Genomic DNA, 144179 nt, shown 5'->3' on the forward strand with positions numbered 1-144179 from the left:
ATTTTTATAATCAAGGCTGCTTTCTGTAACAGCATCTCACATTTGGTGTTGTGGATCTCCACTGCTGGATAGTTTAGGTGGATAAAAACATCATTTATCAACGTCAGGGCACATAATGAAAAACTAGCTGAGTAAACTGATAATGAAGAAACAGGTTTAACCTCACATAGCCTTTCCCTTAGCCTAAGCTAAATCCATTCTTCCTTGCACAGCACAGAGGTGCTATCGACCTCTCTTCTCTTTTTCTTTCTCCAACCCACAGTGCAGTGGTTACTTCATGCACTTGTGTGTGGGCATCCAAGTCTAGCTGCCATCCTTTGCCAAACTCCAAGTTAAAACTTAAGCCACCAAGTTATTGAAGGGCCTCAAAATGGCCCATGTGTAATCCTGGACTTGCTCTCAGTCTCCCTGGTGGAACTGCTTCACCTGGCATATGTATTTGTGTATTAGGCCACCAACTGAGAACTCAAGGCCACAAAGTAAGAACTCAGTGGTTGTAGCTATTGTATGATGCTGGAAGAAGAGGCTGTAGTCCTGATCCCAATGTATATTCTTACTACTGAGCAACCTGGCAAGACTGGAGCTCCTCTTACTCTCAGTGGTTGATAAGAGGTTGGGAGTGCTCAGCTCTTGCAAATGATGTGACAGAGTAGGTGGAAGCAGAATTAGTTAGGTTCTTCATGTTAGACTCAGGTACAAAATAGATGCCAAGAAGCTCAGCATCATTAGGATGTGGGTGTTTCTATGCATTCCCAACAGCATAAGTAGGGCTGTACATATTTCCTCAGGAACTCACATATCAACTAAATCCAAATCTCCACTGACATGTTGGATGGCCACAGATGTTGCAGTGGTATACTACATCAGATAAGAAGGACATAAAACCTGAAAGTGCCCACTAAAACCTTAGCTATCATCCCTCCCATGAAACTGGAGGAACTTGGCTGAGGCTCAAAAGTTAGGAGACCAGTTGCCCTGGGCTCCCTTTACCATGAGCACTTAACTTCTGGATGGGCTGACTGCATCTCCTTCTCCACCAAGGCTCCCCACTCAGAGTGTATCCATGCATGGTACTGTAGATAAATGTAGCCTACACTCATAAAAACCCTTAAACAACCAAAGTCTTTCCCAGCTCATGGATCTCCTCTGGTGACTCAGGACAGTGATTAGCCATGACTCCCTCTGCACCCCTCCAATGTGGAGGATTTATAAGCATCATGCCATGTTGTCATTAGCAGTTATTAGCCTAAACTCACTCAACAGTCATTTTCACCAGGGATGGGCTAAACTACTTCATGGAACTGTGCACCACAAAGTGTATTAATCAAAAGACTAGCATTCCTGCTTTGCCTTTGCCGATCACATGCTTGTATCCCAATACTGAGAAACCCTGACTATAACGGGGAAACAGAAATGGAACTAAGCACGGATAAATGAATAATTGATTCAAACCAGCAAGACGTTGTTTGCAGTTATTTATTTTACTAAAATGGTTACATATGTTGAAACGAAGAAGAGCAATAATAATAATGTTTGTTTTTCCAATATCATAAATAATTATTGAGTCTTCATTAGCTGTTGGCTCAGCACTGATCTTGATTTTTGTTATTTAAAAAACCACACACATAATTCATTAGAATTTGTGTTTTCAGAAAACTCTAAAGCAGCAGTAGAAAAAAATAAATTAAAGGAAATGGTAACAAGAAATTATGCCAAGTATTTCTTAAATTTAAAACCCACTTGATGTGTTTTACAGATTATTCTTTGTGCTTTGATCATTTAAAAAAAAACCATTAACAACTTATTTATACAATGGCTTGTCTTCTCCAGTTTTACTCCAGAGAAGTCCCCAAAAGTACCTTTTTTACAGGACAAATTTTGTTGTCATTTATGTAGACAAAAACATTGTGAATACTTCTAACAGAAAAGTTTGTCAAAACCATCAATTTATTGTCACAAAATATTTAATACCAGAATAACTTATAATAGTATGAACAAAAGTGAAGTATTAACTCACTGCTATTAGTTATAAACTCACATTATTATGCCAAAATCCAGTAAAGTATCAAAAATTAATGTCATGGAATCTTAGACACATAATGATGCAAGTCAGTAAAACATATACTTCAACTGTTCATACAGTCATGACATACATTTCTTGCTTGGCACTTTAAGTCATTGCAAATCAGCAATTTAGAAAACAAAGTAAAAATATATATGTACAAAATATTTTCATATCAAATAATTTTCATTGTACACTAAATAAACCCAACAACATGTTATGTTACAACAAGAAGTTTCCTAAGAAGTCACACCAAGGCTGATATTTGCAATGGATCTTGGCTATTTTAGTGCAACTTGAAAGCCTATACTTGCAATTTTTAGTTTCATCATTAGCACAGTCCTGCTTCCACTGAAGTGGGAGTTCTGCCATTGAATTCAGTGGGAGCAGGACTTAAGTCTTGTTCATTGATGGCTCACCAAAAAGAAAAACGAGGAAAGCGACAAGTAGGAAAAATCCTGACAGGATACCCACAGGAAAAAATCCAAATTCTAGCAACAATCAGCTCTTTTCCAGTTTTCTGTAACTGATTCAGTATAAATCGTTTTTTGGCTTTGCCACATTTATTCAAGCACTGTAAACCTCATTAAACTATTGTTATATGACTTGAGACTAACTTGTACACCTCCCAATAAAACTTAAAAATAAACCTGGTTTTATGCTAGTTATTACACTCAATAGCAGTCAAGTTTAGAGACACGACATTTAATACATGGCTTAGTATCTACTTGAAAAACTCCCACCTTAAATGCTAAGCTTTTCAATGTTTCTTTCCCCAGCTGTGTTTCTAATTTCAGCTTTGATAGTTTATATTATAGCTTTTTTCTCACTGAAATGTGAACTGTCAATCAACTGTCCTCATTTATGCAGTACATACAAAATTAAAATGATTAAATCACATTAAAATAATAATTTCTACCGTGGAAACTTTTTTGAGCTCCATTGCAAATAATAAATGGCACCATAGATTTAGTTTTGTACCAGAATAAACTTCTATCAAAACTTCAGTTAGTCACTAGCAAAGCTTTAAAATTATAGAAATTCAACTTGAATTTACAGCTAGTCTGGCTGGAACCTTCTCAACTAGAAATCTTCAATGAGCAATACAGCTGGGAGCGTATGTATAAGTTCAAAATAATCTGAACAATTAACTTATTTCCTAAATTTGTGTGTTCTAGAGTATTGCACTTTTCAAAGAAATGATTTTGGTATTTCAATATACTGCATATACAGGTAAGAAACATGCATAACAACCTCATTGTCACTTTGACAAAACATACTGTACAATTTTTATAACACTGTTGATTAAAAAAAGAGAGAAAATGATGTAACAACTTCATTAAGACTCGTCAATTTGTACAAGTCAAATAAGCACAATTCTCCAGGGCTTCCAGCAGTAATGTGTTTAGCCCTAGGCTGCTTAAGCCCACTTGGAATAATATACAAAGTTTAAGCATTATGGCATTGTCATTTTGAGGCATAATACTGTAATACTATGCCCACGTTATAGCTTATTTTTTGAAAGCAAGGCACTTACTGTAATAGCAATGCAAACATGTTATGCGCACTTTGATTAACATAAAATAAGTTAATGTTTTGATAAAAACAGAGGGGTTTATAATTTACATGCCTTTTATAGAAGCAATTGAACATTTCATTTAATACAATGAAAACGTCTGAGTCAGAAAGGAACATTATTTTTTTAAACTGTAAAAGGGGTCTATTTTCCACATTTGCCTCATATCTGTGAATCTGATTTTGCTAAAAACCAATGCTGAGAGGAAAATGTCTGTTTGACAGGAAAAAAGAAAAAGGATCCATCTCTTAAAACTGCTGAACTAACGGCACTTTAACAGTCTTTACTTCTGATATATGTGATGATTTCTGAATGATGCAGCTGGTAGTTCCCTGCAGTTTATCCTTCCCCTGGGCAAGGTTCGTTAGGGCCATAGCTGCGTTGATCTCCTTCCAGTATGTTTCATCTTTGCTGGTTCCTTTTCTGTTAGCTGCGCTAGATTCAAGTAATAACAAATATTTACAGGTACAGCTTACATAGCTACATGATGTCAGGAGAACCATAATAATAATAATTTTGGAAAACTGTGAAGTTCCTTACTCACCTTTCACACTTATTTGGTCCATTCTCCAGAGCTTCTGAAAACAGAAAATAGAAAAAAAAAAAAAAAAAAAAAAGAAGACGTCTACTTTCTCTTAATAGTTTTTAAAATGACCAAGTTCATGTAATAGGTACATGGAAAAAATAACATAAGATTAATAACAAAATTGATACCAGATTTCCCAATAAAATCTTTGTTTGGACACATATTAAGGGTCAGCTTCACACAAGCATCTGCCTGGACAAATCTGCACTGAGGTTGGAGCAGGGCACATTTCAAAAAAAAAATACTGTGGGGAGGTCACAGTATCACAGTATCACAGTATGTTTGGGATTGGAAGGGACCTCAAAAGATCACCTAGTCCAATCGCCCTGCTGGAGCAGGAACGCCTAGGTGAGGTCGCACAGGACAAATTTAAGTGGAACCTCTTGTGTTCCAGCTTGATCCCACTACCCCTTGTCCTATCATTGTTTGCCACTGAGAAGAGCCTGGCTCCATCCTCATGGCACTCACCCTTTATATATTTATAAACATTAATCAGGTCACCCCTCAGTCTCCTCATCTCCAAACTAAAGAGACCCAGCTCCCTCAGCCTTTCTTCATAAGCGAGATGCTCCACTCCCTTAATCATCTTCGTTGCCCTACGCTAGACTGTCTCCAGCAGTTCCCTGTCCTTCTGGAACTGAGGGGCCCAGAACTGGACACAACATTCCAGATGTGGTCTCACCAGGGCGGAGTAGAGGGGAAGGAGGACCTCTCTCAATCTACTAACCACTCCCCTTCTAATACACCCCAGGATGCCATTGGCCTTCCTGGCCACAAGGGCACAGTGCTGGCTCATGGTCATCCTGTTGTCCACCAGGACCCCCAGGTCCCTTTCCCCTACACTGCTCTCTAATATGTAATTTCCCAACCTATACTGGAACCTGGGGTTGTTCCTGCCCAGATGCAGGACTCTACACTTTTCCTTGTTAAATTTCATTAGGTTATTCCCCACCCAACTCTCCAGCCTGTCCAGGTCTCGCTGGATGGCAGCACAGCCTTCTGGCGTGTCAGCCACTCCTCCCAGCTTAGTGTCATCAGCAAACTTGCTGATAGTGCACTCTATTCCCTCATCTAAATCATTAATGAATATATTGAATAATATTGGCCCCAGTACTGACCCCTGAGGCACCCCACTAGATACTGGCCTCCAACTAGACTCCACACCATTGACTACCACTCTCTGGCTTCTCTCCTTAAGCCAGTTTGCAACCCACCTCACTACTCTATTGTCCAGACCACACCTCCTCAACTTAGCAACTAGGATGCTGTGGGAGACTGTGTCAAAGGCTTTACTGAAGTCAAGGTAGACCACATCCACCGCTCTGCCATCATCCATCCACCTTGTTACATTCTCATAAAAGGCTATGAGGTTGGTCAAGCATGACTTACCCTTGGTAAAGCCATGCTGACTGCCCCTAATAACCCTTTTATCCTTGATATGCCTTGAGATGGCACCAAGGATAAGCTGTTCCATTGCTTTCCCAGGGACAGAGGTGAGGCTGACCGGTCTATAATTACCCGGGTCCTCCTTCTTGCCCTTTTTGAAGACTGGAGTGACATTTGCTTTCCTCCATTCCTCGGGCACCTCTCTCGTTTCCCAAAGACAAGACCTTACAGAAAAAGGCTTTGGTGAGGCAGAACCGCACTGAGTCTCACCAGAACTCCACTGGTAGAACTGGTGCTGTACCCTGCCCAGTGCACCCCATACCAGTCCTGCCTGGGAAAAAGTATTTTGGTTATTTTGGTGATAGAATAAAGCTGGTCTTGGAGGGTCACCTATATTTTGCAGGACATAAGAAACTGCAAAACTTAAAAATCAGCTTCGTTGCCCTTCAGTGAATGCCCTTCTTGTATGCACTAAAAATAGGACTTTCACCCCCCCGCACAGGATTTGTGTGGTTTTTAATGCACCCCTTGCCCAGGCTGGGACCCCGTCACAGCTTGCTGACACAAGCAACAAGCACACCTGGTTCCCAGCCTGCAAAGATGGAATTGCATCATGGGCATAATCTACACTTCCCCATCAAGAGTCACATTTGTTCATTCATGAAGTCCTCACGTTGCAGAGAAGCCAGAAATATTTACCAGGCAGAAATGTATAAACTTTATTCAGTTGGCTTGCTCTTCTGACACAGAAACACTTCATAGAGGAGCAAGAAACGGATGCCTAACTGCAATGCCTATGGAGAACCACTCAAACAAAAGAAACACCACCAGCATGAGCACTAATGAATACAGGGCCCAAAAAGCCCCTAAACACAGCATAAATCTCATGCAGTAATGCCCTTCCTTATGAAGCTGGGTTCCCAACTAAAAATCAACCTTATTGCTAGATTTCCATCAGATTATTAATTAAAAGTCGATGTTTTCTGTAAACAAAACTTCCAGTGGCATAGGTCCCAAAGCTCATTGCAACTCTTGATAGCTCTTCACTGACAAGAGACTTTGCCCAGCACTGACCAGCAACCCATCTTCTCCTCCAGCCAACACGTATCGGCTGGCTCAGCCCAGCCACCCTCCCCAGCACTTGGAGGGGATCACTGAAGACAACAGTCTCACCAAAGAAATGTAGGTGGACCAGCTGTTATTTCAGAGGTCAGATGTTTGCCAAGCTGTGTGACTTAGCAGGCCTCCATCCTTTTGCAAATCAGCTTTATAAATAAATGTCTACAAGTGACCAAAGTTTACAGTTTGTTCCAACAGAGCACATCTTAAATCAGTATCTCTTAAGCTCTCCTAGATAAATGCTCGAATGGGATTCAAGAGAGGGAAACTCAACCTAAACAGAGGAGAGGCAACCAAGAAAAAAGAAGCCATTTGATCCAGAGAGGGGTACAGAATTACACCAGAAGTCTCCTTCTTCATGCTGTAGTTACAAATAATTTTTTAGCTTTGCTTTTTTTTTTTTAATAGAATTTTAAAGAGGAGGCTTAGGACTGAATAGGTCAGTAGGTATAGAAATGGAAATGGCAAGTAATAGAGAACATTGTTGCCAGAGCAAACCTGGCTATAAATATACCTCTCTCAAGCATCTGTCAGTTTCTTTTGCTGTTGGAAAATATTTCGTATGAACAAAAAAATTGCTTGTACAAACTTCTAAGGAAAGTAGGTGTGAATGGTGACACACATTCCAATTCCAGCGTTTATTTGAAGGAGTATTTGCAAATATTTTTTACTGGTGTTTAGCCAGCTCTAAAAGCAAGCAGCTTGCCCATGCTACATAAAAGCAGTAGCAAAGCTAAAAAATAAAATCCAGGAGCAAAGAGCATTCTTCAACTTTGCTGAAGATTTTTCTTGAATTACAAGTCTTTTTAAGTTCCATTCAGATTTTATGGTTTGGTGTTTTTTTTTCCAAATAAATAATCTATGTCAACGAAACTCGAAACTGGGTTACAATAAAACCATCACTGATAATTTGCAAAGCTCTTGCTAATAACTGCTGTAAAAGCGTGTTAGTACAATGAAGTCTGAAAATCCATCATTCTAAAGCACAGGCCCCCTTTTTCTTGCCAAAAATCCTTTTCTGCTACATCAAACCTCTTACAGCATATCCTAGTTTGCACTGCCATAGCATCCAAGCAGCTCCCATCTGTCTGAACAGCCCTTAAATGAAGGAAATAAGTATTAGCACCCTGTTGTGTATGGGGATAACCACATTGAGAGAGACAAAGACCATTCCTCATGCTTTCCTTGATGTCCTGTTGGTCAAACCAATTTGTTCCAACTCAAAAGGAAGAGTAGAGTTCACCTCACTTGCCATGAACCTGCCATCTAAGCCATATACCTTTATCCAGGCTAGTTGTCCAGACTATATTCACAAACAACATAGATGTCCTCCAATAAACGGTTTCAGCTCTCCTAACACCACAGTGCAACACCCTTGAGTGCTGCTGCAAAACCAGACCACAAAGCTCTCTTCTACAGCCACCACCTCCCACTGTTTCCCTTTAGGTAGCATCATCACCTACATGGATAAGCTGTGAGCTGAATGAAGGGAGGACCATATCTCTCCTTTACAGATCAAACTGCTGGTGTAACTACAGCCTTAACTGCTTAGCTCAGCCTGGAAGAATCGTAGTATAGCCATGTCTAGCTCTTCACTGACAAGAGAGGGAACGTAGATGGCAAAATTTTATCAATTAAAAAACAAAAACAAAACAAAAACCAACAGTGAATCTTGTTCTACGCTTTGCTTTTTCTTCATCTTTTGCAATTTACCTGCTCTACTCATGACCATAATACGAACTAAAGCTTTTGATAATTAAAGCTTTTGATATTTGACCTATCTGCATAACACTTCCGTAGTATATTTCAACTGTAAAAGCAACATTTTGGTGAGACTGTTTCACTAATATTATCAAAGAACAGAATTCTTAATATGGAAAGTGTTCGATTTCTTGACCATGGCACAACATGTTCCCAGATGTTTTCTCTGAGGCAATGAGGAAATGGCACTGGGACTGGGTAACGACTCCAGAAATGGTGATGGAAATAAAGGAAAAATGGTGCAGCATACTTAGTATCTCTGAGTAGCCTCAGGTAAGGACTCAGCTCAGAGCAAGTACTGATGGGCAGACCTGGCCCTTCACTTAGGAGCCCCCTCTCACTACATGAGAGGCAGCACATTTTACAAGGTACCACGAAGGCACCATAGCTGCCCCCTCCAAGCACTGTGGTTAACTTTAATCTAACACACCTTAGGTAGCAGCCACCTCTGGTCTCTGCTGAAAAAGTGTGGTCCTCTCACAAGCTGGATCAAGGTAGGCTGTCCCACAAATTTCAACACTACAGACTTGACAACCTTAGATCGATGTGTCAAGTGACACCAGAGAAAGTCAATGCCAATGCATTATTATATTCCATGCTGTTCTCAACACTTATTTGATAGGGTGTACACTGAAGTCTATCAACAGCATACCACTGGCCAGCACAAATAACCTTCCTAAATAAACTATCTATAGTGAAGTCTATTTAATATTAAATATTGGAAATATCTTTTTGTTGGAAGTTTGGAAACTACTTAAAACAGTGGTTTTTTGCTCTAAAAATGGAAAGTTTTAAGTACTAGGAAAATGGAAATTCAATCATTTATAATTAGGGATTGTCATTTACATCTCACTTTCTGGTGCTTCATTCTGCTCCCAGTTAGTTGCAAGCATCCAAAGAATCAGCTTTTGCCTGGCCAGGAATGTCTCATTCTGCTCTCACCATCCGCCCAAAGAAACCAGCAAGGCGGGATATTTGTTCTCTCTTGTTTATAATAGGAAGTCACTATAAATCACTTACCAATGGAATCCTGTATACCTTTCCATTAGTAGGAGTTTTCAGTATACAGTTTACTGTAGCATGCAGAGCCAAGAGTGTAGTCACTGGACAATACCAGCTTTGTGATACAGTATGGGATTTTTCAGGACACACATAATTATTAATAATATGTGTAGCATACATTATTTTTTTTTCACCACGAAATTTCTTCAGAAATATTCATTGGCTGATCCTGACAGCTCTCTTGCAAGGTAGTCTGAAGTACCATTTTAGCAGAGATGGAAACGAGTCTCAGAAGTCCAAAGACAACATGCCTAGGCAATACTTTGACCATTTCAAATGCATTTAAGAGCAGAATATTCCAGATTTTCTTTTGTTCTTCTGCTATCAGAAAAGCCCACTCAAAGAAAATAAACCCCATGGTTCTTGCAGGCAAACCATCCGTAAACTGGACAATAGCATCACTTACCTCCAGTATATTGCCATTACACCTTACTGTTGTTCAAATAATATACAAATAATTCACAAGAAGATATACATCTAAGTACATACACATTGCCTTTTTATGTACTGCATCCAACCTTAGAGAAGAAAGCCAGAGCGACAATGCCGTAGCACATATTCCTACTCAAATTTACAAAATACAAACACTCTCTGACTACACGGTGCTTGAGGCACATTCGAATATTTCAGAACAATTCAGACCCTTAGTGTTCGCTGAGTCCAGACTAATAACTTTTATATACTTGGATGACTTCGGGGGTGTGCTGAATAATGTTAATTACAGTTACATTTTATTGTTTGGACCTAAGAATATCACGTGTGTGGTGATGAACTGACTTCACCTAAAGGCACTGCCGGGAACAGCAAAGGAAAGACCAACCACTTACGTAGGACCAAGAAACATCCACGTTGCTCCCCTGCTCGATGTTTTATACAGCTCAAGCCAAACAGCAAAACTGGCTTAAAACCCTGCTTTGTGTTATCAGGTAACACTGACAAAGCAAAGATGGCTTGAAACCAACAGGGGAAAGAATGTGTGAATGAGGGAATGAGACAGAGAGGAAGGGTACAGAACATTATGTAGTCGGGAAAAAAATGGACACAGAAGTCAAGGCACAGTAGGTCAGTCCCACATGACCATAATATTTCTTGAAGCTACTTAAACATGTACAGATTCCTGATGAATTACACACTTTCTACCTCAAAATGGAGAGGAAAAAAGAACTGCTGGCCCCAAATGGTGAACACTATAAAATATTTGTTGGTTCAGTAAAAGGTCCTGTATAACTTATCTTCATTTAAAAATTGGCATCGTTATTCAGCTGTTTCTCTCTCTGCCTCTCCTGAACTTTCTTTTGTTGGTTTTGGAGACTCTGGCTTAACATGTGTTGACCAGCATTTTCAAAACAAGTAAGAGGATGAAAAAGAGGGAGGAACAGGAAATAAATTGGAGCAGCTGAATGAAAAATGAAGTTTACACATGTGAGTAAATTAGTGGTGAGATGAAGTATTTCTGTAGGTCACACACACACACACTCCTTCACTCTAGTATTTTCCAAACCACTATTGCAGGGCACATACAACTTCCAGATCTCTGGTTCTCCAAGAACAAAATTGGGGTAGCTGGAGTTAATATTCCTGTACTTTTCTGCATTGACGCAGCTCCTTTCCTCTCAAATGATCCCAAACTAAGCCACGAATCACACATCGCTAACATTTACCCACATCTGGGGAGGGAAGGTGGCTTAGCACGGATTGCTCAGCAGTGCAAGGGAGGGAAAATTGTAGCCCAGAACACCAGACCAGGCCCTTTCCTCTTACAAGAAATGTCATTTCATCTTAGTGCAAAGACTGTAGCACCTTTTGAAAAACCCAAGCACAGCAAACCTCCTCTAGCTTGAACTGGAGGAAGATGGAGTTGGCCTTCCCATGCTCACGCTTGGGAGTTCTCCCATTTTGAACCTGATGTGAACATATGAAAGAGTTTCTGAACGCAAATATCACTCAACCAGAGACCCACACTATCAAAGACTTTCTAGACATAAATGGGATTTCTGCAATCCAGCACAGTAACTCTTAAGATCCTTTTCCTTTTGCACCACCCTCCCAGGTTTCCTCACAGAGATCAGGCCTATTAAGGATGATTTACAGAGAAGCACATACAGGAAAACTCATGCTGGAAGACACTCCAAACCGCAGAGTCTCCTACAGAAACATTCCCAAACTTGTCCTGGCGGTTGATTTACTGCAGACCCTGAGCCATCTTCACACAGGGTCCACTCAGTGTTGTTCCTTGTGAAGCCACTTCTGCCAGAGCAGGTCTGGGCAGGTCCACGTGAATCTACCCAGCCAGGACTGGCAGTACTTGCGCAGCAGAGCCTTTTGGTGGAGGGATGAAAGTCCCCGTTTCAGTTTCAGGTGACCTGTGGCTGCAGACATGGTAAGGCAGCGTGACCTGCAAGTATGTGTGATACCAACTGCAGCTGGTCAGATCTCAAGGGGCTACCAGATTTCTACTGACAAAGATTTATTACCATGTCCTTTTGTTGGGCAGGAGGAGGAAAGCTGTCAGAAACTTGCAGCAACAAGCTCTGGGCCCAGGCTCTAGAGAAAACTCCCTTTCAGCAAAGCTGTCATTTACTACTGATCTCTCTTTCTTCCAGGAGGATGTTATGGAGCAGCTTGTAATGAAGCCACCCTCACAACCCCATTACTTCACTTCTTTGGCTCCACAATGACACCCAATATAATGACTGGCCTGTCATCAGCTGTTGTGTCCTTTCAGATGAACAGAGTGCACAATGACAATTTATGTTCACAGTGACAGCTACAGTGAATATTTTTCCCTGTTCATCCAGTGTTTTGTTTTGTTTTGTTTTTTCCAGGAAGAGCTTTAGCACTGGTCTGACTTCTTTTGTTAAGACCCATAGGTTGGGTCGTGCCAATGTTGGAAATATCCCTTTGTCATCACTCTTCAGACCAAGCCTTTCCAGGGAAAACGTTATTTGAAATGTACTTCTTGTGAAAAAACATGAGATGTAAGATTTAACTATGATGGGCTGGTACCTCTCAAGTATTTTTGCTGAATATCTGGGAACTTGAAGATTTTTTTTTCTCCTGTGTAGCCTGGAGCCTGCTGAAGTGGGAGTAGGCATCTAGTTACATTTTAATACATGTGATTTTTATAAAATGAGTGTACATGCCCACAGAGACTGGGATAGGTGTATTTTATAAACCATAAAAGAGAATTGAGTTTGCAGGTCTATATTAACATTCGTATTAATAAGTGCACTGAAAGCCTCGCATAATAGTAGGCATGGTGCAAATGGCCTTACAGTCTTGGGCTGTGCACCTGCATGGAAGAATTTATGAGTTAGCAAAGTAGATACAAACCTGGTGTAAATCACTCCATTGTTCGTGCTGTCACAACTGGCTCTAAATTTCCCATGACCAGTGACAGTGTGTTCTCCTTGGTGAGATGCAGGACACCATGTGAGACTTGTTTTCTTAGCCAGACTTTAGTAGAGCTTATAATGGGAGTCAGGGCTGTGTAATGTTGAAGGTGAGTTGTTAACGAACAGGCGGTTATATGGTATTATGTTGTTTTCAAGTTTGCTGCAAAGCTGACTGGAACCAAATCTTTACTCATTGAGTTGGCATGTAACTAACAGCGTAATGTTGTCAGATTCCTTGGCGATAGTCTCCCTCATGCATTTCATAATGGATAAACAAATATCTGATTTAGGCTTCATTTTTTTGGTGTTATTTAGAAAGGGATTTACAGCATGTGCTGTGCTGACTGAAAAGATGAAGTAGTCCTCCTATTGCAAACCATTATGGGTTAACAGTGAAAGCCAAGTTAGGCAGCAGAGAAAGGAGAGCGTGAAATAAAGAAAAGAGAAAGGAAAGAGCAAGAAAGAAAACCAAACAAAAAAAAAATAAAGGAAAGGGCTGGAAGATGTTGAAAAAAGGAAAAGAGAAAATGGCAAATTAAGATTCATTAGGAAAAAGAAGAATAAGGAGTATGAAGGGAGAAAATGTACCACTGTGTTTATTTTCTTTATTTTTCATAAAAAAATATCCTTTTCCCACCCAGGAATCTCACTGTTGTGCAGGCAGGCACGTTCAGGCTTTCACTCTGGATCTAAAAAGTTTAATTGGAAACCCTTAAAGCCTAAAATAAGGCTTTAAAAGTAAAAAGCTGAAGTCAAATGCAGCCAGGGTAAGCACTATTACACTCCAGCCCGCTTGTTTTTCATTAAAAAAGTGGGGTGAAAGGGAGGGTTTCAAAGCCATATTTCAACCCCAGGCTGACACTACAGCAGTAAAATCTGATTTTGTTATGCTAGTTGGCTGTGGGTTTGGGAGCAGACCCTACATATGCGGTGTAATGTTATGATATGAATGTGTGCACACAGGATACTTTCAGAAGCCTCCTGCAGAATTTGGAGAAACGTGCCCCTCGGTTCCCGCGGCCCTGCTCGCAGAAGCCAGCTCCTCTCCGGCCCCTGGGAGCCCAGCAGGCTCAGACATGGCACATGCTGCACAAAGGCGATTTAAATTACAAGGAGCTGTATTTTCAGGCAAGTGGAGGAACTTCTAAGTGAGTGCCAGAACTGATTTCCAGGGCATGTTTAGCCAGCAGCTAAAGAACGGATAAGTCTGTCAGGGAGAGAAAATTCACTGTTTCTTTCACTTGCCTGTAAGATAAAGAAGAGACAGATGAATATGATCTTTTCAAATGTAGTTGCTTCCATCTACTGCATGGGTTACTGTGATGTGCACAATACTTATGCCCAAATACTAAACCGCAGGTATCTAAGTTATTGTGCTCCATGCAGTCACTAGCATAAAGAATTCCAGCAGCTTGTAAGGAAGTGCATAAGCATATACAGGGCTCCAAGAGTCAAATAGCCCTACAAATGGCTGTAGGTTGCAAAACTGCTCCATGATAACCGCAGACAACTGTTGCACAACAGATCATGCAAATGAATGGATCGCGTGTGAAATTTTAAAAATTATTTATATCTATTAGGAGGTACAGATGTATTCATATATATATATGTGTTTGCTTCTATCTGATGTGTGCATAAAAATGGGAATGTCTAAGGAGTCTGCCTTCCCACTAAGTGTACTATGTGATACAGCAGCACAATCACATGTGGTATTTACTGGATGGACCTGCTCCAGGGCTGAACCTGGAGCAGCAGCTGAGACCTTTCCCTGCACAACTTCAGAGCCGTGGCATAGCAGCTGCAAGGCTGTTGTGGGAGGGGAACACAAGAAGATAACAGGTAGTCAGATGGATCCAACAATGCCAAGTAAATAATGTTAATGACTGACAGTGGCTCTGTTTCTACTACAGGTTTGTGTGGAGGGCTGGACGAGCTGTTTTAACCAACGTTTTCACAGATGCCATAGTACATTCCCCAGTCTCTCGACTACAATTTGAGAGCCCAGGCTCTCATCTTCAGCAGAGCTGAGCACTAGTAGGTGCAAATGAGGTCAATAGGAGCTGTGCTTTGAATGTGTGAAGATCATGAGCATCCACAAGGTCTTAGGTATCTACAGTGACTTCAAATTGCAATTGTTTGGTGCCTTATTTCTCTACTTGTGAAATTCTACAGACATCTTATGGAAACAACTTTACTAAAGTTTGTGAAGGATGAGAACTTATCAAATGGCATGGAACAGTACATCATAAAATTAATCATTCTGCCTTGAGAGATGCTTAGCTGTGTTCACGTTAGTGCTTTGCTAGCAGATAAGTAGCAACGAGCCCCCAGTGAGGATGTGAACTGGGTTTTGAGGCTTCTTTCAAACTGGGGTGGTTCTTATCCATCAGAAAAGTATCTCTCCATTATTCAGCGTCCTGAGGAATTATAAGAATCTAAACGGAAACATGTAGTCACACACACTCCTGGCTGTATACAGAATAACCAGCAGAAAGAAACATTGCTGAGTAAACTGCAGGGGAAATAGTTGCCCACGGATTATTCTCACCTCCAGTTGCACAAGAATGATTTTAGTGTTTGATTACCTTTTTTTGTGTGTCAAGTTTTTAGTTCTGCTCCCTTTGCTTTCCCTTGTGAAGCTATTGCAGTCTTCATGCTCCTGCTCACCACAACTTGCACTGTTATTTCCATTACAGGATTTCTTCCCAAACACAAATATCCCCAGACACCTCATGAACAGGCCCTCTGAGATTCTAGTTAACCGGGAGGTATCTCAAGAAGGGCTGTGTTTTCAGTTTCCCTATTCACCAAGCGAGAGGCTGTGCACCAAACCAGGCAAAAAGGGTGAAGCTCTTGGAGCAGAAGAATTGAGTACCCATAATTATTCAGAAAGTTGTACTCATTTGCAAAGAGGTTTTGAAGAAGCTCGTCCTTCTCCAGACATCATCTTGTACTTGCAAATGGTTTCAGTCCTAGCACAGTGCAATTTCAATGACTCTGACTCTGCAAGAAAATTGTATTTAGAAGAGCTCCAAGACTATCCTGACTACCATGGAGATTGGTGCAGTGTAATAAATCAGCCAGACTGAGCTTGAATCCTCAAGGAGCAGCAAAACCTGAACACTGCAGATGCTCACTAATTGAAAGTTGTAAGAGCCCTTCGCTGCAGAGTCTGCGTAAGACAGATGAGGCTCCTGCACTCCGAAGAAGCATGTGTGGGAGGTCCTGAAACAGTAGTAGGCCGGTATTTAACACTGCAAAGGCCTTGGATGCGAACAGCTTTGTGAAAGACGATGGAATTGCTCTTTTGGCAAAACATGAGAAACTGTGATAACGGGAATGAGAGCAAGGATGACTGAACAAATATTTTCACTGAATGCCTTGTCAGGACAGGGGAATTGCTACTGATATGATCTTTACTTTCAATGTTACTGCTTCTGACAGTCTTACAGACTTTGCAGATGTTTACTGGCCACTAAATCATTCTTCAAGAATGTTGGCTCCGTTCCCAAACCTGAGGAGTCTGAATGTGAAGGGGTTTGTTATTCAGCACACGCTGCTGCTTTTGGAGACAGCGATTTTCAAGAAACCAGCAGGGAAGCATCATCAACTGATAACACGGGACTGAATTCAGACTTCTCAGCACTCGGGGCCTCAGACACAAGGCACGCTTGAGTAAACATACACCACGTAGCAGGGCATCGTGTATCCACGTGGCACGGCACTCTGCCTGAGCGGTGGCAGCAGTGCTGTGCCACATTAATGGACCTGTACCATAGCAAAGATTGCTGCTGGGAGACAGGGCTTATTAGCTCATCCTGACCTTGGTACATTGCTTGCAGTTCTTGGAACAGCACAATCTTAAGAACTTGGGGGCTTCTGTAAATCTCACTCTGCAGAGATTATTATTGTTCCGTTCGGCTCCTCTAGCTGTAGGACATGCTGCATAACAACGAGGCGTATTCAAACCCTGCCATTCATCCCAGGAAGAGCAGTTTGCAAAGACGCAATTGCTGAGCTGTAAAGGACCCTAAGCCACAATATTTCAAGCCAAACAGATTTGCTTTCAAATACTGAGTATTCGAACCATGGGCAACATGCCCAGGCTGTTTCTCTGAGTGAAGATGCCAATTCTCTGAGATCACTGCAGACAGCTCTTACCTGAAAAAGCTACACTGGCCACTGGAAACTATGCCTAAATAGCAGCTACACTAAAATAGTCGAAATAAAAATTGTGACAGTAACAACACATATATTTTAAATAATGAGTTATAAAAAGTAACACATGTCTTTGGACTGAAGCATAATGTGTTATTATCATAGGGGAAAAATATATTATCCAGAACTATTAAACATATTTCTCCCAAAAAGGCACTGATCACCTTGACCAGTATAACCCAAGTCACGATAGTGGACATAATCTGAGAGCAGTTAAAGCCAAAAGACTCCTCTAAAACCTAATTGAACTGCTGGCTATCAGCTTCCAAGATCCAATACAACGTTGTCTAAAGCAGCCCCTCATAACATTCTTCCCCTAAACAGGGTGAATACTGTTTGTTTAAAAATGTCAAGTTGGCGCAGAGATAGAGTGCTTCAAAAATCTGTAAGACAGGTGCAGAAGGCAATAATTTCATATTTACTACATATTTGTTTTACATTAGCTTGTACATGTTTTTCTGGAAGTCAGATTTCTATTAGAGAATACTCTCCTGCAACAGTTTGCTACAGCAACACACATACATATTTATGGTAAAGTCATATGGTATTTATGGTTAAACCAACTGACATACTCTAAAAAATATGAAATTTGAATAATTTGAAAGATCTGTAGATCAAAAACTATTCAGAAGCTTTATCAGCATGTATAACCAGTCATCCCTCCGGTTGCCATAAATAAAAAAAAAACCCAAAACACTTCACCCAGCAGGGTTTGCAATCAGAGGGAACATATGTATGCATAAAAATACGAAAATATCTGCATTCATAGAACACAATTCCTCACACAGATGCATCTGGAAATCACTGTGGACTTTTTACTTAAGCAGGAAGCAACTTAACTTCGTATCAGAGTAACTCACACTTCTTTAATTTGCTTATGTGTGTTCCCTGGCCTGCTTAGATGCTTTCCTAAGGGTAAGCAGCATCTGCAACAATCATGTATTTGTATAGATAGCTTTGCATCCTTATGTCCCTTTTAAGAATTAAGATCTTGAATTTCCACTTCTATAGAGAAAAGCAATGAGACAGGAAGCCATGGTTCCAGACATAAATAACATTCATTTTTTTTACGGAATAACTATGGTGAAAAATACTGAGATGCTTTGATCCCTCCAACACAGTTCAACTCTAGATTTGAGCCTTTGGATGGAGGAAGAGGCCTCTGAGCAGCAACGCAAGCCAGGCAGCTACCACACAAAGGTTTTAAGCTCTGTGAACTGTAATGGTGCATGTTCTCTAATTAACTCGCTGCTATTATTAGTAGTACTTCTGTTTCCACTTTTAAAACAATAAAGGCTTTTTCTTTCATCTTGCAAGACTTTTTACTTTTGCCTGTGAGCCAAAGCTTTCCCATAGAGCAATAGCCTATACGTCACAGTTCGTGAAGTTTATGGGGACCTGCAAAGGGTCTGCAAAGCAGACGTGGCAAATCCCATGTGTGGACAACATCTGCTTTACTCAGCAACCCTCTCTTACAACAGTGGGCAAACAGACCACTCACCACCAGCAAACGCTGTATTTGAGGGTATAGATTCACCAGGGTGCACAAAGCACTCACACACTCTACCTGGTTGTTTGCCATCGTTTTACTTCAGACAAACAAACTAGCAAGGGGTTGGCAAAATCAGCCCCTCGGAGTGCTGCTAAGCGCAGCTCACCCACACACCACCAACCCCAGCCCCAACTGAAGGGGATGCACATATTTTTAAAATACCCTCCTGGCAGTACTTCCCAGGCAACTACCATCTCAGGGAGGAGCATCTTGAGGGATGCTCAGCACACCCAGAGGGCTGTTGACCACTCACAGCCCCATCCACAGCAAGGCTCTCTCCCCTGTTCTCTCACAACTCGAACACAGTCGGCTGCCACAAGCTGTTGTAACTCAAGGCAAGTCCTGCCGGATGGTCCTAAGCTTTGCAATTAGTACCTGCTGTGCACCCTCCAAACACCCTGAGGCCAACTCCATTGGCTTAGATGACACCTGGCGCATTCTGGTTTTATTTTCATTTTTTACAAGAGTTAATAGTCTTTATGGTGAAGTAGAAATCCCAGAGTAAGATCCAGGACACTGACATTCTGAGTGTTTGCACCCTCATTCCCCAAGGAGGAGCTGCCCAGAGGAAACAACAAGGTGTCTAAAAATCCTGGCATCAAGACCTTTTCCAGATTGTTTTGGTTAATGTTAAGAAGCCGCATTGTTCAGCCACATCTGGGAGCAGCAGCTTCTGCTTTGTTCCTGAAATCTGCATTTCAGTACAGAGATCAAAGTATAGGAATGTATAGGAATGTATAGGCATATCCACTGTTTGCAATTCTCAATTAAAATAGCTTCTTAGTCGTGCCATCCTCTTTTCTATCATCTTCCTCTTCCACCTCCTCCCCACTTCCAACTGCATCCTCATTTTACTTTTGCTACTATGATAGAGGAAAAGAAAACTGAAGCAAGAAGACATTGCTGCTGCAGTTCTTTCAAAAAACATCCAAGGCTACCTGCTGGGATGGTGCTTGGCTTGCAAAGTCAAAGCCACGTTTTAGCAACCCATCAGTTTCAAGGTGCTGTGTACACTTGGCTGCTGGCATTGAACTTCTGTTGCTGTAAGAATTTGTTAGAAACTTGAAAATGGTAATTGCTGCCCCCCAAAAAAGGGAGATTGGGAAGTATGACTTGTGGGTTCAGGGCACAAGGACTTTGGGAAAGTTTCCCCTGGCCACAAAGCTGTGCACATGTCCTACCCCTGAATTCGGTGCGTGAGCTGGTTTGTGTACAGGACTTAAAAAATATCCCTTCAAAAGAAGTGCCTTGAAATAGAGATATTGGCCATGGATTAGACTCTGTGTAATTACTGAAAGACAAATTTTTGAGCAAGACTTCTATTTGACCTCTGTCCAAAGCCTCCTCGAGACTCCAAATGCTGTGGCGATCTTCAAAATCAAGAGAGCAAAATGTTTTCTGTTCAAATGATTGGTAATGTGAAAGCAGAAAATCTACGTATTAAAACTAAGGTTTAAATGATACTCCTGTTTGTCAATAAAATCAGACTTGTTTATTTTCACGTCTCAATAAGATTTGTAGAAAATGTTTAGTAGGAAAGTGCGTTTTAGAAAAATGGGCAAAATTCATAAATGGAAGTATTACTTTTTCAAAAATGATGAAAACAGTATCTGGATATGTAGTAGTATGAAATCTACTGCCTAAATGCTATGTTTACTTGCACAGCACATTTAAAAAAAAAAAAAGCATTTATATTTCAAGGAAATAAAATTTTCTCTGATTATATAATGAAACTTCAGATGAGTTTAAATTTTCTCTGATTATATAATGAAGCTTCATATGAGTTTACAGCACTTCAACTGTTGTTAGTAGATATGTGTAGGATGTTCCTTTATGAAACATTCCTATTTTCTAAGCAGTAGAAAGGATGCCCTCCTTTGGGCAAATACACACTTTTCATTTATTTGGAGGAAAAAAAATAAAATTAAACAGAACAAACTTCCAACCAACACTTGTTAATTTGAAACACTAAAAATTCTCCCGTATTGAAAGCAGATTTCTCTGAAGCAATGCTCGTTTTTCAAGGTCATAACAGCACTGACAAAACTCAAAAAAGTTGTAGTCCAACTTGCTTGTGTTCAGCTGTGTTTACTTAGTCTCAATTTGACAAAAGTCTGCCTCTGATTATACATAGCAGTCATCTGCCCACAGATAACTAGATATTACACAAACATTTGGAGGGAATGATATTTGGCTACCATTATTTTTGGAATAATTTACTCTACATCCTGAACTTAAAACACCAAAATGATTCATAACGGTTCTGGGCCCAAGTATTTCCATTTAATAAATAAATTGACCTCTGTGACCTTTGTGGACTTTATATCGTACACGTTAGTGGATTTTAAAAAGGCAATTTATTGTTAAATATTCTGTATGGCTGGGAAAGGTGGATTTACACAGAATTCAGAGCAAAGCTGGCGGCACATCTGGTTCACGCAGCGCAGCAGCCCTGAGCCCAGCACCTGCGCAGCACAGGGCTCAGGTGCTGCTGGAGAGGAGGCTCTGACTCGGATCCAAAGACATCCCGCCCCATCGCAGCCTGCCCAGCTCTCTGCCGAGCACGCACCTGCAGTTAAAGCCCGCAATAGCAGAAAACCGAATGGCAGTGCCTGAAATACCAATGTGTTTTCTATTTCAAATGTACCTATTTCAGATGTAAACGTAATAGTTTTCTGACTGTTATTTATAGGAGGAAAAATGAATATATATTGAATGCCAAATTGAAATTTTGCCTTATCTGAGGCAAGTAATTGTTCCAGGACTTTTATAAAATAGCTTATATTTTAAAGCAGACATGCAGTATTTCTCTGATGTGGACAGAAATTTCGTCCAGTTAAAGATATTATTTAGCCTAGGGCATTTTATCTTTTGTACAAGACCTTTTGTATAAGGTAAAAACTACTGAATAAATTATAGTCCCTACTTGCATTCCTTTCCTCCTCCTAATTCTCTCCCCTTTAACCTCCTGTCAGCTCCGCAGCAACAGCTACCCCAAACAGCACTTCCATGTCAAGCACTGGAAGTATCGAGGGCAATTCAAAGTCCATGAGGGATATTGTTACTGCGGCACATTTGAAGTGGAAGATGTTTCCAGAGTATGGTGACAGATGGAAAAATAAAACCTAGACCAGACAGAAGGTCAGATAGATTAGTTTCTGTAAAGTTAGCATGCTTTCAAAAATGTCTTTTCAATTAGAATACCAAAATTAAGAAAGTCTCTGATGCAATAGGAACCATATGTGTTTGACATATCCAGCTTCTCTATCTTTGACATCTAAATATTCAGTTTAAAGAAAATTAAGACATTTGTTTACAAAGAACTAGTTTATGTGTTTACAAGACTAAGCTGGATGTTTTTAGATGGAGCGATTATATACTAGTCATTTCCCCTAATTTTCCCTTGCTTCAGGAATGAATATTACTGTGAAGAAGGAATGTGTTTTCGATGTGGACAGCTGGAGGTACAGAAAACAGATTCTTGTCACGTGGAACAAATGTAGGAAGTTCTTTCTTTACGGGCTGTTTTCTTACAGAGACTAAGTATTAGGAGCTCATTACACCACGATACAAAACCCCACTCATTCAGAAGTGTGCTAACAATTGCAATCTAAAGAAGAGTTAATTCAGATGGAATCCAGGAAAACGAGGCAGCACAGAAACCTCATCAGCAGTCCAATCACATGACAAAATGCGAGGCATCTCCAAAGCCAATGCCTGCCAAAAAAAGAAAGGCTGCTGCAAGAAAAATACTTTCACAGCTTGATATCTGGGTCTTGTGACTGCTATCCAAACAAGGAGTAAAAGTGGTACTATATAATGTGGCAGGGTAAACAGAACCACCCACTCGTCATCACCAATTATGTTTTTAATTCAGAGAAATTCTATTTCTTTAAAAAATGATGGGGGAAAAAGAAACAAAACCTTTTGTTGAACTTGAAAATTATATGTATAATCTGATCTGGCATGACATATTTTAGGTTCCTATATATCGTGAACTATATAGGAATGCATGATTTGCCATGCAGGATCAGACTATCAGTTCATCCTGGGGAATGTCCTTTCTGTGCTCCTGACCAATGCTCATCTCAGAGGAGGACAGACTTGTTACCCTCAGCCAACTATGCAACAGGTTAATAAGATTTTTCTGCCTGCAACATACAGATGATAACTTGAAGAATTTTCAAACAGAAGATCTGATCTGCAAAATTTACAGGAAGGAGCAGACCTGGGAGAAGTTCAATGTTTCAGGAACGCTGGGTCAGACGAGCCTCCACTTTTGGCCAAACTGTCTTACAGCAGCCTGAAAACTAGTTACAGTTTTCAAACCAGGTCTTGGTGGGATTTGCCAAAGTCTGGGTTGGGTATGATTAAGCCAAAGTATGAAAAAACTTCTATACTTATGTGTCCAGCTTAGTCAGGGACCAAGAAACTGGGAAATTAATAACCACACACCCCACACAAATAGACACCCCCACTGCCACCAAAACTAGAGTATTTCCCAGTCTTAGACTAAGTTCTGTTTTTTCCTCGAGTTCTGAGCAACAGTTTGGATTAATTTGCTTTGTATTCTAAGCAAGGTCATGCCCTTTTCTGGAATTTCTGTATTTGCTCTTACCCTGTATAACACGGAAAAAAATGCCAAGACATAGTAATCAGACTCAAAGGTGCCTTCCAAGAAGAGTGGTAAAATATCTATCTTGAATGATATCTACCCTTGTTTGTCAAACACTTTGAAAGCAAGAAATGTCAAATTTCTAATTTTGAATAGTGAAAAATGCTAATATCTCCTATCCTTCCTTCATTTATTCTAGAGCCCTTCCCAGTTACACTCCAGATTCCTACCGGTATTTCCACCATGTCTGCTTCCCCAGTATTTTCTCTTCTTCCCTTCATCCCTGTGATCTCTTTTCTTTCTTCTTCCTTCCACCGCATTGCTCTCTCCCTTCCTCTTCCTTTTAATTCTTGTCCTATTTCTGCATTCCCCTTTTCTTGTCCTCTCTCAGCATTCTTCTCTCTTTACAATCTTCCAAAAGTTTCTGTTCTTTATTTTCCCACTTGTATTTATTTCCTGGCTGTGAGTTTTCCTTTTTCCATTCACCCCCATCGTTTTTGTCTATCTTTTGCCTCCCAGAGCTAAAATGATACTCCAGCCATAACCTACCTGAAAAGCGAGGTACATCTTTTAAGTCCATTGTCCGTACTAAAGGGATGGAAAGTATCTCAAAAAGAGCTAAATGACTATTCCAGTAACTGCCCCGGACAAACAAGTGTAGCTTCCATTGACAGCTGGAGGAGTTCAGCGCCTGAGTCAAGTTACTCCCCATTTGCTACTAGTCATTGTTCTGTGTGAGAGCCCTGCTATAGCAATTTGTCCCCACACCAGGGCATGGAGAGACAGACAGAATTTCTTGCAGTGGCCGCAGGGTGTTGGTGATGAGAAAAACAACTCAGATACTGTAAGTCCTTTCTTCACTCTTAACTGAGAATGGCACTTAACATAAATGAAAACTTTGTTGAAACTTAAAAGACCATGGAAGAGGTCTGTATAAATACAGAGACAGTTATGCAACACTTCACCCCCTGTATTCTGCTGGATCTCTAAGAAAATAACAAAACATAGCAAGAAATGTTCCTTGTACTTAATATCACAACTAATGAAAATCTCTGTCTTGGTTTCAAGTGAAAGTGGTTTAACATGTTCTGAAAAGACAGAATTACACCACACAAGCAATTAGGTCAAGAGGATAAAAAGACTAAGCACCATTGATTCCCTGAACTTCTCGAGATCCGCCCATCAACAGTAAATGTTTTCTTTCCAAGACGAAAAAAGCTAACAGAAACATGCACTAGAAACTACCTTTATGGCCAGTTCTCCAGAGGAAATACTGGGGAACGCTTTTGGTTTTTTATGGTGAATGTATCCCTCCTGTATCCTCCCCTGGTCAAAAGCCCTGTTCCCCGCTTCCAGCTGGTGCAGCCCTGACAAGCCGGAGCTGTCTAAGCACAGCCAAATCCAACATGCACATCCAATTTTTCAAAGTTTTCTGTGTTTGCTTTGTCTCCCTCTTTTTATATTGCTTCTGGTCAATTTGTGTGTGTGGTTTTGCTGCCCTCACCGCACTCCAACTGCTTGCTGGGCAGGCAGAGCAGTTCCACGTAAGGCATGCAGGGATGAGAAGCATTCCTTGATTTTTCTTTGCACAGTAACTTGCACGACATTTGATCATACACAGAGATTAAGTCATTCATGATTAGGGCCCAAAGGGAGGAATGACTCCAGAAAAACAACCCTCCTCGCCGCTAGTGCAGCATCCAGGACTCTGCAGTCATTACTGCCACACTTACAGTTCGTAGCCGATCTGGCAAAGCGAGGAATCCAACTGCAGGCTTTGTGGTTTAAATAAAATGCATCTACAGCAGCTTGATCAATGTTTAAAAATGTTCCATGTTATTTTAGTCCAAGGACAAGCTTTGAAAATGAAAACTTTGGCTTTAATTACAGATTAAAAGTGAAAGTTGTTTAAAAAGAATGCTGTTCTGAGAAGAACAGTAATAGACATGATTTAAAATTTAAAACTCATTTTTCTGTCTCCTGGCATGTGACAAGTTTCCTTGTAAATATTTAAAACAAAAGTTTGAAAGTGATTATTTTGTGGACAGTATTTAGGGTGCTTCTGCCTTGCTGTCGCGGATCTTTGGCGTAGCTCAACTTTTTCCTACATTTATGTTTTCAAGCTAAAATAAGTGTCAGATTTTGATGCATATTGCAATGGCCAAAAAAGAACCACAGCTGCAACTTTTACCTCCTTTTCTCGTATATTTTGTTGCTACATGTGTGATGCAGTTCATGTCACCACCTTACACATAAATGCAAAGGGTTTATTCCAGATCAGCTCCAAGCAATGCAATCCCAAAGCGGTTAGGTGCTGCAAAGGAGAAGCTGCTGATCTTGGGATGGTTTTCAGCAACAATTGCCCATCTGAAAATCATTAGTGCATAGCAGTGGATTTTCCACATGTTCATATGCTGGACAAGCAGGTTGCCCTTGAAGTATGGTTCCCCAGGGAAAGAAGGAAAGCCCAGAGAAAAGTATTCTATTGTCAGATCACGGTTTCACCAGAGCCAGACAAAAATATGGTCAGGCATTCACTTGGCTGCTCTGCTGGCAAAACTATAGGGCACCGAAACGGAGACAGCTAATGAAGAAGGCGAAGAAGGAAGCTCAGGAAGAAGATCTTAAGGGAGTACAGATAGAATTTTTCTTTTAAAAAATCCAAACTAGGGTTAAGTATGCACTTTTAATGAGGTTCATATTACTGACCTTTATTTTTATATGGCAAAAAAGGTTTAGAATAGGTAGTATTTTCCCAATAAAGTATCTCATCTTTTAATTCAGCTGTGTTTGAAGCACCAATGAGAAAGTATTGAAGGAGTCTAAATAAAAAAGGGTATGAATATAACTAGGCAGTATTTGACATTTAATGCCCCATTAATCGATAATTTGGCTTGAAGGAGGAAAAAAGTTGGCAAAAGGGAATGGAATTCTTTAGCTCCTTGTTTTACTTAAGAAAAATTCCCAATGGGCTTCACTTAAACAAAGAACTTTAGTTTTCCACTGGAAAGACAAAAAGAAAATTCTGGTCTAGCATGTCCTGCCACATGCTTTAGCTACACAGTAAAAGAGTATGTACTTGGATCCCAGGCACATTTCAAAAGTGTAGTATTTATTAGCTGCTCTGTTGCCAAGTTCCACTATTATCATTTTATTATAACTAAGGTATATTTTTACTAACTAAATTATATTTTGGTCTTTAGTTTAAGCATTTGAAGGTCTCGGAGTGTCACGTACAGATGACATACAATATATCGCATCAATTTGTTGATTTTCTCTCTCCTCCTCTCCTCTACAAACAGTTACCCTATATCTGTGATCTCAGGGCATTTGACTTTACTAAACTCATAATCCAGCTCTAAAGATATAAGGGGTCAAGGGAGCAAAATCCTCAGATGGAGCAGAGCTCACCCAGGATGAAGGTGAGCCCTGTTACTGGATAACCCATGGCACACCCATCCCTTGCACTCCAAGGGGCAGCGCAAACCCACCTCTCCCCACTACCCTCTTCAGATCCCTTACTCCAGCCCTCCTCTGCTGCCCTTCACCCAACTCACCCAGACCTGGCTTTTTGCTGAGATCTCCTGCTTCCAGCCAAGGCCATAGGCTCTTTTTTTTGCATGCAGGAGGTGTTGCGTGGTGGGACACAGCCTCTCTGTGAGTCACAGTTAGCAGGGACCAGCTGCTCAAGCCAAGTTTGTCCAAGCACAGTCATGTCCCACACTCCCCATTAAAGGATTTTTGGTGCAGCAGGAGCATGGAGCCGCTGCCTGGAGGCTGTTGGGATGGGCCAGAAGGAGGATGTGGCCATATGGCAGGACAGGGTTTTGATGGGCTCATATGGGGCTGGGTGTTGCCACTGCTTTGCGCAGGGAAGGGATTTCTGCAAGCAGCCACGACACCCGTAGAGAGATGACATATCTCCTCAAACCTCAGCAAGTACAGCAGTACCGTGGGGCTGAATAAAGCCTTTATTTTTCCTATTTTGTGCAAGGAATGAAGGAAGAGCAGTACCCAAGTATGAGCACTTACATTCTCTGAGGGTCACAGTCTTTGATCTGTGAGCAAAGATCCCACTGAAAGCAGCTGGAGTTCACCAAATGAAGTTTGGAAAGTTTTACAAACACATGAACATTGTGTGTCAAACCATGTAGCATGCTCTGGGGCCAAAACACTCAAAAAACAGACCAGATCTTGGCGCATTGGATTTTTGCTTTGTCCAACATCAAGCATTTCCAAAGGTTTGGTTTTAAAACATCCGAGTGCCTGCCCCTTGATTATCAGATGAAGCTGAAGGCACTTCAAGTCCAACATCAGATGTAATTATATAATTAGCCCCTTTTGAATTAACAGGGCAGAGAATCAGGGATATGAGGTACAGAGGACTGAGAAATATTGATAACCTTTTCTCTCTATAGATCCACAACAAATGTAACAAACACAAATTAATGTTTATGTGTGCTTGTAGTCAGGAGAAATTATCACTTACAGTCTCATTAAACGAGGAGTAAAAACAGCAACAGAAATGCTGGGAAGCAGTACTAAAAGGAAAACATTCTTATAAAGACATCTGCCATTCTTTTAAATTTAAAATGTTTAAACAAGCATTTCTTTACTTTAGTTTACCCAGCCAAAAGGCCTTTGCATAAAACAAAGGACCAGTAGGATCAGTACCTGCAGGTCAGCCTCATCTTCTCTGCTGACCTCCATTAATAGGATTTTGGGCTTTGTTGGGCAAGTTGGAGTGAGCACTTCAGGAGGTACAGGATTTGAGAGGTACAGGATTTGAGAGGGAGATATCATTTGTGGATAACACCACTGAGAGCCTCTTTTCCTCTCTCTTTGCAAAATTCACTGCCGTGGTGAACTACTGCACAGCTCTAAGCTGAAGGAGTAAGTCCAGCAAAACTGCCAGGCGGCAGGCTCGAATTCCAGAGACATCAACATTGTAATAGAATGCTGAGGAAATATGTGTACATGTATATGTGTGTGTGTGTGTATACATATATATATATATGAAAGATGTATGAAAGAGTGTACAGTTTACAAACACCACTACTGTCTCTGGAGCTGGCCAGAGCAGGACAGCTTTTTTGGGGATTCTCCCCACTTCAAAAAGTATCTTTAAACATCCAGTATGACCAAGGTTCAGTAATTAGGAAGCCCATAACAATGCAATAACCAACTGCTACATCAGGTAAACAATATGAGAGGAAGAAAAGTAGGACAATTAATTTCAGTGTGCTCATGTAAAGGGCAACCCATCACCTTGGGGCTGCTCTGCCTGTGCAAAGCTGCCACAAATAGTGGGGAGCAGACAGTGCAATCTGCACACCAGCTCCAGGACCTGTTTCCCGAGCAGTCACTGGTCCAGACTCCCCATGACTTGGCCCACAATGGGGCAAAGCCAGACCCTGCTCTTTTGGGTGAGAAGAGCACTTAGAAGAGCAAGGAATGAAAAGTCTCCCTAGAGTCAACAGCTGAGAGAAATTCTCCAGCACACCAAGATCTCATTAAAACTGCCCACAGTGTCTAGCCCACAAAGTACATCTAGTGCAAGGAGAGCAATCCTGCTGCTGTTTTGCAATGCATTACAAAATACCTTGGCTAGCATAAAGAATTTGAGGCAATTTGCTTCTGAAGAGCCAGGTCGTGAAGAGCCTTCATTTTTCCAGCAAACTGAATTTAAGTTGACAAATAGTAACTGAGAGAAAAAAAAAAGCTTGACAAAGTAAAGGGGAGATGGAGAAACCGACAACATTTAACTTGATCTTCAATGGTGTAAATCTGTCAATACCCACGAATGACCACAAGGCCACATGCCAGTTTTCAGTCTGAGATACCGTAACTAAGACATTTGGCTGGTACCTCACATTGGAAAGAAAGTTTTTACATTTAGAAATGTAAAACATTGTAACATTTAAGGAATTTTGGCTGCAGCCCACTAGCCAGCCTTCCCCAGCTTCAGCTAAGGGATTATTTCGAGTGTTGCTTTGCTTTTCATGCATCTGTTGCCTAAATCAATGTGGAGGCATGAGGGAGGGACTAAAAATTGGCCCTAGAAATAGCAGTATATTTTAGTGTCATAACTGAGAGTCTTGGCAATCCCTTTTAACTTGAAATGCCAATGCCATACCAAATGATCTGGTCATCATAACCTCAACTTCTGGCCATCAGTGAAAGAACAGAGATAGAGTCTCCAACATCAGGTTTCAAGGCCACTGTGAAAAATTAAGGAAAACACATTTCATGGCTTGTTGGAATTTCGCTTTACCTATTTTTATGTGTTTCTTTTCAGCTGTTCCAGCTCTAGCTGTTTATCTGATCTCTTTCTGTTTGAATTGTTTTTACTTTTTCCAGATTTTCTACAATGCAGTTTACTCCTCCAATTTACTTTCCTGCTTTAAACTCCTGCTTCTTTTTTTGTAGCTCACATAAACTCACTTATATTATACAAGCCTTCTGCGTGCTTGGACTGTTAGGACATATTTCTCCTTTAACAAATTTTACGTGGCTATCCGATGCCAATTTAATGCTGTAAAGCATAAAAGACCTCAAATGGTCTTTAGTATCACTGATAATTTCCACATCTACCCATTGTATCTCATATTCAAATTTTACAGTTTGGAGTGAAGTGGATTAAATAAAACAGACTCAACTCTGCTTCTCTCTTTCTCAACAATTAGAAATTAGAAACTGAACTTCACAGATGAAGGGACATTTTTCCAGACCAGGTGTTTTCATGAGCACTGCCTTCTTCCATCAGGATGGCAAAGTCTCATACACAAACAATACCCATTGGATCCCCACATTTTCCCAATACAATCAAGGAGTTTTCCGAGTGGTCGGGTATAAAGTCATCCACACACGAACATCAGTCCACATAGAGATTCCAGGTTCCCCCTTCAATCCACTGCTCAAATTGTGCCAGTTCCCTCCTCCTAAAGCTTCTCTGTGAATACACATGGAAGATCAGAAGTCTGGTCTCACTAAACTGCTTTTATCATTATGTTTCTGGTATTCGCATTATGGACAAATGACCTAAAAAATTTCAGTTAAACACATAAAGGAGTTTTTTAAAGTTACACAATTACTTTCGAAAACCACAAACCTGCAAAGGGAAATAGGATTTACTGGATCAGATAAGATTACTAGTCTATCTGGTCAGACACATTCAGTGTAGCATTTTAGAAAATAAAAATAAAATGGGAAGAAGCGATGATCACTAAAGCTATTTTTGCAATTCATTACTGAATTAATTATGAAGGTATTTTAAGAAGAATCCAATCAAAAATCCCATTCAAAAGAAAACAATCTGATCTTTTTATTTCCTTATTTTTTTCTATTACAATCAATAGGTAAATTCTATTGTTTGCATCAGTGTGAATACAATTTCTGGTGCTACCTGGGAGTGATCAAATCCCCTTTGGAGAAAGACCCTGCAGAGTTTCAAGTGTTTGCCACCCACATCAAAATATTGCCATGATAAGGAAAAGGTATGTTCTGTGCATGAATGCAAATGCAGAAAAACCCAAAATATTACCTTTATTGGTTGAATAAAAACAAGCTGCTTTGCACTACTTTCACCATGGACATAAAAAATTTCAAACTCCAGGAACACTGAGAAGCTAACAGTTTTATTCAGCAGTCATCATGCTGCAAATTTACAAGCCTAGCTCGGATGGTTATTACTGGGATGTACCTGCTTAAATCCCTTCCACAGATGGGAGAATGAACGCTGCTCGTGCCAAGTTTCAGTCTGGATTGAATTTTTACAGCTGGGTCATAAATTTGTGGATTAAAAGGGTCCTAATGGAAACACAGATACAGCCTTAACTACAGCAACATGAACAGCAGCACTGTAACACTGCGTGGGGGACAGTCCGCACTACAAGCACAATCTACCAGGACATTACCCAAAGTCGCATTATTTCTCCCCAGCAGCGGAAGGAGGCCGGGACACACAGGAACCCCACGCCATGTATGAAGTTTCAATTCAGATGTTTTTCCAGAAAGAAGTGAAATTTTTATGGGCTCACCATGCCTTTAAATTTACTGCCCCAGAATGCGAAAAGTCCAGCTCTCATCCCCCTACTGCTACCGCCCCCTCCCCATCTGCGCCTGACTCTCCTGCACCCCGTCCCCTCCTGGTCACCTCTTGCTGTATTGCACACAGATGAGTGTGTTATTAAGTGTCACTAAAGACAGCAGTTCCTTGTGAAGGAGATGATAGATTTCACACGTAAAAATAACTCACGGGTTTTTGTCCCTGTAATGTTTGTTCTCCACGCAGGTGCCACTGACAGATGTCTTGGTGCAGGGGCTGAGCTGGCTGGAGACCCAGGTGAGCCTCAACGGGCAGAATGGGCACATTTTGGTGTTGGAGCCTGCACAAGTCTTGCTCGCAACCCAGCAGCAGGGTGATCTGCCTCCAGCCATGGCTTTGCACTCAAAAGCACTTTCCAATCAATGATATAAAAGTGCGTGATTTCAAAGCCAGTCCTGATGGGCTGATAACACACACTTCTGTGTTTCTGTCTTTGCAAACAGTCTTGTGTTTTGTTCCTCTTTTCCCCTCTTTCTTCTTTAAAATTGTGCCATATTTTTCACGTTCCTTAGCCAGGCTATGGGGGACAACTCACAGGACACAAACCTGTGCTCCTGCCCACTGCTGCACCGCTCCACCCCTGGCTGCTGCACCAGCCTGCAGCTCCCAGGGCTTTCTGCTGCTCTGCTCCTGTCACCTCACCTCCTTATCTGCCCTGCTCATTTGAGTAGTGCTGCCTTTTGCAAAGCACCCAGCTGCTCGCAGAGGTGGTGGCTGCAGCCAGATAATGTTTGCAAGGCTGAGGATCCCTGAATTGGTGCAAAAGCCAGGCCAGCTGACATGCTGCAAGGCAGCATTGAAGCCTGATGTCTGGTGTAAGAGATCTGCACAGAAATTTGGCTACTGGGGAAAAACCTGCTCAGGCAGTGGAAGAGGAGAAGCAATCACATCCATTTCCCTAAATCAGTTTTCCCAAGCTGTAGTTTCACACACTCTTTAAATACTCCTTAAATTAACTGCTAATTTTCTTACTAATTTCCCTATTATATTCATTACTAGCCATGCAGTCTACTGCTAAAACGAGAAAACAGTCGGATTTACGATCATGTGCTTTTCCATGCACATAATTTCCTGAAACATTCACATTTGGGCTGGCCCCAGGTTTTAAGACCAAGCATAATTCTGAAGACATTTTGAACAATGGGAAAATGGGGATAAATATTTCTTTCTCTTTGAGCACACACCTTCACTAAATGATGGAGGCCCAAGGCTTGCCAGGGAACAGCCCTGACTAGGGCCTGGAGCATTGGCTAACTCTAAAAAGGAGTATTAAAATATATAGTTGTTAGCAATTGGTGACAGCACCATACATTTTTCCTGCTGTGTCTGAGCGAGGTCTTGGGCAAGCGCAGGGGTCTGCTGCTTTTTTGGCCGCTGCTGCGAATATTTGCGTTAGGGAAATTTTAATGGTCTCAGAGATACAGAGGCGGGTTGCTGTACCGGCACGGGCAGCAGCAACCTACGGCCATGGAAACATGGCTCATCCCCTGAATTTTTTTGGTCTGTCTGATTTTTTGGTCAGATGTTGTCATCTTTTCCATTTCAAATCATTCATGCAAGAACATCTCATTCTCTGCGATGATAAAGCTGTCAGGAGTCATGAGACGTGCTGCCCTGAAGCAAACTGACTTGAAGAAAATCCTCTGCAGCCAAACAACTGTCTTGAGCCAGTTTTTACTGGAGTATGTGGAAAATTTGCCGTGACACCAACAGAAGCAAAACCAGCAGAAGTGCACATGCACCTCCTCTGCCCTGTGGGGTCTCCGCAGCAATTACACCCAAATTGTATTCACGTAATACACTGCAATTAGAAGCTCAGCTGACCCACACACAGCCCAGTCTCCAGAATCTTTAATATTTTGAGTCCAAAAAAAACAACAAAAAAGGCCCAAAATATTCATACCCATTTGCATCTGAAAACAAACAGATAAAACAAGGATGCACAGTGTTTGCACCCAGCACTTGCAAGAAAACATGTGCTCCCTTTTCCCCAAAAAACTGACTATTAAAAGCAGGGAGTGGAGAGAAATGGCTCAGAAGAGCCAGCACTGCCAGGAGTGCAGGTTCTCCTGCTAGCGGGTCTGCCTTCGGCGCCACCGATGGTCCCAGTGCCTCCAGCTCTCTCCTCCTCTGTTCCCCCACCTCAGACACTTTCTGGTTGAAACTGCTACCTTTCCACAAAAAAAGATTCCGTTTTGATGAAGCACCATTTTTCAGGGTCATGAGGAAATAATCCCAACCCATTCCACTTGCAGCTCAAACACTGAGAAACTGAGAAACTAAAGGGAATTAGAAAGAAAAAAGAGCTTATTTGATTTTTGCTGTTCAAACTTAAAGAAATGCAGAAAGTGAACAGATAGCTTAACTTGCAAGGAGTGGGCAGGATCTTTAAAATTCTCAAGTTTGGGCTATCACATCTGGTATATTAAACCTGACACTGTCCCTGTAGTAAAGCCGTTTCCTTTTAATCTTTCTTTAGAAAAAAACCCAACAGAACAGTAAATTAAATGCAATCCTCAACTCTCAGTTCCATGCTATTTCAGTGTTGACGAATCGGGTCATGTAATAATAAAATTCCTGCAGAAATACGATCTTAGCTGTGTAACCTTCAAATTGCAGTTATGCTGCTGTGTGCATTTAATACTGTACTTGACATTCCCCTTTTCCATTTCACTTCTGGATGACATTAGGATCTGCAACAAGGACCTCCTTCAGCTCTCCCAGGTTACCATTTATTTTAAAGTATCCCCAAGGCCTCCAGTACAGTTTAGATCAAACTTGCAGAAGTCACTGGTGCTAGCAGTTTTTGTAGGTCCCTTGAGCTGTTTCTGAAAACAGGTTTCATTGTGTTCATATTATGCTTTTAAATTTTATAGCTCATTTTTAAATTACATGTTAATTTCTAAAAATGTTAAATTGCAACGAAAAGTTGGCAAGGACCACACAAAATCACAGCACTGTTCTGCAGCTTGCGTGTGTCTCTATACAGTACTTATGTGCATGGCTATACCCTCCTACATAAGTGCTGTGCAGGAATGTGGGCCTGATCCTGCAGCGTGCTGAGGGTCTCACCAGAGGTGCTCTGTGTGCTGCAGTAAACGTAACAGGATCATGCTTTATAAATCACAAACTCTGCAGCCTTCAAATGAAAGAAAGAAAGGAAGGCGAGAGGAAAGAAAAAGGCAGCAGTAATGAAAACGTCAGAAACCCAATACGCTCCTGAATATAAACATCTAAAAATAGAGATCAAACATCTTCAAAAATCAGTTTGAGTCATTCAAGAGTTTTTTTAAAAGCCACCCTCCTTTCTTGGCTTGCAAGTCTTTAGTTTCCTCACTATTTTTATTTGTTCTGGCTTTTCTACTGTGCTAAGTAACACAGAAAGTGAAATCAATGTAAATCTGCCTACATTAAAAAAAGTTAGAAAACTCCCTCTGTTGCCATTTCATCTCTTTCTCATTTTAATTTTTCCTTTAATTTTTCCTTTTTCCACCAGACAGTGATATCCCAGAAAGCTGGGATTTTTCATTTCCTTGCAGTGTAACGATGCAGAACATTCTGTTTCTGCAGGTAACTGCCGACAGGGCACTCGCCGAGCAGTGCAGCGTGATTACAAAGTCAGCGGTTTAGTGATCCCTAAACCAAAGACTGACATTGCCGCTTTAGATTTACATCCAGCCTCACTATAAACATTATTTCATCTTTTCCTTACAGATTTCTGGAGCACTTGCTGCAGTCATACTGTTGTTTCTGCGTGCGTTTGTACAACAAATACAGATAGGCAAGTCTGGTTTTAGTTATCCCTGTCACAGGGCGAACCTGCTGTGAATGACAGCATGCCAAGGAGTTAATGAAAACTTGTTCTCCAACGTGGATTTTTAACTAAACAAAAACACTGAACCAAGCCTTTCAGTGGTCAGTTTAAGAAACATATTTGACAAATTATATATGTTTATATATTATACATGCACTAGGATTAATCCAAACTGAAATTTTCTGCCTTAAGTGAGCGCATTCACGTTATATACATAAGCATATTAGCTTACGACAGAAACGCTTACATATGTGACATACCCGAGCACTGCTGCACTTTTTCCCGGCTGCTTCGTTCTCCCAAGGCGGGTCCCCAGATCCCCGGCCACCCGAGCGGAGCAGGACAGAGCGGCTGGGGATTCGGCAGCACAGGCACCGCATCTGCGAGGGACCCGGCTTGGGGTTTGCTGCTCCCGCCCCAGCACTACGGCCACTGCCCAGGAGCTCGCAATAACCCCGCAGAGGTAAAAAGTGACTGGTCACTGGTTCTATAGCCTGCCCTTGATCTTTACATGGGATTTCCCAGTTGCATGAAGCGAGAGCAGCATATGGTCCCGTGTTTATAAGCATGTTAATGATCGAAATGGGAAACTGTACAACCCGTTTTCCTTATAAATTTTAAACTGCAATTTCTTGGTTTTGTCGTTGGACGCTGCACTCGTACCCTGTTAATTTGGTGCAGATTGTTGAGACGCACATGACCGCGCTGAGCCTGGGCACTGGGAGAGCAAAGTCGCTCAGACACACTGATGTACTTGCAATCAGGGAGCAGCCCAAAACACGAACCAGATGTAGTGAGTAAGATTTCTACTCATGATCTGCTATGAAAAGTTGCTTGTCCATGCAAACACAATAAAGAATTTGCCTCAACACCAATGACTGCTTGGTCTTAGAAGTACGGCAACCTTGCCAAACATTTCTCAAAAGTGAAGTGTCAATCAGTTTTTTTTACTCTGTGCTTTTTGACATACTGCTCAAAATGTCTTCATTAACTAAAATACCTAGTAGGGACTTCATAACTCTGTTTCAACTGCTTTGGATTAAAAATTAGCTGTTTCACTTAACAAAAAAACTATGGTGGGGAGCTCCCTATAAATAGTAATATCTCACTTAAAAATACACTTGATGCTTTCAAGAGGGTATGAGTGGTACAGTGAACCATATCCTTTTATTTTGCTTAGCAAAAGAGATTGCAGCTATTTTTGAGAACACAGATACAGGTCTACTACATGACGGCACTGAGAACTACCATTCCAGATGTTGAAATTAGAAAGAAAAGACATAAAAAATTAAAATGCCCTTATTTATCTCTTCCTATCAAACAATCATTTGGACAGTCTCATCTATTTGTAAATAGGTTTCATGAATGGATGATAACTTCAAAATATCTGCTTTGTTCATGAAGGGCTCAATTCCTGCATGTTACAATATCACTAGAAAATCATTAATGTGACTCTAACCTTGCAGCTGAAAAAAAAACTATTTGTACCTATTGTTTCCTGAATGTGCACACATACAGAGGAAGAATACACCAAATAATATACTGTGTGCACATGAGCTTTTTCTTTTTATCAGCAGGCAATTGCTTGTCTGCTTTTGAAGAGTAAAAAAGAATAAAACTATATCCTGAGACCAGCTGGTGCATTCTCATCAAAGGCCATAGCACTTTAAACTGTTAACAAAGATATTTAAGAACTGACTTCAATATGATCTCAAAAATAGTTCCAGGAATGTCAGTTATGAACTTTAAGGACAAATGTACTGGTTTTTAGTCATTCCAGCCCAGCCTGTCAACTCATTCAGTTACAGTGTGCCTGTCTCAGCCTTCTCATTAAAGACCATATTTTTTTCAGTGCAGCTTGAAACTTGGCAAGGAGAACTTAATCCAGTAGCACATTTATTACACTTTTTAAAAAGTCATTGTGTCCATTTTTAAGCTATGGTATAAAAGTACAGAAAAACAGAAGTTTACACATCTGAGCTGCTGCATCTGTTCTTGAGTTACTTTTCACTTAAAAATAAAACTTGGCAGACAATATGCCCATAATGCAGACCAAATGCACTTGGTATGTTGGAAAAAAAAGCGCTAAATAAATAGAGTTAATTTTGAAACTTATTAATTGTGCCTGCACTATTCTTGCTCCCAACGAGATCCTGTTTCTTTACGCAGTCCTGACTGTCCCCTCAGTCATCCCCTGACAACGTGCATGCACCAATGTCCTCCCACCTCCACCAGAGCCCCACCAGAGGGACAAAAAAATCACCTGAAATGTGCCAGGAAAGAGAGGGCAAAACTACAAACTTGAGAGGCTGCAGGGGCGAGAGGCACCTGAACCTGCCTGAAAGGGAAGCCAAGGGGAACCAAGTACAACATCTAAATCTATATCAACTTTAGTGCAAAGCCCTCTGGTACTTTTCAGCAATATCCAGCCATCCCAAACACGATGTTGCCCACAGGGTGGTCCCTGGCAGAATAACCCCCCCCCAAAACGGCCCTGGGACAATGTGAAGGGCTGCTGTGATGGGTGGAAAACCTGAGATGCTGGCAAAGACCTCCAGAGCTGGGGATGCGAAACTTCAGTTGTTTCTAAGACAAGGGGACAGCCTTTGCCTTACATCCCCAAAGACACACAGAACAAGCTTCACAAGAGAAGCTTTCCAGCACCCCCTGCCCCACAGGGACCTGAGCAAGTCCTGATCTTGCTCTGATTTACAGCAATTTACTGGCACAAACCAGGCAGTCCCACGTGCCCTCCTCTGACTGGTAACACAGTGAACGATATAAATCACGCTTTTATTTTTTTATTGAGAAGACAAAAATAATAAATTATTTGTAACCCTTAGAAAAACATTAAGCCAAGATATTTAATAGCCAAGTCTGTGGCCCCTTAGCTCAGTGCGCTGTGTCTGGACAGTGAGGCAGAAAATGATCTAAACTAACCCACATGTTTTTAAAGAGACACACCAAAGGGCCACTCTGTGGAGAAGGAACTCTGAGGACAGAAAATATGCTGTACAACAGGGCAAGTTGTTCATGTGCACTCCATTCTGGGACATGTGGCTCATGTAAGTGCCACAAACTGGCACCTCAAAATTTCAAAGCCCTTCTCTTACTCCCAGCTGGGGCCATGGGGTACTTTAGTCCTCCCCTAGTCCTCCCTTGTCATAATAGAATGCTCTTGATTCTTTTCCTTCTTTAGGCTTGTCTTAGTGCTGACAAAACCAGCTCGTAAGTCTAATTGCAAAAATCATCCCCATAGCTCCATTCAAAAAGAAAACCAGCTTCATTAGTGGTTAATGACAGCATTAACTCCAATACTGCAGGTACAACTTCTCCAGTGAATGAAAGGATGGACAGGAGTTATTCACTCCCATGTGAGAGGATGGACAGGAGTGATCTACTCTCATACAAGAGGGCAGGCAGGAGTTATCAACTCTCATAAAAGGCACAGTCAGGTGACACTCATCCCAGGTGACACCATCCACCAGATCTGGCTGTATTAGAAATGATGCAGAAGGAATCCCTTACCTGTCCGGTAGACAAAATTGCCCTCTGTCTCTGATGACGATGGAGACACCAATTCTTCCTCAAATTCATTGGAACTAAATGAACCAGAGTGATTCCTTTGCCTTGTTTTTTCCATCATAGCTGCGTTAGTAGCCATGACATGTCTCAATGAGTCATTTAGGTAACGATTCAATAAGCTGCTTTTGTATTTGGGGGGTGACACGTAATCCTCATTGGCACTTGTTTCTGGTCTTACTCCTGTTTTTATTACTGAACTTTCAGTTTTAATCACAGTATGATGAACTGGTTTGTTATATCCCCCTTCATTCATATGGTTTCTTGGAGGATTTTCTCCATCTGAAAACAAAAGAACAAAGATACAGTAATAAATTGAATACTTAATAGTTAAGAAAAGGACTTCTCTACATGTTTTAAATTGCTATAAATATAATGAAAACTAGACAATAACTTTATACTTCAGAATTAGACAATGATTTAATTGTCTTGCAACCAATCTTTTAAAGGGAAGTGTATCCCAAATAAATGTGAGTACAAACAGAAATTGGAACAAAGAGAATTGAAACTGAGAGCAAAGAGAATCATAATCTTCAAAAAAATCACATACAGATTTCTGACAATGTTCTGTAGTATCTGTTCCTGTCAATGTATCTCCATGTCACAATGGACTAAACCAAAGTACCCGCAGACAGAATTAATACAAATATTCTATTAAAAAATATAGGGTGCTATTTAAAAAATTCCTGCATCTGTTAATTTGGATAAGAAAGAGAATTTCAGTGCACATTTTAAGGAAAACATTGTCTTGTAAAATACATCACAGAATCACAGAATGTCAGGGATTAGAAGGGACCTCAAAAGATCATCTAGTCCAATCCCCCTGTCAGAGCAGAAACACTTAGATGAGGCTACACAGGAATGTGTCCAGGCAGGTTTTGAATGTCTCCACGGAAGGAGACTCCACAACCCCCCTGGGCAGCCTGTTCCAGTGCTCTGTTACCCTTACTGAGAAGAAGTTTCTTCTCAAATTTAAATGGAACCTCTTGTGTTCCAGTGTGAACCCATTACTCCTTGTCCTATTGTTGGCTGTCGCCCAGAAGAGCCTGGCTCCATCCTCGTGGCACTCACCCTTTATATATTTGTAAACATTATTAAGGTCACTCCTCAGTCTCCTCTTCTCCAAACCAAAGAGATCCAGCTCCTTCAGCCTTTCTTCATAAGGGAGATGCTCCACTCTCTTAATCATCTTTGTTGCCCTACGCTGGACCCTCTTCAGCAGTTTCCTGTCCTTCTTGAACTGAGGGGCCCAGAACTGGACACAATATTCCAGATGTGGTCTCACCAGGGCAGAGTAGAGGGGAAGGAGAACCTCTCTTGATCTACTAACCACCCCCCTTGTAAGATACCCCAGGATGCCATTGGCCTTCCTGGCCACAAGGGCACAGTGCTGGCTCATTGTCATCCTGCTGTCCACCAGGACCCCCAGGTCCCTTTCCCCTACACTGCTCTCTAGTTGTTCCTCAACCTATAGTGGAACCTGGGGTTGTTCCTACCCAGATGTAAGACTCTACACTTTCCCTTGTTATATTTCATCAAATTTTTCCCTGCTCAACTCTCCAGCCTGTCCAGGTCTCTGGATGACAGCACAGCCTTCTGGCGTGTCAGCCACTCCTCCCAGCTTAGTGTCATCAGCAAACTTGCTGATAGTGCACTCTATTCCCTCATCCAAGTCATTGATGACATAAAATAAGTAACGGTAATTTTCAGTTCACCTTAAATAAGCCCTGCTCAAGTTAATCAGATTGTCTTGTTAATGATGTAATATTGCTATAATCCTTCCATCACAGAAAGTAACAGTGAAGAGATTTCTCGTTTCTTTAGACCAACAAATGTCATCAGTTTTTTCCTTTAATGTAGATTAAAGGAACAAGCTTGTAGAAATGAATGAACTAACAATTATCTTTCTAATAACAATGCTATACGAAACAGGCAAATAACATGCAGCCAGACTGTCACCACGATTAACCTACACAATCCCACTTTGCAAGGCTGCATATGGCACCTAATTCACAAAAAGCAAAGGCAGATCCACTGAGAGTGTTTTGTGAGAAATCAGAGCTAACTCAGGGTATCTGATACTTTCAAAATATATCTTAATCAGTTGAAAACTGATAAAAAGAGCATCAACAAACCTTCAGAGCATGAGTCATCGCTGCTCACACTGAGTCGTTCAGCATTTCCTTGAACATATTTGTTGTACAGTTTTATTCGTAAAGCCCAGCTAAGATCTGGTTGCCTGACAGTATTCTTCAGGCGACGCCTTGCATTGGCAAACCAGTTTGATACCTGCACAAAAATGAATGGATTAGTTTCCCTTGAAAATGATGCAGATAAACAAATCTAATGCACGGAGTTTTCATGAGCTTTATGTATGTGTAAGAAAAGGGCAAACGAGGGAAACATTAACAGGAGTCCATGAAACTTTCACTGAGCAGAGCAGGAACCTCAGACAAAAGGCAGGTTCAGGCTTCCCACACTTCACAAGTGCTAGCAAACCCTCATTATTAACAAGGTTTTAATTAAGGTGTCCCAAAAGACTCATTTTATATTAATCTCATTTTTTTTTTTTTTTTAATTTGAAGATAATGCCCTGAACTTTCAATATTAACCTTCAATATATTAACAACATCCTAAATTAAAATTAATAGCTAATGTTTGGTAATTTGCCTTTGACATTTATGTAGGCTATAATAAGGTTGTTGAACAGGAAACCCATTCTGAATTTGGTTACATAAAAGCCCAAATTGTCCCTTGTGCTTTATCAGTACTCAAACTCTGACAGGTAGTGGGTATCAAGAAAGTCTTACACAGAATACAACATACTTTCAGTCACTGCAGAAATCAGCCATTTGCTCTACAAAGCAGCAGCTTTAATGAACTCTTTCTGTTGTGGAAACCCTAAAAAACAATGAGGATGCAGATTCCTCACAAGATGACTACTGAAAAACAGACTGGCTTGTCTTTCTTCTCAGCTGCAGAGCATTTTCTGGAGTTTGCCTTTGTGAAACAGATACATGTTAGCACCCTTCTAGCACACGGGGTCACCCCAAGGTCACGCTCAACCACAAGGATTTCACAGGGCCTTAGGCACCAAACAAGCAAAAGTGCACATTATAGTCTTCTGTGACAGCAGTGCTAATCAAACCACCAAATGGGATGCGTGTACTTGCAGTGACTTTGCACAAAAGCATACCTGAGAAAATGCTGGCCTTGATTCTGTTGCAACTTGAAAATATATAAAATAGGAAATACTCATACTGACAGAGTGACCTTACCATAACCTTACTAGAGCATGAGCGGAGGCAAGGTACCTACACTCTTAACAATATTTGTTTAACGATAAATCGGGTCTTAAAAATGCTATTTATTACTTGCAGGAATAAGTGTGTTTTGATGTGACCTCTGCAAGAAGGAGGCAGAGTAGCATGACTTGCAAAGGAGAATGAAAAGGATGCCGGGAGTCTATAGCCCCCCTCACATCTTTGTGCTGTGAAAGTGCACACAGAGGAACCTGGAGACTACTTGCAGTCATAGTCTGACCTAGGAATGATCATACAATTTAATTTATATTAACCTGCAAAGCAAGTTAACACATGGTTTATCAATACTTGCTACCCCACCTACTAGAGAGGCAAACTGTAGACCTCAGTGTTGGATTTTGGCTCTGGTTTTGTCACCTGTCTATTGTAGCTAAGGTTGTCTAAATCACACAGAAATATTTGGCTAATTATTCTGAATTGATAATCTCTTCAAGGGTGATTATGAGAAAAATAAACACTATCTACTTAAAGGAAAACCAAAACTTCCATTCTGAGTCCCATCCAGAATTTAGCAGTGATGCCTTAAGCCCATCAGTTTGATTTTACTTAAAATCACATTTACATGGAACAGGGTTCCACCAAAAACACAGCGAGCCCTAGATCAGTGCTTATATGCCAAACACATAACTTTATGAACCATGTAGTTTCCTATGACTGGTTAGAAGACCAAAACTATAGCTGGCAAAGAGCAAGTAATTTTCATTCTCTTCCGAAGCTACTTGTTTATATTGATCATGTTGACACAGCAATCATTATAGTAAACCAGAAAAGGTGGGCTGGAATCTATCCCCTTTCTAATGCAAACAAACTCACTGCAGACTGCTCAGCTGAAGCAGCAGTCACCTGGCTGCTGCATGATTTAGTGTAACTCTGAAATCAAGTATGTAATGATAGAGATGGATCCGTGCAGGGTCCCACTGAATATTATAGCAGTTACTGCAGCATCTTACAAAACCAACAGCTTTCCAAGCTCTCACAAGAAAGATTTCATTATGCTCCATTTCATTACATATTGAAATATTTCATCAGTGAAGTGCCATGTACAGAAAAGAAAGATAGGGTAGTATTAATGTGACTCACACATAAGAGCAATTAAATTTAGCAGGAGTGATTTTTGCATGGTACTCTTGGTTTATTTTGGGCTCATTCTTCCCATGCCAGTGCTCTGCTTTCTGCATATCAATATGAAAAGATGAGTCATATTTTAAGTCTTCTGCTATGAGAGGAGGAAACAGTAGTATTTAATCATTAAGAAAGAACCTGAAGTCAGCATTTAAGAGAGGAGCTTTCGGCTAAAGCACGAAGCAGCAAACTCAGTCCAGAAACTCTTGTCACAAATGCAATTACAACAAGATCCATTAAAGCCAGAGGAAACTTAGGCAAATCCACTTAAGAGATTTCTAGGCTAGATCTATAGTGTGGTATGTCAGGCTGCTTTCCTGCTCTTGCACACTGGTGTATGTTGCTGGAAAGTCCTGATCTCTAAGACATGAAGAGGTTGAACACATCTCCCACTCTCCAGCCCTGGACAGCCTCCAGGTGTGTGGGCTGGAAGAGGCTTCATGGCCACAGGCTGGACCAGGCTGCACGCTCAGCCGAACTCCAGCCACCGCCAGGGTTCTGGCAAGAACCTCCTGGCTCCTTTAAAGCCAATGACTATTTTGTCACTAATTTCAACCAGCCCCAAATGTTGCCTTGTGTATCCATGTGGTCTTTAAAAAGTCATGTGCCTACTCACTACAAATGCCTGTTTGCGCCACACTTAAGCTGTTACAAAAAGAAACAACCAAAGCTGCCAAAAGCCATCCATCCTTCATCATGATCCCAAGTTACGCTACTGGGACCTCCAAAAATAATAAAAAAACCAAAACAATTATATACATACAAGCCAGTGGGAAAATCCTTGTTTGAGAAACCTCCCAGAGAACTAGGTATCTTGAAAAAATGCATGATGAAACTCACTATTCTTATAAAGTAACCATCATGCAGTTCTTCAAGAAGTAAAAGACAAAACCCAAGGAGAATGATAATAGATTTCCAGCTTTCCAGCATTCATATTTTACAGCAGCTCAGTCATTCCCAAAGAGCATCAGGTACTTAGATTGGCATAATGAAATATTGACCCTCTTGCGTGGCTTCTGAAAGAACTCTTCAATTTTATTGTAATTTGTTCTGCTTCACTGCTTAAGAGCAGCCAAAGTTTCAGAAAAGGAACAGAAATCAAGCGATTCTCCTCCTCCAGTAATCCAGATATGCCTTTATGAATCTGAATACTATTAAATCCATAGCAGCACATGACCAATATATTAATCTTAGTATTGCAAAAAACTTCTCTGCAACAATATGGCCATTCATATTTCTTTCTGGAAGGAATATACAGCCACTTTTTTTATTTCACAAGAACATCTAAACCAAAATTTAAAATAAAATAAATCAAGCACTGCGGCAATAATACAAATGAAAATGTAGCATATTAATAGGATAAATTATTGGATTCTAAGTTGGAATCTAATTGGAGTAAAACATAAAATGCCTTTTCAAACTATATTGCTTTTTTGGTTTCCTGCTTTGGCAGTTGGGGAAGTAGAAAACTTTGGACTGTTGCACTGAAAGCTGCAATAACATTCGCCTTGAGGACTCCCGAAGACCTTGTTGGCCTGCTCAGGAATAAGGCAACCCAGAATTTGCCCCAGGTTTTGTTACTGCTTCTTAAGAAAAAAGATGATTTATGATTCCTGTGAAATCCTACCTTCTCAAAAGAGTTTGACTTCCCTTCTGCAGCACTGTCAGACACACAGCCTGAACAGCCCCCTGCTGTCCCACTGCACCCCAGCACAGGCAGCTAAGCCAAAGTAATAGTGAGGTAAATAAAAATCAGCCAACTAGGTGACAGCAAAACTAATAAAAATAAAATTGTGGAAGATCTGACATACAGATACTCTCCTAATAATAACAGTAGAAAACAGGGCTGGATGCTCACCTCTGTGTCTCACAGAAGGATCAGTTTTATACACGCCATAGTCCTGCAAAAGCTCCTTTGGATAGATGGCACATACTGGAATAAGTTTCATTAGGCGAAAGTAAAGCACAAGGAGAAGATTTACAGCTATATTATCAATATTACTGCGACAACATCATCTTCCAGGCAGCTGCTGAAGACCTTTTCCAAGACAAGCAGTCAGGTGAAAAACAAACCCCAACCATTCATTCCCTAAACAGCATTTGGCGGAAACTCAAAGGGATTTTCAACAGTATCTTTTGTCCTCCCTCGGGCTTCCAACGACAAGGTGTCAGCACTCGAGGGATGCTGGGAAGAGGTAATAGCTGTCAGCAGACAACAGCCTCCACAGAAGTGGAAAGCTGTTGGGGCAAGTGTGTGTTCCCACCAAGAGTGAACTCTGCAGGACAGCACCGAGAAATGGAAGAGGAGTAGGAAATCTGAGAGGACAGAAAACATGAGGGCATGTAAGCCAGAAAAAACATCACACACCGATTCCTGGTTCCCCAACGATGTCTGGTGTTACTAGATTAGAAAAGCAATCACAAGAGACCCTGGTTGATGCTTTTGCAAAGTGCTCATCCTGGGACAGAAGCAAAGCTTTCCAACAGATACCAAAGCCCAGCCCCAAACCCGCTCATGGTTACACCACTCAGCCCGAAGAGTGCAGCCTCCAGGGAAGCTACTGCAGGTGTACCCAGCGTGACTGAGATCACAGCCTGGCGCTTTCTCTCTCATGCTGAGGGAACAAGAATTTTGATCTGGATTACAGTCTTGTTCTTTCTGGGCATCTGAAAAATAGATCTGCGGTGTGCGTTGTTTAGTTCTTCCAGGCTGAAGAATTACTGCTGGTGCCAGACATATGTATTTACCTCTTGTACAGATGCTATTGTATTCCTGGATTAAAAGAGCATTGCACCCAAATGATGAAAGAAACATCTGGGGTTTCTTTTTGATGGTGTGCTTCTGTAAATGAAGATAGATGTGCTGGTTTGCATAGCTCTTTCAAATATTACAGTTCACAGAAATAATGCTGGTCAAATTCAGATTCAGCATAAATCCGCTGGAGTCATAGGGAAAGAAAAATGTACCCCACAATGCTTCTTTTTAATTTTATTCTACACCTTACATAGACTGTAAAAATCTGTGGAGTAGACGCCATGGCTCACTTGATGCTTTTACAGAGGTTAGCACAGCATATCAGGACTTATCAAAGCTGCCACGAGAGAGATACTACCAAAACCCACTTTTTTTTTTCCCCCTTGTCTGTCCATTTCATGGCATTTATAAAAGAATGGGAGAAGAACTCCTCAAGAAGTCATTAATGTGACAGACTTCACAACGTGTCTTCTGGATATATGCTTTAAATCTCATGTAAAAATACAGAAATATTCTAAAAGCCATAGTCCAATAAACTGCTCCTGTTGAATTGTGGCATTGAATGGATAGTGTTTATGTAATCATATTTTTAAAAGTCTGAGCAAACATTTCATGTATATTTTTTAAAAGCAAGAGAAGTTGTTTTAACTATATCTTCCAGTTATAACTGGCATTTTCTGAGACATTAATGTTATTTTTGTCAAAGCTACAGTGTTTTTTCTAGTGCAATAGCTTCACAGTGAGGTACTAAAGTGTAAAAGTTTCCCATTTTGCTGTTACCAGGATTGAAGTTCATAGCACTGGCTTTTTTGAAGGAGTACTCAAAAAAATAATGCTGAATTACCACCTTTTTCTAATACTTCATGTCAGTTTAATATTTTCATGTCCTTTGCAAAGTGACACATAATGTGTTAGACAGAGCGCTGAGGACCCGATCCTGCAAACATCTGTGTTTCATTTTATGCACCTAGCAGTAGCTTGCAGTAAGGAAATTAAATTATTCACAATGCATAAATCTTTGCAGCATCCAGACCTGAGACAGCATCACTCAGCAACCAACAGCATCTAACCATGTATTTCAATTGAGTGCCAGATGGTAAAGAGAACAAAGAAATAAAATTTATAAACATTTGTAGCCAACTTTATACCTCTTACTGCAACACAAGTGCCAGTCACTTGATGAGATTTTTACCTGAAAGCAAAACAATTACTCCCCATGTCTAATTACACTATCATGAAAATTCCTCCAAGGCTGTGAAGCACAGTCACTGCACGCTGAGCCGCTGCACAGTGTGTATGGTAACACTAACATCTGTGCAACAGGTGATGATTATTATCGGAGCAATGTAACTGTTTCTATTCTAGCATATTTTCAAAAGGGAAGAGTAGCTCCCTACAACTTCCTCAACAATTCCTATTCTGTGCTGAAATCTGCAATTACTGTTTGTTTGGTTGTTTTTTTTAACCTGGAGATTTTTAAAGACTAAGCAAAAATATTTCCGCTGTATTTATGAAAGAGATGAAAGGATGGGGGCCTCTTTTCCTATGAGGGAAAGCACACACCTTTTGCCAATAGCGTTTATCACTTCCCCAGACTGGATAACCCCAGATGTGGGAATTCCTTTTTGGGGGATACAGTCCTGCTGGAGATGGAGCCCTGGGAAGGGCAGAGGGAAAGCCTGGCACAGGACCTCTGGTCTTGCTGGCTGCACTGATGCCTCCCCTGAAGCCTAGTGCTGCCCCTTGCTCAGCTCACAGCAGGGTTTTTGGCTGATGCTGTCACTGTCTCTCCCGTACACGAAACGCCCCAGAGCAGCTGCCGCCGGCGGGGGTAGGGGAGGATCCCTTACCTGCACCAGGGTCATCTGGGAACCGAGGGCCAGCAGGATCTTCTCGGTCTTGGTGGGGTAGGGGTTGTCGCGGTGCTTGTAGAGCCACTGCTTGAGCGGACGCGCCATGTCTTGCAGCGCCTGCCGCTTGTGCCGCACCTTCCCGCCGCTCTGCCGCGCCCTGCCGCGGAGAAGGGACGCTGAGGGCCGCGGCCGGGATCGTGAGCATCTGCCGGGCCCCCGCTCCCTGGCCCCGGCCCCGGCGTCGAGCTTCCCTGCGCGGCCGCGGGTGCAGGAGGTGCGCAGGGATGTGCGCCCTGCCCGAGGGGGGACCCTTCTCGGGGGAAGCCCGCTGGGGGGGGCGCTGCCCTGACTCCGGGGTGCGCCCCGCCAGGGTCTGTCCCTGCCTGGGGGCGTGCGCCCTGCCTGGGGCAGCCGAGCCCCGTCCCCGCTGAGCGCTGGGGGACTTTCCACGGCCGCAATGCTCGCCCCGGGCCGGCTGCTCGGGAGAAGGCGATGTCCGCAGCTCCCCCAAACTCTACGGTGGAGGGTCTGGGGGAGCAGATCGAGAGGGGAGGGCTCGGGGCCGGCTTCGCCTGTCCCGGGAGCTGGCCTTCATGATGCTGCGGACCCGGGCGGCTCCACTGCGGGGATTTCAGCGGGGTCAGGGCTCCGCAGGTGCGGGGTTTGAGTGTCCCGATGCTTTCGGTGCCCGACATCTGCCAGGCGTATGGTCGGTCTGTTTACAGAGGGGCTTTCCAGAGGGGTCAGGGCCCACCTCGCACGGCCCCGGACACCCCCGAGCGGCGCAGCCGGGAGAACAGAGATGCGGTGTGGACTGCCCCCGGGGCCAACTGGGACTGCTCCCTGCCCGAATTTATTTAACCAGTCATATTCAGAGATACCCGCGGCATCGAGCATCCCGGGTGATTTCCTTGCGCGGAGCCGGCGGCGAGGAATGCTGCCAGGGGAGCAGGCGTGCCGGTCCCCAGTGCCACAGACAGCGACGCGAAGCAGCCTCCAAAGCCCCACGCCCGGCAGGGAAAAAAGGTGAAACCGGGGGGAATCAAACGCAGCCCTCATTAAAAAACAAAACAAAACAAAACAAAAAACCAAACAAGTGCTTTTGTAAAAAATGGTGTAAAATAAAAAGTGAGCGAATAAAACCGGAGGAATCGGAAGGAAAACCCACAGGCGGGCTGGGGCTGGCGGTGCGACCGGCGGGCAACGCTGCGCGGAGGCTCCGGGCGGCGGCGGCAGGGGGCGCCAAGGGGCCACGCCGCGCCCTACCGGGCCCTGCCGAACCGGGCTGTACCGAGCCGCACCCCGCCGCGCCGAGCTGTGCCGGGCCGAGCCTTGCCGAGTCGTGCCGTTGCGGGCGGCCGCGGGCGCTGCCCCGTCCAGGGCTCCCTCGGCAACCCAGCTCCGCCGCGATCGGCTGCTAGTAACATTTCGATGAAACATAACCTGCGTCCTACCAACCAGCACCGCCGTTAAAAGTACGAGCTGATGCAATCGTTAAGGTGGAAATTCGGCAGTAGAAACAGCTCCTCGGGTTTTCTCAGTTTCAGTGCCTCCTGACAGTGCTCCTTAGTCTTTACTTCGCAAAGCTGACCCAAAATGTCTGGTCTGCGCTCGTCAATTCAACCGTTCGAGCTACGGCTGACAAGCCGCCGGAGCTAACACGTCCTCTCATCACCTCCTATTTCACCTGTTCCAGCACAAAAAAAATCACTCGCAGACGGCTTAGACACAGTCGCCTTTTCAGCAAAACCGATCCCTAACATCACTCTGCCCAGCCCTTGAATGGCATCGCGCCAGTCGGTTTTACATCCTATCCCAAGGAACGCACCGACATCGCAGCTCCTTCCCGTCCGTTCGCTCAGCGCCCTGCAAACGAGCGGGGACGGCGGAACAAGTGCTGGGGGCCGCGCAGTATCCGCCCGCCTCAGTCCCGGCCCCGAACCGGCTGCCCCGGTACCGCCGGCGAGCGCTGGCCTCGCGGCCGCCCCCTATCCCAGGTTTCACACTTTCCGCGTTGCGTCTCTATTTGAGGGGCTTGAATTACGTGAAAAGCTCGACCAAACCGACAAGCCCAGGCTTCCCCGGTTTGTTTTTGTTTGGAGGCAAAGAGCGGGGGATCAAGCACCGCAGGACAGTAGCACTCTATCTGGCACATTCCAGCCCAATCGGACACCTCTGCATCACCTATTACCGGACTTTCCCACCGGTGCTGTGGAATGAAGTCCCAGAGAGTATGGACCCGGGGCCGTGGGGGACGGCACATCTAGAAACCCATCTCGCAACCCCAAACCGGCTACGCGGCGGCCGAGAATGCCGGCAGCGGCACGCCGGGCCACCCCGCGGAGACGGTGCGCGGCGCGGAGACTAGTGCACGGCATACCCCGTCCGCCGGTTGCGCAGGCTGAGGCTCTCCTTGATGGACGGGCTGTCGGGCAGCAACACCTCGGCGTGGTGCGGCCCCTCTACCACCCCCACGTAGGGCCGGCCGCTCCGGTCCCGCTCCTTGGCGTCCTCCTCGAAAAGCACCTGGCCGCTGAGCTTGCTGAAGACGATGGTGTTCATGGTGGGGAGCTGGGAGCCACCGTCGGGCTGGCCGCCGGCTCCAAGGTGCGGGGGCTCGTTCTGCGCTGCGGGGAGGCGGCAGCGGTCACCGGGCAGCCGCGCCGAACCGCCGAGACCCGCCCGGCGAGACCGGCGGGGGGGCAGCGCGGAGGCACCGGGCGCCGCCTGCCCACCCACGGGGGGGGGCAGCCCGCCCCTCCCACGGCCCGGCCCGCTCCCACGGCCCCTTCACCCAGGCCCGGTCCGCTCCCGCGGCCCGTCCCGCTCCCACTCGCACCTCGCCGCCAGCCTCCGCCACGCTCCTCGCTCCGTGTCCCAATAGTTCGGAGCGCGGGTTTTCTGTTGGGTTTGGTGTTTCTCTCTCGCTTGCTCTCTCCCTCTCTCTCCTCTTTTTTCCCCTTGCCCTTCCCCTCCCCTGGAATGATTTTCCCCTTCCCCCTCCCCAAACGGGGAGGGAAACAAATTGTTTTTAACGACCACCAAATGCGCAGAGCCGGCGCCCGGAGGCTCAGCCGCCAGGCAGCCACTCACACTTTCGGGACCGCCACTCCCCATCCCCTTGGGGGGGTGGGTACCGCCGGCGAGGGGAGTCTGGCAGCCCCGGCAAGGGCAGGGGCCCCGCCCGGGCAGCGCGGCGTCGGGGGGCGGTGCGTGGAGAGGCGGTCGGAGCCCGGAAAGGGGCAGCCGAGGGGACGGCAATACACGGCTGGTCAGTCCCCAGTGTGCACTTGGAGGGGGGGTTCCCGGGGAAAGGCGGCTGAGGACATCGGCTGGGGTCACGCTGCCCGCAGCAGGGACCTCCGTCGCGGGGGGGCACAGCCGACGCGGCGGTGGCTGTGCTTGCAGCCGCAGCCGTGCACCGCTCATTAACGCCGGCGTTTAATGAGGCCGGACCAGGAAACATCTCACATCACCCCATCACCCTTCTCCGTCTATTCTTACCCCCCCACCCCACAACCCTTACAAGGCTTGTAAATTAGACTGCAGTCCGATCCAGCAGACAGCCCTCTCCCTTTAGCATCCTCGGCGCGGCCGGCGTGTTCCCGCAGAGAGGCGATGCTCAGTGCCCGGCGAGGTCTGCGGGTGCCCCCGGCCAGCTCCTACGGATGTGCCCCGGTCTCCCCGGCTCCCCCGGCCCGGTGCTCCACACCCCCCGCTGCCCAGCGCCGCAGCCAGCCCGGCCCCGGCTCCGCCGGGCTTAACATTTCAGTTACTGTGCGGAGAAACGAAGAAGATGGCCACAGTCAATATTTACAAGGATGTAATTCAGACGTTATTTGACCGCCGCGGGTGAACGGGGAGCTGCCGTCTGCGCCCGCGGGCCCGGCGGGACGTGCGCGGCGCGGACGCCCCGTGCGCGCGCCCCCGCGTCCTCTACGGCACTTCGGTTCTCCGTGGGCTCCTTGTCCCTGTCCTTGTCCCGTCAAGCGTGACCTCCAAAGGACCTGAGTCTGCAGGGCCGCTACCGGCTTTACCCCTTTCCGTCTCCGCAGCCTGGCTTCGCCACCTCCCGGAGGGGACACCGCGGAGGGAGTACGCGGTTCTTCCGGCCACCGGCGCTGGAGCGGCGGGAACAGGCGAGCTTGGGACCGCCGCGGCGGGGCCGGCACCTGCTGCGGGCGCAGCCGCTCCGGTCGGCGGCGGGACACAGCGGCGGCTCCTGTCCCGGGGCACCCCCGGCCGCCGCGTCCTCCCCCGGGCCCTGCCGCACCGTTCCCGCCCCGCCGTGGGGCGCTTCGGCCACCCGCTCCCGTCCCTGCACCCCTCCATCACGGCCGCTCTCTGCGACCTCAGACAGCCACAAGCGTTAGGGGTGGGGTTCTCTGGAAGGGGAGCACCCTGGAGTCGGGGATTAGCACCTGGATGCAATTTCTCTGGTTGCCGAAGGGAACCGGAAGGGATGTTGGGCAAGGGCAATGCTCTGTAGATGCCCCATCCATCGTTCAGTAAGAAAAATTGCTACTCCCGGGGAGGGAAAAAAAACCCACTACCAACTTGCTGCTAGTCCCCAGCCATGAAAAACAGGGAACTGAAAATGGCCTAAATGACCACTGGAGCACTTGTGCACCCTGTGCTGTCACAGGCCTTTGGGCAAAGCCCTGTTCAAGCCTCCCCCAGAGTATGTGCCCTGGTGAGGGCATTCAGAAACAGCTGGGGGAGAAGGCGTACATACAAGGACGCTGTGGGACAAATGCCTTCTAGTCTGTGCTAATGTGGTTATTAGGGGCTTGCTGCAAAACATGCAGCTCCAATTATTACCATGCCCAGCTGAACTGTTTATGACCTGGAAAGTATTGTCATAATTATATTAGAGCAAAAAGAGCTGAGAAAGCGACAGGCTTGATCAAAAATAAGCCCCTGAGGGCTCCTGCTCACTCCAGCAAAACAGGAAGGTGATGCCAGCCTTTGCAGCTTCATAAAGTATTTGCCCCGTAGTCTTCCCCTTCTACTCCCAGCCCCTCTGGCACTGGGTGATCCCCTCTGGCAGGGCAGGCACAGGCTATGCCCCCCAGCTCCTGCAAGGAGCACGGATGGGGCACAGCAAGTTTCCGTGGGCCCTACAGGGTAAGGCAGCCTCTGGAGTGGGGTCAGTCCACACACGGGCAGAGTACAAAGCAGGTGCCCTTGGAACAGCTTCCCCTCCTGCTTGCCTGTCATGGTGGGATGCTCCTTCCCTGCATGCAGGTGCAGGAGGAACTGGAGAGGCAACAATAATCCTCCCCTATGTCTTCTGATGATGGTTCCACTTGAGTATGGGCTTGAGGGTTCATTGTCTGTATTTGCAGGGTATCTGTCTGATATCAAGGACATCTGTGGTCCTCAGGAGCGGTGGGGGTGTGCAGAGCCAGGCAGGGCACAGGGAGCCAGGGCAGCAGGTTGCTGAGGGCCTGGCAGATCCTACGTCCGCACCCAGAATAAATCACAGCAATGAGAGCTGAGGGCAGAAATCAGCATTTGGAAAGCGGCTCTGGAAAAAAACAAAAGTGTGTGCGGGGCAGGCGCTGCCAAGCGCGGTGAGGCAGCGGCAGAAGCAGTTGGCACCACGGCGCCTTACAAGCCTCTAAAGCAGCGAGATCTCCCAAATCATCACATGTAAATCTCACACACACCCGCCCCCTCCATATTTCATTACTTAGATCACAGTTGAAAGCTTAAATGAAAACAGGGTTTCTATTTCCAGAGCTTGTTTAACATCGTGAATGTGATACAAACTGTGGGCTTCATGTTTTTAATTAAGGTTACTTACCCGGCCATGCACGGAAAAGTAAGTCAATAGCTGCTGGCTGCACACCGTGGCCCGCAGCCGGCTCCCCTGACGGTGCAGCACCGGCTGATGGGAGCACCAGGGCTCCCATGCATCCTGCAGCAGGGTGGGGGTCCAGGGTGCATGGGGAGTTGGGGCATCTGGTGCTGGAGCTGCAAGAAGCTCCTTGCTGATCTTTGCAACACTCCTCTCCCATCCCTTGCCTGTGTGCCCAGCCCCAGACAGCCGTCAGGCTGGGCTGGCATGCCAGAAAGTGGCAGGACGGCACCTTTCCAAGGGATATCGTGCAGAAAGAGCCTACAAGTGGTGCTCTGGGACCTAATCTGCTTTGCTGGAGGAGCCAGAAAAAAATCAACTGTGCTGTCAGGTTGAGAGGAGAATTTGCTCCCGAGGCTGCGAGTGATGGAGCTCCCCAGTGCCAGTCCTGCTCCAGCCAGAGAAGGGGCTGCAGCCACAGCCTGGCTGCCTGTGGTTAACAGCCACCCCATAGAGCCCAGCTGCTCTGCCCGCTCCTCCTTCCCTGCCCAGGAGCAGGGGGCGATCCAAAACCAGTTTGGTAGAGTCCCATCTACACTCCTAAATACAGCCCTCATTTCTGGTTTGCGCTCCCAGCAAAATGTTGCTTTTGTCCCTTGCTTCATGTTCTGGTTATTTTTTAAAGGCTTTTAGCAAACATTTTGTTGGCATTGCATTCTCACAGCTTCCCCCTCCAACTGTGGATTCCTTGACAGTAAACATATATGTCTGAAATTCAAAGAATTTCCTCGCATCCCTGGTACACTCTGCACTATGGCATGCTGGATGGCTAAATAACGACACCCATGGGTTTTGAAGGGCCTGAGAAGTCAGGTATGTGAGAAATTGTTTAGGATTATGCAAAAAGAGGTGTTATCTCCACTGCAAAATCGCCACACTCACAGGGAGAGCAGCTGTAGAGACCTGTCGCCATCCACGGCAGCAGCCGAGTCAGCGCTGGGTGAAGTCCCAAGGCATATGTAGACAAGGATGAACCTGCTTAACCAAGTTGTCTGAAATGGTGCTTCATGGGGTTTGCTCTGCTTCTGCAGGCAGCCAGAGCTGGCAAAGCTGTAGCCTTAGCAGGAACCTCTGCTCAGTCTGGCAGCCCCCAAAAGCACTGGAGTGAAATAAAGTAGGGGCGAAGTTAAATCTCGTAAAATGCGGTTCTGTAAATATCCTAAGGAAGGAAGAAGAACTGTTCCCTTTGAACATTTTGCAGGATCAATGCCTAAAATATCCTCTGGCTTAGAGCAACAGGGCTCAGTGCCCTGCTGGGAGGGTGCATCCAACCTTGGGAGCAGTGGGGTCATCATATTGGGCATAGAACATCTAAGGGCGAGATAATTATGTTGGTCTATTAGAAAGCAAAGATAAGCCCTGAAGTTATCACCTAATTACAGGCTTTTTTGCATTCAAAGAGCTGTGGAAAAAATGAGCTTTGGAAGTTTTCTCAACAACTGTGAAGGAACACCTGAAAGATAAAATGCATGCTTATTTATCTTCTTTATGGTTATTTGGTTTGGAGGAATCGGTAAGAGTGTGTGTTGAAATGGACATGTATGCAAGAAGCAAATGCCAACATCATGTGTGACCATCCCTAAAGTAGCTTTGGTGGTGATACTGTGACTGGTGGTGGTGCTTCAGTAGGTAATACTGTCAAACCACAACGTCAAAGACTGTGGGGAGCAAGGGGAACAACAACAGCAAGCAAGTGAAATTGAGAGGTTGTCAAGAGGACATCCTGAAGGCTGGCAGATGTGACCATTAATAAAACTGTGGTTTCACTTCTGGGTCCAGCAAAGCTAGACTGAGATAAAATTTTTGAGTGTAGCTCCAGTGTAGCACACAGTATAATTCAGATATTTCCTTAACGTTTATATCCAGGAAAGGTGTTCATTAAGGTAGCTGGTCTGCTGTCTGAAGGCCACTGAATACTGCAGAAAGGTGGACAGACCTCACCTGATGAGAAAACGGAAAACAAGAACAGCACTAGACTCTCTATGAATGTGAGAGACAACCTTGACTGAAAGTCCAGTTCTTGTTTTCCACAAAGCAGGAAAGGCTGCATGCTACTTGGGTGTTAGAGTAGGCTGAGGGCACAGGCTGGGTTGTAGAGCAGACTTATGTGCTTAATATTTTGTCATCTGGCTTCCAGCTCAGCTTTAGCGATGAAACCCAGTCTGCGTTATGGTGTGGCAAGGAGAATTGGCCAAGGAGCTTCAGCTGCAGTAAGAGCTGTGCCTTGACCCTGGCCTTACACAGGGCCATCAGGCATGGGGGTCCAGGGCCACTCTAGAGGCAGGGAGCTGGACTGGCAAACATGGGGAGGGGGCTGGTGCCTCTTTGGGAGCTGCAGCAAGCAGTGCTGTCCCCTGTTCTGCTAAGAAGGTGGCCCTGTGGGGTGGCATCCCTGGTGACATCCTCGAACTCTGGAAAAATCACTGGGGTTAGTAGCAGCAAATCCCCAGACAAACCACAGACCAAAAAAAGAAAAAACCCAACACATTGCTGTTGCGTCATCTAGGAGGGTGAAGGACCCGGTTCTGTTCTGCATCTTCTTGATGTGCTTTGTCCTAAAAATTAATAAACAAAAAAATAACCAGGTCTCCAGCCAAGGCCTAGATCACAGTTCATCCTACTTGAATGTGAACCCCCCTAAACAGCCAGAAAAACAAGCTCCTGACTGGTGCTTAGGGGCTTTATTTTTTTTCATGGCTTTGTTCTACCTCCATGTCTTATCACATATTTCAGATTTCCATCCCCTGGACCATGTAAAACAAAGCACCTCCCACAGGGCCTCTGCTGCACTTTGGCTGGTGCATGCCGTGGACTTGGGGAGGAGGAGGAGGAGGAGGAAGAAAAGGGGGAGGAAGGCCGTGGTGTTTGCAGGAGCTGTGTTTTCCCAGCGCCCCTTCACTCAAGCTCTGTTGGGGCTTTGTGACCAGCCAAAAGGGCAAAAAGGCTCCAGAGAGGGGCCAGATGCTTTTCATGGGAATGATGATGATGTGTAACATGGTGTTAATTAGGGGGAAATTTGATTAGCGGGAGAAGCTCTGCAGTTCGGTCTGGGACAGAGTCAGTGGCTTGGGATCAGACTTCTTGGTTATTGAGCTTTGTTCACGTGTGGGAGTTGCTCTCCATTTCATGCTCTGAGGATCCAGGAGGGATCTGTGTGTGCCCCACAGGAGACCCCACCCGTGGCTCTTATGGTGCATCTGATTTCTTCAGGTCTCTGACCTCCATGGAGTCAAGCTGTGTGGGTTGCTCCAGTTTGCACCATTCCTCCTCTGCTGCTTGTTTTTGCTTAACCCCAAGGAATATAAAGCCAGTGACTCAAGCCTTACCTATGTACATGAGCCCTTGTTTCTGTACAAACAGGGGCTGAAAAATCCAAAAAGAGGCTGTTTTTTATTAATTAGATGTAACGTATCGATATAATAAAAATCAGTAATTTTGCTATGTTACATATATATTGTTCTTTCCATAACTGTATTTCTTTTAACTGAGTTTTAAAATCCATATTTTATATTCTCAGAGGATATTCACATTTTTGGTGCCTTTAATAGCCAAGGAATGATTCAGTTCCATTCAATGTGGTATCTCAGATGGCTGATGTCTGCTCCACGTTTAAAAAATGAATGTGAGTTTGTTTGGATTTAACATTAATGATGGCAGGTCACATTGCAGAAATCACTGCTTTGAAAAGTTAAGGATAAACGTTGAACAGTTCATAACAATAATAATTCTAATTCTAATTTTTCTTCAGCCACCTGTGCAAAAATAAACACTACACGCTGTGTTATTGAATTCTCAACTATTTATTCCCATTTTGCCATCTAGCTCGACCGGAAAGCATAAAGTTGGGTGTTTTTACCACCAATATTCTTCAGTATTGCAGAGGTCAATCCATCATTTTAAATAATTATCTGCAGAATGGTTCAAACAATGAGAAATTTCTGCTTAAGTCTGTCTTTTCTGGTCAGGGAGAGAGAAGGATGTGCGAGGTATGAGCGAAGGTGGAGCAGCAACGTGCAGGGACACTGCAATTCACGTGGGATCTGCCAGGGACCTGTCCCCTGGGATTTACCCCACCAGCCCCAACTCTCGAGCATCCTCAATACCCAAAAATGTGACCCAGCCTGGCAAGGTGGGGAGACTCAAGTGGGCTGAGAGGAGAGAAGGGACAGCTGTGAGGGGCTGGTTCTGTTCCTCACTTGATCTGTGCGTGGTTTTGAGTGACCTGGAGGATTTCACAATCCCTGAGTTTCCCTTCTGCAGCTGTAAGATGGGAATAATAATGCTTCTTCTCCTTTCCCTGCTTCCTACTCTGCTTTTGGCACACGGCTAATACAAGAGGGCTTGATCTCAGTTGGAATCTATCAGTGCTACTGACATGTTAATAATACCAGCAGAAACGTTTCCTCTTTCCTTTGCACCGACAAAGCTCTGTGCAGGGTAGCAGCTCCCAACACATCAGCCCAGAGCGTATTCACTTTCAACCCCAAATCTGAGGCGTTTTCCGGAGAGAAGACAGAGAGGATACGAGATTCATACTGACTTTTAGGATTTTAAACAGGGAGAAGTAGTCATAACATGCTCCAGTTTGATGGCCCTCCAGTTACTGCATTAAAACAATGAAATATCCTCAGTTTCTTGGCTGCTTGCATGGCATAAAACCTTGTGTGGTTGAGTCAGGGTTTTGATGATTTTCTGTCTAGAAGCTTCCCTGGTAGATGTCAGGTCCTGGAGAGGACAGGCAGAGTCACAGCATGTTGCCAAGGCAACACAGATGGAGTTGAGGGGATTCTGTGTCTTGAAGGAAAATCCCTAAGTTAATGCCAATTTCTATAAAAACTGCCCAGGGCTGGGCAGCCAGAGCCACCTGGGGGGAGTCTTCTCTGGGACACAGGATCCCGCTCTCACCAGCTCTGCTCGGGAGTCACCCAGTAGTGGGGTAGTTTCCAGCAGAGCAAGCCTCAGAAAGTCGGAGGATAAAATAAGGTTGCGGGAAGCTTTTTCTAAAGATGATTTGTGATTAATGTTTTTGGCCTGAGTTTGAAAATCCCTGTCCTTATTGCTTGCAGTGATATAAAAACATCTCTCTGGTTGCTTTAGCTTTTACATAATTGATAATTTATGAATCTCTGATGATTTAGAAGTTTTCTTGAAGTTTTCCAATAATAATAAATACGTTTATTTAAGCAGATTAAAAGTCAGGCTGATCATATTAATCTGTTTAACAAGTCCTGATAGCAGTGTTATCTAACTGAAGTTAAAGCTCTGTAAATAGTTTTAAAACACACAAATGCTATTTTAGCAGAGACTAATGCCAAAGACTCAAAATGCAGTTTGGCTGTGATAGCTATTGCCAGCCTTGAATGTCGATACCCAAGGAGAAGCAACAAACTCATACTCTATGCTTTCCTGCTTGTGTACAGAAGAGATGGGTTCTGCAGGGTGCAGAACATGAGGTGTAGCAGCATAACTCAAATACAAACCGTTACTATTTATTATTGGTGAGGCTGAGGCAAGCAAGCCAGCAAAGGAAATAGCTGGCACATCTTCATTAATTCCTTCTGGTTCTAAAGTAGTTTTCAGGAAATAATTCTCCAAGACCTTGGCTACACACACAGCATATTTATTCGGAGTTGGCAGGGGCACCAGAAACCATATAGTTCATAGAGCCCTCATTTCTTTGGATCCTGAAGGTGTTTATCAAAAATGTTTTTTAGACAGATTAGAGCCATACACATACATGGTACTAGTCCCATGGCACTTGCTGTTGTCTTCAAGTACTTTAGGTTTAATCACAGCCCCCACCCATCCTATGAATAAACTTCTGAAATTCCCCAATGGCATTAAGGGTTATTTTGAGAATGAGGAGTCATTCACCTTAGCATGTCAAGTGAATTTTGGCTTTGAAGGGTTTTTTTTTCCTCCAAGTTATCGGAATGCAACTATTATCTTTTCTTCTATATTGTGACTATTTGACTTGTGACCTCAGGGATAGTTTTCTTGCTGTTTCGAGAGCTGGCCATGACTAAAACCAGAAGTTTAGATATATATTCAGACTTTTTTGTCTGAAAAATAGACTGAAAATCTTGAATATCAGTCTCTCTCATGAGATGTCCTGATTTTATGCATTACGGCAGGGCCAGAAATAACATGAGAACAGCTTTTCTCACAGTATTTCGGTAGTTCTTTTCTAGCCATTGCCAAAATCAGGATGTGAAGACATGCACGAACATTAAAGCAAACTGTTATTCAAATAGTTAGAGTTCCTTTTGCATTGTGGTAAAAATTTGTGTCAATTTTTATTCTATTCAAACTATTTCAACTTCAAAAAGTACTTCAAAAATCCATCAGTGTTTTTTCCTAATAAATCATTCTGCTAGCTTAAATGTGATTTGTGGGTTTCCTTTTTTTTTTTTTTTTTTTAATCACAGGCCAAGAATCTGACAAAGTGTTTGGACCCAAACTGCACATTTCATTATCTGCATAAATGTTGGCTGTCCCATTGGCTATCCCATTGGCTTCACAAGCGTTCTTCATTTGTGTAATGTTAAGCATCCACTAAGTGTTTGCTGGATTGGGGCAGCAGCTGCCCTGAGATGCCCAGGGAGGACCACAGCTGCCATCAGCAGGGACCTGCCCCAGGCCGTAAGGACAGAATAAGTTTCAGGTTTGTATAATTAAATTGTTTCCTTCAAAGCTGTCAACAAATTCAGGTGCCCATCACCTCACAGCGTTTCCACCAAGTAGCGGGATGGTATAAAGTTACCTTCTTCAGCTGCCAGGGTAAATACTGTGAGTACACACAAGCCCTGTGCAGGGTTGCAGCTGATCCTGTGTCCTCTGGCACGAGAGATGCCAGGGCAGATCCAGGGCTGTGCCGGCCCCATCCTGGCAGTGCCTGGAGCGGTGCTTAGGGCACTGCCATGAAGCTGTCCTGCCTCTTTTCAGAGCTACTCTAATCGTGTGCTCTGCCCACACGGTGGCTTGGCTGCTTGTTGAGAGCAGCTCTTCACCTGCACCAAAGTGGTGGTGGCATCAGTCAGGGCTACAGTTGTCTCTGCAGAGTGAGGCTTTCCAGATCTCTGAACATGGGTGCTTCCCAGGGCTCAGCAGTGGTCAGGGATGCCTTATTGGACTTTACCTTCTCCATCAGGTTGAAGCAAGGTCACCTGTTTTAGTATGTTGTGGCAACCCTTCCTTGCCTATGTTTCCTTTTGCCCAGTTTGGTAAAGAAAGAAAAGTGGGCATGTGGTGAGCAGTTTGTCCACGCAGCACCTGCAGGGATACCTCGCTGCACGGGCAGGCTTTTCCTGATGAGGAGCCAGGCACCTCGCCCACAAACTAGGTTCTCCAACCAGAGGGAAAGTGAACAGCACTTTGGACTGCCCAATGCAGCAGTGAAAGCACAGATCTCCTCAGCTGATCTGTTCACTAGCTGCTAACCCCAGATCATCTTGTATAACCAGGTGGTTGGCTCGAACACTTGGTCTTTTTAAGCAAGCTGTCACCCTGCCATATCCTGGGTGGGATGGGTGAAGACACGGTTATACATAGAGAGGAGACCTCTACTTGGGTGCTGGGACTCTCTCTGGGGACAGCCGAGGTACCAGTGTCTTACCCCAGATGGATGAATCAGAGTTGTGAAAATACCTGCATAGCAAGCCACGAGCTGCCAGGCAGTTCAGCCTTTGTGGATCCAGCCCTGGGATTATGAATCCCAGGATCTCGGATTGAGAGGGGAATTCAGGAACAGCTGAATCCTAGTAGAGGGTTTTGCTGTTTGCCTTTCTGCAGACAATAACAGGGCTAAAAACACCTGGCTACAAAATATTGGAGTTCAAAATCAACCTCCTTCTCAACATTTGTTGACTCTCCTTCAGAGGCCTCTAATATTTGTCTCTGTGGGTTGGGATGCAGGTATCTTGGGGAGAGGAGATGGCTTTTTGCAGCAGCATACTGCTGGTTTTATTGAAGAAGCCCTTGAGGAAGGCACACTCAACAGCTGCTGGGCCTTCTGTAGTTCAGTGAGCTCAGCTGTGAGACCTTTTTCAATGTTGTCACAGCCACTGTCTTGTAAAAGGCTGTGACTGAGGTGCCTGGCCCTTCTTGGAGCTTTCTTTCAAAAAAAAAGGCACTTTGATTCACTCCTGTGTTTGTATGGGAGACTCTCCATGGATTGGGCCATAAGGTCCCAGTTAAGGTAATTCTGTCTGGCAGCAGGACTAGATAGTTTGTAATGAACATTTACAAATCAGCCAAGGAATATGATTTCTTGCACAAAAGATCCAGCTTTTCACCCATGGAGCTACTTCAAGCAGTCCTCATGCCTCAGTCCTCCCCTGGATGGACTCCACAGCCCTGGACCAGGTGGCTGATAATGCAGAAATGCTCAAAATGTCTGGAAAGGACACAGTCATGTCAATCGTCTCCAGTAAAGGTAGCAGTCACAAACACATGGCTTTGCCAAAAGTCTCTGACTCGTTCCAAGAAGCCTTCGTTTGTTTGCATTGCTAATCTACCAGAGACTGAGACTGCTCGGAGAGATATCAAGCCTTCTGTAAGCTTTCTTTTACCCTGCTTCTGCTGGGATCTGCAGGACAGTGGCCGTCTGAGAAGGTTTTAGGAGACTACACAGTTATCAGACTGAGACAGAAGGAAATCGTCTGAGCTAGGAGCACGGCAGTCCATGGAGCTAAGTGCATGTTTTCATTCTGCAAGACCTCTCTGCTTCCCCCATGGCTCAGCTGCTTGCCAGGGCTGGCAAACTCAAGGATTTGCTGCAGCGAGGTCTGGACAGGCTGGAAGGATGCCCTCCTGAGGTGCATGCCCACGAAATTCAGTGAGTGCCGTGACATGAAGAGGGCATTTGACTCACAGTGGGATGCCCACTGCAAAAAAAAACATTCTGTAGGGTCTTTCGGAGTTCCATTCTCATAGCACAGCAAGGAGGGTAGCCTTTATCGCCAGGTACTCTCAAGTCCTTATGGAAAGGGGAGCAGCATGAAGGTAGTACATGGTGTATAGGACACATGCCCTTTTCCCGAGTAGCAGCAGCACTGTTTCATATGCCTCACTGGCTGGAATGACTCTCCACAAAAGGGGCTGCCTTTGGATCCTGACAGTCTGGGTTGCCATCCCCCCATGCAGCATCCTAAAATCTGCATTTATCAAGCCAAGAAACTAAATCATCTTTCTTTGCTTTTTACCAAAGTCCTTCCTTAATAAATCTTTCTTTCCACCTCGCTTCCTTCCACACAGTGATGTGGAAGACCAGGAGCTCTCCCTGCAGCTGAAGATGCCGCTGCGCTCATGTGGGCTCTGCAGCGAAGAGCGAGGTGAGAAGCAGTGTGAGTGCAGCTGTGCTGCCCCGGCACTCCGGGGTCTGGGGCACGCTGGGTACCTGCACATCAGTCCCACATGTGGGAATCACTGGAAGCGACTCCTCCACCCCTCCCCTTAGATTGTCCTTGGGCAGGAGTGATATCCTACAATCCAGGTGTGGATTTTCACGCTGTTACTTGTCACCTAGAGCTGCCCAAGGGGTATGGGTCCCCAGTGGGATGGGTTTGCAGCGCATCCTTGTCCTTCAGGAGCTCTCCCGAGGCAGCCTGCAACACACCTTGACTCTCAGCTGTTTTACCATCATTTCATTTGCAGTTATTCAAGGCATGTTTGCTCAAATCACACTTTCTTCTGGTCAACACAAAATGTTACCTGCCCCAGCAAAGTGAGATTTCACATATTTTTCCACAAACCTTATTGATTAAAATGTTAAAGGGGTACCTGCAGCTGGCAGCCACTTTTTGTAACTGAATTCCCTCTCCATTCTTATTACTTTGTAACATTGCTACTGGTTGATTATAGAAGCACAATCTTGTTATTTCCTTGGCCTGTTTCATTTTAGAAATTTAAATCTGGTGGACTTCTGACAATTACTAACTTTCTCATTGGATTAAATTCTTAGACAGTTTTATTGTTTCATTCTGCGGGGTTTTCCAGGGTTTTCTTTGGCTGGGTCAGCCTTTCTAAACTGCCACTTAGTTTTGCTATGAAAACATACGCCTCTGTGCGTCCAGCCTGCCAGATGCACAACGCAAGCCCTGAGCCCGGGCTGCTCACCAGGCCCCTGCGCGATGCCATGGATCTCCATGTGCCGGTGGCACTGCAAAACCCTGTGGAGAAGCTCTGTGCTCCATTCAGCCCTTTCATGGACATAGACACATACTTTAGGCTGAAAAGAGATACTTAGCAACCCTAAAGCTGCTTCAGGAGTTGAGCATTTTGGCTAGCACTTTCTGAAGCCCCAGCATCACAGCTGCATTTTGTCCTAGTTGCAATGGTTGTCCATGATATGGAATAGCTGTTCCTAGGCCATGAGGATCCTCTCTCAAGTTGTTTTTCTCTGATGGAGACTCTCTGAGATTTTGCAGGGTGCCTGAGGGTGCTGTGGGGCACTGGAGCCTGCATTTCCCATCTCCCAGAGCAAGGATGTGCTGGGAAGAGTACAGGGTGTCTCCCTCTTAAGGCTGAAATGAGTTTCAGTTCTTTGGGATGGTGAATGTAGATGTTGCAGTTATGTAGGACAGGAGACACATGATTCAAATTCAGTTCTAGCAAAAATTAAAGTATTTTCTGTTACACATTTCCACAGAGTTCAGAATGGATTAAGTGGTAATGAGATATCAGTAATTGCCAGTGGAACTAAAATCATAACATAGATCTCAGTAACTGTGTTGATTTAGAAATGTTGACAATAATGAGTTTACTGTCGTACATGTAGAGCCCTAAGACTGGTGAAAAGGAGCATGTCCACCCAATGGAAGTGTCTTAAAGATATAAGCAAAAATATGCAAAGCGATGGTGGGGACTGAAAAAAGTTCTTTTTTGTTTTGGTTTGTGGTTTGGTTTGTCTTTTTGTTTGTTTGGAGGTTTTGTTTATTCATTTGTTTGTGTTTTGTTTGTTTGTTTGTTTTTTTAATGCTGAATTTTGAAAGAATTAGGCCTCAGCTTCTTCAGAGAATTCACTCCTCTTTGTTTTGTATCTCTTCATGCCACATCAGATCCAGTGTTTGGCAGTCACCTATATTCCTTAGTTGTTGTGCTGAAAAACATTCACCTAGTCATTACATTCTGGGAAGCATACCAAGGCTGGCCCACAGATGTCCACTTTTGCAAATATTTTTCCTTTTACATGACACCCTATCACAGACAGTTGTGGAATGGGTTGGAAAGAGGCATCAATCTGACCATAACTTCTGCTTCTGAACATATTTTGCCCCTCATCTGCAAGTGCACGTAGAATATTTCTCTCCAAGAGTTGCTCCAGCTCAACTCTGAATATTTCCCTGCCAAACCCTATGCAGGGGTAGGGACTAGGTTGTCAGCTTTCCAAATGGTTTAATTGAAAAAGAAAGACAACCATAACTGAGTTCAACGAAGGTCTGCAGAGCAAGACTGGCAGCCACGGGGACAGGAATTTTCCATACATTGGGTGAACACAGCACAAAAAGGGGCAATCCTAAAGCCTCTGCACTCTCGCACCCGTTGTGACCAAGCGCGGTTATGAATGATGGTGTGACTCTGGTTATCGCACTGAAGCAACGTTGGTCTCTTCATTGAGAACATTAGGGGCTGGTTTTCCTTTGAGCTGGTTGACCCCTGAAAAATGAGCAGAGAAGACCCACTGGTTTAATGCATGGTCTCATCTTCCAGTGGGTCTCAGCTTGGCGCTAATGAACCCCAGTCCCATAACTGAGGTTTGCTAAACTGCTGACCATCTACCACAAGCCTCCTTCTCCTCTTTCTTTCTTTTTTTTTTTCAAGTTTTTGAGTGTCTGTCCCAATATGGGTTCCCCCACCCTTCCGTCATTGGAAGGTTTAATGCTGAGTGAAAAACCACGAACAGCCTTTGAACGTGTTCTGCCAAGTCTCTTTTACAGTACAATACTGGCAGGAGTAAAACACTGAGGCCAGGCAAATATGCAAGCTTCATCACATTAAAGGAAGCAGAGCAGCACGGTTATTGCATCATTCTATGGCTTCCCAGACGTTGTTGTTATTTTTTCATTAGAGCAACAGAACTGCACTTGGTGCTTTTTGCTGAAGAGCCAAGGAGGCCCCAAAAGGCTGCCGACTGGAGAAGAGAATGCGGCAACTGGGAAGATGAGTGGTTTACTGCACTCATTTTATAGTGCAGCCTCTACCAGTCTGTGGTAGAGGGAACCAGCAACATGATCTGTGTTCGCATTTTTCTTAAAGAAAGGGACACGTAGCCAAATACTTAAAGCTATTTGCTTGTTCAAGACAAGTTATTTTGAAATTTAACTACTACTGAATCAATCAACATTTTTCAACAGTAAATCACTTCAGTTCCATATCATATGTTTTTAATTTTATCAGCATCTGTAACTTTTTAATTACCATTTTTATTAAAACCTTGTTTTTCTTTTTTTTTTTTTTTTTTTTCCCCTTTCCCAGAAGCAGTACACAAATCCCTAGTTATTTAATCTGGGTGTTAGAAGGTGCAGTTGAAGGCTCAGCCATTGGAGCAAAGTGCAGCTGCCAGATGCTCCCACCAGAGCCTGGGTGCTCTGCGCTGCTCTCCTGCACTCACCAGGCCCCTTGGAGAAGCAGCATGTGCCACAGCATGGCTGGACAAAAACCTTACCACCAAGATTTTAATGAACAGTTTTGCCCCCAAAAGCTTCCAGGCAGATTCTCACCTAATGAAGAGTGGAGACACTTCAAAGGCACTCGGGATCCTGGTGCAATGGGGAGTTGCCTGAAAACTGCCAGTTTATGACCTATTGTTTCATGATTCAGCATTAGGATAATGTCATTTTTCTGGCCCTTCTCCAATACACACTTAGAGTGACAACAAGCAAAAGTTCTGACTCGCCAACTACGATCTTGTCACCACACCAAGATTCCAAAATAATAGAAGAAAAGACATGAAATTAGTGAAGATGGTTTTGTGCCACTGCAGAACTGCAAATGTGATAGGATTAGGCCACATCATATAATTTGGTAGCCAGTCAAAGCTTCCTTATATGGGTTTATGAACCTTTCAGAAAGAAAACCTTTGTGTTCGAAGTAGAATTGATTACAGTTGTTGAAAAAGAGAGATCAAGCAACTGAAGGGCACTGTGTTCCATGTAAACTAGGATAAAACACATAACTTGCCAATGACAACAACTGGGAAAGAGAGAGGAACTTGCCAACTGAAAGGTGTCTGGCAGATAACATAGAAAGAAGTCAAGAGAATAAACACAAGCGATGCTGATGCTGTCCATGGAAATCCTTCCCAGCAAGTCGTGGGTATTACTGAACTGATAACTAGGCAAGAGGATCAAAAGCACGTTACAGTGTAAAATTGCACTCAAAGAAAAGATTAATGGAAATGGGTGAGTTTTGGCTGGTTTCAATAGCCAAAGCAGCAAGATATTGAGCATTGAGGAACATCTCTGTTTAAACAGGGGAGGGAATGATAATCAGTAAAATTTATTCCTGCAGAAACAGTGCAATGTAAGTTCCCCCTGCAATTGCTATGTCTGCAGACATGCTGGTCCTGACCCTGATCAGGTCACTGAACTGCAGAAGATTAAGTTGCCTGAACCGAGAATTTGCCAAGACACAGCATCGCTTCCTTCTGTTGTTCTGGATCCTGAGCAGTGTGTGGGAAAGCTTAAGTGGCTAAAGAAGAGACAAACCACAGTTTACAGGTGGGGAGCAGTCAGCTTCTGACTCTGGGAATAAGCTCTGCAAACAGCCTGCAGGGAAACGTGGATACCACTGCTGAGGAAACACATTACATGTTTCCATTGCAGTCATCCTGCTGTCATCTGTAAAATAGAGATTATTTTGGTGGAAATGTGCAAGGAACAAGCATTTAATTTATTATGAGATGAAATTGTTAAACTAACATATTATCTAGCTCAGCCTCCTGGGAGGATCCACATCTGACCCCCAGCGTCAGCAGCTCATTTGACTCATTTTAGGAGACGTGGAATGAAAGAGGTACAGCACTTTTACACAAGGCGATCAGTTAGCCTAAAGCAAATTAGCGAACCAAATCTCAAGACAGCCCTGTGAATTTCAAGGTCATTTACTCGCCAAAGAAAAGTTTCGGTGACAGAGCAGAATAACAAAGCCCCTAATAGATCGCAGATCCTTTGCACCCAGGCCATGAAGTTTATATTTCCCTAACAACTTGGAGACAATATCGTGTGTCAGAGCACATGCACTTGTCATTAGCATGAACATTAAGAGGAAATGAACATAAATTCCAGATTCAAAGATGTAGTTTGAATATCCTGGGACAATTAAATTATTGATAATAGTTATCTGTCACCAAGCAATAAATCATAAAGTCACAGAGTGGTAGAAGAAACGCTATCTTGCTGCTGACAGATGCATAGACTGAAAGATGTGGTGGGCCTTTACGGTTCCAGAAATAATTGCATAAAGGTGAAAGATTTCTTCTCTGGCTTTTTTTCTCATCAACTATAGTATTTCCATACTCAAAACAACACTGTCTCATGACAACTTTTCTTACTTGGCCCCTATATTTTCTGACATTTTAATGAAAATGAGGAATGAAGCTGAAAACGAGCAGCCGCTGAAGAGCAAGGCTGGCTTTATGGCTGCCAGTTGGATCACGGTGCTCTGTGCAGAGCCGAGAGCTGGCTCCCAAAATTGTGAAAAGTGATGGATATTCCCTGCTGACCGTAACATCAGTGTAAACAAACTGAAAAAAACCCTGTATTACAAGACTGTGAAAATACAGGAATTGCATAGAGAAAACAAGGAAGGAACAGACTGAGCAGACGACAGCAAATGAACAGGACAGAGGGCAACAACCTTTTTAAGTCTCTTCATTTTTGCAACTAAAAGACTCTGTATTGAATTTGTACATCAAATTGCTTTGCACTGAATGTAGTATTGAGCTCCGGTGCTCAGTACAACCATATTTCCTAAGAGGCTACAGGTTTATGTGGACAAGTAGCAGCTGGTGTGAGGGGAAAGGAGTGAAGGTGTTTATTTCCCTTGCAGGGAGAGGGGCCGGGGAGCGGGAGCTGCCGGGAGCCGGGTTACACGCGGTGGGAACGCGGGGCCCAGGCGGCTGCAGCTGCTGGAGCTGGTGCCAGGGCTTGAATAGGCCGGGGGGCTGGCAGGAGGGGTGCGGGCAGCCAGGGGGACCCGGCTTTGTGAGGATCCCTTTTCAGAGGGCGGCAGTGCCCTGAAACTCAACACAGCTCTGCAAAGTGGAAGCTTTTCAAATGTACACGCTGTACCGCATTGCTCACACAGGCCAGGGATCACATTCGTTTATTCATTTTCCAACAACTAAATCTCTTTATATTAATTACATGGAATTCACTGGTTTTGGCCAAAAAATATGTATTCTTTTAATACTGATCCTTTGCCTGTGTGGCGATCTGTATCAATTTCAGCATCTCTTCTCAGAACTTAAAAACTGCAGGCATGGTAAAGGAAAAGAAAACAGCACAAATAAGTCAGTTTAAGCCTGTGATTAACTGTCTGAGGTCTTAAGACTTGAGATGAACTACTCTGAGGCGTAAGGGCTACCAGTGTGAGTGAGAGTGGCGAGCTGAGGCTCAGTCATTGTCAGGAACACAACATTTATTGCACTGACACCTATATCATAAAATTAAGTTTACTTTAGAACTTATTCTATTTGAAATCCATGCTGAATGGTCAAGAGTGCCTTGAGAGGTCATGTTAAGGACAACAGTTACTGCCAGGGAGCTTTTTTTCCCCTCAACAGTTAGAAAAATAAGCCACCATTTAACATATTTTTCATAAGCAAGTCTGTGATAAACTATTTGTATCTACAGCTTCTCTCACAGAAAAGATGAAAATAAAATCAAGCCTCTACTCTTCCAAACAAATTGGGCAATTAGCATTTATTTTAGAAGTATTTTTGGGTCTAGTGATGAAGCATATGCTACTACTACAGCTGTGACATCAGTATAATATGAATATATTTATTCAAAGTAACATACCAGGCCTGTGGGGCAGAGCTGGAAAATACCTAAAATAGTATTTGCTTGGTCACCGGTCGCTGATGGAATTTGTGACAACCCCTGATCTTGTTGGTGTTTGCATTGATCAAAAAATACTTCTTGGATTAATATTTTGATCTCCATGCTGTCAGCACCCGTCCATAGTTGGTTTCCTTTAAAATACTCTCTACACCCTCCCTAAGGACCCAAGGCAATCCTCCTTTTTCAGAACTACATCGGTTTTCTCAAATGAAATTTCAAATGAACCTTTTCATCTGCTTCAGAGAAAACACAAATAAAAAGTTGGATTTGCCTTGTGTCTTCTTTAGAAGCTTCTGTTAGCAGTAAAATCAGCTGCCTTGCATAGCCATGCTAGTTAGAAAGAAAAATAATGAAATTACAAACTGCTTCTAAAACAATAAAATGGTTAATTATTAAGGGCAGTGAAAGAATTGTTCAGAAGTGAGTACTTGCAAACACAAGTTATTTAAACATTAGGTTTTTTTCAGTGTTGTCAGCAGTCTATGCTTGTAATTAAGACATTACTACTCTCAAGGAAATGCTTTAGTATTATTTGTTGAGCGTGGTACACACAGTGGGTCTGTAATCTACAATATCAATCATTGTTTATGTGGTTATTGAAAGCAACTCTAATTTTGAATATACTTTTATGCAGAAAAATAAAGTAACTACATCAGTACAATGCTGTCCTCAATTTAAAACCAAAAAACCACAATAAGATACTGTATAAATGTAAAAGTAATTCTCTGCTTTTTATTTACAGCTAGTAAATTTTAATTTTATTTAAACACATGTTAATTAAAACACATGTCACCAGCTACTTATAAAATTAAGCACTATTTTGTTTGATGTTGGTAGAAACAGGAAATTTGGAGTGATGTCTACTGCTACAGCTGTTTTCAGTCCTTATGTAACACCAGATGTGCGATTGATGTATCTGTATTTTGTCGTCTCCTGTGAATTGCAAGTGATCAAACAGGCAAAAACATAATGACAGGATGATTGGACAAATTTAGCATGAAGGGAATTGTTCAAGAAATTCACAAATCACTGCACAACCACACACAGTGAAGGAAAATTTATTGCAATGTCATAGGTATGCAAAATCATTTATTTCTACAATGAATTTCAAGTACAAGCAAATTAATTGTAGAAAAAGTCTTCGACATATCTTAACTGCTAGTCTTTTGAAAGATATAATACTAAAACACACACAAAACTAGGTGTCTTACGAGGTGTGACAAACCAATAATGTAAAAACAAACACAATTTTCCACTGATTTATTTTTGTTATTAAGTTATCCTCATATGAATGAGCTCTGCTATGGAATACAGATGCTAGAAGGAGTAATCATATATTTAAATGTAGCTGCATTGCAAAACAAGTGTGTTGGTAAAAGCTGCTAAAGCATCAGCCATACTTTGCTTTTTCTGTTGCAAGAGCCAATCTGCGAATGTTTGCTATGCAACCAGCTGCTGCCTCCTGCAGAGTTTCGTCTGTGGAGCCCACCATGGCCAGCAAGAGCTTGCGGAAACACAAAAGAGAAACAGCATAAGCAAAACAAATAAGTATGCTATTGTTTAAATAATATTCAAATCATCATCTAGAACAATTGCATGGATTTACTCACACATATAATAAATAAAATACTAAAAATCACATTAACAACACTGTATTATTTATGTATGCATACCTATGTATGTATACTTTTGTATACCTATATGTACTAACATACACATAGAGCATAACACTTTATATTTTAACATATTTTTACCTGTAATTTGATATTTTTGAGTCTGATTTTCTGTTTATTGTATCACGCCTGTCTGTTGGTTGTCACTTGGATTTTTTCTTGTAGGTAGAAACTGCATATGCTTTAACTGCAATAATGGTTTCCCCCAGGTATACTAGTGTATTTGTACATGTTCAAGATATTTAATAAACAAAGCCATACTTTTTTTTTTGGCCTTGATCATGAAACTGGATCCGTGTGAACGGACCCTCGTGTCCCATTGACTGCAGCAGGTTTCTTTATTGTTGGAGCAATCCACTCTCGTTAAACTGCTTGAGGGACACAGATCTGGGCATATAATTCTTAAACATTTGCATGTAAAAGTAAAAAAACAAAAGCTCAAAAAGACGACAAACTTTTGGAGCTGATTCAGCTTCTTAGTCATATGGATTAGATCCTTTACTCTGGAAGTCATTCAATTTTTTCAGTGGAAATTCCCTTGGGTAAGGTGCTGTTCAACACAAGTATGACCTAAGACAGGCCTTCATGATAAAACGTTTTTACATATTAGAAAACCATTAATAATGGGTTTGGATCTCACTTCCTCAGCGTGTTGCAAGTCAGTGATGCAACTGCAAATACAATATATGGTGGAAAACAGAAGACGCTTGCTTAGCTTAAATCAGCTCCACACAATCCTCAGATTTCTGAAAATCTGCCAAGCTTAATGTGCGTTCAGGTATTTTGAAGCTCAGACAGCTCTAATTAAAACCTCTATTTTCAGTCTGCAATACTTAGGATTCTGTGTTCACCCAAACAATGTTGACTCAAACCACAGAGAAATCTGTTATCACTCAACTCCAGTGCATATTTTTCATACAGCTAAAATATTACACGAAATTATGAACTGTTAAATATAAAAGCATAAATTGAATGCAGACATCAAATTCATATGCTACCTTTTTCTAACCTTCCAGCAATCGTGAGGCATGGGCCACAGCTGCACACATATGGCATTTGCTTACAGAGATCAAAGCATTTTATACTTGAGGAAGTATTTGTGTTAGCCAAATGTACAAAACAAGCATCTTGCCAGTCACCTTTCACCCTTTGACCCCTACATCTAACTTAAGGGTGCCTGTGATGGGCCTGAATCATGTCAAAAGAAGTAGTATGTGAATTAAGCATCAATAATAACTTTTCCCAGCAATTCATCCTATAACTTCCGTTAATGTCATTGGATGTCTATGTACAAGTAGCTAGATAAGATTTCTTGAAGTGTGAACACACCTAAAGGGATAAGCCAGAGTTAAACATGAGAAGAAAGGATATGAGAGAGCTTTATATTCTTATTTGCCTGCAAATGTTGGGCCAGGAGTGGCAACCAGAAAGGTCAGTGGAAGTTTCTCCACTGACCTCAACTGGCAGCAAGACCAACTCTGTGTGGTGACAAAGCTGCGCGGCAAAGAACAAAGGCCAGAGTGCAAGTCCTAACAGACACTTCTGGTTTTTTTTCCCCTAAGAATTATGACTGGATGAAGATCCTTCTTCCTTGCTAACTTCCACCAGCAGATTTCTAACCAACTTGAAATGTTTATTTGGATGCCTCACAACTTTCTTGTATAACTTACAGAGGAAAACTTGTCTAGATCCTTCACATCCCTGGCTCAAACCCCAAAATATGTATGCACATACCATTCATATGGTGGTTTTGGTAAAGCTGTAAGTTTCCAATTGAGAGGCAAAGAAACTATATGCTTAATGTGATTATTTACTGCATCTTCACAGACCTAGTAGAGGACTTTCTCAGCATAGCAATGTGGAACTCAAACTTTCAGAATAATTTCAGCATAAGACTTGTTACCAGTTTGTAAGAGCAGAAGTTCATCACAAAACCGATGTTTTGGACATAAATCTTCTACTAGAACTACAGCAAACATAGACCTTTGCCTTCTTTATGACTACATGTTAGGTAGGACTCAATTCAAGGTTATTTACTTATTTTAGCCAACACTTCTCTGCTCAGAAAACTTAGGAAAACAGGTATTTTTCTGTTACTTTCCATGCAGAGCTCAATATTAAGCAATGACAATAGTAGTGGGGAGGGAAACTGTGCTCTTTATTGGAGGTGCATGTTGGAACATCAGGGTTAGGTATCAAAGAACAGCCCACTACAGAATATAGGTTAAAAGTACCCAGAAAGATGTCTAAAGAATTAGTGGTACGAATGCAAACAATGCAAATAGCAATTTTTATAAAGGTATTAAATACCGATTTTTTTTCTTCTGAGTCTGGAGAATCAAGGATCAGTTCTTATCTAATTTGTTGTTCTCCTACAGTGGTAACATCTGTAAGAACTGCTATGTCATACAAAATCCTGTACTACACTGTGTCTCAGGGTTTTCACAGTACTACTTCAAAGAAATATACTTGGAAACAGTCTAATACTGTAGCTGCCCCTGAGGACTGAGGATACACAGCAGCATTTGTCAGTTAACCTACTCCTTTCGTGCTAACAAAAAGGCAGTTGAAGAGAAGATTATTGAAAATGCAAAATATTTCAATATAAGTAGGTAATTCCATATTTAGGAATCTAACTTTGAAGATTTTTATATAGATCCTGACTTAAATGAAACAAAATTTTACTCTTTTTTGTATATACCGAGAAAGTTATAATTCTTTGACTTCCTGACCGTTACTCCTTGACACTTTCATAGGTTCATTTCAATTTACTGGCAATTTGGGTCATGCAATTCAGGTATGGAAATGTATTCATAGAGAGTATACACAGACTATACCCACATATTAGATATATTTGACAAGTCCAAGAAATCTTTTTTTTTCTTTAAATTCCAGTGCACCAGTACAATATAACATGACCTTTTTCTTGATGCAATGCCCTTGAACTTCATGTATCCCTTCCCTTTACTGTTCAGGTATTGTTTTCTGACACATGTAAATGTTAACAGATGCGAGAAGCAGTAAAAAAAGCATGTGGTATAAATGCTTCTTTCTGGCACGTAAGAGGCACTTTCCATAGACAGAGAGAGCACTTGCGGCACTATGTAGCCTTCATTTTCTGTTGGCAGGTACCTATATTCTAAGGCAAGAGTCCAAAATTTTTTGCACAGTTAGCACGTCATACCAGCAAATAAGCACAAATACAAGCTGTTTGGAGAACGTACAGAGCACATGCAGCATTTCTGGGTTCCAAAAGCAAGAGCAATGCACAGCCAAATCATTTGAATATTGAGAACAATTAAGAAGATTTTGCTATTAATATCCCAGCTTTAAAATAGCACAGAATTGTGATACTATATTAGGATTGCACAGTCATAGAGTAATTCAGAATGGAAGGGATCTCAGGAGTTCTCTAGTCCAATGTCATGCTCAAAGCAGGGTCAGCTACAAGGGTAGACCAGGTTGCTCAGAGTTTTATCCAGTCTGACCTTGAAAACCTCCAAGTATGAAGGTGGCACAATCTCTTTGGGCAACCTATTGCAGTGTTTGACTGCAGGTTTTCCCTGCATTCAGTTACTCTTGTTTCAGTTTATGCCTGTTGTGTCATCCTCTTGCTGTGCATCACTGTGAAAAGCCTAGCTCCATCTTTTTGATGACTGACATCCTCGTAGGTACTGGAAGGCTGCTATTAAGTCTGCTTGAAGCTTTCCCTTCTCCAGGTTGAAAAAGCCCAGTTTCTTTAGTTTCTCCTCATATGGCAAATGCTCCAGCTCTTGACCATCCTGGGGATCCTCTGCTGAGCCTAATATGGTTTATCCATGCCTTTCCCATACTGGAGGCCAAAGCTGGGTGCAGTATTCTAGGTGTGGTCTTCCCCCAACATTCTGGCAGTGCTCCTGCCCATACAGTCCAGTATCGTGCCTTCTTTGCTGTCAGGATACATTGCTGGTTAATGTTCTGCATGCTGTCCACCAAAATCTCCATACCCTTTTCAGTAAAACTTTGCGTTTGTCCTTGCTGAATTTCACAACGTTCCTGCTGGCCTGCTCCAGCCTTGCCCAGCCCCTCTGAGCGGTGGCCCTTCCCTTGACTGTATCGAAACTGTCCCCCCTGCCTCAATTGGCAATTTGTTCTCATTGTAAACTGTTTAAGTCCATTGCCTTCCCAAGATCACTGACAAACATGTTAAATGGGACAGGTCTCAACTGAGAGAGCCCTTCAATGCTCCCTTTGTCACCAGCCTCCTTGTAGAGCACAACCCACCAACTACCACTCTCTGAGCTCGATCATCCAACCAGTTTTAATCCATTTGGTTCTTCACCCATCTAGATTATAACACATTGTAACTTGGACAGAACTATGCTGTGGGAAACAGAAACCTTGCTAAAGTCAAGGTAAATGACGGGCACTGCTCTCCTTTCACCTACAAACTTAGACACATAGAGGGCAATCAGGTTGACCTTTGGTAAAACTAAGTTCACTGTTCCAAATCATCTTCTTCTTGTGCCCAAAAAATGTGTTCCAAGAGGACTCCCTCTGTAACTTCCCCAGACATCAGTGAGAAGCTGACCAGTCTGTGGTACCCCGGACTGGAAGGATGAATTGTTGCTCTGAAGACACACTTGGCAAACTATTATTGTTGGGTCTTACACTCTCTGGCATACCAAAGGTGCAACAAAAATGGAAAGTCTTTGACATAACGGGATAAGCCATAATATTTGCTTGCATAGTCACGCATCAGGAACGATGCCACCTTCCCCTGTCTGAAAGCACATGACATGTTTTCAATTGCATGCATAGTACCTTTACCATTACAAAATAAGCAATTGAAAACCTATTATTTCCAACAAGATAAGACAAGCATCAAAATAAGAGCTTGTAAAAGTGTCATTTCAAAATGGGTATGGATCCCTGGATGAGTAAGACTGTAATTAAAGTGGGCTAGTAATTCTCTTTTCTATGAAGATGTCTTTATAGAATTTTTCACTTCTACAAAAGAAGTAACGCAAGGGGATTTGAAAGCAGAAGAAGTGTAGACAAGTTTTGTACCAACAAACCCTGAATATGACAAAATCTCAGATGATAGTGATGTTCCATGTGCTGGTTACAGTACTTTACAACTACTCACTTTGCTTTAGTCACAGTCACTGCAGCTTCCAGACTCAGAGGCAGAAAGCGGGAAAAATAGGGAGTGATGTCTTCAGAAAGAATGGAGTTTTGCATGTATTAATCTTTAAATAAGGGGTTAGTCCCATGATGTGTCTACAGCAAGTTTTTCCAGAACAGTGGAAAGGCAGAACAATGCTGATGGAAAGAGGTTCCAATACAAAAAAGATAAAAGATCAGCCTATTCAACACTCTGGAGTCCTGTGAACATCAAAGCAAATAATGAATAAAGAATAACTATAAAAAAAAGATGCCTTTTTTGTGTTCCTGGCTTCTTTAAGTTTTCTGCCCTGTAAAAGAAATTTTATTTCATTTTTTCTAATGAGAAGGAAATATGGACAAAATCCTTCAACAAGATTCATATCTATACTGGGAAGCTAGTAAGAGTTCACATAGAGCTTAAAATTCCTGGATCTAAAGACATTTACTTAAATACAACATCTTGTAGATTGACATAGCATTTCCAGCTGGTGGTAGGACTTGTCATTTTTTAAAATTTGGATTTAGTATCTGACTTCTTTTACATGCAACATTTCCTGAAGGATGCTAAATTTCTAATACTGTGATCTTCTAATTGCGTAACACTTCTTTTCCAAGAAAGACATTTTTCACACGCTTTTTATAAATCTAACCTAAAACAACAAAAAAAAAAGCTTTAAATAAAAGCATATGGTAGAAGCTTATCCAAGAAAGTATCAGTCTAGATCCAGCCAGCATTTTGCTAACTTTCAACACCATATTGATCACTGGAAAATACTAAAGCACCAAGTTTCAATCTTATGTTATAAATATTCCTATGAAAATGCTTCTCATAAAATTAAACTATAAATAATAAAAAATACTCCACAATCAAAGCATAACGAAGATTAGGCTAAGTCACTGTTTCTAAACTAAAATTCAGGCCAATTTCCTGATTTCCTCTTTCAGTGGAGTGAAAAGGTAAGACAGTATGTACCAGGCACAGCCTCCTAAGAAGAAGATGCTCCTGTAAGTTCTGGGGTGTTCTCTGTTAATTTTGTTTTTCTCAGGTGGCACGAAGAGAATAGATTTCAGACATAAAGTCCGGTCTGTCAGGGAACACTCTGAGCTAGCAGACATACAAAATCCAGTACCAACAAATTCCAGTAGAGGCAGAAGCTGAGCAGGGCAGACCCCGTTGTGTCACTTGCTGTGAGGTGGGAGAAATACTAGGAAGATTGCACCTGGCTCCTCTCCTCCTTCCCCCTTCCCCTTCCCCTTCCCCTTCCCTTCCCCTTCCCTTCCCCTTCCCTTTCCCTTCCCTTCCCTATTTCCTTCCCTTATTTCCTTTCCTTTTGGGGGAATGAGGAGGCCCAAAGGATGCAGCTTGGGCTAAGGTACCCCTGAACACAGTGGTGGTCAGCAGGCTGGCCAGGAGCTCTCTCTTCTTTCCCATCTCCCCCTTCCTCCCTCAGAACGCCAGTGACAGAGCACAGGGCCAGGCAAACCTGGGCATGTTCCACAAACAGGTGTGGGACTGGTTAGGATGAGAACAAACTTGTCTCAATTTGTGGTGCGCTTCCAGACATTAAACCACCTTACCTGTCTCAGGACAGGTGACTTGTCCCCAGCAAGTTACTTTTTGTTACTTTTTCTTATGTGGCTGCCTGGGGTAAAACAGCTACTGGTTAGCTGAATTCCACAAAATGCTGGGAAACAGGGGAGAAAGAAGAGCAGGGCTTGATAGATTCAGTAAAGTATCATGAACATATGATCACTGGTACCTTACCACGGGATGTTTACCACTTCTTTAGAATATACAGCTCTAGTGAACTTCAACTGATTTTATGCCATGATAGATTTGAAGCTGTACCCTCCTGGGTACAGCTTCATTTTTTTGTTTTTTTCCTACCTGCTATCTTCCCCTTTTTGTCTATTTATTTTGCTTGGTCACCTCTTGTATTAGAACTAAAGTGAAAGGTATTTGGGTAAAGGAACACATTTCTCCAACACATCTGAAATTGTGCCTACAACTATTTCTTGAAAAGAAATCCTCTTGATCACACACTAATAAAATACAAAATAAGAATATAACTCTCATATTCTCCAATAAGCTTAAATGTTGCATGGCATTACCTTGGGGAAACACATACAATCTGAAAGCCTAAAGGGAATTACAATACAGTACACACTGTGAAGTACACACACATACTTGCAAGTTTTTATATATTTACAAAATATGAATAAACTCCACAGCTCTCTCTCCACCTCATCTGTATTAATTGTCTATAAGCATATAATTGTTTAGAGAAGGATGCCACCCTTCTGTGCAAAGACATAATAGATGGCCAGAGAACTCTGAATATCAGTGACAAGGAGAAAGTGAACAAAATGCTAAGTGGTGAAATGTAAAATAGTTTAAAAACTGTAAACTCTCAGACCACTTTAAAATACACTAATTTTAAAGGCTTGCGCATCTCAGGTTGTTACCTATAGGACTTCAGATGGATATTTAAAAAAATTTCAGATGTAAATTTAACTAAATATAAACATACCATGCAAAGGTAATGTAGCTAAATAAAACTAGTAATAAAAAAGATTTCTAACCCTTGTTTAAAAGGTAATATGTAACCAATTGGACTCCTTAAAGGCAGACAGTTTGAATCTACATTCAGCTGTAAGATGTTTGGTGCAATATTAAGAAGGAATTCAATCATCATGAACATTCCAATGTACAAAGAGTCTTATGGGATATGAAATTCATCCCACAAAAAGCAATAGGCAGATCTGATAATCCAGAAGTGATGAAGCCCAGGGTCTTACAGCATATTTTTATTTGAACCACTTTCTCGATTTTATTTTTATTTCATTGTAGTTTTCAAAAGAAGATTAACATATAAAAGGCTTTCAGTGGAACAGAGAGAATAAAGAACTTTTTTGTAATCTCAACAGAGTGACATTTTAAAAAAGCTTTTTTCAATTCACTGGAAATTAATTTTATTATAACAGGAGCCTGCTTACTTGCTACATGTAATGGATATTCAAAACAGTAAACTTACGTCACAGAGGTTCCTTTCATAATTTAGCTTGTCTCAGTAACATGTTGGGGACTGTCCTTCCCTGATATTGGTGACAGCCAGATCAATCTTTCTTCCTTGTACTACCTGCTCCCTTTCCATATTAACTGCTTTTTCACCCTTCGCTTCTTTTCCACTTTTACAAGAGCATGACTTCTACCTTGCCTTTCCTTCCCAAATGTTACCGAGGAATATGAAATTGAGAGAGAATTGCTAATTGTTTTTCCAAATTCATAAACATTACTATCAATAAGTGTACTATCATTTTATCTGTTTGTCTATCTCTAGCAGTCATATGAACATCATGTGGAAGTTAACAAGGAGGGATGCAAATAAACTATCAGCAGCAAGTCAGAGGAAAAAAAGGAGGTATAAGCTGTCCGTTAACACTCACATACTGAAGGGTTCTGCCTGACTTCTCAGCAATACTTTGAAAACATGGTGCTCTTTTTTGTTCTCTCTGGTTTGTCTGTATCCCTGAAATGCACTGTCACTAGCCTGTCTTTGAAGACAACATTGAACTCCAGCAAAGAGACACCACAGTTTCAAGACTAGTGTCAGATTTTGCAATGTTTATCTCAAGTTGCATCTTATCTGAGAACAGGATACAAAATCTTTCTGTACTAGTATTTTTAAAGTACATTAGATCTACTGGTATGCATGAACTGACTTCAAACTCTCTCGGTATTCAATTCCAAGTACTGATCTTGATCTCTAAATTTAATATAGCTTTAGGTCCAATGCTCTAAGTATCTGTCTCTCCGCCTATATATGATCATTATAATCAAAAACAGTGGGGTGTTTTTGCTAGTAAACCTTACATATCAAAGTCTGGGGATAAAAGCAGGATGTTCTCACTGTAGATCCATACAACAGCATTTATGTCAAATCACAAGCCAAGGTATTTCAAAGCGCTTTTTTTGTGGCATGCAAGAAGACTGATCTACAATCTCATGTTTTCAGATGTGTGGGTGACAATAGTGCATACATTTACACAAATTAGAACATGAGTGGTATTGTTCATCTTATAATCTGGTTTCAGACTAGTAAATGTACTAGAAAATGTTCAATTAGAACACAGTATAAATAAATGTAGAGATACTATGAACACAGCTCAGCTTTATTCTTACGAATACAAAACTCTGAATGTGATGGAGCAAGAAATGAGCTCGGGCTGTTCATGGGCAAACATCTGTGTATAGTTCACATATTAATTCATATCTATAGATTTAAATGTATGGTATCAGGAAAGAAACAAAAGGAATTACAAACATAGAGTGGAAGATACTTTTCAAGATTGTCAAACTGCCTCTTTTTCTATTATTAGAGAAAAACAAAAGGAATACATTATTTTATACAGAGAAGTCAACTTCCTATAATCAACCCAAATTTCTGAGTCACTTTAGCATTGCTTTATGAACAGAGTCTCATACGGGGGTCATAAAATATATATACTAGTGGAAGTTTGTGTGCTTTCCTTAGGCTGGTGTAGTGGAAAAACGTTACCATGCACACTTATTGTGACAGATAAACGCTTTGGTTCTTTGGTGATTAAAACATAAGGGATGTCTTGAATAATTGCTCCATTCAGGTCATCTTTAATGAAAGCCTTTGTATTTGCACATAGTTGTCTGGAGTGGAGTTAGATATTTTTTAAAAAAGAAGCAAAACATCTCCCCAAAACCACTCAAGGACTCTGTGAGTGGGATTGTGGAAGCGAAGCTTTATGAGATCAGAGATTTTTAAAGACACTTTATAGCCTGTGAGGAAGCAACAATACCTGCCTGCCTCACTTGTGCATGTCAGCCAGCAAATACCAGAGGCCTTGATCTGCTTCCTTCCTTCTCTAAAGATGTAACTATAAAGTAGGGAATGAAAGATTAACTAATAGAAGTTAACTTTAAAACTTTCCTCCAATTAAAGCAAAAGTCTGTTCCTTATCTTTTTTTTAAATTGAGTAATTGCTCAACTTTAATTCCAAGCTTCAGGTTTTGTGGATGTTTTAGGCTTATTCATTTGCCTGGGCTTTTTTAGTTTCATGAAAATATAGTTGTGCTTGGCCAAGTGGAGATTGTAGCCCATGTATAAAGGCTCTGCTAGAGCTGGTTAAAGCATGCAGGTGAAGATGTGAAAATTGATATCCTAAAATCACACAACTCTATGCTTTAAAATAGAAAGAAAAAATTCATGTGGGCCTTCTAGCTGAATGCTACCACTGCAAAAGGTAAAATAGAATCATGATTAATACTCTGAACTCGATACGGTGTTTCCCTTATATCTCAGGTAGGATGAAATGGTTAGAAAGGTTGATTAACTAGCTACCCAAAATATTATTTCATAACACTAATGCTAGCACAACAAGACAATTAACAGCATGTTGGACATACTCGGGGCACACTGACACCTAATTATAACAATATGTGTGTAACATACAATATTTTCAATATGTTACACTGAATATTTTTCTGTCCAAATTGTTTGCAAGGACTATTGCCTTGCCCAAATATATGGACATCTCTCCAGTTCTAACAGGTTTGTTGCTGGCAGTCCCTTTGTATCTGCTGCACGTGTAGTGTACAATACTGCCCAGTGTTTTAAATCCGATGATTTAATGAAAGGTACAACCTTTGCACTGAGCTGTGATGTATTTGCACAGGAGATCCGACCTCCATGGCTCAGCACTGTGAACTGCAGTTTGAAATTGGCTTTTGTCTCTACGACCATGAAGAACTTTATTGTCAGCAAAGTTCGCAACCTCACCATTCGCCATCCTTCCCACTATCATCTATGAAATACCGAACAGCAAGGTCCCTTGGCTGCAAAACTTGATCCGAATTCCTACACTTTTATTCCTGATTTTTACCAATTATTTATCCTGGCTAGGATTTTGCCTTCTCATCACATAGCAGTTTAACTTCTTTAAGAGCTTTTGGTGGAGAGTTCTGTTGAGGGCTTTCTTAAAATCCAAGCCTGGTCAATTCAGCACTTCCAAATAGCAACAGGATTACTGCACATGAATAGACTATACAACTGATGAAAAGATAAAATGCATTGAGAAGCAAAAGACTAACAAAATATTCTCTATACAGTGAATGTCCAGCAAAGACAGTACCAAAGAATGCCAGACCTTCTTTAGATATATACATACTCCATTAGCTTACAATGGCTCTGGAGTCCAGCAATTATCTCTCTTTGGAATTCTGTGAAGGAGCTAATCCAGTCTAATGACTGTTGGATTTGTGCAGATTGCACAGATGCAATGTACAGAGAGAAAAAGAGCAAATTCATCACACACACCTGTGGTCAAGGTAGACAGTATCCAAGACCTGGTGAAAGACAGGACCTCCAGAGCGCAATTCTGATTTTAGGAGCTCTAAATACCTTCTGGAGATTTTTAACCCCTCTGTATTGCCACAGAGCCCTCAGTTACATAACTTAGCCTGAGTCCAGTATTTGGAATTGCTATATGTGTATGGCAGTACGGAAGCACCTTTATGAGTGCCTGCTTTCTCAATCCCATGTCATGGAGAGTTTGTTTTTATTTTCAACACAAACGAACGAGTAGACTATATACAACCTAAAGTCACTTTCTATCTAGTTTTTCAGCTTCTTCAGATTCAAAGGTAACATGTAATTCGCAGTGTATCAGATTCCTTCGGTAATAAAGTTATTGGTTAATATTCTCCTACTTCAACATTTTTTTTCTTCAAAACTTCCAGAGATTAAAAATTATCATGAACTTTCGCAAGAAATCCTGCACTGATTAGCAGCCAATGCAAATACAGCCAATTAGCATACTTGGAGATAAATGCAAAATTAAATAAAATTAAATTTCCAATAAAATGAAATTGTATGGACTTTCACTCTTCATCTAGGAGGAGATATATTTTAGCTTTTATATACCATTAATCATTATATAATCATAACTGCATCAGCAATTCGTAACCTGACCCTGCCCTCACTCAAGTCAGGACAGAACTCTGAGCAGCCTCATGTGCCCAGCAGCCTCGCCAGGTCTTTGCACTTTATGCCAAAGTACAGAACACTGACCAGGAACACTGGAGCCCATCCCATAATCTATACATTGCAAATGGACTTTTCCTTAGGATCTTTATCTTGAAAGTGACAGCAATAAGATATGCCATAGTACTTAAAAGATACCAGAGTGCTCTTCGAAATGGTGACACAGAAGAGATGGCAATGACTGGGGCCTGAAGCCAATTTGAACCAAGTGATTGATTCTACAGGAAGAAGGAAAAAAAAAGGTTTCATAGATGTCAACAATTAATGCATCGTTTGGTACATTAAGGACTCCTGAGTGACAATTCAGCCTCTATTTACACATATATGTGTGTGTATATACATATATATATATATATATCCACCTGTATATTGTTCTTCAGATTTCTTATGTTCAGCTTCCTTGAATAGCTCCTTAAATACAAGGAAACTATTTTTGATCAGTTGAAGGCCAAAACTAATTACCTAGCATTCCATCCGTGTACATCAAGCCCAGTGTCTCTCAATTAAGAAAACTAATTTTAATATCTGACTATTTAGCTAAGATATTATTCAATAAACAGGAAACTATTTTCATTTTCTTCTTTCTTATTATTGCCAAATTAGAAAGAAACATTTTGCATAGTCACAAGGATAAGACTGGTGCGGGGAGCTAAACAATTGCAAGAAGCTGCTCTGTGTATTTCTGTGGTTTGGAAATAGTGCCAAGTCGGAAGGAAAAGACATTCTCTGCATTTTCTAAAGCAAGATAAATACAGAAAAGAAATATAGATGAAAGATGGAACTGCTATCTATGGACTCTGCCAGATTCCTTGGCTTTTTGGCACACCTATTGAAGCTGGCAGACTTAGCCAGGAGCAATCTTTTCCATTAAAAGAAGCAACATATATTTTGGTTTAACATATTTTGTTTGTTCATTTTTAAGCTTCAAAAAATGCCAATTTAAATTTTTTTAATGATTCCTTCTGCACAGTTGGCTGCAATTGCACTTATTTGAAGCGGCTCATTTATCACTAAAAGAGCTGCAGGGCACAGCTACTGTTAAACAGCTCCAACAAACCTACAGCTTAGTGGGACAAGCTTCTTTTTATAAGACTAAAAGATGTTTAAAATGTGCCAAGAGGAGCTTTATGCCAGCCTCTAGGTTTGCTATCCAAATGTTACTAAATCAGAGGTCTCCTGAAGCACAGAGTTTGGGCAAAGATAAGCTGATGTCCCTTAGGCTGCCGGTTGTTCCCATCTGGGATCAGCCAGATTTTAACAGAACACTTGCTACGTATCATAAACTTTAATAATGTGAAATTTTGAAAAATAATCTGAAGTTTGAGGTTTGGTCTGCACTGAAGCCAAACTTCATTACTTTTGGCAATGGTGCAAAAGCAAAATGTCTTACATGTAAGTACCCTACTTTATGAATGATGAAGTTCTGCTTATTATGAAGGTAAAGGCTCACTGGTTTCTGCCTCCTGCAGTGAAACTGTAAAGACAATGTTCACACCTGGCAGTTGCTAACACAACAGAAATTGCAGTGGTGCAACAGTGTCAATTTTCATTAATCCTTCTGAAACTAAACAAAATCTGGCAGTATTTGACTTAGTTTATGGAGCCTTATATCTGAAATTTTAAAGTGTGATGCAATCAATACATTTGTGGGCGAAGGGACTGGGCAGACTTTCTGTAGCCAACAAACATGCAGAAATTTTGCCATCTAGTGCCCTCTCTCTTGATGTCCAAGAATTGTAACAACTAATTTATGAAAAGCAACAGGCATCAGCTTGGATTACGTGCCAAACACGCTGCATCTCCGGACTGAGCTGTGGAGCCTGAATATGTGGAGCCAACCATGACAGTTAAAAAGTTCGTTCTTCTAAACTTAAGACAAAATTATGAATATGTAAATATGCAAATACATACAATTGTACCCCGATAATATTTTTGCATATATATTATATGAAATATTTTGGATTGATTTAGAAAGATCTTACCTTAAATCTCGCTTAATAACATAAAACTCTATATTCTGTATTCAATGTTCTCACCAAAGCCCTCCCCAACAACCAACAACCAACCCCATAACCAAATACTCCTATAGAAATAAGTGCCAGTGCTTTTGCATTTCATTTTCTAAGCTTCAGATATACATGGTTTGTGGCAAAAAGTTGGGTTTAGAATGTTTTCAGTAGAAATTACTAATTGTCTTCCATATTTTGTAATTCACATCTATTTATTTCACAAAGATGGTCTTACGAAAGTCTTTTCACATAAAATTGTTAGCCAAAATTTCTTGTAGGGATTTATGACTTTAGCAAAAGAAGACCAATATTCTGGAAGCTCTGCACAATAAAATACATAAAATGTATTTTTTAATACAGTCATTATAACAAAGCATAAAAGAATTCTCCAAATATTAAATCTACATTTCACAGTAACTTTCATAAATCATGGTTAAACCAACTGAGTTTGTATCTTAGATTATTACAAGGGAACAGAAGAACCTACATGTGATTACCCTTTCTACCAGCAAGAATAGAACTTAAAAAACACAAATACCTTTTATTAATTCATCATAGAATTCAGAAAATACATTACAGCTGTTACATCTTCTTTGCTTCCCCCCCAAACAAAACCCAAACCAAACCCAACACGATAAAAAAGCCCCAATAATGGCTCCTCTAACCCAACAATAATTAGTTCTGTATGTACAATGGAATAAGAAGAGGAGAAAAGACCTGCTCATAGTGCAGCACAGCAATACAATCTTTAAATAAACTTGTTTGGATAACAAAAGCAGCTCAGCACAATGCGGAGCTCAGCAGAGGCTGATTTACTGTGACTTCATGTAGCCTTCAGCACAGACACACACATGGAAAGAGCTGCCAGCAGCACCAGTTATGGTTCCCATATGGTGTAAGTGCCTCAGTCTGGGTGACTGGCTGCTCTCCAGTGCTCCTGTTTCCTTGTTTTTCTCAAAAAGCTCACAGTATTTATGTTTTACATATGATAATTGAGTTGCAGCTATGAATTAGTAGTGATTCTACCTTGGTTTGCTTGAACTATCAAATATGATCAAAACAAATGTTTTTTATAGATTTTTTTATACAACTCCATTCCTGCTTGTTCCCCTCCACCTTGTTATGTGCTACATTTAAATTGAAAGTTTTCTAGAGTTGTCTTCTTATGTAGGTATATATCACTGCCTAACAAAGTGAACTACTTATCTGTGGTCAATGGCTTTAAGCATCATCACAGTACACATAAATAAATGAATAAATGGAAAAAAAATAATGCCTTTACCATTATTGTTTAATTGGTTTGGAATTCAAGCACAAACTTTACGTCAAAGTATCAAGAGATCCTCATATGAGATACTGGAAATTATGTCACTGAGGAGATTTCTCTAAATGTTTTAGAATATTTATGTACCATCTGATCAGGTACTTGCAAATTTAGAATTTCACTGGCAAGCTGAACAGCCATTTTTTAAGCTTCATACTTTACAATCAAAGCCACTGGTATTCTTTTCACAGACCATAATCCATTCCTGTCTACATAATTCAAAAGCATTTACCACTTTCTCAGCCAGTGAACTCTGTCAGTGTTCTAATGAATCATATCTCTGCCAGACCTGGAATCCTCCATTGTTGAAAGGCAGTATTTTGTTTTAAAGGCATTACAAGAAGAGTCAGTTTGTTGGTCTCTTAAAATTTTCCACTCTAAAACAATAAAATGCTAGAATATATTTTGTGGCTGCTTTTAACAAAAATTGAAAGCTAACTCATCTGACATTAATAAAGTGTATTGACAACAATTCAAATCTGATTTAATCTCCTGAAAAAAAAAAAAAAAAAAATCAACTTCTATCACAAGGTCTAAATTCACTGGTGATTTACATTAACAATATTACCTAATTTTTACTCCTGTGCATGAAGGTCAATATTATAGTATGCAAAGGTCTAATCTGAGGAACAGTTTCCATAAAGACATGGAAATCGAAGTAGAAAATTGGCCAAATGTGAACTCTGAGGCCAATACTGTGGCCAAAGAGAATAATGAAAATCTCTGATGTTCAAACAGAGCTTACATAGAAACAGGAAGTTATTTTACCTGTTTTAAGTATTCATACAGATATTACTGGAATACTGAATTCTGCTCTGAAGTATGTTGAAATTCAGTCCAAAAGGAAAGTTCAAAATAAAAAATTCAGGACTGACACAGAAATATAATTAAAGAATTAAAAAGATAGAAATTCCATCAGAGATTACACTTGCTTAGCAAATTAAAAAGATGACAATGTGACAAGCAATTTGATCTTATTCAGTAAGAATGTATATGAGAACAGAAGTTATATAGGGCTTTTTTGTTTAGCAAGCAACAGTATCATACATGTAACTGCATAAGATAAAGCTAGACAAACCTTAGACTACAAATAAGGTGCAAATGTTTTTGTGGGGAAGGTATTTAACTACTGGAACAAGTTATGATGGCTCTAGGGGATTTTCCATCGCTGGAATTTTTTAAGTAAAGAGTCAGTGTTTTCCTAAAATATATACTCTCTTCCAAACAGAAGTAAATTGAAGCAACGTCTCTGGTTTGTATGAGTAAGGCTAGTCAGACTAGATCAACAAGATGATTCTAGTATTATAATGTATGTACCTATTATTATTTAACATGAGAATAGTGTCCAGTTTACAGGACTATAATCTTATTTAGGCTTTTTAAATGTTGGCACACTACCTTTCTTCCAGCCCTGCAAGTTCTCCTGTGCCGCAAGGCTTGTTGAAAATCAACATTCAGGAGGATATTAATTAAAATTCAGCTGTCTGGAAGCTAGCTGTTCAGTCTGAGCTACCCACCTAGGTCCTTTCTATACTCAGTGAGGAAAATCTTCCAGATGTCTCAGGCACCTATTTTCAGCTAGCACAAGTCTGCAGGTGCTTCTCTCTCTTTCCATTGACTACAGAAGGTGTCTTAATTTAGACTACTCCATACCTAAAAGTGACTGAAGTTAGACGAAAGGAATCCACCCTTAATACTCCAAAGATCTTTGTCAAAATCCCTGGATTCAAGTTAGTTAAATCCACTAATTTACAACATCTGGCTTTATTGGATCAGGTTCGAAGTGTGCTTCAGTTACTGCTGGGAAGATAGAGTTTTATCACCATCATAGCATATAAATGAATCTCATCTCTATTTTCCTAGGAAGAGAACAAATTATTTAATCATTCTTCCTTATTGCACTATTGTTCAGAATTCTGTCATTTCTTTCTATTAGTGAACTGGACTGTATAGTTGTTTAAACAAGTCCTCCACTGCCTTAGGATGGGATTCACCCCATTAAACATAGATACCTACGGTGCAGATGTGCAGATCTGAACTTTGAACCTGCGCTCTCATTATAGTCAAAGGAGACCAGAGGTGCCTTATCTTTGCATGAATGTCTAAATTAGTAGAAATGACGCACAGTAAAGAATCTATTTATCTTCCTTGACTATTGTAAGAATTTGGGTGATTACTTCAGATGGCTATGTTCACAATGTAAACATTTAAAGCTGTGATGAATGATGACTTTGATTAATTTTGTTCTTCTACAGCCTGATTTTGGGTTCTTATTCTCCTTTTTTTTCATTACTTCAATAATCTCCTCAGAGGTCTTATTAGCCTCATCATAAAAGACTGGCCTCAACTCGGTAGGTGATGAGGCCATTCAAATTTCCTGTGCCTTCTTTACAGAGAAATAATAATGATATTCCACAGAAAAAAAATCCTTTATATCACTTACAATGTCAAAAATTAACTTCCACAACAGATCACCTTTTATTTTTCTTCATTTGCAAAGAATGACCAGGAATAACCAGTTACATGTTTTCCACTTGTATATACTTTGAATCACAGAATTACAGAATGTCAGGGATTGGAATGGACCTCAAAAGATCATCCAGTCCAATCCCCCTGCTGGAGCAGGAACACCTAGATGAGGTTACACAGGAAGGTGTCCAGGTGGGTTTGAATGTCTCCAGAGTAGAAGACTCCACAACCCCCCTGGACAGCCTGTTCCAGTGCTCTGTTACCCCACTGTGAAGAAGTTTCTTCTCATATTTAAGTGGAACCTCCTGTGTTCCAGTTTACGTCCGTTCATATCCGAAGTTTTTTTAGAACACATGAGTAATTTCCTAAGTTCCTACACACTTCACCACCCTCACTCACTCACTTCAGACGCATGTCCCAATCTACAGCTTGCCATCTTAACCAAGACAAAGTGTGACTGTAACATAGAGAAGCATTGTATTAATTTGATACCATGACGTGGTCTCTAGGATAATGATTTGACTGTTCTTTCAGGATCTTCAGACGACTTGAATTCTTCATTTGAAACATGGTTAGACTCCTCTTTTCAGTACTAAAGTAGCTACACTTCCTCATCTGCCTGTGCCTTACAGAATATTCTTTCTACAATAAATCTTAAAAGAGCATCCTTATTAAAAAACCTGTATTCTTTAGTGGACAGTTGAAGATCTTTTAATGAATGAGCTTGACTGTCTAAGGTTCCAGCAACCGTCAGCTACAAGTAACCATCTTTGTCCCTTTGCAACAGCTACATTTTAAGTGAGACTTTTTTCCATTTCCATGAAGAATGTGGTGATGGTTGGATGCCTCCAGTTGTCTGTGACTGTTCCTGTTTCTCTTCGCTCTAATTGTGACAGACTCCCAGTATGAAGAACTTTGCCTGACAGTCCTGCTTATCTTGGCTATAAACTGCCAGTCCTCCACTGGATTTCCCTCTCCCTTGGTTTGTGGACAGCTGTCTCCAGTGTTAAATTCAGGTCGATGCCTGTTCCTTAGTCCGATGTCTAAAAGTTTCCCCTGCTTTCTAGTGTCCCACATGTCATTACTGGGTCATTGAAAATACGAATGTCTTTTCCAGCACAGCCATGAATTTTTACTTCAGAAAGTGGAAATATTTTCTGGTGTTTGGTAGAAATAAAGCATTGATTCATCTGTCACAGGTCATAACCATTGTTCCATTCCCAGTCATAAGAACATTGAGCATGGAACTGAACATAAAAGAAAAATTTCATAAACTGCCTTTCTAAACTTCCTCCAGAATGATGCTGTTTGTTTGCTCAGAATTTCACGTGGCAGCTGACACATGCCAGCATTTCCCAACCTTTTTGTCACATAGTCTTGCTTGAGAAAACTGAACATATTTTGGGTGCAGTTACAAATAGGTGAAAACTTGAAACACTGGTTTGCTCTCACAACAGTATGCAAATACCTGTTGCTTTTTGATTAGCAAATACTATTTGTAGCAGTGGCAAAATGTGAAATATGAGAATCTGGATGAAATTACTTGTCCTATATATTTTTATTCCTTTTTTTCTGAACAGAAACATGTATATACACATTGTGTAGTGAATGGTCAGAAAATCTGATGCTTTGAGAAAGTCTCTGACTGACTGTTCAAGTACTCAGCCACTGTGTCATTCATGCAGAGTAAATGTTTCCCTGAAGCATCAGAATTTCCATGTATTTGAACGCAGCACATGAACATGTGTTGAAGAACACCTGGGATTACACATGTATCACAACCTAGCCAGAACTACAGCAGCTGTGACATGAATCCAACTGGGTATGATTACTGAGACACCAGGTATCTGGTAAATGGATGAAAAAATATCAAAGGAACCCAGACAAGTTTTCCAAAATGTGATCGGTCCTGGAAAAAATCTGTATATAACAACATGAAGGATTCAGCATTGTTGTGACCTCCTCCACTCACTTTCCTTGCCCTCTGGAAATGCCTCTTTAGTCTTTCTGAAACGCCCGTCACTGATTCTTGATGGTACAGGAGCCCAGCTCATAAGCACTGGTGCACTGGCCCACTGTGTCCTGAGCTGTCATGGTGCAAGTGTTGATTTGCTTCATGATCTGCTTAGCTCTGGCAACACCGAACAAAAGCACTTGGACTAGCACATCTGGAGAAACTATGATGGGTCCGACACATTTTCACAGACTTCCCACCATGCTTCACTTATTATATGGCCATCCTCACTGGATAAGAACCACTATGTCTCACTGGTCTGATATATCCTCTAAAAAGGCCTATTTGTTGCTTCACTTTGCTTTGCTGATTTGCTATTCCAGGTATGACACAACATAAAAGCATTAGAAACATCATAGCAAGATATCTGCTAATTAAAACAAGCTTTAGTTAGGGTTAGAAACTCTAGATGACCATAGATATTGTCCTCTTGTGAGTGGGAGAATGCGACTCCCTGACAAACAGGGGCAAAACCAAACTATGCCCTTTTTGAAAAATGGATATGTCTATACTGCAGGCATAATACTAGAATAAAGCAAACCATCTGACACTGATCTCCATGCTACCAAAGCTAGACAAGCAAGAAAGGCCAGGATAGTTAGAGAAAGCCAGCTCTGATGACCCCTCACAGACTTCTGTCACCTTATGGCCTAGAGAGAACAGACTAAGGTCTAGATTTTTCAGAGTTTATTAACATGGATCTCTGAGCTGTGTTAACTTCAACACATCCACTAGTATTGGATTCTCTCTGCCTATCTCCTAGTTGAAAGGCAAATGCATTTTGCAATATGTCCTGCAGTCCTGATTCCCAATGGTTCATGCATATTGTGGTTCCAGTTCTACACCTGCATGCTACGCACCTGTACATAACAGCCGGAAACTTTTCCAGGGTCCTACTGTTTTCACTTACCCATATTATCAATTTGCCTTGTGTTAAGGATTTATTAAAGACTAAAGGAATAAAGATTTAATAACAGCTCCATTTATGCTTATTATGTCATAATAAAGTTTCCATAAAACACTATTTTAAAATATTGTGATAATTAAAACCATAGAAAGATTATTTGTGAAGAAAGTTTTCATTTGTTTACATGTAATTACTTTCATATTCTCCAGATCAAATGTCCGCAGCATTTGTAATTAAGCACCTCCATAAATGTTTAATTGAATGTAACTGAAAACAAACACATAGAAAAATGAAATATGTGCTGGTGTAGAATAAGATAATTCCATGTATCTTATCTACTTACTTTTAGTTCTTAGCACAAACTATGGGATGTGTCTAAAGAATTTCTTCACATAGATGGATTTCTAAAAATAATGAATATCTTCTAATTTTTAAAGTATCAAACTTGTTTTCAAGGCTCAATTTACAACTGTAAATTGTTACACCTCATTGTTACACTTTTTCTAGGTGACCCTAGGACTTCAGATTCTACACTATACACACTGATTTTGGCAGGACATGGAAAAGAAGACACTTTCCTTGAAGAGCTGGACAGATCTCTTCTTAAAGATTTATGCTTATTCAGTACATTTGACTGTGCATCAGCTGACAGTCTTTGGTATGGATGACATCAACTATCTGACTAGTTTCATTTAGTTTATCCAAAAACTCACTCCCCCAAACTTCCATTATTTTTTATTTTTGGGGGACTAGGAAGAACTACTTTTTCCAGTAAATTAGTGTCTTCCAAGGATATTTCATTTTTAACTGCTAGTAAGAAAAATGGGCAGTAAGGAACCATAATGTTTCTTTTCCCAGCTATATAATTGGTTCGCAGTCACCTCCTGGCTATGAAGAGATGCCAGTCTACCAATCTGAGAGCAACGGTGCAGCCCTTTAAGGTTAAAGGTGATTTAATTGATATTCTGAATCACCTCCAAAAATTCTTCCCAAGACTTTTGCACACTGTGATACCAGCAGGTATGACGAATTATTGCAGGTCCTTCATGGTAATGTATGGACACAGGTGGTTTTATCTTAATGCTCATTAACCTCTTAACATTTGATCAGGTTTGCTGCATTTTAAAGATTCATTATAGAACCAGTTTTGTTTGCAGTCAGACTGCTTTCCCCAAAAAACCTGAGATCTTCTGAACTACAGAGGAGGATTTGTCACACCTCACGGAATTTTGAAATACTTCAAAGTATGCGTGATAGCACTGCATCTCTTAGTTACATATATTTGTAGCCCTGACCTAAAATTCAAGTGAATTTTCTGTTCATGGAATGAATATTTCATTTCTGAGTGACACAGACTGGAATTCAGACACTTTATCCTACACATCTCCTTAAGTATCTAAACAACAGAGTGATTAAATCTGTTCTTCAAGCAGTATTTCTTTTGAGATACCCATCTGACTTAGTCAAGAAGGTTTCTGCCATGCCAGGGTTTTTGGATACTGAATGGGAAAGCCCATTATCACAGCTATGGCTGTTTTCCCTAATTGAATATGCCATGGGTATGGCTCAATAAAGTCCATTGAGAAGCTGGAGAATACTGCTCAGTTATCGAAAGGTAGTGAAGAAGTGGTTTGCAAGGAACAATAATTATCTTCCATATTTCATATTATTTTCATTATTTTCCATATGATAGAAATCAGATTATCTGAATCACAGAATCATTTCGGTTGGAAGGCATCTCAGAGGTCACCTAGTCCAACCTCCTAGTCAAAGAAGGGTCATTACTGAATTCAGACCAGGTTGCTGATGCCTTTTCAAGCTGGGTCTCTAAATTCTCTTGGATGGAGAATCCACAGCCATTCTGGGCAACTGTTCCAGTGCTTCACTACCCTTGCAGAATTTTTTTCCTTATATACAGATGGAATCCATCAGATTAAATTTTTGACCATTATCTCTTGTCCTCCTACCACACACTTCAGTAAAGAGCCTGCCTTTGTTTCCTTGATACATTTCTCCTAGACAGGCTGCTGTTAGGCACTGGTGCCCAAAGGCCTTTGCCAAGCTAGACAAGCTCAGTTCCCTCATAAGTCATGTGCTTCAGGACCAAACCATCTCGATGGCCCTTCACTGCACTTGCTCAGGTTAATCCATATATTTCTTTAAGTGGGAGCCCAAACTGAATATAGTACTCCTGATGTGATTTAATAAGTGCCAAGTCACTACCCCTGACCCACTGGCTAAGTCTCCAGACTGGACCCTGTTGGCCTTCATCTCTCCCAGGGCATCCTATTGGCTCATGTTCAGCTTGCTGAACCTGCGCTCCAGGTCCTTTTCAGCAGAACTGCTACCCTGTCTGCTGGTCTCACCCTGGACCAAAATGCAACTGCTTCCTGTTGTACAATTAGTGCACATCTGCTTCTAAGACAGAAATGTATGTGTGTGCTGGCACACGTGATGAGAAACTGTCGTATATCCTCTCACATGTTCAGGCCACCCATCATTTATGAGATGAGTGGCACTTCCGCTTTGGTTCTTGATGGACCCACATACAAGCCCACGTTCAAACACTTGTTCACTGCATTACAAGAATACAAGTTTCTCATACACAAGAAGTGCACCCTGGGAAAAAAAGAATGTTCCTTTATTTTGTAGTTTTGCTCTCCTTTTATCAGTTCTCTTTTCTCTCACTTAAAATATTAGTCTTATTCCAGAATATTGTGAATAATAAAAAAATTAAATAGCTGCTATTGTTTTCTGTACATTCTTATTTATCTGCAAGTGCAAAGAAATTTTTTTAATCAGCCTAAATGTTTTAACTAGGACTGAAAAATAAAGATGAACCTAGACCGAGATGGAACTGTTATAAAAGTGTGTAATCAGAATTGGCTTTATATAGTATGTTCAGTGTGCTGCAACTTATAAAACCGAAAACCTGCATAACAAAATGAATGAAAACAACAGATGCAGGAAGGCAGAAAATGGGTTGTGGCAGTTGAACAGAAAGATAAGCAACAGTAAAAAGTCATCAGACACTTGTTTCAAATGGAGCTGTAGTACAATATATATTCCTCTCTGCCCTACAGCCAGTGTAATGCAACTGTGATGGGAAGGTGTTACATTGCAGCACTGAACAGGTAGCTTAGAATTGAGTCAGTTCAAGCACTGGCATTTAAACTGAGTCTTCAAACATTTTTGACCAGTGATTCTTTTTAACCCAGCTACAGACATAGCCAATTACAGATAAATGTATGATAATGCAGGACCAGTAGACTGTGCCAGGATTGAAACCGCTCACAATAAAGTGCATTATGATTAGTGCAGGCGTAAATTCACCATTAATAACAACATTGCATCATAAGTCAACTCATACTTTCAATACATTTACCTGAACATGAAGTAAAATGAAAAGTCTGCAAACAGTGAATCTTTCAGAAAATTTATGAAAATTAAAAATTCCTACTATCTCCATCTCTACGGCCATAATCCTTACCTCTCCTGTGCCAAAAGAATAACTCTTCTGTCTTCAACTAGTGAGAAAATTTTGCTAGAAAATACTTTTGAGAGAAAAATTCTTTCTGGAGAAAGATCTTTGCAGTATTTGCTTATACTTAACTCCTAAAAGAAGAATTTGTATAAGTAAAGGCAGAATTCACTGAAACAGCTCCAGATAAACTAAGCCTTTGTATTATTCTATCTTAATTTGTCCCCAAATCTAGTTACACTCTGTTCTTGGGTGACTTTCTGCTGTACTAGGCAACTATTAATTAAGATAATGCAACTTCTTTTGCAAAAGTCATTTGAGAACAACAAAATGCTGATGTAATGTCACTACTAACCTAGGTCAGAGTCAAGTCAAATACTCTAGAGGTGAACATCCACATCATATCTCCACTCCCAACAAGCACCAAGCTGTAATATCTTTAGCACTGAAATACTGTTCCCTAATTCACTATTTAACCAAACATTTTTAGGATAAAGTTCAGAAAATCTGAGGTACACAGCAGTATTGAAGAACTATTTCAAATGAAAGATCTCTTCTTTTGACCATGCCAAACCACTTCAATAGTTTAAACTCCAAATAAGAAAAAAGTTTCACCTCACCTTCACCACTCCATTTTCATGCATGGTGATACAGTTGTTGGGATCCTCTGAAAGTTCATATAAAGCCTGAGCTGTAGCTCTGTGAACCGCTGGATCATTTGACTTCAAGTAACGAACTAAAGGAGCTACAGCCTTGTTCTCTCCAAAGGTCACTCTGTTACTCCCCCACATGCAACAGTGGGAAATGGCCTCGGCTAAGTGACGTCTTAATTTGTTATTGGTCTGAAGAAGGTAAAAACATAATAAATTAAAGACAACACAATACAACAAAAAATTCATAGGAAAGCAGAGTTGTATTCTCAAACATCTTTAAGGTATGCCAATTTAACTGAAGTACAATTAAAAACTGGAAAGAACTGTAACACATGAAGGAACTAGTCCTTTATTGTTTTTTTTTTACGAAGTGCTGTGCATTTTCATATTATTTCAAAGGTGCTTTTAGACTGACTGGAAATTAGATGAAATTAGCATTAAAATGTAACATATAGATCCATCACTGAGATTGTCTGCATGGTTCAGATTTATTGCTCCCTCGACCCTTTGTGCTTTTTTCACCTGGCAGCTGCACCTCTCAAATGCAATATTCAGCAACAGTGACTATTAAAATGAAGCTCATCTTCCAAAGCAATTTTAGTACCAGCCACAGAGTGTTTTCATGTCTAATATACATCTCACAGAGGAAGGATTGTACAGCTCTTCTTTATAGCTGCTGTGAAATCTACCACTCTTGTCATAACCTTTATTGGGGTATAATGCAGTCTGACTTACGTATACTTAGTATAAAATGTTTAGATGTTACTTACCGTGTTTGCTAGTTTGGATAACAGGGGAACGACTCCATGATCTGTTAAAACAGCTAAATTTTCTTCATCTTTAGCTATGTTTGTAATGGCCGCACATACACTTGCTAAAACTTCTTTATTATTTGACTTTAGCAAATTGACTATCAGTTCCAAGCCACCAACAAAGGATCGAACCATTTCCCCAGCATCCTAAATGAGAATCAAAAGAAATATTATTTTAAAATATTCAATCTGTATTTTAAGCAAATGTTTGAAAAAGAGAATGGCATGACATCATTATTCAAAACTGCAGCTATTGCTGTGTTGCCTTCACCAAGAAATACCGCTAATTCATAACTCAGAGCTCTCTTGATTGACATATGAGAGTTAACACTGTTTCATGTACCAACATCTAGACAGAAATTCAATGCTTAAATAAAGGTATCTAGTGTCATTTTAGACACCCCAGGGAGAAGAACTGGAGCATTAGATGAAATTAGCAGTTGGTACATTCAGGATAAAATGAAGTTCTCTTCAAATAATAGTTAAGATGTTGAAGTCTCTGGAGCAGGATTGCAATGGCTGTTAGAAGTTTACATGTTAGAAATAAACCAGACAAATTCACAGGAAAAAAAATTCCATTAAGGGTTATTAAATATAAAAGTATTCTCTCTGATTTAGAAAAGTTCCTGAGTCACAGATTTCTTGAAGGTGGAAGAGCATTCTAGGCAGTGGAACCACGGCTACAAGTTTGCCCTGTTCTTCTACCTTTCCATAGGCATCCCCTGTGGGCTAGTGTAAGAAACAGAATACTGTGTCAGTGAACCTTGGGTCTGACATAGCATTGGCTGCTCTCACACTCCTGTGTTTATTAATCAGTTTAAATTAGCAAGCGCATGCTTACATGTCCATATGTAAACCAGAGAAAACCAGTAGTTTTGGCACTGTGAGACTAAGCTAACGGGTATGGAATTCATTTGGTTGCCCCAAGCAAAAAGTGACTGGCAGTATCTGATGAAGTGACATGCAGCATACAGTACTTCATTTACCCTTAAAAGCACACAGGGTATAAATCTAAGATTTGTTCAAGCACAAATTCTTAACTGATACATAGCCAATGACCAATGCTATACTCTAAGATTCATTGCGCTCTGTTAAACTGAGATGCTTGAAAAGAAACTTATCTCTTTCTTCGGTAAGACGTTCCACCATGTCAGATTACATTATTCTAGATAACCTCCTGGTTATCCTCCTGGACAGAAACAATGCCAGAATAGAAAAAAACATCTACTTATTTGAATGATTTTTTACATGTTTATTCAACTCGTGGGTAACTCTGAGCCACACTTTGCCAACAACCATCTAGAAGGAGTTCTCGGGATGCCCGGTTATACGGAGCCTGAAAGACAACACTGCAAAATGCAGCAGCATTTTCAGAAACTTCATTGTAAACATAATAATTAGCAAAGGGATGGATGGAACTTCAAGGGCCTGACCTGAGTATATCAAGTATTGCAATGTAATCTGGAGAAATCACCATTTCTACTTGAATGGGTCCACCAGTTACTTTAGTTGAGTGGACCTCTATACTGAGCATAGATACTCGTGTTTTATCAGGACTTCTTTATACAATCTATAATCCAGTCTGATATTTTTTGTCACATTTTCTATCTTTCAGATGTGGATCCAGAAAGATGAGTGATTCTCTTTAAGTTCTTTGTCCAATGAACACAGAAACCAGCGAATAACCTAGTTATGGACAACTTAAGGATTCCTGTAAAACATAAGACTTAAGAAAAGTAAATAAACTATTGATTACAAAACAGATATGGGTCAGAAACCACTGTGGGCAAGAACTTCAGGTGTTTTTTGATGTTTCTAGCCTGTGCACCTCAGTGATGGTAAATGTGCACAGATGGAAAGAAAGGTCTGCAAGTGGAATTTCTTTCAGGAGCTTCCTTCAGCAGATAAACAGGAGAAATTAAAACTACCAGACACTCTCCTGAAAGCCTTTTGGACTGAAAGGTCTTAGGACCTCATGAAAATTCAAGAATGGGTAGTATGAACTTTCCTAGGGCTAGGGAGTGACCCTGAGACCAAGAATGGTTTTGATTATATTTATTTCATTTTGGGGGCTGATTTATGAACAGAGTAGGGTCCAATTGTATTGTGCTAAGTTTGCTGAGCAAATCCATCAAATTGCTCATGGACTTGGTAAATAAAGATTTCAGAAGATGCTGCAGTTCATATTTTTTAGTTCTGGGTCTAAATGCTAAACAGAACTCTTAGCTGTGATGTTTCCTGCTAACAGAAAGCAAAAGAAGTGAGTAGGTCCATCAGGAATGAAGCATTTTCTGCCACAGGCAGTGCAATCCTCAAGACTGGAAGGAAGAGATTAAAGCCATATAGTGTGAGGGTCAAAACCAGAAGCCACGGCATGTGGAAAAAGGGTAATATCCAAGAGCAAAATTGGTGCTGAAGTCCTAAAAAACACAGAATGAACAAATAACAGAGGACCTTACAGAAACTAAAAGAGGATCTAAGTGTTTATGCTGAAAGAGGACAATTCAGGTTTATTACCCAGAAAAGCAGCTGAGAGAAACAGAGAAGAAAGGGCAGTTCTCTGCCCCTTCTGTTACCACGTGAGCTGCATGTAACAGAAGCTGAATTACAGCACGTTTCCCATGGATATACCAGAATAAAAACATTCTCTATCATTGCATACATACCACAATGTAAATGTATCTACAGACAATCATCCAAATGTAAACAACTTTTCTTGATATCAGTTTTCATGTCTGTCTTGAAATTTTAAAATTTGACCAAAGATGGTAGATAATGTGTTACAGAGCAAGATTTCTACACAGAAATTTCTTACCTATGGGTATTAGAGGGCTAGACAGCTAAATGACCAGATACAGGAGAAGAAAAGAAGATTTTTTACATTCACTTCAACTTCTTGAAACTTACTACAAAAGTGTGCATTACATTGTGTCTAAATATTGGCTCAAGAAATGAGAAAGGCTTCTTTTCAACAGGGAAACTTAGAGTAAGGTGTCTAAGATTGGAAAGGGGCCCTGCTATACATGGACATGATTCTACTTTTCTACATGTATTATTATTCATGCTCTTGAAAGGCATTTCATGAAGAGATAAGATAATCTGTATCCTGACTTAATGAACTAGTATGTACATTTTTTATTTTCCTACCTGTACATATTTTCTTTCCAGATAATTATAACCCTACTTGTTAAAATTCTCTTCTGACAAGCTTATGCTTTCCACATTTTGTAAAGAAGCACAGTCCAATTAAACTGATGGAATAATATATAAACAATCCAGCAGTGAGAAAAAAACAAAAGAGTTTCAATGATTGTCTGTGGAACCAGCTAAACACAGGGACAGAACCTCCTACCAGTGATGAAAAGCAGAGGGAAACTGCAGAAACCACATGTCAGGAAAGTTTCCCAAATGTGATTGTGGGTGTAGTCTGGTGGTCTGTGCAAGACAAAGGGAAAAGCAAAGAAGTAAGAAATGTGAAGAACAATGAGCAGAAGGAGGACTGAAATGAGAGCTTTAAAATCCACTATGTTACAAGATTTTATTTTTTTTTCCCCAAAGAAATTTCAACAACAAATGCAATCTTTTTGGTATCATTTAGCAAAACCACATATTTGCTTTGTACAGTAAATTTATACTTTATTTTTTTTTTTAACTGAAAGATGTGTATTTATGATATTGCCATACTTTAAAGATATGTAAAGAAAAAATTATATGAAGTTGTGCCTGTGATTGTGGAGGTCTGGATTAAATTATTTTGCATCTGTGTTCTTTGAGTAAACTTGTATTAATGATAGCAGTTCATGCTATAAAGTCTAATGTAATTTCTGTGACTTTAGTTTCCAAATACTCTCAGGCATTTTCATCTATACTTATTTTTGTAACACAAAAGAAGAAAATCACATATAACGTTCTTTTGGAAATCTTTCACACTTTCTGTTTCGCACATTAAAAAACACAGTCTTTAAATTCTACCTTCTAAATTAATCATCAGACAACTTTTTGTGAGTCTTAACCCAAAGGGTTTGTCATTTCCAGCTATTAGTGTGTGATAAGCTTTCATATTTACCTATATCCTTAAACTTCACTGTAGAAATGTAAATGTTTCAAAGTCTGGGTAATTTACTATTGGGTAATAACAATTTTAATATTGAACTTGACACGGAAAGTGTTCCATTTCCAAGACTACCTTTATGCTTTAGTATTTATATATTGCAAACTCTAATCTATTAATATAGCTATTAAACTACACTTACATTCTTTAGTGTTGTGTATGAAGTTATTCAATACACTTCAAGTATTTTGAAAAGCTTAGAAAGCATCTTAGTATATAGCTATACAAACCAAACAAACAAAAAACGAACAAACAAACAAAACAACTTGAAAGAAAAGCAGAATGCATTTAGGTGAATTTCAGTAATTTATTCCCCCTTTACTTGTTGCAACAGAACTTTACTTCTTAGTTGTTATAGCAAGGCTACTCAGCTTGAGTTAGGTGGGGAAAAAATGATATTGCAAGAATAAAGCCTAAGAAAGAGCTTTTATAGATAAAAACATTGATAAAATCACTCCCACTAGATAATTTTATTGTATACATCTGAGTGTGTTAACAATAGGCTGACCACTTCTGTTTTTACCATCACACTTCTTGAGCTCAACAAAGAGGCCAAACACAAAGACATTTAAAGTAATAAATACGTTAAAAAAAAAAAAACAAACAGAGGGGGAAGCAAGAACTTTTTATTGTAGACAAGAAATATCTTCATTTTAAACCTTCATCATTATTATATGTTTTAATGTAATATTTAACCTGAGGTGAGAGATATGAAGAAACATACATTGTTAAACCACATTTTAAGTGGGTGAAGAAAACACAAAGAGATAACAGGATTTTCTTGACTTCATGACCGTATCTTCTAAGTAGTGGACAGCAAAGTTTTTATCCTCAGAAATCATGGTAAATATGTCAAAACTGGATTCAAAGGGAGTTTGCAATCTCATGTAGTAAAAAAAAAAACCCCTATCTGGCATAGACATTGAGGCCAGCAGTTACCTGTTGTGCTAAGAAAAGCCTCATCCTGCTACTCGTTAATCACCTATATCTTCATCTTGATGAACTGCATTACTATTAACAAAATTTAGCTAGCTTTCCCTTTTTACTTATTTCTACCTTGGCTTCTGCCAAGAGCAGAAATACTGCGAGACAGACCAGCTTTACACATATTTTTTTTAATTAGGAGCAGAAAGCATATTTGCAAAAAGACAGATTTGGAAAAATCACTTGATCTTTGCAGTATTTATACAAGGAGAACATTTGGGATTCTTTGGTTCTCTTGCTGTCATATTATATGTGTTTTTGTGGTTATTTTCGTTAAGTAAAGAAAGTTCATCAGCCTTAAGTTGAGACATACAGTTCTTGTAAATGAGCTACTGAATTCTTTTGTAACTGAATTCCTACCTTATTTTTTCCAAAGTGAATATTGGTTGCTTTATTTGAAAGACATAAAGCTAAACACGGTATTACAAAACCACATTGTGTTTATCTTTAAAATACTCCACTTAGAAGAGAAAAGTTCCTCCACTAAAAACAAGTAGTATTTCACTTTTAGAACGTCTTAAGGAGCGTAAGGTGTCAAAGCTAATCTGTCAAATCGAATTGCTCTTGTCCAAAGAAGTGATGGTATGGCTGTGCAAATAAACTTTAGTTATCAAGAGTAATTTTTAAACTACCATTTCTTTAATGAAGGCAGCTGTCTTGTTCCATCCCCCATCACCAACTGAATAACTTATCAACCTAGTGCACAATCCAATTTAAAATTCAAAATAAAGAAATGCAACAGATAGATTTCTATATTATAGCTGTTCAGTGAAAAAGGGAAACACACAATTTAATGTAATGAAGTTTCTATTAATTTTTCGTATTAAACACTTTCATGGTAACATTAATCAAATTACTTTATATTTAAAGGCTAATTTTTATTCCAGTCTCTACAGCAGTGGAGACTTCCACTGTAACAGAACTGATGAAGAAACACCATTTAAGATGAGACTCCTTCAGTATATCTCACAGCTCTTCTGCGTTGGGAAAATGCAACATGTTGGGAAAACAGCAGACAATCAACTTTTTCCCATCCTCTTCACCTCAATGGAGCAGCTAAAGCCAGAGGCACAATGCAGAGTAGCTTTAACATGGCTCCAATGTTAGTCCGTAGCCTGGAAGAGCAGAACTCCTTATGCTTGGCTCTTTGGGGATTTGATCATTGCACTATTAAATAGCTGGCAAGTATATTGCTATTGATACTTTCAAGAAACAAAAGCAAAGTCCATTAGTTGAGCACATAGCCCAAGAAAGCATGCAATGCATGTTCTCTAAAAGATGGTAGGGGAAAAGAAGGTCTACATAATCACTCATGCAACATGATAGTCCATTTGTCTATTGTTTTCCATAGTCTGTCTGACTACGCTTACTCTTCCCTCTCCTCCTCCTCACAACTCTCAATGAAGTTCAGTTCTGAGTAAATGCCAAAATCTTGATTTTTTTCACAGAAGTAGTGAAACTACTAACATTAAAGTATTTTGAGGCCACAGTAGAGAAAACATCATGATTCGCTTTAGATTATTTTGAAAAGTGTTTGAATACTGAAAGTATGAGAAACAGATAACATTGAATAACTGGAAAAACTAAATATTGTCTCCACTGGATTTGGATTGAATTGAATCCAAAGAAGTGTCTACACAAACTTCTTTATTTATTAGTATATTTATGAGATAGCCATCACTAATATGTAGTTTAATATTGCAAGGAAGACAGCAATATTAGAATGTTCTGAGGCCAGGCTAGGTAAACCATCAATGCAATGACAACACAAACTAATAAACTGTTATAACAATTATTGTTTGTGTCTGTGCAACTCTGGCACGGTTCCATAAATTAGAGTGTTATATGAGAAGGCAATCTTATCATATTGTACCACTTACCATTACTGACCCATAAGAATCTGAACAACAAGTGTAAAGTATAAAATACGTTATAGTCCAGTCAAAAGCTTCTGTGCTAGATAAAATGATTGCTTGAAATTTTCTGGTTTATATTATGCAGTATATTAGACACAATGATCTCTGTGCTCTTTTCTTGCCTTAAAATCTATGGAAGGCCTATGTGGCAAGTGAGAGGGTAAGATAGGAAAAAGGTGAGATGGACAGAAGGAAAAACCAAGAAGAGATGAAAAAGAAAAAATGTGAGGAGGATGGGCTTTAAACTTTTTATAGATTTTTAAAATCCAATTAGCAAGACTAATTTAAAAGTACAGAAGCTACATGACAAGCTGTTGACTAGCAGGTGTAGCTATTATAAACTAAGTTACATGGAAAACTGGTCAAATATTTTCCAGTGGAACAGTATTCCATCAGAAAACGCTAATGGAATGGAACCAAAACCTTCCACAAGAACACAACGACTTCTTGAAAAGTTTTGACAGAAACCAGGCAGAAAGGCGGGCTAAATTACCAACATACCTCTTCATTTTTTCTCTTGTCAGCCAGGTGGCTGGTGAGTAGCCTGCCAGGCTGCTGAGCTTCTGGTTTTCACAGAATCCTTGACTTCTTGCCTGATGGGCTGCCAAACAGCTGGAAAGCCAGGTCTCCAGGAGCTCCTAAGCTTTTTGGCTTCTTATGGCCTCCAAGCTCTCAGGCAGCTGCTTTGCTCCCCAATGAGGGAGATATGGGTCACGCTCTTAGTTTCCCAGCTTTCAGGTTACACGTTTTACAGGAACTGCACTCCTATATTTGTAGACATTAAGGATCTTGGGGCAATTTATGTCAGTCCACTGAGGATCTCCAGGGTAACATGTCTATAGGAGGCCCAAACAATGATAGTTAGTTCACTAAAATTCTAGGCAGCTTGGACAGGCTGGTTCCGCATGTACCCTGGTAGCCAGCTATGGATTCCCCAAGCCAGGCCTGGCTTCCTGGGCTTCCTAAATCTCCCAGGACTCTGGTGGTCTGGAAAGCCTGAAGTGCAAGCCAAAAAATCCTTTTTGTCTCTCTTACAGTACTCTTTTGAAGTTTAGTTCATAACAAATGCTTGAAAATTTGGAAAGTCTACATCCAGATATCAGGCATTAAAAACTCTCTGAAAATGAGACCAAATATAGAGAAGTAGGTATGATTGATGTTAAAAATGATAATGTCTAGAGAAAACAAATAGGAAAATGGAAAGAGAGCAGGAAGAGTACCAAGTTTGAACTGCCAAGGTTTCTGTACAGAATTGCAAGAAGCACAGCAAGGAAAACAAAGAAACTGGAAAAATGCTGTACATACTCAAGCAGGGAGTTTCAACATTATAGGTTTAACCAAAGAATGGTACATAAACAAAAATGTCTTGGTACTGCTTAAGTAAAATTTTTAAATATAAAACAAATGAACAAGAGCATGGGGCATGAATGATCTTTATACACTAGAATTTTAAACTAGTAAAAAGTTTAAATAAAGTATCTTAATTCATTTAAAACAGCAAATAATTTTACTATTTGTCAAATAACAGAAAAATTTCCAGCTTCCTCTACCTTTCTTTGTTACTTTTAGTAAAGAAATAATATCTGTAGTTTTATACATATGGTGATGTTAAAATTTCCATAACAAACAAAATCTGTGTAAGAATCCTAAATAGCATGGGTCATCAGCAGCACATTTTCCACCCACAGGTTAACTCCAGGCTGCTGTCTCCAGAAGAAGTCATTTCCTCAGTATATAATACTTCTGTAAGTGTGAAAGTTACCTGACCTTTACACATATGCATCTCAAGGACATTATCTTTCCCCACATGTAGGAAATACACAGACAATTTTATACGGCTGATCATCCTTCATCACACCCATCAAATTCCACTTCAGAGCTAAAAGGGATGCAATAACTTCAGGGGGAAAAAATCACATTTTATCAGAAAGGTCTGAGATCTCATTTCGCATGTACATTTTAAGAAAATACAATAACATTCACTCTCTCTTCTCTGAAATCCAGAAGACTTTATATGTAGCTTCTGGAAGTTCTTTAAGAAAGCCTTTACAGTTGTAGCTAAAACAAAGCATATAACTGAAACTTTGGAAGTTGAAAGCTGATACACAAGAACAAAGGACAGAGACAAAGATGATGCCTGACAATACCATTCCTATTCTAATGTTTGCAGCCAAAACTCTACTAAATATGAGGACAGAAAATAACCTTTACCATTTCTTCTTTTTTTATTTTTTTTTTTTTCAAGGCATCCTGTTGAAAGGTTACTCTATGAAGAAATAGGAATTTTCATACCAACTCAAGCTGGCAGTGTTCCTCTTACTGGCACAATGCCTTTGGACGAATTTCATAATAGCCAAAACAACAGCTTTGTAGAGTTTCTCTAAATTTTTCTGTTTGGGCTGATGTATATTGGGAGAACACTATAAATACTGTTTTTCAAAGAAGCGTCATAACCAAATATTGCTGTTCCAAAATCAACAGAGTTGAGTAGACTTTTCTTAGCCATATTTCATAATCAGTCGTTTTTTGGACAGTGCACTTACACTTTGTCATTACCAATGTGCCTGCAGCAGTAACTTTTCCTTTTGGAAGTAAGGAACTAACTAATAAGAATCTCCTTCTATTAAGACAATTCCTTTAACAAATGACAGTCTTGTCTCTTATGTTATTATATTTTAAAGAAATGTATAGACTAATTTATCTAAAATAATGAGATATTTTTCTCAGACTCACAATTAGCACTCACAAGTGGCGGGCAAATTTTCTCAGGATAGTTCTACCACACGAATTATATCACTGCCAGCCTACCTATAAGATCTTCACTCTGCAAGAAATTCTTAAGGTTAAAAATACTTAGAACTAACGCTGGCATGCAGAAACGATGACTGATACCTAATCAATATTATAGCTGCCAGAGCTGCAACAGTTTATGTACTACAGTGTACAATTTATGTCTTCTACTTAAGAAGTCTTAGCTCTGTCATGGACCAAACATCACTTACCTACATCATGTTGCTGTAACATACTATATCACTTAGCTATATCCTACTGATACAATTCTATTCTATGGGAAGTATTCTGAACCAGCTACCATAATGTAACTGGTGACATATATAATCTAGGGTTACAGGAACTTGGATTCTGCTCCTTTTGCAATTATCTGCTTAACAGCAGGAAAACTAGTTAGACCTGAAAGCCCCAAAACTGCCTAGCACCTAAATATCTCCAGAACTCAAGTCTTGGCATTTTGTGACTCTTATGGCCCAGTGGTAAATCAGAAATGGTAGACTTTCCATCTTCAACAGATTACACTTAGAGTAAGAGCATGAGAGATAATAATGTACTCACATACTATGACAATAACAGCCCTATCAGTGTGACAGATTAGCTTCTAAGATTTTATAAATATAATTGAAAATAACCTTGAAGTTGGACGTACAGAAAATGTCTGTGCAGAAAAATGGATGCTGCACTACATTGTTCTAAAAAAATGTTTCTGATATGGTTAACAAGTCCTATTTCATCTTGAACCTCCCAGTACAGAAGAGAATCTATAGGAATAAGAATGAATAAGAGAATCTAGGAAGCTATAGCTTCCACAGAAGAAATAAATCCAGATTCCAAGCTCACAGTTATTTGAAACATGGTTTGCAGTACAGGCTTGGAAAAGCCAGAATGCACATAATCCTTTTAAAGGCATATAGTCATTACTGCTTTTGAACCAAGCACTGCATAAACCAAACTATGCTTCTTGAAAGATCATGCAAATTGTTGAATATTATTAACTTTGAATTAAAAAAAAATGTTTAGATAGAAATAGTTACTGCACTTCCGCAGGGTGTCTATAATCGCGGCTTTATACATACTTTTTTCCATTCAGTGTCAGAGGAAAGGGTATTATTGGTAGGTTCGTTTCAGTGTGCCACTCTGCCTCAGTCTCACACAAAGAACTCTTTGTGGGGTCACAGATTAGCATTTGGGCAGGCAGCCAAGAGAGATGAAAGGAGGATGGCTACACTAAGGATGTATATAGCTTACACTCATCAAATACCCAAGGGAAAAAACACAAGAAAAAGAATCCATGTAGTCTACAATTTCAGTAGCTGTCCTCTATCCCCTTTAGTTTCTGAAAAGGTGCTTTTAGTGGAAGCTCTAGCAATGTGAAGTTCTACTCTGGCACTACAGGTTGCAGAGTCTTACACATAATAAATATTACCTCAGTTCTGAGATAAAGCACAAATTGAACATTCAGTTATAGCAAGAGAGACTCTCTCAAGAGAGAGTCAGGTATAGTCATATCTTGACAGAGGAGACCTGTATACACCCCATCAAAAACTTTATTATGCTAGAAAGTATGTTTAAAAGAAAAGACGGAAAGATAATTCAGAATAACCAGCATGCTTAAAAATGGCAAGCAAGCTGCCACTGTAGAAATCACTGTGAAGAAACAGAAAACGTTTAAGTTACGAAAATCAAGACCAAATGTTCTCGCAATACTTTCATCCATGTATCTGTATCTACATTTACTCATCTATATAAATTAATAGCAACCATATAGTGATCAATTTCATACACTGTCAGCAAAGGATGCCAAGGATATCTAGCACTTTGAAGGAATTTCCACTCTTTACATGGTCAGAATCTCAAAAGATAAGTGGAAGGATATATATTTGTGGTACAGTAGAGGGAAGATGCAAAAGTTGCATTAAATTTGGAGGTAAATTAGAAACGGAAGATATTACTGTACAAGGATTAAGGATAAAAGTCTACTTATTATTTTAGGAAATTTCTAATGAGAAACAAAACCCTCTCCATTTATTTTACCACAGGTCAGTGGTTAAGAATTCACTGAAGATGACTTACAGCTTATACTTACCATTATATCTTTATTTGGAAACTGACACAAGCTAAATGAATAGCTCAGTCTTCTGTGCCCAACTGACCTGCACAACAACCACTATTCACAACTGGCACTTTTTGTTGGCAGTCTGAGCAGAAAATCTAAGGATTACATTGGCATCGGGTCTGAAATATGCTCTGAAACCAAATTATGGTCTCTTGAGAACATAGCTGAAGTACCTCACAGTGGAGAACAACTACAATTACCTTTACTATTCATAGCCTGTGAGTAGAAGCTTTCTGTTTTCAGCATTGTCAGATTTTCAACATGTTTTGTATAGGAACAGTAAGTTTAGGTCCTGCTAGGTTATTAAAATACATTTTCCAAATACAGTAAGCACTGTAAAGGCAAAGCAGAATGCTATAATGAGTGCTAGATAGAGGACAATTCACTTTTGAAAAGTGAATACATCATTTTTTAAACAGCTAACAGAACCAAACAAAGCAAGTATAAGCAGCAAACAGCAACGTATTGCTGGAAATCATCCAAATATTAAAAATATATGTGAGTATATATATAACAAAACTACTACTTTAAAACTTCCTTACCTTAGCATTTTCAATGCAAGGACAAATAGCCCAAGCTGCAGTTGCTTGAACATCTGGATTAGGATTTTTCAGCAATGACCATATCAAACGAACTCCATCTAGACGGTCAATTATGCTATTGCAGAAACAAACCAAAAAAAGAGATAATTAATTATGGAGTAGACAATGTCAAATTTGAAATTATATGTTTGTTTGGAACACTGCTTTAAGAAATATTGGTATGATTTTCTTTAATATACTGTTCTGCTGTAAGTGCTTGTGTTTTATTGTAATCTAATCGCCATCAACACATTCAGTAAAAACGCTTACTAGAGCAGATAGCTGTGAATACATGATGCAAAGACAGAATATATTTTCTAACTAAATATCATTAATGTTGTTTACTTTTTTCTCAGCACTGTAATTCAAAATGCTTATAGAAGATAAAGTAAACTACATTATAACCAGAACTCATAGAAACGTGAAAACAAGCATGTGACTTTTTAATAATCTGCATGCAAAGTGAAATCTGATTTCAAGCATACTGGCTTCTTTCATATAGTAACAAATACTTTCCAAAACAAATATTTATGCCCAAAACTATGTACTTAACTTTTTATTCAGTCTACGCTTAATGTATTTACCTTACTCTATGACATATTTTAAAATACTACATTTCTAATCTAGCATTAGAAATTAAAATGGTCACACCACAGTGCATCCTTTGTTGGGCACGAATAATATGTGACTTGTTTCCCATGTGTTCCTTACCAACAAGACTAACACTGAACACTGTGTTATAATTACTTAAACACACTGTAATCAAAGTAGATTCGTGACTAGCTGAAAAATGAATTATCATCAGAATCATCTCTACACCATCTGCGTTATGTTTACATATCAATCAGGCTCGAGGATCATAACTGCGCATTAGGCTCCAGTGAATACCTTAAATGGAAAGGAAGGTCAAACAAAACTTAATACCCTTCACAAATATGCATTTTTTTAAAAAAAAGATATGTTGAACCCAAAGCCAATGAAGATAACAAAAAGCAAATACAATTTCATTTTTTAATCTTAAAAGTAAAAATTCAATTGTATAACTGCAATTGCAAAGTGGTTAAACACGTAGGTTTTTCAAAATAATACTTTTCTGTACAAAGCTATGGTTGAGATACTATAAGTTATTTAAGATCTGCTAAATTTAATACAGCTTATTTTACATACTTAGCTCCAAATCAATTGCAAGAAAATCATCATTCAAAGGACAATTCAGAAATCTTAACACATCAAAAGAAAATAGCATGATCACAAACTACATAATTGCCTATATATGTTCAACATTATAAGGATGACTTCAGTAAAACCTTCAAAACAAGATTTTAAATCCCTCCAAAACCCCCACACTTAAGTGGTTTTAACATTACTTTCCTGTCATTTCAGAAAGCACAAGGACTTTTTTCCTAGATGAGATGTTAATTAAAAAAGAACCCATGAATCTTTCTTCTAGTCAAGCAGAGTACTGACCATTTACCAACACGAAGTACTTCCTCCCAAGAGGGACTAAGTATAAATGACTCAGCTCCAACCAGTACATAAAAATCAAGAGGTAGAAGCCAAATAGCTCAGATTTTTGCACCATGCTTAAATAAAAAAAAAAAAAATTAAAAAGAAAAAAGAACCACCAGGCTGATTTATCTTTCTATTTTTCTGAAAGCTTCCTTTTAAATTTAAAGTTTACTTTCATTTTCTTTTCAAGGTAAACCAGCCTCACTCGCTGGTTCATTTTCTAAAGAGTTTTGCCTTTTGCTTGAAGACCTGAAAGACCAGTTGTCTTACACCCAACAGAACAGCTCAAAATATCTGAAAAGGTCATCCTCCATCCATTCAGCATGTCAAACTAATCAAACTAAATCAAACTAATAAACAATAAGGATAAAACAAACAAATCTCCAAAGTACGCTGTCCATCACTGATTACTGCTTTCTCTCAGTTACACTAGATTAACCCAAATGAAAAGAACTCTACATACAAGAACGATGCTCTTAAATTACTGTACTGGAAGAATTATTGTTGTGTAATCATGAAAGAAGCACTAACCCTTTTATTTTCATCTTGCTGAGAACATATATTTGCCAATTAATAATTTGCCAATTGCTTTGCTAAACAAGTGACTGATCCTTTCTCAATTCAATTTTTAATCTTTTTAAGGTTTCACTGCACAATGTAGCAGATGAAGAAACCGGGTGTTAAATGAGCATATCTGCTACAAAAGCAAAGGGAACACTAAAATAAATGGCCTGAAAAATATTTCCTCTGTAAAAGTGCATAGACATTAGATTCCTTTCTATGTGAAATTTCCATTAGGTTTCTTTACAAATAAACAAGGAAAGAGATCGGAAAACAGACATGTAATATTGAAAATTTCAGTTCTGATGGCATTACCTTAAGTAATATTCTGATTTGCTTTTGTATATAGCTTTTGTATCTAATTTTATTCCCCAAACTTTATTGGAACATTATTAACAGGATGGTATAATAAAGCTACTTACCACAATAAAGACAAGCAACTATACCTTAACATTTACTTTGGTTGGCATTCAATTCTGTACACATCCATAGCTAGTACATTAGCCACTCTGTGGTTACAGTCCCTTAAATTATATATTTTATAATAATTTGTTGACATTATGATGATAAAGTTGAACTACAGTTAAACCTGTATTAAACAACCACTCATGGGACTGTTAAAGGACAGTTCTACCAAAAAAATGCAGAATATTTCCTTTGAAAGCTGAAGGGAATCTCATAAAAGATTATATAATGCGATATTCAGTTGATATAACAATATGTTAATATTTAATATTTTAAAATTCAAATATTTAACTGCCTTATAGAATAGCCGAAGTACATGTATGTAATGTATCTAATGTATAAAATACTATTAGTCAAAATCAAGATGCGTGAAAGTCACGCAAAGTAGAAATGTAAACCTTATAGGTAATTGCCACCTGGTGCATCACTGTAAGTACATAACAATATGCAGAGTTCAGAAGCAAGAGCCTGTATTCTGAACTATTGCTGCTCTTTCCCTAACGGAGCAGAGGCATCTTCCAATATAGCTGACCCAAGAGGGCCAGTGACCACCTCTTCTAATTCAAAGCTCTATACCTGATCGCAAACTGTTCTTGTTTGATCACTGATACAATTTAGAACGAAGTGTAAATTATTCTGCTCCTCAAAATACCCAGAGGTGTTTGTATTGGCAGTTAGAAATATAAGAGCAGGAGTGACGAGATGCTCCTGCCATGCAGTGCTGTGCCAGGCAGACATGACCAGAGCAGCACCCAAGGGTGTGCAGCTGGCAGCACGCCTGCAAAAAGGCAACTGCCAGGGAGGAGCAAAACATCTTCTTGGCTTCCACACAGTATATGTCTATAGAACATGTCTTACAGGCAAATATATTGTTTTAATGCAATTAAACACATTCAGAGATTACTGGAGTGTCCAGGACATCGTCTGGGAAATCTCAGGTTACAATTAACTGGTATTTGCTATTTGGCCAGTGCAGGGAATTTAACAATTTTTAATTTTTCTGAATTACTTTTGTTGGCTGTTTACAGTCAACAGTTGTTTAATAACAACTTTTCACATTATTTCATTTAAGAATCTTGGTATCATGATGTCATCAAATGTCACGAGATGTCTGTGCAAGACATGGCTTACAATTCTAGAAAGTAACTTTTTTTTTTAGGTAATTGAAACTAGCAAAGATGTTAATCTGAAATAGCACTTCTCTTTCAAATTCAAACTTAATATTGAACATTTCCAGAAGAAACTTCACTATGAATTGCTTGAACACACATGCATACACACAGCCTAGACATCTGTTTGTCATATCTATCATATTTTTCTGTTACAGTTCCATTTGCCAGTACTTTTGAGAAGTCTAGTTTAATTGCCTGCCAATTTAGACCACAAATACAAATGTAAATAAACAAAGTTATACTGACTCTGCACTGTGCTCACTGGTAAGATTACAGGGTTTAATTCTGGCAGAATGTAATCTTGTCTTTTTTGAAACCACAATTTAGCATGTTTCTTAAAACTTTCACTAGTTGCTGTTGACTGCTTTGATAAATAGTGTTATATAGCAATGACTCAAACTCCATCTGTTTGACTAAAATAATTGTACTTTTTAGTTTATAAGATTCTAAACCCTCAATTTTGAATGCTAGAGATGAAGTCTACAGGTTTTCAAATGAAAAGTGCAAATCAAAATCTAGCAGCAGCTGAAGAATATACACTAGTCCTCTGACTTTGATAAGAGAAAGAGAATAACTTATATAAAGTTCCTCAAAAAGACAAATGTACATAAAAGATGTGCAGTGGCATCTGTCAGTGGCCATGCACCAGACTAAGTATGGAGAACAACTTCACACTGTCCACATAATAGTAAGGAAGTTCAGTCACAGAGGTTTGGCTTTTTAAGAAAAGTCAACTTATTTTTTGGTGTGAGTAAAGCTGGCTACTATTCTTCATTTTACACAGCTCCATAGAGTCAAAAGGAATCCCTTAATTTCTGGAAGTTGCCTTATAATAAAGGCTTGGTGTAGAAAAGTAACACTATTGTACCTTCCACTGAGTAGTTGCAGAAGTTAAAGTGTCAACTAGGAAACATGACAGAGATACAATATATAAAAGATATACAGAAGCTGTAGTCTCACCTATGCTGACCTACTAGTCTTCTCTCTTTGTCAGTGCAGGATTCCTCCATGGAACATATGATAAATATACAATATTTCCCTCAGAAGTTAACTGCACAGTTTCATAGATCACTCTCAGTTTTTTATTTCTTATATTGATCCCATCCTCTTCATTACATACCCTTGAATCATTCACAAAAGCCACATGAGCTCCACTCTTGGCCTGTATGATCTCTGCATGCCTACTGCTGCAAGCATAACCACATTCAAAATAGAAGACTGTTCAATTGAATATTTAGTCTCTAATCCACACTTCATAAAACATACACACAGCTAATGAAATGTTAGAATATGTTTGAAAATTCTCAATCCTTCTGAGGGCTTGATGCTACCTTTAAATTTTCCTGAAGTTTCTAGTACATATGAAAGTTTGTGGTAGCAGAATCCAGAAAAATCATCATAGTTTTCAGAATTTCTATAGTGCCAAACTAAAACAGTAACTCATTAAACAGTGCTTGTCTGTACCAGGTGACAAAGAAAATAGGGCTTAAGACCTGCCAGCCAAATTTGCCAGAAGAAAAAGGTAATAGTAGAGAACAACTAATCTCATAGAACTTGTCAAGCGATTCTGAGGAATAAGTGATTATGAAATGAGGAATGAACCAGGATGACCAGAAACAGCCAACTATCGAACTGCGATGGGAAGTTCTCATCACCTGTATATACTTAGAGGCTACAAGTGGCTTGGCTTTGCTTCTTTCTTGAATGCAATCTCAGCACATCTCCGCACAGTAGTTTCCAACAAGACTACTTATTGTTTTAGTCACAAATTCTGTAAATAGAATAAAGTGATGCTACAGACTCTGTATCCTTTATGTCTTTGGTGACTTTTCCCAAAAAGGAAGGGATCAGTTTGGATGAGGAACTACAATTTCAGTTCCTGCTCCACTGGTCTGAGAGGAGGAGAAGGGAGAGGAATAGATATCCCTTTATGTGTGTGGGGTGGGAATTAAATATCTTAACCCTGTGAGGGGCAGAGCAATCAACCAAACAAACCCTTTAAACATGTGAGTAGTTGCACTGGTGTCAATGTTTTAACTAAGCATTGCCTTCAAATATTTTGCTGGATTGGTATCAAACTTATCCACACCTGGATGAATCACACCTTGGGAAAAGACAGTAGCATAGTCTCTTCTAGTACTACAAGTCTAAATAGCACAATACATCAGGTACATGTCACAGCCTTGTCTTTTTTTTTTTTTTTTGGTAGTAGTAGTAAAAATAATATTCTACTCTTGATCTGAGATCTGGCTTACTTGTTCATATTTTATAATTAAAAGGAAAAAAAAAAAAAAAAGTTGAGAACCTTCAATAAATAATTTGCTCATATGAACCAAACTCAGCATTTGATCCCTTTGTCCACTCTTTGCAAACTCCATAAATTTTTGTTCCAAACAACCTGTACTCTCTCCTTCTTAAAAACAAGATGGACTTTGTTAATCACAATTTCAGCAGCAACTTGTGTTATTTCTGGTGCTTATACTGACCACATTCCAGTCTGAAGCTACCCATATTGGATACTACAAGCGATAGTCCTAAGTACTAGAGTATGTTTGAGGTGTTATTAATATTTACTGGTATTTAAATTTCTCAGTTAATTTACAATGTTAATTCTGTTAGGTTCATGCATAGCACTGAAGGATGATTTTTAGAGAGATACATCGTGAAAGTGATTTAATTTATGTCTACTCTAATGCTTCATAGCTAACTGTTCATGCAAGCCGTGTTTACAGTTGAGTACCATCTAGCCTTTTGCCACTGGGTGACAGCCAAAGCATGAAAACAAAAGCCCTATTCAGGAAAAGAATTCCCTACACTGCTATATGAATATCAAGTGAATTATGCAAATCAGAACAGGAGGAGATTAATAAAACTCTCTTTCTGACCTTCCTCATGTATAAGGAGGGAAATATGCCGAGAATCTTGAGGTAAATATCCCTGTAGGGGACCAGTAAGCACAGTAAATGCCGACCTCAACATTTAACTGGAGCACTTAATCATAAAACTCAAGGATGTTTGTAAGCTGTACACATCTACATCACAAAACCAAAGAGAGCAACAACTCTCTCAGTAAAAAGACAGTCTTTTTCTTTGGTTTTGCAAAGGAACAAAAGAGGAGGAAAGCGTCAAAAAAAGTCTGAGTTCATAAAAGCAATGACGGAGAGAGACAAAACAGATAAAACACAAAAATATTGCTCTACTTTTCAAAATTTAAAATTGTTTTTCATTACAGCAAATGCACACTTTTCCTTTTGGAATTACTTTCTCTAATTCAGGCTATTATTTATGATTTGAGAACAGATGTAAAAGCAGAAGGCAAAACAGGTACTTATACACCACTTTAAAATGGTGCCCTTTAACTCTGAATTTTAGCTTTAATAAATATCAGTTTATTAAAGGTTTATCTGATTTTCCCAAAAATGTAAAATTTTTACATTCTATGTATATTCTTCTTTAATAAAAATATTTTTTAAAAATATATATATAGTACATTTTACAGGGATGTAACTAACCTACTCAGTGCTGTCAAAAACACAAAGTAAAATATCCTTTTAAATCAGTTTAGACTTGACTATATTTGTGCTGGAATTACTAAAAAGAAGGGGTTTTTTCAATATTTAAAATGCTATGAAAATGAATAGCTTACATCATAGCGTCAGGTTCTGTTGCACAAGCTCCCAATACTTTGTTGACATTCACAAGTAGTGCCTGATTAGTTCCAGAAAGTAACTTCACTAAAGGTGGTATTCCACCACATCTACAGATAGTACTTCGATTTACTGGTTCTTGGCAACATTCTCCCAGTGCTCCGATAACATATACAAGAACTTCTTCAGGCTGGTCAGTCAGCAGTCCTACCAAAGCTTCTACGACTTTATATTCCCGAAATCTAAAATAGAGAAATAAAACCAAAGTTGTTATTTTCAGTACATTACTAAGTTTAATTTTACAATTAAAGTATAATTATAATCCACGTCTAATGTTTAATTTCTGTGTGTAAAGTATCATGCTGAAGAAATCACCATATAGGTAAACCACTTCAATCAGTTCTTGATAGCATGACGTACAGCATAATTTCTTACTCCGCCTTTTAAAATACATTTCTCTAGTTTGACTAGTTTGAGCGTTTTTTAAAATTTGACATGTGGATGCAACATCTATAGACAGATAGCTGAAAACATATTGGAAGACTGGCAAGTACTGTGGCAGGAGTTCCAGTACTTTTTCCTGCCATGTTAACACCAGCTAGAGCCATAGTGTACCAAACCCTCTTTCACCTCTCTGAACCCTTACTTTTCACTAAATGTTTGCCTTTAGAGCATTTGCGTTGGAGATCCCATCCTACAAACAGATGCATGATAAACCTCAGAAGTTCATCTTTCAGAAGAGGACTTTACTCCACAGTACTGGAGTTGTGTTCCAAGTTCATTTTGTTCAGAATTTAGAAGGTTCTTAACACTTAAAAAATACTGTCTCTTCATACATTTTCTATGATACACCTTGACGATTCCACTTGGTATATCAAGCTAGATATAACCTGTAGACTACCTAAGAATAATGCTTTGACTTACACCTTTGTGTAAATACACATAGCTCCTTCCCTAAAGAGAGAATTTCTCTGAGGGTACAGAATTCTCATTTGTGCTTCCCCCACAGCCCCTATCTTCTGGAAACATCGAAGTGCAAATACTCTGTATTTCCCAGGAATCAGTTTTACGTGTGCCTTTTCTTTCATACAAAAAAAATAGTATTTTTGACATTTTGAGGGCAGAACTAGAACTGTTTCAACAAAAGTTACTCCTTCCAGGCTATAACAAAGTAACTGAGAAATAAGAAACTTTCATTTTTCATGATTCAAGCCTTTGCTTAAGGAGGAATCATCCTCTCTTTGCTCACTATAATTTGGAAGTATCCCTACAATTTTTTTTTTCAAGAGAAAACATCAACAGTATGAAAAAAAGAGCAACAAAGCAAGCAAACGATTATTTAAAAACCCTGTTTTTCTCTGGCTACTTTCTCTGTGTTGCATATCAACTGCTTTCCAGATGGAATGATAGGAGCAGGTTCTGGCATGACAGAGCTGTTGGCTCAGGCCACCTTGTGTCCAGCAGCAGCAGGGCTGTTGCGCACAAACTGGAATGGGAGCCAGTCAGGCCCTGGCACCTGTATCAGCTCATTGCTGAGGCAGCACAAAATCTCAGCAATGTGCTGCAGGTATAGGAACTACTGTGGAGTAGTTCAGAGATAATTAAGTGGCCCTGCAGGAGCCAGTAGGGTTTGTTATCTTCATGCCAGACTCAAGCTCATCCCTCCAGATCTACTTGCACGTTTTCACATTATCCTCCCTCCCTGTTCTGCAGTGCCCTCCCGTCTTGAGTTTGGATAGGGTTTATTGCTTCAGACTCAGCACTACATAATACATGAATTCAGCTCCAGTCTGGAGTTGCGTCTGGCTAGTAACCTTTGTGAAGCATCAAGCGCTTGCCAAAGATATGTGAGTAGCCCAGCAAAAATCTGTTTGCATTTGGACAGAATTATTTGCTACAGCTATACTAATAAATAAAACAGGCAATGGCTCATTCTCTAGCCCTGAGGACAACAAGTACAACATAGCATCCATATGGCTAAAATCTCTCACCCCCACAATTCAGGGTGGCCTCACCCGTTCTGTGCAATGGAAACAATCTGTTGCCTGCGCTGTTCCCAGGGAGTGTCTGGGCATTGTCTGGGAGTGCATTTGCTGGCACAGGCCAACCTCTGTAAGGGGCTGTGCTACCAGTTAAGCAGTATGGATAATCATAACATTGTGCCTGAACCCTGAAAAGTTCAGCTCTCTTCAGTTTACTAGTATAGAGAGAGCCATTCAGTCCACCTCATCACTGACTGCTCCAGAACTAGGTCGCCTCCCTGCAGACACCCAAAGCCCACAGGAAAGGAGGATATACCCTTCTGAAAAGCCAGGTTACTGTGCAATCAAGAATGCAAACTGCAGCTGGACAGCAGTAGAGTGTAAGAAGACCATGGCTCTGTATACTTACAGTCTGGGGACTCATTTAGGACAGTAAAAAGCCAGACTCTTAATCCTTATTACTGGAATTCTTTCTGATTTTTATGCAGTAGTTATCTGTCATATCTGCTTGTCCAGCAAAGGACACTAAAATTAGTTACCTCTTAGTGATATGCCTTCCAGCCTATGAATCTTACATTCCTGTGAACAGAGCAGCATAGCTGCAGGAGGAAGTCCACCACAGACTCCAGGGGAGCAGGCCTTTTTTTTTGAGGTAAGGTGCATCAATCTGACAAATTAATTTTAGATGAAGGTATCGAGTATTCCCAATCAATAAGCTGTTCCATGAAAGGGGGAGGGTGATAACTCCTGCTGTCACATTCTCAGATAATCACTCAGATCCCTGATACTGAGAGGCTGCAGGTACCTATGGTACCTGCAGTTAATTCCACTCAGTTAGAAGCTGGGTGTCCAGCCTAAGCTATAATACTTTTCTGAGCCCCTCCTGTAGCCAATTAGGCTAATTATACTAAATTCCAGTATATTCTTAAAGTAGGCATACATAATGTGTATTAGATATCTATCCTAGAATGAGATAATTTGCTGTGTCTCTTGAAATAACACATTAAAGCTAAGTGTACTAACTACTGCCTCTAAAATACAGCAGTGATTCTGGTTTGTAAGCTATAGAGAGGAGTGTGGATATCAGACATGCCCGTGGTCAAGTGTTTAGTATGTGCTAGTACACCTCCCAACACAGTGTCCTATATGCAGCTCTGTGGAAAGGGACCTGGGAGTCCTGGTGGTCAACAAGCTCAATGTAAGTGAACCATGTGCTGCTGTGGCAAAGAAGGCCAACAGGATGCTGGGCTGCATTAGCAAGGGCATCACCAGCAGAGACAGAGTCACTGTCCCCCTCTACTCAGCACTTGTCAGGCCTCACCTGGAATACTGTCTTCAGTTTTGGTCCTCACTATATAAAAAAGATGTAAACAAGCCAGAGTGGGTCCAGAGAAGGTCCATAAAGATGATCAAAGGACTGGGAAGCTGCTATATGAGGAAAGGCTGAGAGACGTGGGCTTATTCAGCCTTGAGAAGGCTTAGGGGAGACATCATCACCATATTCCAGCGTTTAAAAGGTGTCTACAAAGAAGATGGAGACTCCTGTTTTACAGGGAATCACATGGAAAAGGTGAGGAATAATGGGTACTAATTACTTCAGGGGAGATTATGATTGGACACAAGAGGGAAACAGAGGGAAATTTTTCACAATGAGAAGAGCTACTGGAACAATCTCCCCAGGGAAGTGGTGGATTCCCCAACACTGGACACTTTTAATGTTCAGCTGGACACGGTGCTGGGCCATCTTGTCTAGACTGTGCTTCTATCAGTAAAGGCTGGACCAGATGATCCTTGTGGTCCCGTCTAACCTAGTATTCTATGATCTTAACTATTTTTTAGAAGCACCAACTGTTCCCACGAACTCTCAAGATTCTAGGGACTTAACACTTTCCACTGTACTCTGATGAGGTCAGGTGGCAATTTTTTAGGTACTATAAAACCTAAGTTGAAAGCCCAAGTGATTATGAATTATGGTTTTGAAGAATCATGACATAATGATTTTGAAACTAACAGAGGCTCACAAAATCAAAACAGGATAATGTAATAAATATTTGTAAAATTAAATTGTTACTTTGACACATTTTCTTCACTGATTGCACATTTCCAGATTGCTCCTGTCACAGCTGCTAAAAGTTGTTTGTTTTCAGAGTTACCAAGCAGAACAGATAGTGGCTGTAGACCTCCATGCTGTCTAACCAGGTCACGAGTTTCTTTATCTTCTCCACACTATACAAAAAATTTAAATATACATATTACATAAAACATGTAAAATTATGTCTTCCAAAGCTAGGTGTATTATATTGTAACTAGTAAAAACTAATACAGAAGATAACATAAATATTTTATTAAACTATCTGAATGTGGTAACAACTCACTAAGAGAGTCTGACAATAAATCACTACTATATGTAGCAATGCTTATGCTGTCCTGTTGTCCACCTTGTGGGCAAACAAACATAAAGAACCAAAGCAGCTCTTTACACAGTTTCCCCTGCCTCTCTCCATATGTCACCTGTGTAATTTAGAGCTTGCACACAAGAACAGCAAATAGGGACTTGGTTACAATATTAAATATGCAGCTAAAAAATTCCCAAAAGAATTAAGTCGAAGAACATCATCATTTTTATAAAGTAATTTCTTACACATTAGAGAAATAGAAAAACTAAGAAATATTAAAACTGACAATGACATGAAAACAAAGGACTAATCTTGGCTCTAATCTACTGATTCTAATAATACAGTTACCTTAAATATGGCACTTGCACAGTGCATCTGAAGCTCCTCATGTTCACTGCTCAGATTTTTCACAAGGTGCTCAATCATTCCTTCTGTCCTTATTGCAAGTCTGTAACTTGGCTAAAAAGATAAAATGCATCTTTTAAATCCTGTATACTAACAGTTAATAACACTAGTCACAATAATAATACAGTGCTACAATTCTAGGCTTTGATATTGAGAAGCCTTGTACTTTATTTTAAGCATGAGTCATCTGCATTGCCTTGAAAATACTTTTTATGTTCTCAAAGTTAATCAAATACATAAATTCTCTGCAGTGCTCTTCAAATCACCTGTAAAACCAGGTGGTGTAGCACCTATTTTGTAGCCACCTGGCTTAAACACAATTCAGAATATTCTGAAAGGTGTCCAGCGTCCCTGCTCAGAGCCAAGAAAAAAACGCTTCAGAATGGGATCAAGAAGTACCCACTCACTTCATCAAGAGCCAGCAGCCAAAACAACAAATCTATTCCTACAACAAGGTTAGAAAAACTTGTTCTTAGAATTAATTTTTTTTCAGTGATCTTTTCTTCCAAATTTTAACCCACAAGCATTGTGGCAGTGGACCATTACTTAAGAGAAAGGAAACATTTCTGTTAGAGATGCATTTAGTGCTATTTCCAAATTTGGCCAGGTAAGAAACCCTCAAAAACTTCACCTTCTCAATATAGACCTATTGAAGTTAAAATCTGCCAGGTTGCTGTCTTATGGAGCATGCATAAACCTGTGTAGATCAAGAAGCTAATTTTGAAAATACAGAGCTATTTATTATGCAAAATCTGTCTTAAATTCAGCAATAGAACTTAAATATATTTTTCACCTTAAGTGCAATGCACCTTAATTTCAAATATGATTCCACAAAGGGAGAAATAACCACTCATCTTTTATGGCAATGGAAAAAAATATTTGTATTCAAATTTAAAACTTAATATACTCAAAGCTGTGAATCCCGCCAAGGAAATCTATAGAAAAATCCAGCAAGACCTGGACAGGCTGGAGAGTTAGGTGGCGAAAGATTTAATGAAATATAACAAGGGCAAGTGTAGAGTCCTGCATCTGGGCAGGAACAACCCTGGGTTCCAAGATAAGTTGGGGAATGACCTATTAGAGAGCAGCATAGGGGAAAGGGACCTGGGGGTCCTGGTGGACAGCAGGATGACCATGAGCCAGCACTGTGCCCTAGGGGCCAAGAAGGCCAATGGCATCCTGGGGTGTATTAGAAGGGGGGTGGTTAGTAGGTTGGGAGAGGTTCTTCTTCCCCTCTACTCTGCCCTGGTGAGACCACATCTGGAATATTGTGTCCAGTTCTGGGTCCCTCCCTGGAGAGAGTCCAGCACAGGGCAACGAAGATGATTAAGGGAGTGGAACATCTCCCTTATGAGGAAAGCCTCAGGGAGCTGGGTCTCTTTAGTTTGGAGAAGAGGAGACTGAGGGGTGACCTCATTAATGTTTACAAATATATAAAGGGTAAGTGTCACGAAGATGGAGCCAGGCACTTCTTGGTGACAACCAATGATAGGACAAGGGGTAATGGGTTCAAATTGGAACACAAGAGGTTCCACCTAAACTTGAGAAGAAACTTCTTTTCAGTGAGGGTGACGGAGCACTGGAACAGGCTGCCCAGGGAGGTTGTGGAGTCTCCTACTCTAGAGACATTCAAAACCCGCCTGGACACATTCCTCTGTAGCCTTATCTAAGTGTTCCTGCTCCAGCAGGGGGATTGGACTAGATGATCTTTTGAGGTCCCTTCTAATCCCTGACATTCTGTGATTCTGTGAAAAATCACATATATTCCTTTCTTTTTCTTGCAATTGATCAGACGCCATCCTATCCAATTCATAGAACATTGCAAACCACACTGCCTTGCACTGCATTGGATCTTCTTGGTCACATATGCACATTAGCTTTGTAGAATTTAAATGTACTGATTAACCAGAATATAGCATTGTAAATTACCAAATTTGTCAAGTACGATAAAAAAAAAAATTGGAAAAAATGACTTTGTTTAAGGATTTCTTTTATATATATATATATTTGGGGTTTTTTTCACAAGCTATGCCTAACCTTTTAAATAAAAAATACATGGTCTTTACTTCATTGCAAGCTGTGACCTCAAAAACAGTTTGATGATACAATGCCTCTACTTCCTGATGGGATAACTGCCCTGGTTTAAATGGATTTAAGTCAAATGTAATGCTTCCTTTCAGTAACTAATTGTTTTAATCATCAAAAATAACTTAGCTGTATGTGTTTTCTTACCTCTGAGGCACATTCTTCTAGTGTCCCCACTACTGGGATTACGATGTTTGCATCTGAACATTTGAGCCATCTAGCTAATAATGGAATGCCACCAGCTTTACGGATTGCTTCCTTATTTTTGACACTTCTGCTGCAGCTCCAGAGCGCCAAAGCTCCACAGCGTGCTATTTCAGTATCTTTTGCTTGATATGATGTTAGACTGGTTGACCCCACTGAAATACATTCCAACAGCCCAACCTAAAAAGAAAAGAAAAAAAAAATTATGTACGGGGAAGTTTGATATTATAATGCTTTTTAATGATGGCAAACACTACCACAAGAATCATGCATACAACATGTGACTTATTTTTTGGACAAAAATGTGCATATTACAAGGGTACAGATTTTAATATCTGCTTACCAATCTCTTGATTCCTCCCTGCTGCCTTACTGTCCTTCGTGCACGTTTAAATTGAGCAATGTTAGCAATTGTTTCAGCTGCCAAACATTTTAGATCTCTATCTGGAGAGTCCAGTATTTGCACCATGATCTCTAAGCCCCCAAGATCTGCAATTGCATGTCTGATCTGTGTATTCTGACTAATTTCCTTCAGGATTTTTAATGAAGCAATCTAAAAAATGGAAGATAACAGAAGTTAAACATTATTTAAGTATACATTAACAGAAAAATACCTTAAAATGCTGGGTTACGTAAAACATTTTATCTTTTAAATTGAATTGGAAGCAAAGAAACTGAAAGTCAAAGAAATTTATTTTTTCTATTTTTTTTTTTTAAATTGAGACTATACAGAAATGAGAAAATAAATCAATTTTCTTTATACTATATAACTTGGAAAATTGAAAAAAATATTATAATAGAAAAGGCATATTCATTGCTCTATTCAACAAAGCTACTAACCTGACATTTAATTTCTTCTGTATCAAGTAAATTAATTAACACTTCAAGACATCCAATGTCTCTGATGGCCATCTGACAAGTTTCTTGAGCCAGATTGAAATCTCTCATTGAACACAATGCAATTACCGTCGCTGTTGGATCACCTCCCTAAAATAAAGCGAATAATTAACAAATGTGTAAAGTGCATTTAATATAAAACTGAATCTCTTCTACTAGTAAAACTACTACTAAAGAAGACATATGTTAGATTATTTCGATTCTATAGTGTTAAATAACACAGACATAGTAAGAAATCGAATTATTGATAAAGTGTGCAAATGGCATATAGATTGAAGTGAGAGTTAATAGCACAGGTGACAAATTACTAATACAGCTTGCTGTGAATGGACTAGTAAATTAGGCAGTCAAGTATTGTGAGATTTGTATGAGTGTTTGCAGATAACAAAAGAACACAGTGAAGATACAGACATTTCAGAGAAGCTATCTGCATTCTTTGCATTGCTGCTCATTCTGGAAGAAACTAAAGAGATTCCAACTGGAATCTTCCAATGTGGAGAGGATTTTTTCAGATAATTTTTCTGAAACTGAAGTGACTCTAGAAAGTTTTTATAAAAAACCCCTGATGTTGTGAACAACAAGTCACCATTATTAGGTAGTATTCAACTGAGTTATAAGAGATCCAGGGTAAACTAACTGATTCAGTAGAAGTGGTACTGTATCCTCTTGCTTGAATCTGCTCTGTTACCAGTGTCCTCGGAAACAACAAATGTGATGTGAACTTTGAGAAGAGTTCAAGAATTATCGAAGGGCTTTTTAGCTAATTATCGGTGCTGGACAAATCGGTAGACTGTACTAAATAATAGAATTAGCAGATATCTGTCTAAATATTCTATTCTTGCAATAATATTATATACTTAGAGTCACCATGGATCTGCTAGGAGAAGGCCTGCCTTACAAAGCTTACCAGGCTGGCAGCAATGGTGATCTAGTTGACATGTCTAACTGGACTCAATAAGGATTTTGACTAAGTCCCTCCTTGATACCATTTAAAGAAACTAAGCCACTATATTATAAGAGGAAAGGTCGTTACATGGATTGAAAATAACTACTGAAGTACAGGACAATGGGGACAAGAGCAAATAGTTCAATAAAGGGATGTGATTTAGCAGAGTTCTACAGAACTATGTTGAAGTTGTGCCATTCAACACACTCATAAACACCCTAAAAATGGAAGGATTAGTTATGTGACAAAGTTTGTTGATGATACTATGATTCAGGGTCAGTTGTGACAATCTACTAAAGAATTTAGTAAAAGGACAATAAAATAGCAAATCAGAAAATGAGAAGAGATGCACAACAACAAAAAAACCCCGATCCTAACTCCATAGACAAAATGATAGGCTTTCAGATGGCCATTAAAAATTGGATCTTGGGGTCAGAGCAGATGGCAGTCAAAGAAACAAATGGAGTATTAGGACTTATTTGGAAAAAAACATGAACAGAGAATGTCACTATACCACTGTATCAATTCATGGGTCACATACACCTCAAAACCTTCACGCAGTTCTATAGTACCAGTTTCAGTTACTATAGTACTGGAAAATTTCAGAGAACAGCAAAGATCATCCAAGGTTTTTCAGTCTAGAAGACGGATGCCTGAAAGGATATTATAGAGGTCTATAATATTAAGGATGGCATTGAGTGGGACAGATAGGGATTGACTGTCCAATGCCTCTTTTAATACAGACACAATCTCTTTTAATAATGAGGTATACTAGGATTCAGGTTAAAAAGAAATAACAGAATCAGTTCATCAAATGAGGCAACAGACTAGTGGAACTAGTTGTGAAAGGATTCTGTGAAAGCTAAAAGATTTCACTGAAGGCCAGTAAAAATTCATTCAATTTTCAGCTCCCTGAGCTAAAAACAAGTGGGGGTTTGGAGAGCATTGGAACGCTGTGTGTTTGCCCTGTTCTTACTTCACCCTGAGCATTCACTTATGCTCCTGAGTGTCTTCTGCCTTGGCAGAATATAAACAGAGATTCACACTACTGTAAGTTACGCAGTCAAGTTTCCCACATTTGTGGAAGTCAGAGGTTAGGACATATGGGGTGCGAAAGATCAGCTTTAACCACAGAAAACTTCCATCCCAATTATCATTCTCCCATCCTGTTGCAGTCAGGTTATTGGGATACATTGTCTTCTGATCTGCTCAATACAGTTTATGTCTAATTTAATGTCATGCACTTACAAATAATGAAAACAGGCTATAGCTCAATGTAGGAGTTCTATCCTGGAAACCATATAAAAAGACTTGGGGTGTTAAATATCAGCTTGAGGTTACTGTGCAACATTTGATTAAAAAAATTAAAATTGGGATGTATGAGTTAAAGTATTGAGTAAGAACATAGGAATTATCTCTTTTTAGACACTTGTGCAACTACTACTGAAATTCTAATTTTCCTTTTTACAATTCTAGAAGGAAAGTGAAAATAAATGTAAGCCTGGAAAATAGTTGACAGCCATAAGAAGCCCTATTCATTTTATTAAAAAGTAAATTAAGGTATTATTTATTCATAGTGAATAAATAAATCTATGAGGAAGAGGAACATGATCACAGTGAACTCTACAGTCAAGCACAGAGGTTTGAAGTTAAAGGTACTAAAATTTAGATGAGGAGTAAAGCTCAAATTTTCCATTGTGTGGTTAATTATCCTTTGGAAGAAATTACTTTGAATGATGATAAGTTTTCCAGCAGTGGAAAGTTTTCAGTCAAGATTGGATGTTTTTCTAAAAGATAAGATCTATTTCAGTCACAGCTACCAGACTAGAAGCAAGAAAAAGATCAAAGAATACACCCTGTGGTATGCAAAAAGTTAAACCATATGATAACAATGGATCCTTTTGAACCTATAATATAGATTTACTATTAATCAAATCAGGTAGGAACCCAACTGCACAGAAACTGGGAGGGCTGAGCTACCATGTAGCTACAACAGAAGCCAGAGTGCATGAGCAATGCCAGCTGGTGCTAATGTGGAAGCTACGACTTAGAGCACCCAGTAAATCAAACTGCAGCCTCCACCTCCCACAGCCTCTGAATTCCAGGGGAGCTTTGGCTCCCACCCAGATCTGAACTATGCTGCCCAAGCCCATCTCTTTCCAATGACGCTTTCAAAGCCGTAAGGCACTTTGAAACAACCCTTTCCAGAGGAAAATGTTTTTGCTAAACTGTGCATGTCATACTGAAATACAAAATACCAAAAAACTGAGTACTGTTTGCTAATATGAAACAAGGAGATCTAACAAAACCAGAAGTTTTGCAGCATATTTCTTAAGTGTAAAACAAAACAGTAAGACAAATACAGTAAAAAAGTCTTTAAATTTAACATGCTTTTTCAACAGATACCAGAAATGTAGTAGATAATCACAAGTGAGAGAATACATGCAAAAGTAATGTAAGAAAAATACTTGATAAAGTTTCAGATTAGCAACTTACATCAGACACTTCTGCTAATCAATAAAGTGTATGTGGATGGTGCTTCATACATAATTTTTATTTAAATTTCTTGTAACCATAGATATCCACAGAATTTCCCCACAGAAAACTGGCTAAATATAAAGCTAATTTTTTAACATCGGTAACATATAGTGTTCTAAAGGAAGATTCGTACATTTTTTCCATATTATCTTCTTAAAATCATCGTTACCATCTTCAGACGGAAACTAAACATGTCTAACTTTGAGAATGTATTTTCAACTGTTTTGTAAAATATGTCCTAAGGAATAAAATATTGTAGCAATTTCTCAAATGTTTTCCTAGAGAAATCAGTTTACCCACACATGTCAAAGTCTAATTATTTTTTTAAAAATCCATAAAATATGATTCCAAAACTACACTGAATATTCTGTAGCCCAAACCCACTGACAGCTGCCCTTTTATGAGGTTTGTAGTCTCTTCATGTATCTTAGACCATGAGATCTACTTTGCTTTGTATTATAAAAATTTTGTAACAGGTGTTTAAAGAGAAAACTTGCCTTTTTATTATTTTACATATTTATAAGAAGTATATTGCTAACCTGACAAGCAATGTATTTCTCCTACAGTGAAACTACATTTGTACATACTGTAGTAATTAATAATTCTCTTATCTCATGCATATGACTGGCATATGACATTTAATATGGACCAGGTTTTTAAAAACTAAACTTTTATACCTCTCATATTAAATAAAAACTAGAACTGTATATAAAATACATAAATGCATTTTATTTTTCCAGCTTTGAAAATACACACACCACTTGAACTGTTTTTAAAGTGAAACCACAATAAAATATTTTTCATATGTGCTGAAGCATCAGTTCTACAAAATAAATATTACCAATGGTTTCAAAAATTATTTTTGTTTCTTCAAGTTATCATTACAGTAAGTCTTACAGTACTTACAGCATGGATTTTAACATGCATGGAAATAGTTACCTCTCCATTAAGTTGACATAAAATCTGCATCATGTTGTTATGCCATTTGAAATCCTATATGCTGGATGCAAAATAAACTCTACTGGCAGATCAACAATCAATTTTAAGGCTTGAAATTAAATGCAGATTTAGTTTAAAATGTGCCTCTTTTTCTATATGCTGGTATAACATGTTCACAAACTAAAAAACAGTATCACTGCTACACTATCAGTAAAATACCTTCTGTGTCATTTATGTGTACTGTCTCTATTGTGATACTCAGCACTCACCACTGAGAATTACAGAACTACAAAGAATGTGTAGCAAAGCTTGTCTTTCTGTTGCTTTTATTTTTGAGGTGTTTAACAGACCACTTTTCTAATACTTATAATTATAATAATGTGCAGATTAATCTAGTTAAAACTTTTAATGTAAATATATACAAAGGCAGCTGGTTTAGATTATTAGAAGACTGTATATAAATTTGGTATCCGTGAGTCCAATCTCACCTTCTGTGATGGGAGAAATTTCTCCATTACAGTAGGGCAGAGTGTGGAACTTGCATTTATATTCTTTCCACAACTGAAAAGGGCATTTTAGGATGGTGAAATACACAGCTCTATCATGCAAAGATTGCTGAATTATCTTTTCATTCTCAAAAATGTAAATCAAGATGTAATGTAAAAAAGAATATTAGCCCAGCTAGTATGACTGCCTTCATAATATAGGTCATGCAGTTTTCATCCATTTATTTTTGTATACCACAAAATAATTAGCATTTGACTAACACGTACTTTGCAGCTGTCTGGGGCAAGATTTTGGTCTTGATGTAAAGATGTCAAAAAATGAGAAATCTAAAGGCTGTTAAAAAAGTGAGCTTGCCTGACTTCACCACTTTTTTTCAATAGGTTTTGAAAATCTGGACACCAGAACAAGACTCACTGCTTCAAAAATCAGTCTTACCAGCACTGTGCAACAACTGTATAATCTTACTTCCCTAAACCTACTCCCTGCTCCTGAATATGAAAAAGCACATTCATTGCCTTTCCCACAGAAGCACTGAGCAACTGTTCAGTTGTTTGCATTCTAACTTCTAAAATTTTTAGAGTAACTGTTTCCAGAAGACAGCCCCACACTGTACAGGCATGTTCTGAATTTCGTGTTCTCATCTACTTAATTTTGCACCTGGGCATCATGAAGCACATTTGATTTGGAGATACCATGCCAAGCAATTCAGATCAGCCTTTGAGAGCCTGTCCTGTTATTCCACCTACTTTACCATTTCTGATTTTCAAGAGTGACTTCATATTCACAGCCCAAACTCTGACAAAACTCTTGAATAGTGCAAGGTTTAGCCACCGCTACACTCGAAACATACTTATTTGGTGATGTTTCTCCAACTATGACTGTATGCATCAGTCAATCCATTCTGAATGCACAGCAAGATGTGAGACACATAAACTTCTGGCTGCATCCAGGCCCCCTTTTCACTGGCTTGTTCAGTGTCCTATCTTTCTCCACTTTAAAAACCTCAGGCCTTCAGAAATTCTTCCTCAGGATCTCATGGAATGCTGGACACTGCTTCTGAAGTGTTCAAGTACCTTCTGACACCTTCTGGCAGAAACACATTCAAAACCAACATGCCTCTCCCCTGCCCCACTGCTCAAAGATCTCAAGTTATGGTGGCTCCTCAACAATAGAAAACGGTAGGAAGTAGCTACCTACTTAATTGTTGGTAGTAGTGTTTGCTAAAATTAGTATTTAAGGTAATCCTAGGGCTTCTTAAGCCACAAGGGAGTTCCAGAATTAGCTACGGGGTTGTATTTTAATACTTTACAGCATTTCACTTTTTTATCTGCAAGTTTGTTAAATGACTTTGACAGTGAAAAGAACTGGCAAAGATGGCTTCATGCTTATTTTGCAGTCCTTACCTCCTAAAGCAGCTGAAATCACCTTGATTACAAACATAAGTCAGTGCAGTTTGAAGGCTGGTTGCCCAGGATGTTGCACAGGTACAACAACGTTTTTAAATGGGAATTAAATCAAAGTAAGTAGGAGGTCAGAAATTAATCCATTGTTGTTATGTAAATATAGGAAACCAAGAAGGCATGATGTAATGGGAAAGAAGGAGAGAGGAAATTCAGAAAAGTCATCAGTGCCTTAAAAAAAATACAAGAGCACAAAAGCAAAAATTTCATTGAGGGTGAAGAATGGGAAGTGTAGAAAGAGATTAATCAGACAAACAGAGCATACAGAGAGTGAGAACAAGGTCAAGTAACTAAGAATGAAAATTAAAGAATAACACAAACATGTAAAGACACAAACCAAAATACAACTACCAAGGGACACACAAGTTGAAATCATCATTTTGTTTGATACTTCTGTAGTAATCAAGAGGAAGAAAACTGTCAGTTGACAGAAAGTTTTCAACAAATGTAACCAAGAAGGCTAAAAGCATTAATCAGTCTTTTTTTATGCATTAGTCTTTACTATGCTCTAGTAATGCATATTTAATGTTGATTATGATGTAATGAACACTCTGCTTATGCCAAGGACACAGATAACTTAGATATCTTCATGCTAGCTGAGCTTCATGGAATCCACTTCATGGTACTGAGAGAACTGGCTGATGCCAAAGACATTAATTTGCAGAACTACAGATAAAAATCTGGTGTTAACAGAGCATAGTTATTACCTCACAATATCACATTGTTTTCAGAAAAAAAAAGAGCAAACTTCACAGAGAGGCTTATAACCAGATTTGTAACCTGTAACATACAAGAAATTATCCTTCTTCAGTTCAGCACTTATAAAACCACAGTTTAAGTACTATATCCATTCTAGGTATCATACTTCAAAAAAGATACTGACCAACTTAATGCAGACCAGAGCAGGATAGCAAAATATCTCAAAAGTATGATCTACACAGAAAAACTGAAGGAACTGGAGCTGTTTACTCTAGAGATGAAGATAAGAAGGTGGTTTAAAGAACACAATTACCTGTCCTCCAAGTCCATTGTGTGTAAGACAAGAAATAACGGGGTTAAATGACATCAGGGCTGATTTATGCTAGGTATTAGAAAAACTTTTTAATGGCAATAATATTTGAATTTTGGAATATATTGCTCTCAGCAGTTATGAAATTTTCATCACAGGAAAGAAAAGTTAAAGAAATATTTGTCCAGAAGACACACAAAGAATTTATGTTGTTTTGGAGGCAAGGAGATGGAGTAAATGACCTCCTGAATTCTGCTCTAGTCCTATTTTTTTTATTTATTGTGAACTTTTATGACCATGACATTCTGTAAATATTAAGTTTTTTATTAGATATTTCCTTCTCTTCTTAATAAAAATGATCTATAACAGATAATAAGATCATAGATACAGATAACAGATAATCATACAGGCTTAAGATTTCAATATCACATGTCCCATCCTAATTAAAACCCTTCCTAGTGAATACAAAGCTTTAAATTTTGAAACTATGATCTCATTTCAGTAGGCTAGGAAAGAAAGATACAAAATTTCCTCTAGAGTCATCTCTGGAAAGGGTAAACTCCATTAAAGTTTTTGCAGATGGCCTGCCAGCAGGCAGAAACATCAGCTTTGCAGATAGCTGAGACTATGCAGGGGCTGTACAGGAGACTTACAGAATATTTAACCTGGCACAGTCCACTTAATGTGCTGCTTTGACTGCCCTTCCTACAGCAGGGACCTGTATCGGAGGATGGAACTGTCACAACTGACACCAGAGACAGGACAGGTTTATGAGAAAGGCACCAAACCTGGACTCGGGTACCAGCGCTCCGGGAGCCCTTGGACAAAATTCCTGCTGCTACTGGCCAGAGGCCTTTTCCCAGTAACGTTCCGCGCTTTCAACTGAAACCTAAAGGCATTATTGGAGTGCAATAATAGAAGTACTAACAAGACTATAAAGATTTGATTCTAAACGTGTTGCCCAATTTGTAGTAAAATGCACACACATACATGGAAAAATAGAAACATTTCAGTAAAGTTATAGAGCATTTGAGTCCCCTGAGAGAAAGAAAGATTAAGAAATTAAAAATATATAGCTTTGGGCTTACAAACGTCTCTATAAATACGCTACCTATGCAAAGTTTTTTTATTAAATTATTTAATTTGTAGGTGGATTTAAAGTGAATATGACTGAATGCAACCAGAAAATGAAATATTTTAGAACATACTGAACAAGCAAAATAGTTTTATGTGATATCCAAGAGAAAGTAGGTGAAAATACAGAAAACTTTATTGTTATACTAGAAATTATTTAATTACAATTAATTAATGGTATGGAAAAACTCCTAGAAGAGAAACATTGTTTAAGAAGAATCCCAGGCCAAAATATTATTAAAATATTGCCATTTTTTATGAGAAAGCAAAAATAAGTAGTAAAGTATAAAACAGAATTCTTCATTTACACCTTGTGACTTTTTGAGTTTCTGTTGAACTTTACTCTCTCAAATCACAGACCATTTTGTAATTTTCTGTTGGAAAACACTTCAAAATTTAAATAATTTTTTATAAAACTTAATGAAAGAGTGAGTATTGCAGTGTAATACGTATAATATGCTTCAGCAAAGCAATTTTTCTATGCTAGTGAACCTCTAAACACTCTGAGTTATGTTTTGGTTTAAATACTAGTTCCAATTTTTCATTTCAGTTTATAAAACATACAAGCTGCAACTTGTTAAGAGATGAGTTATGGACAAGTATAACTGAGTTATGGAATAATTCCCTGCCCCATTTCCTGAATCTTCTGGCGTTCTTTGGCTACAGCCTGGCAGTATGTAAACCATACAGATTAATATAACTAAAGCCAGTGGAAAATCACAGGCATCACAAAATCACAAAATCCAAATGTTCACATTGGGCTAAAACACTGCACAGAAGCTGCACAGTTTTAGTTGCAGATTAATACCTTGACCCTGACCCTTCACGGTGGCAGAAGTGACATATATGTTATGACCCAGACACAGTGAATTTAAATTGTCACCATATTTTATGAAATTGAAAAGAAATGAGATTCCAAACAAAAGAATAAATCTATTATTTTGCAAGTGAGCCAGAAGGTTTTGTTAGGCGACTGCTGATTCCCTCTTGAAAACTCTCCCAAGACCTGTACCCATTCTGTTAGTTTTCCTTCGCTGATTCATAGTAATTGGATTCTACTATAGAAGAGGTAAGAGTCAATGTAGTTCATGTGCAAACATATGAACTTTTACTTCATTGGACTAGGAACAGTAGAATGTTTTTCTCGGTAACTTCTCAAACCTCAAACTTGGAGAGAAGTGAAATGCTGACCCAAAAAACACAGAAAACCTGGCCAAAGTAATATATGATATCTTAACAGTGCAAGTCTATCTTTTCCTCATTTGTGAAAGTTTCAGTTCAGGAGTGTATTTGTTCCCCAGTTGCATACGGACAATTTCGTAAAGACAATGGACCACAATCTTCTCAATCCTAGATAAATTTGGAGAGAAAAATAAAAAGATAGTAATGTGCACAACAAACCCACAATCCCACTGTGAATTCCAGATCAGATTACTACAACAGATGTTAATTGTGGGTTTAATCTAATTGATCCATCAGAAACTACTGTTACTGCAAAATGTCACCGTTCACAAGAATGTGTGAGCACCGAGGTCAGCTCTGAGTTTTAGCTCTGGCTTAGGTTTCAGTTACCACAGGCCACCTGTAGTGCCTCTGGTAACCACAGCAGAGTTCAGACTCCAGCTCATCTGGCAAAGTGCCTTGAAGTAACGGTATTTACAGAGTAAATCTTAGATTGTCTCCAACTCACACCACAGTCTCCCAATAACACTCCAGCATGAATGAACTCAGCTTCAGCAACCATCCTAGACTTCCTCTGCCCACCATGATATGCTCTTTTAGCACACACAAAATGCTTTACTTAACGCATAAACCATGACCTTCCATTATTCTTTGTAAGAGGAGCCACCCTTCTTGGTACCGTTTTATCTCTCCAGCAGCACAAGTACCTGGATACTCTGTGTCCTGAATAAGGCTGGCTACAGACCTCAACACCTCTGCATGGCCAGCAAAGAGCACTTTATCAAGGTCAAGGGAATCAGGCCATGGTATTCAGGACTAACATTATTCAATCTAAAACTGCTGCAGTCCTATAGCACTCTGTTGCAAGTGGGCTATCTCCTTAGATTTAAGTATTTTATGCCAGTCACCAGCTAATATTTTTTTATATATACATATAGGCTTCCACCTGATGTTAGTCTTTATCCACCTTCTTTCCTCCCTTTTTGCCTTCAGTTTCTGGCTAATGTCATATGTGATGCTATACAAATCACAAGCTCTTGAGGCAAACTCAGCCTACAGTAATCCTTCAATGGCCTTCAAAAGGTCCCTTTGACATGACCATGAACATTTGGGGGTCATGGTGTCCTTAGGCAATGCTTCTCTCCCAATTTCCTCCCAACCCATAAAGATGCCCTTTATGCTGCCTGTGCAATCTCCCTCCTAGAAGATACCGACTAGCTAAAAGACACTGACTTAACAAAAAATATTCTTTCAGAAAAACTGCTAAATATGGGTAAATTTGTTTTGCAATAAGGACAAAGGACAGGGAACTGCTGGAGAGAGTCCAGCGGAGGGCAACAGAGATGATTAAGGGAGTGGAGCATCTCCCTTATGAGGAAAGGCTGAGGGAGCTGGGACTCTTTAATATGGAGAAGAGGAGACTGAGGGGTGACCTCATTAATGTCTATAAATAAGTAAAGGGTGAGTGTCACGAGGATGGAGCCAGGCTCTTCTTGGTGACAACCAATGATAGGACAAGGGATAATGGGTTCAAACTGGAACATAAGAGGTCCCACTTAAATTTGAGAAGAAACTTCTTCTCAGTGAGGGTAACAGAACACTGGAACACGCTGCCCAGGGGTGTTGTGGAGTCTCCTACTCTGGAGACATTCAAAACCCACCGGAACACATTCCTGTGTAACCTCATCCAGGTGTTCCTGCTCTGGCGGGGGGATTGGACTAGATGATCCTTTGAGGTCCCTTCCAATCCCTGACATTCTGTGATACTGTGATTCTGTGAAGGCCAAGATATAAACTTAAAAGTGATTCTTGGGTAAAGAGAACAAAAATCCTGTTTCTCATAGAACATTCATAGGATTCCTCAAAGAAAGGACATAGGTATGCTTTAGTGACAAGAAGGCAGATAACATCCTTTGCACCTGTGAAGAAACCATTGGATTTTTTACAGTGATTTTCTGATTGCTCAGACAACATCAATCTCAGCCAGTGATCACAAAAAATGCACACTGCTGTTTTCTGGGGCAGCTAATTCTTGGAAATTCCTTCCAGATATTTACTGCTTCTTTTCTCCAGAACCCAGACAGTCCCCCTCTTTTTCACCCACATAGTGTCAGAGGAGCTGCCAAAAAAATGCAAGGATATTTTGCCATCCACTCCTTGAAGAGCTCCACAGGCAGTGCAGCACGTGGTGAAAAGAAGGTAAAAAGCTGTGCAAAGCCAGTAGGTCTGGTCAACTGAAACCCTTCTGAAGAACCAGAAACAAGACAAACCTATAGGATACTTGATCACATGCTTATTGTCTGTGTAAACAAAGATCAAGTACAGTCACCAAGCTGGTAAGGCCATAGTGAGAGCATAGGTATCTAGCAGATGCTCATAAATTAATTCTCTCATTAACTGAGGACTGCCAATTGTAATGCTGTTACCAAAAAGGCCAATCTTTACAAAGTACTCCAAGGAAAAAAGGCCAGAAAGCATGAAAACTCCTATTTCCAAACACAAAAAGAATCCGGAATAAGAGTAGGCCTTCAAACGACTAATTCACATTAAACTCACTGATGATTTCAAATGCACAAGATGGTGGGGATGGGAGTCATCTGTCTAAACTCACACATCTACAGCCATCCTACATTCCTGATAATTAAGACAGAGTCATCTATTTCCATCCTACATTCCTATTAATTGAGATCAAGTCAACAATGAAGTTGAAGATGTGATCCATCTCACTCTGCATTTGATGCTTAAAATATCAGATGAATCACATCCTAAAAGTGCCTATTTTTTCCACTCATCATGAAGGTAGCCCACTAACGCTGTTTACATTTAGAACTACGTAAGATAAATCCCAGTCTAGGTATTGCATTTTAAGTCTTGGCACTAGGACAAGGATATAGCTCTGCCTTTAGCCACTTCAGATGAAGAAAATAAAGCTTTTTTTTTTTTTTAAAAGAACACGCAGAAAATAGCAGGAAATGAGGATTAAATAAGAAAGAGAAAAGGGTCTAGGATTAAAAAATTAAAAGAAAAAAAAAACCTACACAAAAAGCACTACCGTTTTTTAATGTAACATTGATCCTAGTAAATCCTGACTGCAGACTTGGAGATGTGACATGGGCTGCACATACTGCAGAGGTACTACTGACCTTGTGTGACAGTGTCAGACCTGCTGAAGCAATTTTGATTTTGCACAGCATTTGACTCACAAAAAGAATAAAAGCCTTAATATGTTATTAAGGCTATTTTATTTTTATGGATCCAACTCGTTTGTGAAACCAGTGGAAGTAAAACTGTGGAGAAAAATTAATTAGGTTGAACTAGGAAGGACCTGTGCCTGTACAGGCTGCTGGAGAGTCAGCATGCTGCTGAAGTTTCAAACACACTGAGCTGACAGAAAAGACAGAATGATTTGAAACCAGCCAGAAAGATTCTTCAAGAAAAAACAAAATGATACCAATAGTTTATGAAAGTCTAGGAGAAAAATGTTCTCTGGAGAAATAAAACAAACTTAAAAACTGATCTCAGTGAGAGAACAAGAAAAACAAATAGAGATGAAGACATGGCTGAAGCACAGGTATGCCTCTTAAATAACTGGGTGTATAGTAAGCTGTGATTAAATTAAGCCTAGATCCAATGTGGAACACTTAAAACCAATGAAGAATGCTGTTCTCACTTCCTGAAATTCTTGGTAGCTTTCAGGCACAATCATATTCTAATTCTTTAGGAAAGCCAACAATGGGATTACCTACTTCATGATTATAAAGCTGTATGTCAGACTGAGACAGCTGTGGCAGTTTAAAATTATTTTAGAGGTTCAGTAGTTACAGTGTCAAAACAGTAGTTCATTAATTTAATTACCTGCTTTTACAACAGAACACAATCCTGCAGAAAGAGAAAAATCAAACATCAGTTATTTTACATTCTTTTCTTCAGCCCTTAGTTTTTGACATACCATCTTTTCTTTCTTGCTTTTTTGGTGGTGTGTTTTCTGGTGGTGGATGGGGTTTTTTTCTTTATTTATTTCTATCTTGTCTTTTATCTAATCAGCTATTCAATTCTTAGGAATAGGTGACCCTCAGAACATTAATTAAACCTCCACTACACAGAAATTCAGAGTTGGTGTTAATGGTCAAAAATCAACTGGCTGTTATGAATTTTATACGTCTCTTGTGATGAGGAACAATTGTTTGTACAGTATTTTGAGGAGAGAGCTATGCAAGTGCTTCAGAGTTGCCAATTATAATAATAATTTGAGAGTTCACCATTTGCCAGTATTTCCTAACCAGTAAATTTATCATAAAAAGATTTCTTTTTCATGATCAGCACTAGCTAAGTTGTTAAAAAAATACATATCTTAACTACAAAATCCAGTTTTCCCATACTTTTATTTTTCTTCCCCTGCCTCTTTTTTTTTTCAGTAATCACATTAATTGCTGAAATTTAAAAATAAAATCTTGGCTAACACTGGAAGATGGGAACAAGAGATGTTCATGAACAGCAGAGAAGAGAGTGGTACAAAGGCTGACAGGTTTGTCATGACTGACAGGTGAGCCAAACACGTGCATGGAAACACTAGCAGGTGGCACATGATTATGTCTCATACACTTGGTATTTTCTGAAAAATAAGTCTACCGCTTAGGCAAACTACAGCAAAATTTATTTTTCATCTTGATCTTTCAGTTCAGCTGAATAAGCTTCTTCACATGACCCCACCATATACTTTCATAACTGAAAAGATTTATTGTTAGATACTCTACTAATAAGGTCATGTAAATGATCTGCAATGTTGGTCAATCCTGGAAAAATGCATTATGCAGTGTCAAAATTATTTTATATACAAAAATATTTTATATGCACTTATATAAACTGATTTTGTATTTAATAGCTAAAATATAATCTCATGCAAGTCTTGCTAAAGTGACACTATAAACAAAAACCAGTTAACTCTTATCTACAGATTGTGGAAAAAATAATGTGCAATTTATTTCTTACACAGATTGGATACTTTTACTTTTGCTATTAGATTCTAATATTTGTATCTATTCCACATCTACGGCCAGATTTCAAGATTACAGCTAAATTTCTTTGCTAATTTTGCACAAAAAATAATTTCTAAGTTGGTTACGTATCTGACCCAGTTTATAACTTCTATGTTAATCATCTAAGTATCCAATTATAGTTGTAAAATTCTAACGACCAGTAACTCTGCCTGGAAAAATGGAAGCAGAGTCAAGAAACAGAGAGTTAGTTCCTAAGAATTTGTATTTGCAGTTTTCTGTGCAGTTTGTTGTTCAGGAATACCCATTAGCACCAGAGATTTTAGACTTTTTCTATGACTACCAAAAAACATTTGAGCAGTATTGCAATGTGTAAAACAAGTAAACAGACAATTGCTGCTTTAGTGGGTACACTGTAACACTATTTTTTCTTGTCTTACAAAAATTAAAATCACTTTTTGTGTAGTTTCACTTTAAATAAATTAGTATTTGAAGACTCGTTTTATTTCTCAGGATAATACGTTCATGTCTCTTTGAGGTTCTGTATGTTAGAATAAAACAGAATTACTCTTCTGCTAATCCCAAAATACAATCAATTTCTTAATCCATGCATAGTTTGTGAGGCTGATTTAAATTTTTATAATGACCACTAGTGTAATTTTTACAATTTGGAATATTTCCAGTGCTGTTATAATTAAAGAAAGCTATGTTTTTCCATTATGCGGTTAAAAATACTGTGTCTATCCTCTATTTTACACAAATTTTGAGAAAAATCCACAAGCCACATCAATGTCTTTGCAAGTGCCATAAATTTATAATTGGTTCATATAAAAGAGTTGCTGTATACACCATCTGTTAAACTACAGGAGAGCTGAAACTGCTACACAATTTTCATTTACACAAGAAAGTAGTAATTTATTTTGAAAGGCTGGATGTTTTCTATCACAAAATTTTATGAGGAAGATGTCTTTTTCAGATACCTAAAACCTTAGACTTCAGATATGATAGTCTCATTTTAGAGATAAACCGTGACTGACTTTATATTAACGCATCGCAGGGGAAGTGTGCAAGCAGTTGTTGACTGTCTCCTTCTTCCTCTCCAAGCAGAGAAATGTCACATTGCAAACCCTGCATATAAAGCACAAAAGAGCTGTGTTCCCCCCCCCCAGCTGCCATTGAAGATTTTGTCGTCAAGAGTTCTGAAATAGGCTCCCTGTTTCTGTAAGTTTGGACCTTCCTTGTCCACATTCCTGCCCTTCATGCACACATGGATTTCCTGCACCCTGGTTTGCCCCAAGCCCCTAAATTCCAACCTCCAGATGTCTCCCTGTCTTTTCCTGGGGAATAAAACTATCCCATTCTGTTATCACCAATACCTACATGAATCTCTCATTTCATATCCTGCATCTTAACTCCTGGCGAAGCCTCCAAGCATCATTTCACTGTTTGTTTGACTTTCGCATATCTAAATTGCACTTTTCCTTCCCATGTACAAAGAACTCAGCTGGGGATCCACTATTCCTTCTTGCAAGTCAACACAGAGTTCCATTTCCCTAACTGATAAACTTGAGCTTTTGGAGAAGAGGAAATAAACTGCCTGCAGTGCAGCAGCCACACTACATCCTCCTGGCTCAGCTCTGCTCGCACTGCAAAGGAGAAGCAGAAGTGATGGGCAGCAGGTTTTGCCCAGCCAACACTCACTGCAACACATGCACTGGAAGAACTAGACCCATGGCTTTGATCTCTTAAGACTTTCATTTCCTTGACGCAATTGCCTAGAAATAAGCGAGGACTTTTAGAGTGAGTTGGAGAGAACGAAAACGGAAGAGGCCAAGACCAGAAGGAATATTCCTGTGCATTCCTAACTCCCTGGCCTGTTTGCCATCTTTATGTAATGTAAGCCCAATACAGAGGGGCCTCCTGCCAGCTACAGAAATTCTGCTTGAATGCAGCAAACTTCCAAAGGTCCTGCCAAAATGCAGCTGTGGAGCAGACCTGAATACAGCCAGTGTATCCTGCAGTTCTTTCAACCTTTTCCTTGTCCAGCGAATGAGGTTTCACTGAGTCATGTGCCAGAGATCTTCCCTTCCCAGCCATCCACTGCTGTGCAGCACCAGGGCACACGGGCACCCGGGAGCTGGTGGTCAAGGCCACACTCAGGGCACATCCTCCCAGCTCCTGTGTGGCACCGTGGCCTCTCCCGAGCTCCTAGGCCTGGCACAAGATGCGAACAGCTGGGGAGAGACAGCAAGTTTGTCCACCTATGATTCCAAAGTAGAAATGAAGCATGATCCTGTTCTGGGAATGAGGTCATTTGAACCAGACTAATTCAAAACATGTCTGAAATTAGTGGGTATTTTACATGAAGTGTGAGATTTGATTCGTTTCACTAGTGTACCCATGAAATACAGCCAAAGGTAGAATGACTTTCCAGGTAAGAAATTGAAGGGAGAATTCTGTAACTGCCATGGTCCTGCAGAACTCTATCCAGAGCTTGCCCTGGCATAGGCATACATATAAATCACACCCTCACAGAGAACCAAAACCAAGTAGCACAAGCACTTAAGGGATTAAAGATTCATTCTGGAGATTGGAGTTATCCCTGGTGTGGTCACCAGCCCCAGTTCACCTCTCAACATCTCAATTTTATCTTAGAACTGGCAATAATCAGTACTCAACAGCAGACAAGCAGACAGCACAAAGTATTTTGCCCAGCTCTCACTTTTTTTGCTCCTTTTTTTTTTCTTCCCCCAGTGAACAGCCCCCGCTCTGCCACAAAGAAGATTCTGCATTTCTACCTGATGTTCCCCATTTCTATTAAAAAAAAATTAATTGTAAAACGTGAACCCTTCACCCTATTCCTAAAATTTTTCACATGCTAAATGTAGTCCTTTCTCTAGAAATCTAATACTTTCGAAGCACTACTTTAATGTATAATATGAAATCTGAAGCAGGCTCTCCTGAGTGAAACTCACTATTACAAATATCAACAGAGCTCTTCATTCCAGTTTTATCTACTCTAGCCCCAAAAGATGCCTAACACAACGCCACTACCAAGCTCCCTGATCTATCTTTCCTGCCCGCTCTTAAGTTGATGGGAAGACATTGGCAAGAGCACACATGCTCTATCTTCTGTTTCGCAGCACTGGGAAGCTGGAAGGTGGGACCCGGCGCCAGACCACAGCAGCAGCTGCTTCCCAGTGGAGCAATTCCAACATGGCTGCTCTTTCCCAGAAAGGAGGGGGAACGGAGAAGGGCAAAAAGTCAGGAGGGAATTTCCCCTGCACTGGAATTTTCTCTCCATGAAGAGGTACACAAATGCAGAGCCTACAGGCACAATTCACAGGATCTAGCGAGTTTGCTTTACATGGGAAATAACTGTCTTTTTAAAATGACAATCTAATATTGGTATAAAAACTAGGTATCTTTCAGGCTTTATGGAAGTTTTGTCATTACAAACTGACCTTTTATAGAGTCTTGCTGAATCGCGATTCACATCTACATTAGCAGGCATTCAAAAAATGGTTGCACCTTCTAATTATTATATTTTCTATCTTGGTATCTCAAATATCTATTATTTTAGCCATTTTATTAAACTTTTTAAGATGTGCAGATAATGTATACAACTTTTGGAGACACACGAGCCCTCCGAAATTTGTGCTTCTATATAAATATGCTTGTAGATACTTAAATATTGCAGTCATAAATTTATGTTCTCTTATGTTGCATGTGTCATGAACACTTGCCTACATGAACAACAAGAATGCCAAAAAATCTCCTAAGTCTGGCCAGAAGTGCAGTATTTATACTTGAATTAAAATTAATTCCATGTGCAAGCTAAAGTAGCACTCCATCAATAAAACATTTCAACCACTGTCTGTGGTATGGCACTGAGGCATCTCTTTTCAGCTTTATCGGACACTAGGGATTTCTTGCTTTACGTAGCTAAGAATCAACAGAGAAGTATTTTAGGTATATCTTAAAGTAATTTCTTTAATTTATACCTAATTTAAATAACTATTGGAAGACTAGGGCGCGCATGAGTAGATAAAAAAGTACACATTTGAATTGCAATAAGCAAACTTTTTCATAAGATGGAATTTTGTATTATAAACACTTCTTAGTAGGTCCTCACAATTTGGTCAAAAATGTTCCCCTTTATTTCTCTCGTTCTAAGCCATTACGTAATTTTGCTTGTTGACAGCTGGAACAAAATATACTCATTTCTAAAACAGAGGAGCATAAAAAAAGATATTTTCCGATTTGCC

General features: G+C 40.2%; 2 protein-coding genes across 2 annotated transcripts; both read right to left on the reverse strand.

Annotated features, from left to right (window-relative positions):
• Positions 1-3886: 3886 nt before the first annotated feature.
• MKX (mohawk homeobox) lies at positions 3887-50450 on the reverse strand (the record flags this gene model as incomplete). The annotated part of the gene is made up of 6 exons (XM_080339526.1): positions 3887-4073; positions 4183-4216; positions 38782-39117; positions 40971-41124; positions 47886-48045; positions 50269-50450. The coding sequence occupies 6 exons, from the start codon at positions 50448-50450 to the stop codon at positions 3887-3889; spliced, it is 1053 nt and encodes a 350-aa protein (XP_080195652.1).
• A 20755-nt stretch (positions 50451-71205) lies between these two features.
• LOC308037625 (outer dynein arm-docking complex subunit 2-like) lies at positions 71206-125268 on the reverse strand (the record flags this gene model as incomplete). Its single annotated transcript, XM_080339525.1, has 10 exons — positions 125146-125268; positions 124649-124858; positions 124249-124485; positions 121960-122070; positions 121287-121441; positions 117233-117475; positions 109841-109955; positions 97340-97528; positions 96537-96758; positions 71206-71319 (listed from the first exon to the last, which is right to left on the reverse strand). Exons 1-10 carry the CDS (start codon positions 125251-125253, stop codon positions 71206-71208), a joined length of 1704 nt encoding a protein of 567 aa, XP_080195651.1. The 5' UTR covers positions 125254-125268.
• Positions 125269-144179: the final 18911 nt, after the last annotated feature.

The sequence above is a fragment of the Nesoenas mayeri genome (assembly GCF_963082525.1).
Source record: "Nesoenas mayeri genome assembly, chromosome: 2".
Classification (NCBI taxonomy): domain Eukaryota; kingdom Metazoa; phylum Chordata; class Aves; order Columbiformes; family Columbidae; genus Nesoenas; species Nesoenas mayeri.